Source organism: Pelobates fuscus, chromosome 6, assembly GCF_036172605.1.
Source record: "Pelobates fuscus isolate aPelFus1 chromosome 6, aPelFus1.pri, whole genome shotgun sequence".
Classification (NCBI taxonomy): domain Eukaryota; kingdom Metazoa; phylum Chordata; class Amphibia; order Anura; family Pelobatidae; genus Pelobates; species Pelobates fuscus.
Window position 1 is genome coordinate 79247708 of NC_086322.1, and position 105204 is coordinate 79352911.

Sequence of the window (105204 nt, forward strand, 5' to 3'; positions counted from 1 at the left end):
AGTCGTTCTCATGGTTGTTGACCGATTCTCGAAGATGTCGCATTGCATTCCCTTGAAAAAACTACCAACTTCCCAGGAACTTGCAACAATTTTTGCTCAGGAGGTCTTTCGTTTGCATGGGTTACCCAAAGTGATAGTCTCAGATAGGGGTAGCCAGTTCGTGTCCAGATTTTGGAGAGCTTTTTGTACGCAAATGGGAATTCAGCTTTCCTTCTCCTCGGCCTACCACCCGCAATCCAATGGTGCAGCGGAACGAGCTAACCAAACACTGGAACTGGAGTTTCTGCGTTGCTACATTTCTGACCACCAGAACAACTGGTCTGATCTGCTACCCTGGGCGGAGTTTGCCCACAATAGTGCGATTAATGCCTCCTCCCGGCTATCCCCATTCTTGGCAAACTATGGGTTTCAACCGTCCATGTTGCCTGATCCGTTCTTGCCACAGGGGATACCGGCGTTGGAGGAACATCTCAGGGAACTCCGTTCCACTTGGGTGCAGGTTCAGAATTCTTTGCAACGCGCAATGCAGAACTACAAACTCCAGGCCGACCGACCGCAGATGCCTTCCTGCACCTACCTATCAGGTCGGAGAGAGGGTCTGGCTGTCTTCCCGTAACCTACGCCTCCGTGTTCCCTCACAAAAACTGGCACCCCGATACGTTGGGCCATTTCGTATACTTCGAAGGGTTAACCCTGTAGCTTACGCACTTGACCTTCCTGCTAACATGCGCATCTCAAATGTTTTCCATGTTTCCCTCTTGAAACCGTTGGTTTGTAATCGCTACACCGCCTCAGTGCCACGTCCACGTCCTGTTCTGATTGACAATCATGAGGAATATGAAATACGCAGCATCATTGACTCACGGGTCTTCAGAGGACAGATCCAATACTTGGTGCACTGGAAAGGATACGGTCCAGAGGAACGCTCCTGGGTTCCAGCCTCTGATGTCCATGCACCATCCCTCCTTCGTTCCCATCACGCCCGTTTCCCCATGAAGCCCGGACCCACCAGCAGAGATGTGGGGAGTCGTTGAGGGGGAGGTACTGTCAGGGTTTCTTTGCTGTTTTAAACAGCAACTCTTTCTGTTTCAGTGATTGAGTTTTCAGCTGCAATTACTATGAGCTCCTTCTGTTTGTTGCCACAGTTACTCACCTGTGAGTAGTAATCAACCCTGCTGCTAATCAGTTCTGCCTATTTAAGCAGCTAAGCCCAGAACCTCCTTGCCCTTGCATGGTTTCCTGTTTCCCAGAAGTCTCCTTGTTCCTGTGTTTCCGGTTTGTTCCTGGTTCCTGACTCCGGCCTTGTTCCTGACTCCGCTGCTCTCCGTGCTCCTGATCCCTGGCTTGTCTGACTACCCGCTCTGGTGACTGACCCCTGCTTGATTCCTGGACTTTGCTTTTGTTATTTATTTGTTATTTATCAATAAAGGTGTGTTTGCATCTAGTTCCGTCTCTGTCTGGTTCCTGGTCCCTGACATCACCTTGCTCCACTCCTAAGTACCTCTCACTCATTCTCTGCCTTTACCCCACATATCCTGATCCCCCATAACCTTGGGAGATAGCAGAGGGCCAGAGAAACGTCATGTCCCATGGGAGATGGGCTGGGAAGAAATAGGAGCGGTAGGAAGTATCGCCTTCCTGTTGAAGACCTGACGGGGCACGTGAAGTGACGTGTTATTAAGATTCGTATTCTGTTATACTCCCTAGAGGTTTTAGTATATTTTACTTTTATATTTCATAACACCCTCATTTGAGACAAGCGAAAGAGCTAACTCGCATATGATTAAGCGGTCTCACCCTATTATCACGTGTTACACGATAATACGCCCACTATACACTTAGTTGTATCTGGATCTGACGTACAAGTACCTCCATTTTGATTGTACCAAGACAGAACACACATACACGAATGGAGTGTACCTCTAAATGTTAACTAGAACCCTTTTTGTTTTATTGTGTATTTCTCCATGCTGAACATTATTTCTATGTATTTATTCATACTCTGTTAATCTAACCATGTTTTGATCCATGACGTATTTGAGAAGACGTATTTTTCTCATGTACCTGCATCAACATACTTCAATAAAGCTTTTTCAAAACAAAAAAAAAGGTCTAAACAGTGACTCTGGATAAATATTCCCTTAGATAAGAGAATGAAAAGTACTACACAAATGTTAAACTCAAGCAGTAGTGGTTATGGTGCCTGGATAATTCCCTTAAGCTGTGTTTCCTGTTTTACTACTTCCGTTCACATATGTTAATAAAAGAAACATAAAATTTAGTCTTCATCAGTCTTTTTCATGGCAGTTTTCTATTTCACCAAGGTTTGGAGACATGTTTTGGTTTGTAATTGCAATCTTTTTGTTGTTGTGAAAGACACATCCAGATAAAATAACTACAACAAGCAGTTCAAGAGCTGCAGCAGCAGAATTTTCTTAATGAACAAAGATTTGTCACGCAAGACGACTAACACCGCCAGAAAAACCTGAAAGTCGGGGGGGTCACCGAGAGCATCCCAGAGGCTGAACTGCCACACTTCACCAGGCTGCTCCTCACAGCATTGCTAACCCCAAAACGGCCATGCGGTCACACTAGACGGAATATTCCACGTACAGAGACCAGCCAAGGCGCCACCTTTTGCTCCTGGGGACTTGGTGATACAGTTGCAGAGCCATAGAGACAAAGCCGCAGTCTTAGCAGCCACCAGAGGTCAGCCAACATACCTGAAGAGATGGCCCTGACATTCTATGCAGATCTCTCCAAGGAAACATTGGCGTGGAGAAGGTCCCTGCGACAATTTACCTCCCTCCTGCGAGCGCAACACATCCGGTACCGCTAGGGCCCAGCTCACACTCTGCTTGTCACCAAAGGAGATACAACGCATGCTATACACGACATGCAGGAGGCCGCAAAGGTTCTGAGACAGCTGGACCTCCCTCCAGACTCACTTGGTCGATCCATACCATCAGTGAAGCCCATACGCTCCCCCAGCTGGGACCCAGTAAACGCTCCAGAATTCATGCCTTGACGGCCAACTGCAGACTCATATGCCACAGTAACGACCTGAACCAAGGCTGGATTACACAGACAGTGTGCCGACACTCTCTCCCACTACACAAAGTTTATTTTATAAGTGTCGTCTAAATGTTGAGACTTTGCTTTAAATATCTTTACATTAGACCACAACCACTCACAAGTAGGCCTCGGGCATTTGCTCAGACCTACCCGACTGCCCACTGACCATTACGCTCCCCCCCGCCCCCGCTTCTGTACCTCAGAGTAATTCAGGCGCATAACATAGTATGACAGCGTAGGTTAGCAAGGGGAACACAAACACCCCCTCTCGTCTCTCCATTCAGAGTGTGTGCGACCGCCATACCTAGGCTAGCTCACCTCCCTACGGTATAGCCAATTAACAGTTATTATTCTTTTATGTTTCATCAGTTAAATCTTTCTTTTGTTGAATCTTGGAACATGCATATTACAGCCTATGTGACCCTAGTGAAGCATCAAACCCTTAGGCCGACGTAACTGATCACAATCACCTTCACTAATTCTCTATTTATTATAAAATGTGCAATGATACCCATGCCAAGCTGTTTTACTATGTTTACGGAAGCTCTGACAACTGCTATTGTGACATTGTGAGCCAATTTGTAAAGAACTACCTATGCACGAATAAATAAAGATTTTTTTTTTTTTGTAAAGACCACAAAAGGCTTCAAATTCCACTAACACTACCTAGTGATATAAACAATAATTAAAAAGTAGGTACATACAAATAATTATTTTTTTTTATTCACTTTTTTTGTCAGTAGGGGTCAGTGTCTTCCTACATAATCAGAGTAAATTATCTACTGCCAGAGTCAGTGCCACAATCTACTGCAGTATTAAACTAATAATCTGTTCAATACTGAATCTTTGAATAGTGAAAGAAATTCCCTCTGCTAATTCAGCGGTTGTTTAATTCAAGCAGGATCAGACTGGGAATAAAAAGTCCTTACATTTCTAATGCATTGTGTCTGTAAGGCACACAGTTGGTCAGAAAACAATAAAAAATAGAAAGAAAAAAAAATCAATATACATAATTTTAAAAATAGGTCATTAAGTTTTATTAAATATAGTAAGCATTTATAAAATAACAAATTTTACTTTAATTTTATGACAATTGTCCTTAACCCCTTAAGAACCAAACTTCTGGAATAAAAGGGAATCATGACATGTCACACATGTCATGTGTCCTTAAGGGGTTAAAGCTCATTTAAGTATTTATGGGGGTAGGAGTGTATGCTGCTTGACATTGGCAACCGATCAATGGACGAACAATGAGAGAACTAGTACGTCCAGTACTACTGCAAAACAGTTAAGATAAGAAGGCACCCGGACACACCTGTCCTCATAAAACTTAAATGTGTATGTCATGCTCTGTGTTCTGTGTTGTTTGTGTATACCTGCATGGTGGTATATATCTGTCTCAATCAGGAATGCCCAAAAGGTATTTCCCCAGATGGTTTTAAACTACAACTTCCATGATACTTTGTTATTCTAAAGCCATGCAAAGCATCATGGGAGTTGTAGTTCTACAGCATCTGGAGATCTGCCATTTGGGCAACCCTGGTCTAAATAACGTATGTCAAACATATGTCTTCAAATTATGCATCATGCGGTTACAAAGAGTCAATCTATACATATGCATATGTAAACTTTAACACTCTTGCATCTCTCTTTCAACACATAGCTTATCGTAGAAATTATGTTATGAGGAGTCTGTAAAACCTGGATTTCATGGCACCCAAAGCCCACTCCCTCTGCTTTGGTGTGATAATCAGCTGTTATTTTCTCATAATCCATACAAAATTTGGGCTCTGTTCAAATGCATTTTTTGCTCACTCATGGTCATGAGTGTTCGGGTATAGTGTGGCTCTTTCCGATCTCCTTCATACCTACTATAGTCTTGCACCCACAGTCTATCATTGCATAGCATGTGCTTAGCATGTGTTCACACTGTCCAAATTTTGTATGGATAATGAGAAGGTAAAATGTCCTTATGTTAGAGTTAATGGGTTGGCCTTGGGTGGTTATAGAGTTTTGAGTGGTTCTAGGAGGGTTTATCATCCTTTAGAGTTGGGTGCCTTTGAGTGGCGAGGCAACAAGCACAACCTCAACCGCAACATCAAGGCGATTTTATATTTTCTGTTCCGGTATAATTTTCACATAAGGGTTAGGACGTGACACATTTAGGCTAGGTTTGGCCATGATGGATACCTCTAGAGTTTTTATATTAAAATTTTGACCTTATAATTTAGATACCTGCCAAGAAGAGTAGACTTCCTAAGAGAGCAGGTAGGGACTCTGTTCACAAATTATTTGCACTGCTGTCCGACAAACAGACACTCTAGAGCACACACGATTATATCTTTTTGCACCTCACCCATTATGACTCTGGAATTGCATGTTTTTTGTTCTGCGGTTGAAAACTTTTAACTATTAATTAATTTTTATTGTTTATAATTTATAAAACAAAAATGGTGCTGTGATAGATATGCATGTCTAAATCCTGAAAGCTGGTAACTTCACCCAACATTGTCTATACTCCTCTCTGATCCTATGGGAATGCTTAATGACATGTTATTTCTGGAATATTTATACCAATGTTACCTACTTTATGTATCATGCATCTCCTGCTAGGAGGTTATAAAGGGAATCATGGGTCTTTGGGGATGCTGGAATGGAATAAGACAAAAGAACATGGAAGCTAAATGGATAAAGAGAGAAAGTAAGAAATTATATCAAAGAAGAAAGTATTGTGAATGTAGTTAGAGCATAAAACTGTAAAACAGAGGGGGCGAGCCTGACGGCCATGCTGTCACATGTAGCCAGAAAACTGAGACTAATTGTGCAAAGACTGCTGGTGCTGCTGTGGAGTCCAAGAACAGGATGTTTTGAGCCTCTGTGGACAATCCAAAGTCTTTGAGACTGTAGCCTACTTGGGTGGGGAGTGAAGTGTACCCCCGAATGACGTGGTCTCTCTCAACCAACTTCAACACACTGGCTCCACCTATTGCCTGTCCCCTTACCCCCCTCCCTTTGGACCAGGGTTATCCCAGACCCAGATATTGAGAGTTCCCAAGATTTGATCTTAAAATGGCTCTCAACAATAGACCAACAATACTGTTTAAACTGCAGGACTCGTTTAGGAAGGCATTTGACATCACATGCTCCTATTTCTGGGTCATGCTGATAAAACACAAAGCTGCCAGAATTGAGTCACCCCAGCAGGTGGTGGAGGGCTTTCGACCACTTACGACACTATACTCTGTACTGGAGAATGACTCCAGCAGTCACTAACCTAGGCCTCGAGGAGAACATCTCCACATTGCAGCCCAAAACCCAGGAGGACGACGCATCAACAATAAATACCCTGTGTGGTCCTCTCCAGGGACACCAAAGATTTTGGCTCTCAGAAGAGCAGTGACCTGGGGATGATGGAGCAGAACATTCAAGTAATCGTCTCTATCGTGGGACTTTACTATTATTACATGTATAAATGCTGGAGGTTGGAGTGGGCTGAAGGGCCAAAATATGGGGCTGGAACACAGACAAGCGTTCTACTGCCTTCTACTACTAGATCTAGTCCTCCAGCAACTTCACCAGTATCTCTTATATCGTGTGATGCTTCAGTGGCTTTTCTTTTATATTACTTTTTTGCCCCCCGTTTTCCTTTTACATTAGGTATTTATTAAGCTTTATTTAATAGTTTGCCCCTACACTATTAACATACATGGGTTATGAACCTCACTCATCCTGTCTTATGTATTTAAAAAAACTTTTTTTACTTGTAATGGCTTGGGAAGATTCAGTTATTTTAAGTTTGTGCACTCATGGTATTGCATGTTGGTATTGTCTGAGATAACACTTTAATATTCCAACAATGTGTATTAATCCTTTATTTTATATTACCATTCGGATTACTCAAATGTTTTGGTCTAATATTTCATTTGAAAAATATCAGCAAAATCTTTCTGTGACAAACTCCCCTCTCCAAGTGAGTTTGCCACGAGCTCCTGGAGGAGCCTGCTTGCCAGCCTCCTGCCCACAGACAATGGACCATGCAGGGAAACCTGTAAAAGACTACTGAACTTGACGAAACGTTAGCACTGATTTCATGGAACTGTTTTGGGCATAGGACCATGTGCACGGTCAGTCAAAATTATGACTTCCATGAAAATCCTGAACCCATCTCTGGGTGATTTTTGGATATGTTGGACACCCAGATCGGGGCTATCAGGGGATGTAACTGTTTGTGGGGTTTTATGTATTTTTTTTTTTCAAATTTGTGTTTTTTATTAGCGTTTGGATACTCATAATACAACTTTGCCGTAATATTAAAGTAGTAACATGGTTATAACAATTTCTCAGAATACAACTTTGCCGTAGTATGAAAGTGCTAACAAGGCTATATCAATGATAATCATCTGGATATAACAATAGTAATCATTGCGCTAGGGCTGCAGTATTGGCAATGGTGCAGTGAAGTTAAAGTGGTGACTACGAGTTTATGGGATCATGAGGCAATTTACATTAGCCTAATCTGTATTCTATAAACCATAGCATGAGCATGAACATTGTGGGGCTAGGAGAGTTAGCGTTTGTAGCAGGGGCTCCTTGTTCGGGCTGTCTTGCGCTGCAGTTGGTCAGCTGTGCGGGATCTGAAGGTATGAGTGCTACAGCTATGTATCGAAGCTTATGAGTATCTCTTTAACATTGTCGGTATATACAGGCTCTTCTTCGGACCATGATAGCTAATCCAGATAATCCCTCCTCTGTTCTTGGAGATAATTCGATTAGATTAGTACAGTTCCTGATCCAATTATCTCCCAAGCACAGAGGAGGGATTATCTGGTTATGTATGGGAGTGTTCAGGACCTGAGAGCCAATACAATGGTGTGTTTGTTTCTGCTGTAGTCTACTCTCAGGTCGAGGGGAAGAAAAAAAAATAGTATGTCCCTTTCTCATTCCTATGTTCTCATAGGTTAAAAACATCATAAGGCAATCTTAGCCTATCACCAGGGGAAAGTCCGAGATTTCCACAATGAAGCCACAGAAGCGACACAAGAACATAAAAGATGGCCACCATCTGGACCACCATTCATATACAGCGGAATGCCTTAAGCTAAGACAGCAAAGATTTCCAGGCACTAAAACAACTTAATAGAGATTAAGTTGTTGTGGTTACCAGATCGTTTCTTTAAAGAAAATAGCCAAAACTGTGACTATAGCTTTAGACCAAAAAAGTCAAGCTGTTAGCATAGTTGTCTGGAGAATTTAATATTGAAATTCACTTTGAATTCCCTACGGTTTTCAACGTACAGTCAGGTCCATAAATATTGGGACATCGACACAATTCTAATCTTTTTGGCTCTATACACAAACACAATGGGTTTGAAATGAAACAAACAAGATGTGCTGTAACTGCAGACTTTCAGCTTTAATTTGAGGGTATTTACATCCAAATATATGTGCCTCCCACTTTTCAAGAGACCAAAAGTAATGGGACAATTGGCAGCTCAGCTGTCCCATGGCCAGGTGTGTGTTATTCCCTCATTATCCAATTTACAAGGAGCAGATAAAAGGGCCAGAGTTAATTTCAAGTGTGCTATTTGCATTTGGAATCTGTTGCTGTCAACTGTCAATATGAGATCCAAAGAGCTGTCACTATCAGTGAAGCAAGCCATCATTAGGCTGAAAAAACAAAACAAACCCATCAGAGAGATAGCAAAAACATTAGGTGTGGCCAAATCAACTGCTTGGAACATCCTTAAAAAGAAAGAACGCACCGGTGAGCTCAGCAACACCAAAAGACCCGGAAGACCACAGAAAACAATTGTGGTGGATGACTGAAGAATTCTTTCCCTGGTGAAGAAAACACCCTTCACAACAGTTGGCCAGATCAAGAACACTCTCCAGGAGGTAGGTGTATGTGTGTCAAAGTCAACAATCAAGAGAAGACTTCACCAGAGTGAATACAGAGGGTTCACCACAAGATGTAAACCATTGGTGAGCCTCAAAAACAGGAAGGCCAGATTAGAGTTTGCCAAACAACATCTAAAAAAGCCTTCACTGTTCTGGAACAACATCCTATGGACAGATGAGACCAAGATCAACTTGTACCAGAGTGATGGGAAGAGAAGAGTATGGAGAAGGAAAGGAACTGCTCATGATCCAAAGCATGCCACCTCATCAGTGAAGCGTGGTGGTAGTGTCATGGCGTGGGCATGTATGGCTGCCAATGGAACTAGTTCTCTTGTATTTATTGATGATGTGACTGCTGACAAAAGCAGCAGGATGAATTCTGAAGTGTTTCGGGCAATATTATCTGCTCATATTCAGCCAAATGCTTCAGAACTCATTGGACGACGCTTCACAGTGCAGATGGACAATGACCCAAAGCATACTGCAAAAGCAACCAAAGGGAAAGAAGTGGAATGTTATGCAATGGCCAAGTCAATTACCTGACCTGAATCCGATTGAGCATGCATTTCACTTGATGAAGACAAAACTGAAGGAAAAATGCCCCAAGAACAAGCAGGAACTGAAGACCGTTGCAGTAGAGGCCTGGCAGAGCATCACCAGGGATGAAACCCAGTGTCTGGTGATGTCTATGCGTTCCAGACTTCAGGCTGTAATTGACTGCAAAGGATTTGCAACTATGTATTAAAAAGTGAAAGTTTGAATTATGACTGTTAATCTGTCCCATTACTTTTGGTCCCTTAAAAAGTGGGAGGCACATATACAAACTGTTGTAATTCCTACACCGTTCACCTGATTTGGATGTAAATACCCTCAAATTAAAGCTGAAAGTCTGCAGTTAAAGCACATCTTGTTTGTTTCAAACCCATTGTGTTGGTGTATAGAACCAAAAAGATTAGAATTGTGTCGGTGTCCCAATATTTATGGACCTGACTGTAAATAACCCTGTTAGCATTTTGGGACAATAGCTCCTTAAAGAAAAACAAAGCAAACAACAACACCTTAATGTAATTGGACACTTCATACACCAGACAAAATAGAAAAGAGGTTGCGCCAAATATAAAATCATTTGGCATGTACTAGTAAAATATATATTTATATGTATATAGTATTAAGAGCATAGAATAAAAAAATACCCTAAAATATACAAATATAAAAAAAAAAAGTGATATATATATATATATATATATTGATAATGGAAACAAAAATGTACCACTGGTGAGGTAATGGTAAGCAGCAACAGTCTTTATAAAAGGGAACTGTACAACAGGATATTGTCAGCCAAATATGTGGTCAGGAAATTCTGGTGGGATTTGCTACTTTTGTAACAAAGTATGAACCATCCAACCCTACCAGAGAGAAATAGTAAACAAACAATAGTGCTCTCTGTAAGCTTCTGGTTGGATAATAGTAATGAGTGGAGTATTACTCACAAATTAATGAGCAGGCACATCGCTCTATGGAACAGACTTAGTTGGTACAATCCCCACCTAGGATTTTTTTGTTGGGTCCAGTCGGCAAAACAAAGTAACAGTTGCAGTATATACATTGTAGATGTTCCAGGCCAGCTTATTGTGAAGACAAATAGAGCTCAAAGGCAAAAGAAGAGAGAACAATAGTGCTCTCGATTTCAAATTAAAACAGGAGTTGCAAGAAAAATTGCTCACATTCTGAGGAGCAGACAAACCACTCTTTGATTCAAGCGTAATCGGTACAATCCCCACCAAGGATTCTTTCAGCCAGTCCAATTGCAGAAAGTGTTCTAGATGCCAGGTACAGTGGGGAAAATGGTTTTGTAAAGAAACTTTAAAGGAAATATATAGCACACTAAACTAAGATACAGTGGTATATATTCCTTTATTTAATACAAGTAAAATAGTCCACAAAGCGTTTCGCCATGCAGGGCTTTTGAAAGTAGGCAGTAAACTGTATACCTGTCAAGTAAATATAGTTATAGGCTGACAAACTATTTGGAATTTTGGTGCCACATCATGAGACAATCACTAGTAATATAGTGTGAATTTAAATAGACATGCAAATGTTTGAATGTATTTAAAAACAAAAATGATTAAATTATAAAAATGGCTTAAACGGAATAAATATGCTTGGGTAAATGGAATAAAAAATATTGGGGAAATGGATCACATGACCCCCGATATCGTGAGCTTAGTGCATTATGGGGACTGTAGTCATGAAATCATTGTAGTGAGTGAACTGTGCCAATACTGACCCAGTTTGTGACGCCATAGGTCACGTGGCCTGATATCAGGTGTGAAACCTTGGAGCATTTTGGGGAGAGTAGTTTTTAAAAACATTTCAGAGGGCAAATTGTGCCAAACCAGACACAGTTTGCAACATCTTAGGAAATCAGGGAAAAATTACAAAACAAAAAAAAACAAAAAAACATTAAGATATTGGTCATCGAGACCTGTCACATTACATGGAATGCACCAATAGTGTAAGTAGGGGTTGCATTATAGGGACTATAGTCATAAAATCATTGTAGAAAGTGAACTGCACCCATACAGACACAGTTCGTGACCCATATCCAATATAGTCTATTGTAGTTGTCTTGCAACAAAGCTTTGTATGGAGTCTGTTTTTTGTCAAATCATTTTGAAGAGTTTTGCCTTTCTAGACATAATTAGCAAGGGGTCAATGTCTTGATTACCCTTTAGACTTAACCAAACACGCCTGATGATGCCAAGGATAATGGGTGTTTCTTGGTTTTAACACGGACAGGCTTATTTGCTGAAGTGAGAATTGGTGGGAGTTCAAAGTGAAATTTAAAGGAACATTTTTAGCGTTTGTAATACAAACACTGTTGGTGAAGATTTAGACCTCGTAAGCGGACTTTGAGGGCTGCAGGATTAACTCTGTTCTCTGAATGAACTGCTCCTTGGCAGCACTGTAGTTATGCCAAGACCTGGCATGTAACATCACCCCACCCCTGGCATCAGCACAGACATGCAGGAAGCTGTGCAGTCAGTGCACAAACTGATCCCAGCACCAAATGGGATAATGTACCAAATAAAAATCAAATGTTTGTGTGAATATATGAATGTGTGTGTGTGTGTGTGTGTGTGTGTGTGTGTGTGTGTGTGTGTGTGTGTGTGAGGGAGTATGCATATGACTTACTACAACGTGTCATTTTTATTTAACAAAAATAAAGCCAAAATGGAGAAGCAATGTGGGAAAAACTAAGTACCCCCCGTAACCGCTTCCATAGGAATTAAGAGGCCAAGTAGCAGACAGGTGCTGCTAATCAAATGCCGTTAGTTAATTGATCATTGGAAAGTGTGACTACATCTATAAAAGCCGAAGTTTTAGCAGTTTGCTGGTCTGGAGCATTCAAGTATTTGTTAACACAATGCCAAGGAGAATGAAAACAGCAATGATCTCAGAGAAGCAATTAATGGAAAGGGTTAGAGAGTCATTTCCAGACTATTTAAAGTCCATCATTCTACAGTGAGAAAGATTATTCAAAAGTGGAAAACATTAAAGCAAGTTGCCAATCTTCCCAGAAGTGGATGTCCCAGCAAATTCAACCAACGTCTGACCGTGCAATGCTCAGAGAAATTGGAAGAAAAAAAAAAAAAAAAACAAGCGTTACATCTCAGACTCTACAGGCCTCAGTTAGCATGTTAAATGTAAATGTTCATGATAGTACAATGAGAAAAACACTGAACAAGCATGGTTTCTTTGGGAGGGTTGCCTATTCTCTCTAAAAAGAACATAGGTTTGCAAAGTTGCATCTGAGCAAACCACAAGACGTCTGGAACAATGTCCGTTGGATGGACGAGACCAAAGTAGAGATGTTAGGCCATAATGAACTGCAACACATTTGGCAAAAAACAAACAGCACATCAGCACAAACACCTCATATACCAACTGTCAAGCACAGTGGTGAAGGACTGATTATTTGGGCTTGTTTTGGAGTCACAGGACGTGGAAACCTTGCATTCATTGAATTAACCATGAACTCCTCTCTAAACCAAAGTATTCTAGAGTCAAATGTGAGGCCATCTGTCTGACAGCTCAAGCTTGGCTGATGTTGGGTCAGGCAATAGGACAATGATAGCAAGCACACCAGCAAATCTACAACAGACTGGCTAAAAAAAAAAAAATCAAGGTTCTGCAATGACCAAGTCATAGTCCAGACCACAACCCAATTGGAATGCTGTGAAGGCACCTTAAGAGAGCAGTGCATAAACAAATGTCAGAAAACCTCAATTAACTGAACCAATGTTGTAAATTAGAGTGGGCCAAAATTAATCCACAACGATGTGAGAGATTGATAAAGTCATACGGAAAACGATTACGTCACGTTATTGCTCCTGAAGCTATTGAATCATAAGGTGTAATTAGTTTATCACACGTCTTCTCCATTGTGTATTTACTATTGTTAAATAATTCATGACAAGATGTAATATGTCATGTGTTGTTGAGGTTGTATTTACTTAAATGTAAGACCTACTAAATTATTGTTATTATTAAAACCATAGAACTGACAGAGGGTGTACTCTCTTTTCCCCATAACTATATGGTCATGGGTAAAAGAAAGTACGTTTGCGTGCCCAATGTATGTATATTGAGTAAAGCATTGAAAAGGATTTTACAGTATGTTTTATACAGAATATTAAACCAAATGTTTGCATAACAATTTTAGTGATTAAAAGCAATCTACAGGCTAGATGTGTTCAGAATATATATATGTAGGTGGTAGGTCCAGTTTAATAAGTTGCAAGATTAATAATACCATCTGCAAAAGAACCAAACTCATTTAATAAGAAACAGAACACCATAGAAAATTTAAAAAAAAACAATAATAAACCAAAAATGTATTTTTTTAGCATGCACATACAAATTAAAATAGTAGGTAAATAATACAGAGATAAAAATCTGTATATGAAATTTACAGGCATGTTGCAGTTCTTCAATGTCCACATACCAAGATTGCAATACTCCAATGAGAAGGCTTCGCGCTAAGCTACATTTCTTATCTGATACATACACTCACACACTGTTATAAAGTCCTTAAATGGTGCTGTTCAACGCTATATAAAACACATTTTTAAAAAAAATAGGCCTGTCACAATTAATTCTTTTAACAAAAACAAAAGTACACATTTCATACAATTTACATTAGATAAAAAGTACACATTTTCTGAGAATAGCAGGCGCTGGTTTATGCCAGGAATACAATTGAAGACTATCATTAAAGCATTTTTCAGCAGCAACTCCAATCATCCAAAAATGATCAGAATGGTGTGAGTTTCCTATTTATACTCCGAAAATAAATTGCATTGCTAATCTATTTCACCTTGAACTTTATTAAGAAATAAACCATGTTCCTATCATTTTGAATTAACGTAAATACCACTTGTTATGTAATAATGACATGATGGCAATGTATAAGGCTGTAGAATGTCTCAGTTTTAATATTTTAGTTAGGCATGCTAACTGGAATTCTCACTTCAGTAAATAACCCCCTGTTAGTGTTAGAGATGAGGCATTTCGGCAGCATTCAGGATTAAGGGGTTAACCCTAAACACAGTGGTGGAGCATTTACCTAATTTGCTTGTAATACTTGTGTCTCTGTCTCCAATATAACACACATTAGAAACCTTAAAGGGACACTATAGTCACCAGAACCACTGCGGCTTAAAGGGACAGTATAGTCACCTGAACAACTTAAGCTTAATGAGGTTGTTCAGGTGAGAACTATAGCTCCCTGCAGCCTCACTTAGACACTGTATTTTCTGAAAATACAGTGTTTACATTGAAAGCTAGGAACACCTCCAGTTGCAGTCACTCAGAGTGAACCAGAGGGACTTCTGAGTCGATGGAGGCATAATATGCCTCCATCCACTCAGATCTGCTGTGCACGAGCATCCTGTGATTCAGTATCTACTCCAACTGCATGCAGACACTTAACTTTCCTCATAGAGATTAATTGATTAAATTCAGCTCTATGAGGAGATGCTGATTGGCCAGAGCTGTGTTTAAATCATGCTGGCTCTGCCCCTGATCTGCCTCCTTGTCAGTCTCAGCCAATCCTATGGGGAAGCACTATCACATGTCAGCAGACTGCTTGTTTCTCCTGAGTCTAACAGCATGCAGATTTACAGCTTCTGGCTTGAATACAGTAATATTTTTACTATATTTATGGAGGCATTAGGGGCCCAGGGGGGCTTGATGGTCATGTTAACACTATAGGGTCAGGAATATATGTAGTTGCACTGGTGACTATAATGTCCCTTTAATGTAATGGTCCTGGTGTCTACAGCATGTCCCTGCAGCCTTCGCATTTTAAACACTGCCTTTTCAGAAAAGGCAGTGCTTATACTGCTGGCTAGGTACAACTCTAGTGACAGTCACTGCGACTGCCACTAGAGGAGCTTCTTGTGTACTGGTGATCAGCGTAGTTCCCCATAGAAATGCATCTTTATGAGGACATGCTGACTGGCGCAACTGCGTTTTGCCACGCATGCACAGTTATCTCACAATGCTTTAATATGAGCGGGGCCAACCTCGATGAGACCAGCGCAGCATGGGAGAAAAGGCGAGTAAAATCACCTTTAATCTTCGGAGAGAGGGGGGCCAGGGATCTATTGTTGTGTTCCAGCACTATAGTGCCAGGAACATGTTTGTATTACTGACACAAGTAAGATAAAGGGTAATTTACAAACTGATACAGAATGAGCCATCCAAAAAAAAAAAAAAAAAAGAGTACGAACTAAAACATGTTAGCTATATGCGTGTCTCAGTGACATGAAGATTTACAGCCAGTTACTCATATGTTTTCAAGAATGTGATCATCACAAACAAATGAAAATTACTCACCAAAATGTAAACATGATTATAAAAAAAATAAAAAATAAACGATTATGGATAATGTTTAATCAAGATTAAGGAATTATCAATAACCTGAAGGCAACTAAAATATGTACAATGTAAAATTGAAAAATATACATCTGCAGCTTAAGAGTGAGAGGTGACACCATCACTGTCCCACATGTATGTATTCTCAGAGCAAGAATTGGGTCTGTCTGCTTTATCTACAAGGCACAGAGTGGCAGAAAATGAGCAAGCTCTGCAGAGAAGCAAGTTTCATTACTAGGATTTTCACAACCATGAGTAACTAACAAAAGAGGTTGGAAGACTGGTTGGCTTGAGGGCAGTATAGATGTAAACATTTATTCTGGACAGACAACAAAATGGTGAATAGAATGTGAGGTATAAGAGAGAAAGAAAGAACTCCAAGTAATTAAAGCCATCTCATCTGTGGAAGTAAAGGCTTTGGGCAAAGCAGAGTGAATGGGTAGAGTGTGACCAACTAAAGTGAAGTTTAGTGTACAAGTAGATCTGAGCACTTTCATATTGCATCAATTAAAGTAAAATATGATAAATAAAAAAATAAAAGTTCACATACAACTGATATAGTTTTAAATTGTCATCAAAGCAAAGTGTAATAAACTTTTTAGACGTTCGGGCTATTAGAGTGTGGCTAAGAAAGGCTGTATTACAAGTGTCTGATGCAAACTAGTTATCAGTTCTGCAATCAGTTCCTTCACCTCAAACGATTGCATGTGCTCTACTAAACTGCTTTATTTAAATGACAAATATAACAGAGTGTGGAGTACATTCCAGTCATTTCACATAAACACAGTTTTTATCAAAAAGGCAGCAGCCAGGTAAGAAATTTTAAAAACAAATATTGATCATCGTCATTACAAAATCAAACTAGACTTTAAATTAAGTAACACATAACTGAACCACAAGAAAATGTAGTTACATTCTTTAAAAAAAAAAAAAAAAAAAAAACATTTTATCTATAGGGAAAAAAAACCACTACTAAAATGTACAAATGGCTTAGTTTAGTCTCTTTTTTTTGGTATTGAAATATTGCTTTAAAACGATTTGGATAAGCTGCTTGATAAAGGCAGCACTTGCCATACATACACAAATTCAACACTAAAAAAAAAATGCGGCTTGAATATCTTCTCATAATGCGAAAAATTGGCCCCTCTTTGGAATACCTGCAAAGAAAGTAGACACAGCTTTATTGCAAACATCTCACAGCTTGTATTTATTTTTCACACCATTTGGCATACAATACTCAGAATAATGCATTTAACAACAACTGTATTCCCAATGGGATTGTATGTGCAAGAGAAGAGGGAGGTAAAAATCAGAGAAAACAATGCTGTTTTTTCTTTGGAGAGAACTATTGTATAAACAAGATAACACATCTAACTGCATGTAGTTAGGACGTGTACCCAGGGGCTTAAGGGAGATGTTAAATGAAACAGAGCAGAATAAACCCACACCACTTAATTTCACAGATGGGAAGACTCGGGCAATTTGCTGCCAGAATGTGAAGACGTATAATGTGTGTCAGTGACACTAACCTTGGCAATGCAGATGTTTGAGAATGAAATGTCCCATGTTGGCTGAAGGCTGACTGCTCATCATGGATGAAAAGCTTACAAATATCTGCAGGGGAAAGGTTAGCAGTCACTGATCTAAAGGGAAAAGAATACCTGTGCCACTCTACAGACAAGTCAATGTTGATGGTATAGTTAGCCGATTCACTTTTTGCAATACATAAATAGTGAGCGTTATGCTACTTGGTCTAATTATTCTGAACCACTGGAATAACTGATTTACTCAAAAACATGACAGTCTTTCAGAATTACTTCAGCTGGGCTGATGTCTGCTTGTGAGTAAGTGGCCACGGAGGTGTGAAATGTGTTAAGCCTTCTTTGGAGACCTGCCCGCTGACTGACAACTACACATGTGATGTTCCTGTGTATTCAGATCAAAATAAAAGTATTAAAAAGGAACACTATGTGCACCGTAACAACTTCATCTCAACTAAGTTGTTATGGTACTTGGAGATTCTGTGTAACATCTTACTTTAAGGGGTTTGACCGTTAATAAACTGTTTAATTTCAAAATGTCCCAGACGGTGTCAATCAGGGCCAGACTGGCCCACCAGGACAGTGGGAATATTCCCGGTGGGCCGTCGGCACCTGGGGCCGGGTGGGGAGCTGTGAGCTGTGCTGGCGGCCGCTGGGGGAGCTGTGAGCTGTGCTGGCGGCCGCTGGGGGAGCTGTGAGCTGTGCTGGCGGCCGCTGGGGGAGCTGTGATGTCTCTGCTCTGTTACCCCGCCCTCGCGCCCTACTTAAATGAGTCCGGGTCCCGGTCTCATTAAGCTGCACGCTGGGGAGCAGAGACCGTACAGACAGCTCCCCCCCTGCGGCCGCCATCACAGCACACAGCTCCCCCTGTGGCCGTCAGCATACCCCGCTGTCTGCCCTGTACGACTACCCAGCGGTCGCCCACAGGTAGCAATAATGTGTCTGTCTGTGTGTGTGTGTGTGTGTGTGTGTGTATGTGTGTCTGTATCTGTGTGTGTTTAAAAATAGTGTTTTTCCCTCACCTTTTTTTTCCCCCACGCCGTGCTGGTCTCCCCTCAACTGGCTCTGCCTCTATGGCGGAGATCATCAAGCTTGAGGATTTCAGCCAATGCAATGCTTTGCCATAGGATTGGCTGCAAACACTACACCAATCAGCATCTCTTCATAGAGATGCATTGAATCAATGTATCTCTATGGGGAACATTCAGCGTCTTTAGAGTGGAGGCCCTGAATGTAGGTGTTGCACACTGTGCAGCACTGACACAGGAAGCACCTCTAGTGACCATCTGAGTGACTGTCACCAGAGGTGTCACTAGGAAGCAATGTAAACACTGCATTGTCTCTGAAAAGACAGTGCTTACACTGAAAAGCCTCCAGGGACAGGCTATAGACACCAAAACCACTACATTAAGCTGTGTGTGTGTGAGAGCTTATGTTCATCAGTGAGATTGTGTATCAATGAGCTTGTGTGTGTCAGTGAGAATGTCTGTGTCTGCATGTGAGTATGCTTACTGTAGAATTCAACATTTTACACTCAATTGTCCCCAGTCTAGTTCTCTATGGCACTTTTGTTTAGTTTGCATTAGTTTTACAAATCAAATTTCTCTGTATATACTCAATATCTCTAGCGTCAAAATGTTGAATTCTGCATATTGTGTTTTTTATACTTGATTATTTTTAGTAAACTGCAGATGGTATTTTTTTTCTCATTGCACACTGATGTAATGTTCTGACCTTGCCTATGACTGACCCATGCATTTCACAGACCAACAAATGCTGACACAGAACTTTAAACTGAAAGAGAAGATGATTGCATTCAATACATCAAGCAGCCACCGAGAGGCCCTTGTATTGCTTACTGTTAATACAGCCAGCATGAGAAGAAAACGCATCAAGATCAAATTTATTTTGAAGATCACGTCTTCAGTTAAAATTCTTGGCACTAAAGCATCACATACCTCACATCTCAGGTTTCTACAGAGATTTGATTCTGAAACAAAACAAGAATGAAAATCATGTAAGGGGAACACTGTACAAAGTCAGGTATGCATTAATGACTGTCAATTTAATTATGTCCAAACTTGCACTTGTAAAGAAAAACTATTTTGTAATTTTTGCTATATTTTTGTTTCGCTATCATTTACTTCACATTCAAGCCCTGGCCCTGGTGATTGTTTACTAAAAGGCAAAACGATTAGAAATATGGGTAAAAAAAAAAAAAAAAGATTTAAAAATATATATGTATATAATTTAAATTGGATTTCTTTTAATAAAATGCTTTTAAATGAAAAATCTAAATCTTAATGTTTCTATTTAAGATACATTTTAGTCCAAAGTTTATTCAGCATGAAATATGGATTAGTTATGCAGCACGAGGCTGCATATTCATTCAATATTTACATTTTTGGTAAACTAATCCCATTAATCAACTTTAATCGAACTTGTGTCTGTTGAGAAAACATACACTTTTGCACAGCAGAAATTTTATAATATATACATACAGTTACATAATGTTCACAAAAATGCCTTAGTCCCAGTATTATTCTGCTAATGTGTACGCATAATGAAAGTCTCATTTAAATTGTAACATAGAATGTGACAGCAGATAAGAACCATTTGACCCATCTAGTCTGCCCAATTTTCTATCTACTTGAATTAGTCCCTGGCCTTATCTTATCTTATAGCCAAGATAGCCTTATGCATATCCCACACATGCTTAACCCCTTAAGGACCAAACTTCTGGAATAAAAGGGAATCATGACATGTCACACATGTCATGTGTCCTTAAGGGGTTAAACGCCTTCACTGTGTTAACCTCTACCACTTCAGCTGGAGGGTTATTCCATGCACCCACTACCCTCTCAGTAAAGTAATACTTTATGATATTATTTTAAACCTTTGCCCCTCTAATTTAAGACTATGTCCTCTTGTTGTGGTAGTTGTTCTTTTAAATATAGTATCCTCCTTTACTGTGTTGATTCCCTTTATGTATTAAAATGTTTCCATCATATTCCCCCGTCTTGTCTTTTCTATAAGCTATACATGTTAAGATCCTTTAACCTTTCCTTGTACTCCAAACGCAGTGATTAACCTATTAGGGTTACTCCAACTCATTTTTAATGTTTATTGATTGTAAAAAATGTTTTTTCTTTTTTTTTTTATAATGCCCTATTGGGTTCTTGTCACTTGCTCATCTCACCTATATGTTTATTGTTTGTTAATGTAAAACAGATTAAAACGTACTTCAAATCCAAGATCTCCCCTATCTTTCCTCCTACGTATCCGTCAACAAGCTGTATCACTGGTACCTCTCCGAGGTCCAATCAAATGCCTCTCATAGAGAAACAATGTTGGGCCTTGAGTGCATGTGCGGTGAGCAATGCAAACCGCAAATCAGCTTTTTCAGATAGTGAATCATTGAATTAAAAGGTTTTCTATCAGAAGCATGCTAATCGCGCATGCTCACAGCACTACCAACATAAGAAACTGATTACGTTCGATGACATCGGGTGACAATGGACGTATTTTTTCCAGAGAGCTAACAATATTCAGTTTATGTCCAAGTCATGTGTGCCAGAGGTGCTTTTTTAGTCTGGACAGTTTATAAAAGTGCCAATTTCAATACACAATTGTCACTTTTATAATTGGAGGTAGAAACGCCTCCTTGGCTTTCTGAGCGACAGTCAGGGAGGCGTTTCTGCCCCCTATTTTAAAAGTTGTCTTCGGTAAGTTACACAGAGCTAACGGAAGTAGCAGGCACACTCTGCTAACACTCGACTGCCTTCCCCTCTTCTGTACTACAGCTCATTGAGAAGCACAGGAAAAAGGCAAGGGGATTGGTGTATTCCCCGGCACATATCTTCCTGTTCATAGCTGTAGAATGACAGTATTCTGTGAAGAACTGCAGATGGCAGTTGGAATGCCTTCCTGGGATTTTTGATAGTAACATTAACAGTTTGGAAATGTTAGGCATTACAGTTGTTTTGTATACATTTATACACACACTGTTTAACACTGCTTCATCTACAGGTATTCTAAATATGTTTTCTCCGCTAATGCATCAACAAATAGCTATATAAAAATGTGATCTCATTTTTTTTTAACTCACCTCTGTTTCTGTGCCACTTCTTGACCTGGAATTAACTTTAACTGGGGTTGTAGGTACTTCACAATTTGTTATGTCAGTGCTATCAGACATTAATCGTTTTCTTTCCTTAGATTTTGGTTCAACTTTTGTGACTCTAAATCTGGTAAAAACAGGTTGACATGTTCACTAGTACTGCAACAATAAGAATTACCTTGGTAACATGGTAAAATCAATATATTATTATTATTTTTGGCATTTATATAACATCAGTCTGTTCCGCAGTGCTTTACGATATTAGATAAGGGGGAAATGTAACAATAAATGAGAAAATTACAAAATGCTTCAGTAACAATAGGATGATGAGGACCCTGCTCAAACGAGCATACAGTCTAGATTATAGATTAGAAAGATAGCTAACTCACTGTAAGAGTAATTATATACTTTCTGTCTTGTTAGAAAGCTGACCTTACCATACATAATATAGTTATCCAAAAAAAAAAAAAAGACAGTTTTAAACTTGGCCTACATATGTATTATGGTTTGGTCACTGACCATTTAAATAAAAAATAAATAAAATAAAAAAACAAAACCATTACTTTTAGAGAAAGCTACAAATATATTTTTAGAACCAATATTTGAATATTATTTTATTTTGGCAATTAAATGTCAAAATGTGAAATTTTGTAAAAAAAGAAAAACCTTAATCATAATATTCACAATAGTATACGACATAGTCCTGATGCTGGTCAGGTTTTTTTTTTGACGGATATTTTATTTTCGACAGATATAGTGTTATATGTTTTACCAAGTTATAGAATGTTAATTGCACGGTGTTTCGGTCATTGTCAGTGTAACTTTTTAGAATACATATGTTAATGTGTGTACACCTTGTAACTAGCTAAACTCTCTTCTTTTCATTTTTTTTTTTGTGTTTATTGAAGATTTTTAAATTAATTACAAGAGTAAAAAAGGTCACCAGAAACTCTTAGCTCATACAAAGGTTATAAAAAAAAAAATGCAAAGTGATTGCATAGGCATGACAGTTACAGTGTCATTCAATGACTTTTAGTTTAACTAGCAGTGCTGTTAAGTCATACAGATTTGTCTCGTGTTAGATTTATCAGTAGTGACTTGTGGAATAAAACAATAAGTAGGAAACTGGGGTGTGGAGAAGGTGGGGAGAGGGGTTCACTCAGTCTCCGCCAGGTTGGTTGCTGGCTTGCTAAACTATCTCTACATGGACAACTGTGGGATAGTCTGTATGTCCACTGCTGTAAATCTGTAACTCCTGGAGGTTCGAAGGCTGCCCACAAAGGGTATTAAAAAGAGATCTCTTACCTTCCCACTGATAGTACAGTGACTGCTTGGCGAGGTTTCTTTGGTTCTTTATGTTTTGGGGGGGACTTTATTAGTTGCCATCGCTTATTGCTGCATCGGGTGCACACATTCTTTTCAGCCACACCACCAACTGTGTGAAAATGTTGTCCCCGGCATGTGTGTTTGGATGGAGTAGCAGTAGGTGAGGTAGGGCTTACTGGAGTATATGGAGTAGTTGGGCTTGTTGGAGTATTTGGTGTGGTAGGGCTGTAAGAGAAATAAAATACACAACTGTGTTAAACAAAAAAATAAAATAGAAAAAAAAGACATCAATTCCCCCCCGCACTCCCCTCCGGCATTTGTTTGGGTATAGTTAACATTAGCGTTGCTCTCCTTATAGTCTATGTTTCTAAACTGGAATCTAATAAATGAATACATTTAAATTCTGCATTTTTAGTTAGCTGAAATTATTAATTCTGTCTCTCTAGCAGACTCCAGGTGCAACAGACAGAATAATTTAAATACATTATATTTACAATCCTAAAAATACACAGAAAGCAGGTGTATGCACAATAACAAAACGTGAGACAATAACCAAAAAAACAAAAACAACCAAAGCAAAGAATAGCACTAGAGGAACTTCCAGATCATTAGGCGACTTTTGGTCGCCTGACGCTGGACATCCTCATGCGCATTAGGTCTCCCCCGCTAGCTGGCTGATGGGCGAGGAGCGAAGGCAGACTCAAGCCAGCTCCGAGGGACATCGAAGCTGGATCCAGGTAAGTGACAGAAGGAGTTTTTACCCCTTCTGCAACATTGAGTGGAGGTGGGCACAATAGGTTCCCTTTAAAGTCAAAAACTGTGTGTAAGTACCATGCAACAAGCATGGAGCTTGTCAAGACCAAAATATATATATTTTTTAAATAAAAATTTGAGTAAGAAGGACATTTAAGTAGCACACTGGGGGAATTCATACTGATATAAATAACATACAGAAAGGGGGAAAAAAAGCTTCTTTACAGGAAAAAACACTTCCCAATTCTGGATAGTGTGCAGTAAATATCTTCACGTTTAGATAATTACCATTTCACATTAAATAGCATTCCCAAAATGAAAGCCAAATAAGACTAACTCTAAACAGTTAGCATGTGTTTACATAAACGAATCGAACAGCCAATTTCTTTATATGCTGGTATCAGCGTAACAAAACATGGGCTGGCTGTTTGTTTTGGTGTACCTCAGTGATTGAACAATCCGAAAATTATTAAATACGAAGCTTGAACTACATCCTGTGAACTATGAAACACCGTGTATGAATTTGGCAGTAGCACAAGTACATTAAGATGATAAAGCACTGGGAGGAAGGATTGTAAGCAGCTGTCAGAAATGTCACTGTTACAAACGCATCTACATAATTTCAGCCGCAGTGCTGGGGTACTCGTTTAAATTTTGGTGCTGCTGTTTCAATTCAGCGACTTAGCTCAAATACTGTCGCACCAGAGTTTGATCACAGCAGTCTAGATCAGTATAATTTTTTTCTAGGTTATGTCATTCAGGCTCCAACTAAGGGACACAAGCCGCGGCTTTCGTGCCTTTTACATCCTTATTGGTGTCTATACTGAAACTGTGCATGCACCAATGATGCAAGGGTCTGGGTCTGGGTCTATATATAAATTAAGTGCATCGTACTGCTGTTCCTGATTTGGGTACATCTTTTTCCTGTTGCGTACCAGACCTGATTACATTCCTGACTACGGGTTTGTCGTTGTCCTGTCTCCAGTGAACCAGACTCTGTTCCATTACTTGACACTTGTTCTATTTATTATCCTCGATAGTTTTGTGTTCTTCTCCTGGCCTGAAACATGTTACGAGTTAGTTCTGTGACTTCAGATTTTTATCTGAAGTGTTAATCACGTTCGGTATTATGTTTTCTATCTTTCCCACTGTGTCTTTGGTAGATTGTGGACTTGTACCTTGCGGATGATCTTCATGTCAACTGACAGCAGATGAGTTTATAACAAAGAAGACAGGGGTTAAAGGTGAGCATGGCTGGAGTACTTATCTCCAAATTTCAGACTTCCAAATAAAACCAAAACCGTGTGACATGGCTAACATCTTCAGAGTTCAGCAAGGATCCACCGATTCTGCTGGGAAAAGTGGTGGCAGCGGCAATAAAATGAGAACATGTACGTAAAATTGTTCAAAGCATAAGGCCTCCACATATACATTTATAATTAGAAATCCAGGCTTGAAGGAAGTGTGGTATGTTCTGCTGCAGAATACTACTTGGTGAGTCGTTCTGTCAGATGGTGGGCTCTTCACTCTGGGTGGAGACAGACACAGGGAGCAATTGTAGTGGACCGGCCGGAGAATCAAAAAGATCTTTTCATGTTTATGGGCTGTACTGATCCATAGATAGATAAATCTCCACAAACTGCCCAGCACTTCTTCCACAGCAAGGTCAGGAAGGCACCATATCCAGGATTCCGTGAACCATGCATGTTTGCAGGTTGGAGAGTAAATCACAGAGCTTGTCTGCTCTTACATGGCTACATGGACATAAATCAACTCCAGTTCTTAGTGCTACAGACAGCCTTAGTGCCTTCATTTTCTCATATTCTGCAGAAATGCATTTAAGCGTAAACAAATACAGTCGTACGGTCATGTTCAAACACCAAATACTGTTCTCAGACTGATGCTCAATAAACAAATACAGCTGTGCTCTCTCACTCACATGTAAAACAGAGGAAGACGTTTGAATACTGCAGCATTCTTGTTTGTGCGTTTTCATATACAAATGCAACCACACGTTCCACTTATTCTGTTTTAACAATATTAACCTTCAGTAGTGGAGAATCCACAATAACCTGCATTAAAAAAAATAAACAATGCATACAAGTTCCTCATGTAAAGCTGCAAATTGCAGTGGGATTCATCTTTATTCATATGTCAACACTGATCTGAGGAAACTAGCACAATTACTATTTTTATTGTTACTTAAAGGAACACTACAGGGTCAGGAACGCAAACATTCCTGACCCTATAGCGTTAAAACCCCAACTTAGGTGGCTTGCGCCCCCCCCCCCCCCCAAGCCCCCTTATAAGGTAATAAACTTACCTTATTTCCAGCTCTGCGTGGGTCCGCCGGTGCTGGCCCCCTCTTCACCAATCCCATAGGGAAAGCATTGGATCGTTTGAAATCGGCAAGGAGGTGGGACAGGGGTGGGCCAAACGCCATCTTGGCCAATCAGATGAATCAATGCATCTCTATGAGAAAAATTCAGTGTCTCCATGCAGAGCGTGGAGACGCTGAACAGCAGTGCTGCACACTGTGAAAAACACACTGGGAAAACAATGTAATCTCAGGGTTCTGGAAAAATTTAGAAAATCTAAAAATGTATTTATTAAAGGGACACTATAGTCACCTGAACAACTTCAGCTTAATGATGTTGTTCAGGTGTGAACTATAGCTCCCTGCAGCCTCTCTCATGTAGACACTGTATTTTATGAGAAAATACAGTGTTTACATTGAAAGCTAGGAACACCTCCAGTTGCAGTCACTCAGAGTGAACCAGAGGGACTTCGGAGTTGATGGAGGCATAATATGCATCCATCCACTCAGATCTACTTTCAGCAGAGCACAGGACAGCACTGTGCACAGCATAATGTGATTCAGTATCTCCTCCCTCTGCATGCAGACACTGAACTTTCCTCATAGAGATTCATTGATTCAATTCATCTCTATGAGGAGATGCTGATTGGCCAGGGCTGTGTTTTAATCATGCTGGCTCTGCCCCTGATCTGCCTCTTTGTCTGTCCTATCCTATGGGGAAGCACTGTGATTGGATTAGGCTACCACATGTCAGCAGACGGCTTGTTTCTCCTGAGTCTAACAGCATGCAGATTTACAGCTTCAGGCTTGAATACAGTAGTATTTTTACTATATTTATGGAGGCATGAGGGGCCCAGGGGGGCTAGATGGTGGTTTTAACACTATAGGGTCAGGAATACATGTTTGTGTTCCTGACCCTATAGTGATCCTTTACATTGACTCCTGAACCCTTAGATACGTGCTTCACCACAAATAATTATTTCTCTGGATAAACCTTTGGTATGCCATATAAATATCCTTTTATTTGAGATGGTTTAAATACTTGTAGACAAAAAGCAGTTTAGGGAAAAATAATGAAAATCCTAATGAGGCTTTGCGAACCATAAAGCACATGGCCAGCCTTCTAATACAAATACAGCAGTAATGCTCTTTCATTATAAACCCACATACCACTATCATTATAACGGCACAGTTAATTGTTTAGAAAATACTTTAATAAATGTTTGTATTTAAAGAATATGATTATTTATCAATCACCAGTTCTACCAAATAAAAAGCAGAGGAAAGAGTGAAAATAGTACTTAAAAATATTTTGGCAATAAAATTGGTGCACATACTATTACAGACACGCAGCTACATTCACTAAATTGAGAATTCAAAGTGAATTTCAAATTTAAATTAACACCATCACAGCATAACACATTCATCTAAAGGATTCCTGGTATAATACTGTGCATCAATTAGGAGACACAGTAGTTTAGGCAGCAAAATAAAATGACTTGACATTTTCACTCTTGGCATAGACTCGGATACTTTGACCAATACACAATGGAGTTAGCTTTGTTAGAACCAACTTAGGCAATAACAGAACAAGAACAGTGAATAATATTACATACAAGACATCATTTAATGAGGATAAAGTATTAGAGGTTGGATTGACAAGAAGTAGCTATTTACTTATAACCATTGACCTATGTGGTATAACACTGAATAGGTTGTGTGTGGGTGGCTTTAGAAGCTTGGAAGATCCAGAGAGGAGAAGCAGTGTGGTGTGTACTTTGTCCTATGCTGACAGTGGAGGCAGCAGAGAGGCTTGGCAAAATGGGAGTCTTTAGCAGAATAAACAGTAATGAGGCAACAAACAGGTTTAACGTGAAATTAGCACTTGGGAACAAAGGGCAAACGAGTGAGGTAATGGTTGATAGGATGATACATGATTGTGGCCTGAGAAGTGACAAGAGTTGTATCAAGGAATCTCATTCCGTGAGAGTACTCTGGCAATGGAAACTGGGGTGAGAAGCCAGTGAAGCAGCAGGCTTAGAGAGGTGATCCAAGAGAGTAGTCAGAAACGATAGAAAGGGTCAATAGCCACCAGTGGAGGTAGAGGACAATTCACAACAGTAGTGAGGGAAGAGAACTTGGGTCTGAAGCCAATGATAAATAGAGCAACTTCACAGGTTACTTTAGGGTTCAAAGGAGCTGAGGCTCCAAATTTCACATAGCAAAGCAAGCCAGGGGTCGATAATCAAGCAATGAGACAAGGCAAGAACAAGGTTTAAATGGGCAATTCATGACTATATATCAAACTGAGACAATTAAGAAAGTGTTTATAAGTAGCTATGATAAGTCTGTATCTTTTTTTGTATCACTGGGTTCTTCGCCAGATCAAGTACTGGCCCCCATTCTATTTTAATGGGTCCCATCTGGTTTTGAACAGGCACATTTTAATCAGGTCTGTTAAAGTAACAATAACTTGTTTAATTTAGCAGTTCTTCCTTCCCCAGCGCAATGTATAACTTTACACTGGGATGAGTTTGATGAGGATTTCTGCTTAATTAATTGTAGCACAATTGAAGCTTGTGTCACTGAACTATATTTTTGAACTCTTTATTTGGAAAATATAAAGCACTGTGAAGCACTGAGTAAATCATATAATTGTAGAATGGGTCATCAAGATAATGTCATATATGTAATATGAGTTCATATCAAAATGAGATTAAGATATCCTTGTTAAATAAAGTGTGCTTGTTTCACTGTGAATGTAAAAAATGTAAAAAAAAACAGGTCAAGTTTTGTTTACGCCTACATTAAAAGGACACTATAGTCACCAGAACAACTACAGCTTAATGTAGTGGTTCTGGTGTGTATAGTTTGTCCCTGCAGGCTTTCCAATGTAAACACAGTGTTTACATTGGTGCCAGAGGCGGCTCTAGACTTTATGAGGCCTTAGGCGAAACTCAAACATGAGGCCCCACTAACAAAAAAGTGTCACATATACACATTGATGCACAGTTTACCTGTGTATGTGCCTGAGAGTGTGTCTGACGGAGTATCCTTGAGTGTGAATGTATGTCTCTGTGAGCATGTTTGCATTTTTGTCTGAGACCCTATGTGTATGGGGTAGCTGCTTGAAGTGTGTTGTGTGTATAGGAGGGTGATGGTGAGAAGGAGAGGCGGGTGATGGTGAGAGGGGGTGATGGTGACAGGAAGGTGATGGTGTGGGGGGTGATTGTAATGTGAGAAGGAGGGGGGGTGATGTGAGAAGGAGGGGGGGGTGATGTGAGAAGGAGGGGGGGGGTGATGTGAGAAGGAGGGGGGGTGATGTGAGAAGGAGGGGGGGTGATGTCAGAAGGAGGGGGGGTGATGTCAGAAGGAGGGGGGGTGATGTCAGAAGGAGGGGGGGGTGATGTCAGAAGGAGGGGGGGGTGATGTCAGAAGGAGGGGGGGTGATGTCAGAAGGGGGGGGTGATGTCAGAAGGAGGGGGGGTGATGTCAGAAGGAGGGGGGGTGATGTGAGAAGGAGGGGGGTGATGTGAGAAGGAGGGGGGTGATGTGAGAAGGAGGGGGGTGATGTGAGAAGGAGGGGGTGATGTGAGAGGGAGGGGGGTGATGTGAGAGGGAGGGGGGTGATGTGAGAGGGAGGGGGGTGATGTGAGAGGGAGGGGGGTGATGTGAGAGGGAGGGGGGTGATGTGAGGGGGGGGGTGATGTGAGAGGGAGGGGTGATGTGAGAGGGAGGGGTGATGTGAGAGGGAGGGGGGTGATGTGAGAGGGAGGGGGGGTGATGTGAGAAGGAGGGGGGGTGATGTGAGAAGGAGGGGGGGTGATGTGAGAAGGAGGGGGGGTGATGTGAGAAGGAGGGGGGTGATGTGAGAAGGAGGGGGGTGATGTGAGAAGGAGGGGGGTGATGTGAGAAGGAGGGGGTGATGTGAGAGGGAGGGGGGTGATGTGAGAGGGAGGGGGGTGATGTGAGAGGGAGGGGGGTGATGTGAGAGGGAGGGGGGTGATGTGAGAGGGAGGGGGGTGATGTGAGGGGGGGGGGGTGATGTGAGAGGGAGGGGTGATGTGAGAGGGAGGGGTGATGTGAGAGGGAGGGGGGTGATGTGAGAGGGAGGGGGGGTGATGTGAGAAGGAGGGGGGGTGATGTGAGAAGGAGGGGGGGTGATGTGAGAAGGAGGGGGGGTGATGTGAGAAGGAGGGGGGGTGATGTGAGAGGGAAGGGGGGTGATGTGAGGCTGAGGGTGGTGTGGGGGGTAGTGAGGCTGAGGGTGGTAGTGAGGCTGAGGGTGGTAGTGAGGCTGAGGGTGGTAGTGAGGCTGAGGGTGGTGGGGGTAGTGAGGCCGAGGGTGGTTGGGGGTTGTGATGCTGAGGGTGGTGGGGGTGGTGATGCTGAGGGTGGTGTGGGGGTTAGTGAGGCTGAGGGGGGTGGTTGGGGGTGGTGATGCTGTGGGTGGTGTGGGGGTAGTGAGGCTAAGGGTGGTGGGGGGTGAGGCTGAGGGTGGTTTGGGGGGTAGTGAGGCTGAGGGTGGTGTGGGGGGTAGTGAGGCTGAGGTTGGTGTGGGGGGTAGTGAGGCTGAGGGTGGTGTGAGGGATAGTGAGGCTGAGGGTGGTGGGGGGGTAGTGAGGCTAAGGGTGGTGGGGGGTGAGGCTGAGGGTGGTTTGGGGGGTGGTGGGGGGTGAGGCTGAGGGTGGTTTGGGGGGTAGTGAGGCTGAGGGTGGTGTGGGGTAGTGAGGCTGAGGGTGGTGGGGTTAGTGAGGCTGAGGGTGGTGGGGGTAGTGAGGCTGAGGGTGGTGGGTAGTGAGGCTGAGGGGTAGTGAGGCTGAGGCTGGTGGGGTTAGTAAGGCTGAGGGTGGTGGGGGTAGTGAGGCTGAGGGTGGTGGGGGTAGTGAGGCTGAGGGTGGTGGGGGTAGTGAGGCTGAGGGTGGTGGGGGTAGTGAGACTGAGGGTGGTGGGGGTAGTGAGACTGAGGGTGGTGGGGGTAGTGAGGCTGAGGGTGGGGGGTAGTGAGGCTGAGGGGTAGTGAGGCTGAGGGTGGTGTTGGTGGTGAGGCTGAGGGTGGTGTGGGTGGTGAGGCTGAGGGTAAGGCTGAGGGGGGTGAGAGCCTACCTTTCCTGGTGGTCACCCTTCCCTGGTGGTCCAGTGTGGGCTCCCTGGTGGTCTGGTGGCCATTGCTGCCTTCCGGTCTGCAGCTCCACAGAGCTGCAGACCATGTAATCTCGCGAGATGTCAGAGCGTTGCCGTGGTAACCCGCGGCAACGCTCTGATTGGCCGGTTCTCGCGAGACACATGGTCTGCAGCTCTGCTGACTGCGGAGCTGCAGACCGGTGTCTGCGGTGGCCGGGCAGCCAGGAGGGGCCTCGCACCCGGCGGCATACCGGGCAACCCGCCGGGCCCCCTCCTGGTGTCAGGTCCTCGGTCACTGACCGAGGACCTGACACACTCTGCCAACAGGCGGTTTAGGCGGCCGCGAGGCCCCAGCCAGCGCGAGGCCTTAGGCGGCCGCCTAAACCGCCTAATTAGAGGGCCGCCTCTGATTGGTGCCTAGTAACAGCTCTCATGGCAGTCACTCAGATGGCCACTATAGGTGATTATTGCGTCAGTGCTGCAGACATACATAGAGACGTTGAACAATCCCCATAAAAATGCATGGATTCAATGCATCTCTATTTTGCCGTGCATGCGCAATAGCCACTCAATGCTTTCCTATGAGAAACAAATGGATTTGCAGGGATTATAAAAAGACTGATGATCTCAGCCATGGAGCTCAGCTATGGGGAGACTGATGCAGAGTGGAAGAAATGGCGACTAAAAAAACATTTCTACCCCACCTGCCAAACCAGCACTAGGGTGTCAGGAATACATGTTTGTATTCCTGACACTATAGTGTTCCTATAAGCCCATTAATGAACCCGTTTGCTGATTATTTATGAGTTCTTATAGCACACATGTAACATGCATTTACCTTACTAGTCTGAGCAAGATTTAAATTATATAGATAATGTTACTCACTTCTTAAATGTCCCTGGAGTGATGTTATTTTTATTATAACCAAGATATGACAGCTGGTCTTGCCAACGTTTCAGTACTGTAGTACCTTTGCCATGCAACTTAATTAGGAAAAAAAAAAAACAATCTCACCTTTCAGGATTGAATACACTGTTGTCCCCAATCAAAGAGTTATCTGCTACCATGGCCTTAAGAACATCGGCGTTCGCTGCACAGAAAATGAATATAAAAAAAGAAAAAGGAAATTACTTTCTTACACACGGATAAACAATTACACACTGAAATAAATACAAACTGCTGGAACTGAAGGTGATTTCCATTGTACACATTAAAAATGGTGTATTTTATAAGAACATCATGCATTAATATTTTTTTTTTTTTTTAAAGCAGGCCTAAGTAACTATCTTTCCTACAAAAATCCCAACTCCAGTGATATTCAATTCGGTAAGATCCAATCCTGTTCTCACATTCACAGCTAATGTCCCTTTAAAAGAGACATGTGGGAGTGTGCATTCTTTCTCAACTATGCGAGTGCTTAGCAATGTGAAGTGCATCTATGCTCTCAGTCATTTGCAGCTCAGCTGCACACAAATGAAAAAACAATGGGAATGCATATTGGTATGAAAACAGACTTATGCCAAGTACTACCTCATGTCTAAATAAAACCAATGTCAAAAGAGTAGTGGAGGTTATAATAATTTTTTTTTTTTTTTTTTAAACTACTACTTTTACTACCACACAAACCAATCATTATTTAAAGATAAGCTGTATCCTCATAAATGCACTTAAAATTACCCCTTTTACGTTCTGTCTGCATTGCTTTTCCAGCAGTGACAGAAAGACTGAATTCTAGGTAGCACATGAGAACATAGTACGTGAGATACGTGTGATGTTAAATTTGAAAAAGAAAAAAAAAAAACTAATAATGAAATACACATTTTAGCTTATTCTCTCACTTAAAGTGGCTCTGTCACCTTCTCTGATCCTTACCTATTATTGAAAGACCCCAGACGGTGACATCGCCGCTTGGTGTGCGGAGGGTTCTATGAAATCCCAACACAGTTTATTTTTATGAAATACTTGCTTTTTCGGAGGGGAAGAGAGAGCCGCTGTAAGCACCTTTTTGTAACAGTATTTATCAGAACTACTTATGTTTTGTTATTTCTTTTTTTTCTTGTCCATTTCCATAAAAGGATGAATGGAACCTCTCTATTAACTGAGAGCAGCCATTCCACAGCTGTAGTTAGTTTACACATAGCCCATGTTCAACAATTAGCAGAGCTGCGGTCTGCAACTTGGCTGTTTCTGTCCTATTGAATGATTGCAAAGTGCAGAGGCAACATGCACCCACAATCAGCTAAGAGAATTGCGTATAACTCCTGCTAAAAAGCTGTAGATCTTTCATCAGCATTTCTCAGTTGCAGGCTCCTTATATCACTTTGCACATACCATACTCAGAATCTGAGTGCCTTCACGCATATTCACATCAAATACAGGACTACTTATCTCGGCATTATTATTATTATTTTATTTATTTTTTTAAAAGGAAATCAATTAACTACTAATGGAAAAAGGCAAAACATAAAGTACCTTGGTGGTTACGTACCTTCATTTTTCATGATGTAGTTGACAATTTGTCCAACAGTGTCATTATGGTTGGTAGTATCACCTGTGTTTTCACTCATTTCTAAAAAAGCAAACCAAGGAGGATGTGTGTTAGACTTCATACAAGTCATAAGTAAAACCTAGAATACTGCATGAGCTCTACTAAAAATAATATCCAAGAAATGTGAGAAGGGGGTTGAAAACTGATTGTCTGGTCTTTGCAAGATCTGTACAATAAGAATAGCATCATTTACCTTTAACTTTTACTAAACATCGTATCTTGGTAAATTATTGTTTTCTTAATCTTATTCATGATATTCCGTTTTGATATCTTGTTTTTTTTTTTTTTCGAAATGGGCTGTAACTAATTGTCTATGTTATAGAATATAACAGGCTGTGACCCTGCTATGATGTTACAACTACTATATATTACGGCAGTTCCTAAATATAGAATCTTTAACAGAAAGAAAAAGAATGTCATCAAGGAGAACTTTGGCTCAGAGGTTCTATTCATAAACCACTAAACATTCGACACACTGTTGGGTAGCACTTTTTATCTTTCAGGACTGGAAAAAAAAATACATTCTCCATAAATGGGATTATCTGCCATCCTTATTTCTGATCTACTTTCAGTTGCCAATTGATTATGTAATGATAATACAGGGTATTACACAAGGGAGGGTATTTTCATTAACAAATGTGATGGAACTCACTTATTAAAGGGAAACTCCAGTGCCAGAAAAACTATCCGTTTTTCTGGCACTGGAGGGTCCCTCTCCCTCCCACCCACCAATCCCCAGTTACTGAAGGGGTGAAAACCCCTTCAGTGACTTACCTGGGACAGCGGCGATGTCCCTCGCCGCTGTCTCCGCCTCCGCGACGCTCCTCCTAGTGATTACGTCGGCCGGTGGGCGAGACTAATCTCGCTCACCGGCCGAGGAGACCTAATGCGCATGCGCGGAAATTCCGCGCATGCGCATTACGTCTCCCCATAGGAAAGCATTGAAAAATCATTTCAATGCTTTCCTATGGGGTTTTGAGCGACGCTGGAGGTCCTCACACAGCGTGAGGACGTCCAGCGACGCTCTAGCACAGGAAACCTGTGCTAGAACCCAGGAAGTGACCTCTAGTGGCTGTCTAATAGACAGCCACTAGAGGTGGAGTTAACCCTGCAATGTAAATATTGCAGTTTATGAAAAACTGCAATAATTACAGTTGCAGGGTTAAGGGTAGTGGGAGTTGGCACCCAGACCACCCCAATGAGCAGAAGTGGTCTGGGTGCCTGGAGTGTCCCTTTAATGTTATCAGCTTCTGAAAGATGAATAGCCGAGATGACTATAACCTGGACTATTATTACAGGAAGATAAGAGTTCCTAGCTAGATCTTGAGCTATTCAATAAAGTTAGAATGAAAAGTGAATTTCAAATCCAAGTCAAAGTAGCTGAACAGGTAGCATAGCGGGCTTTTCCAATTTGACTATTTTGACCTTAAATTTGAAATTCACTCTGAATTCTCACTTTAGAAATATAGCCCTGATAGACTCGATAGATAGATAGATGGGCAGACTAGAAGATTGACTAGATGGATAGTTAAGACATATAGACTGACAGACAGATTGATTTGATAAGTAAATTCATTAGACAAACTAAAAATGCAGTGGAAAAAGCAAAATTTCTGCAACTACAATTGGAAGCATGAGTGAAGAGGAGGATCAAACAAAATGTGACATATATAGTTTAAGCAAATCTATTTAAAGGACACAATAGTATATATCACTGGGCCTTCACATAAAAAAATAAAATAAAAAGGAGCATAAAAATTATCTTTGTTCCAGCGCTAGGACAGCGCTATCCACCAATAACGAGATGTTGACCGGTGCAGGGCAGAACTGGATTGGCTGATATAATCAGAAATTATGATCTGAGCCAGGTGAAAATTGGCGACGGAAATACCGGCAGACCAGGAGATTATAGGTGAGCTAAACTATTTCATTATTTGGGGAAGGGGCATAAATCAAATATTTTGAAAAATACTATAATGTTAGTATTACATGTATTGTACTTAAAGGAACACAATGGCGTTAAGAATACAAAACTGTATTCCCTCTGCCACCTTGCCCTACCCAGCCATTTAAGAGTCAAGAACCATTTCTGTCACTTACATCATTCAGAAACTAGGTCCTGCTGCGCTGGGTAAGGCTCCTCCTCTTTCAAAATAAGCCAGGGGGGGAGCGCCGCACATGAATTAAACCTTCCCATTTTCTATAGGGATTTTAAAGCTGGTGGTCGTTCTCATGAAAATTGCATAATGCTGGATGTCCTTTGAAACTGCACTCCAATGAAATAAAATGGTCTAGATGCCTATAGTGTCCCTTTAAGGACCTAAAGTGATATTATCCAAAGAAAAGAGATTAAGAAGTAGTGGGTTTGCTAAAAGTGTCCTTTAAATTGGTTCTGTTGCGTTATTGATCCCTCATATGCAAGCCGTGGGATTCCTTCCTCTGGCCCTTCTCATGTCCCAAATCAACATTTTAACTCGCTGAGCGTTATTTGGGGGTCTCTTCTTTATCTGCATTGTTATTTTAAAGGTTCTAAAATGGCAACCCTTGGACATCCAAGCTTGCTCTTACTTAGGCATGTGATTGAAAAAAACATGCATTCCCAGACACTGGCTTGCACTGACCCAGCAATGTCGGCTCTCCTTGGAGTCAAAACTGAGGATGAGTGATGCACCACTTCAGGTGGTGACGCGCCACTCGAGGTAGGTGATTGTACACACATGCCAACAACAAATTTGACTAAAACTCTACTTTTTGTCAGCTTTTGTCAATCTGCTGGTTCTACAAATGTAAAAGTAGTCTCTACGTTTCCTTATGTATACCTTTGCAAAAAAGTTGTCAAAAATGGGGTGGGTGAAATTTTGGACATCCCTATTAAAAAAAAAGTGGCTTTAAAAAAATATTTCTATATTAGACAAAATCAGCCAGATGTAATGACTTTGTAATCAATAAAGACTGATATGACAAAGAAAAGTCTCGAGACCAGCTTTTTGATGTGTCATAAGACCTGATTTACAAAAATATCACATGGATTACTGGAAGGCTGTAATGGCTAAAAATAGATCACATACCAATTGTTTCTCCAATGACTTTTTCCTCTACAGGCTCTGCCTCTGTGGTACAGCGATAGCCTTTTTTCTTAAGAATATGGCACACTAGCACCCCTAAAAGGCCCATGACAAAGAAAACAGGAACAAGAACAAAAGCAACATATTCAGGATGCCCCGTATTGTCCGGCTGTGCCGTACTGCCTGAATTTGATCCCGCATCATTAAGGTCCTGAGATTCTGGAAAAAAAAATAAAATCATAAAAGTTTCGATTAGCACAGGTAGAGCACACATAATCATTTTACTTCAATTTAAAAAAAAAAAATGAATTAATTGTATAAAAAGCATAACAAATTGCTGGAATGTGACCTCATAATAAAAGTGAATGGTCTCCGTAAGGCCTGTTTTATTACCTTAGAGTAAAATTGCTGTAAACCATGTTTACTTTGAGAGCGTCTAACATTAAATATAGTAATTAAAAATGAAGCATACCCCAACATTTTAAATGGACAAAGTTTATTGGGGTTGTGCGAGTAGGGGTGTAGTCAGACGCAGGACTGATCTGAGAAATTGTAGATGACTTAAAGGGCCACTATAGTCACCCAGACCACTTCACCTCAATGAAGTGGTCTGGGTGCCAGGTCCATCTAGGGTTAACCCTGCAGCTGTAAACATAGCAGTTTCAGAGAAACTGCTATGTTTACATTAGGGTTAATCCAGCCTCTAGTAGCTGTCTCTCACTAAAAATCACAGTAAGAAAACGCTGACGTCCATAGGAAAGCATAGGAAAGCTCTTGCCACGCATGCGCATTAAGCGTTGACGTCGGAAGAGGGAGATTTCCCCAGTGATGTCCTGAACTGTTCACCGGGAACCCGGCGAACATAGCTTGTTCGTGGCGAACAAACATATGCGATGGTTGGTCCGCCCCCTATTCGTCATCACTGAGTAAACTTTGACCCTGTACCTCACAGTCAGCAGACACATTCCAGCCAATCAGCAGCAGACCCTCCCACCTCCATTACGAATAGGGGGCGGACCGACCATCGCATATGTTCACCCGCCGCATTCGCCCGAACAAGCTATGTTCGCCAGCAAACGGTTCCCGGCGAACAGTTCGGGACATCACTATTGGGGGGACCTACAGAACCTAGAGTGCCAGGAAACCTAGTTTGTTTTCCTGGGACTATAGTGGTCCTTTAACTAATAACAATTTATGCAACTAAACTGTCATTTAGAGCAAGAACAATATCTCATTTACACAGACTGATTTCTAAACACATTTATTGCAGTTTAAAGACAGGTTATCGTGCAAATAAATCTAGTATACACTTAGGCACACCAACAATATGGAGCTCCTAGAAAAGATGGACATTAAGAGAGAAGAGTTGGAAAGAGGGATTTGTGCAAAAAACAAGTAGAGACACTAGGGAGGCATGAGACAACATGTACTGTGTGATAATGCTGTAAGCCAGCGATACCAATGGTAACAGAATGTTTGGGAACTACATATCTCAGACTTATCTGGCTGGGCATCGGGATGTTGAGAGGTAGCTGACTTGGACTGTAGCCCTGCATGAGGTCCTAAAAAGGACCAAGCCGGATATAGGCACAGTTTCATTGTTGGCCCCCAAATCCCTGCGATATTGAGAGGAAAAACAACACCTCCAATTACATAACATGTGACAGTGCCCCATCATGTGGGGGTAATGATTTGGGTGCAGGTTTAACACTGCAAGTTCCGGGTGAATGCAGTGGGTGCAGGTTTATATAATGCTATAATTCATTCCATTATTTGATAATGTCATAATGTGATTCACAGATATACAATTTCCACTTGGGCTGAAGCCCATAGTTGTTTTGCAACCTTGCAATGCCCCTGAAGGGCCTCATGCCAAATGTAGTTTTCAAACATATGGGGTGCTGTGGTTGACCATAACTGCCCTAGACTCAAATACACCGATATAATGTATACGCTTAAAACAGCAGCTTGCATTGAGAGCTCATTCTGAAATCCCCATGCCTACAAACTGCACAGAGAGTCAAATACATACATATATATAGAAAACAATGGAATCTAAGTACTTGGAGAATTCTATATGTGGAAGTCAGCAGGAAGTCCAATTATGTTCATGATGATAACTCCAGCCCCAATGTTTACAGGAGATTAGCTTTAGAGACTCTTTGTGAACCAGGAAACCGTTAAATTCACAAAGTAACAGAACATCAATAACATGTCCATTTCTTGGGCTCTTCAATGTGCAATATGTCACAAGTACCAATACAATACAGACTTGAAATATGGTACTTGACAAATCCAAAGCAGAGAGTTCTGTCACCCTATTTACCCAAGTAAACTCCCAGAAATCAGAGCACTGTCTGCATGTTCTGGTGGGAGAAACAGCTCTCACTACTTCGTTTTACATAACATTTTATATTTGCGTAAATGCAATCAAGGTGAAGAGACAATCGAGGAAGGGCGCAAGTAGGGAATATGTTGAGGATGAAGATGCCTGCAATGAGAAGTAGCAGACAGCAGAATTATGATCCTGCTTTAAATGGCATAAATACTTACAAAGATTCGAATATGTGTTTAATACAATACAGCACTGACTAACCCCATAACGCGCGCGTGCACACACACACACTCTATCAAGCCTGACATAACAGTCTGCAATAAAAAAACACTTAATCCTTTACGTGCCAGCAAATTGTGTGCCTGCAGGTGTGTGAGAGCTTGGAACTGTATGTGTATTGTTTTATCCACAGTGCATATAAATAGTTTCTGAGCAAGAAAGAAGTTTGTGTTAAAAATAAATTATATATATATATATATATATATATATATATATATATATATATATATATATATATATATATATATATATATATAATTATACACTGAAACCTCCGAACCTAATCCGTTCCAGATGGCTATTTGAGAACCGATTAGCTCGAAAATCGAATCAAAATTTTCAATAAGAATTTATGTAAATTCGATTGCTCCGTTCCAAACCCCCTAAATTACAGCATTTTAACATAAATTTTACAGTTTAATAATACCTTACATGCATAAAATCATTCATGAAAATAATAAACACAATGTAAATGAAATAAAAATGTAGCCTCCCTTTACCAGTCAGCTCTGTTTGCTGACAGAATGGAGGTCTGTTCACTTTGTCTAGTGCTAGGAGGCTGATGGATCATACCAAAGAGGTCCCAACAATGTTAATGTTGTGTGATTTTGTCATGGTCGGGTACCGAGTCATTTTTCTTTTTTCATTTTATGTTTGAATACCAAATTGTTTCAGTAAGGGAGTGTTCCACTTCCGAGATTCCAGTGTGTGTGTTATTATTTAGAGTTTACTCATTATCATTATGAACTGGGAGCTACTGATTGGCTTAGAGAGTCAGCTCTCAGCCAATCAGTGACTCCCCATTCGAAAACCTGGCTTGAAAAGAAACATACCTTTTTTAAGACCACTCATCTTGTTAAGTAACCACTCAGCCAATCAGTGGCAGCCCTGCCAGATGGCACTCCATGCTTTAGATAAAGGGACAGTTTATGCACCATAACGGCTTCAAGTGTTAGGAATTGAAAAGGTAGTCACATTTTTCAAGCTCAACTATTTTGACCAAAATGTGAAATTCCCATGTCAATATCAGACATTTCACTGTTTAACGAATAACCTTAAATATGGGATACATGGTAATGCATTGTAGAGCTCTGCAGAATATGTTGGTGATATAAACCTCAATAATAATAATAATGTAATGATGACATTGGATAGTATACATATAAAGGCAGCCTCTAAATAGGAGAATCCTGGTAGAACTAAAAAGGTGAATAATAAAACAATTCCCAAAGCAACGCACCTCATCAAACAATTGTGGTTAGTCACAGACCAAGAAACAAGAGTCCCTTTAATTCAGTAGCAAATTTTGATTAAAGCAAAATGGAAATAATGCTCATTAGCTTATGAAGAAACAAACAGGATGTCTAAGCTCCATGTGACTTGCCTTTCAGGACACGTACTTAAATTCATGGATGTTAAGCATATTTATATGTTGTATCCTGCAGGAACACACAGGTTTGAACTGGTCATGCATGAATTGTGTGCGTGCTCTAACTGCAAGTTTGCTAGTTTAAAATCCAAGCCTGTGATCGATTATATTACACAGAAATCCCCAACACAATTTAAAAAAAAAAAAAAAACATAACGAAATAAGCGGTTTCTCAGCAGCTTTTACTATTGAATACTGCAGTACCATAAAAAAAAAGTTGTTTTTTTTTGTTTTTTTTTAAAGTATACAAAAAGTACAACAAAAATGTAATTTTCAGCCTACTAATATATTTCTAAACAAAAAATGTATAACAATAGCCATGTTCAATATTTTTGTATCACTGCCCAGTGTTTGACATTTCCATCATATTTGAGTTTTGAAAAAAGCAGGAGGAATAGAAGAAATGTGATCCATTTACGTCATCTTGGAAGAGTCATTTCAAAACGCCCTAATCCCACTAACATTGCCAAACTTTCTAGGCACGATATAACAAGCGCGTTAAGTTTAAGCGCTGAATAAACACAATATTACTGAAATCCTGGGACATAACAGGGATGTGTATATGACACCCACTATATGCAATGAAACAGAAAAAGCCACACAAACTGCTCTGTATTGCCGTTAATTTAAAGGGATCATCTATGTAAATTATGACCAAAAGCATAGGATTTCCCCTAAAACCCTGTCCAGCAGGGGTTAATGGAATAAGTGGTTTATTCACTACCTGCAGTTCCAAACACCATGTGTAGGTGAGCATTTGAAAGCCTTGGGGGGGTGGGGGAGGAAAGGTCTGGAGGTGGCCAGCTGGTCAGCTCTTGAGCCCCCCAAGAAAGAGGCTAACAGGGCATCTGCCAGGGCGCTGGAAGCACACCTGATTTAGAGATGTTTCTAATTGACCTATTTTGGCTTTGAATTCAACCAGGACTTTTCACCCAGGGCCGTGAGACTCTGCGCTGGATCTGAGGCTAGCCGCAACCCGCTGAAACTTTGGCTTTTTGGACAGACTGAGGGCTTGAACACAGGTATCCTGGGGACACTGGTTATGTGGGAGTGTGGGCACGGAAATGCATGTTATATTGTATGTCGCAATTCTATTGTTCTCCTTGGGGACTTCCTGTTGAGACCCAAGGTATAAAAGGTGACATTGTGTGCTAATAAACTAGTTCTACATCCAGCATTAAGACTCATCTAATATATGGTGGTAAAAAGGCTATACTACTACAGCCATAATCCCTAAAGCTACTCTGGAGAGCTATAAACACTGAGGGAAGGAAACCTCTAGCGGTGATACTCTGGTGATCCTAATGGTTTAGTAAACCCAGCAAAGTTTTAAAACCACAAACATAAATGAGTAATATGAGTGTAAATTGACACTAGTAGCCATAAAATAACGGTTCTCTAGTAATTACACCACTGAATGAAACATCGAAAATCACTTGTAACTTGTGTTTACCATTTTTAATGCATTGCTATATTTTATTTTTTTTAAGGTCTATTAAAGATTCAACAAATGGCACCAGGATCCAGTCCAGTTTAGGTTCAGCTAGAACACACATTGGAAAATGAGGAGGAGCAATAGAAGCATTTTTTTCTTCCTCCCTCTATGATTTTTTGCTGAAAAGGATTGAAGTTAAATAAATGAATGAGAGGAAGCCAAGATAATGGAGCCCAATAGCATGAAAAAGAGAACTGGATTCCTATGTTACATTTTATTCTTTGCACTTTTTTATACACATTTGTTAAACATGGGAGGCAAGTAAACACCATATTAAAAATCCTGAGTAATAGTTTCAACTTTAAAAGGCAGCACTGACGGTATGGGAAAATACACATTACACATTGCTTTTACACGACAACAATCACATGACAGACAAAAGGCAACAGATAGTGTAATGGAGAAAAGATAATCTTCGAATCCAGTGACTCATCTCACAAGTGCAAAAGCTTTAAAGTGACAATATAGTCATTGGAATCATTACAGCTTAATGTAGTGGTTCTGGTGTACATAGCATGTCCCTGCTGAGTTAACATTGTAAACGCTGTGCTTTTCGGAGAGAACACAGTGTTAACATTACTGCCTAGGGACACCTCTAGTGGCAGTCACTCAGACAGCCACTAGAGGTGCTTCATATTTCAGTGATGCACAGTTTGCACCATGCAGGACGTGAAGACGCTGGACTTTCTCTATAGAGATGCATTGATTCAATGCATTACTGTCAGGAGATGCTGATTGGCGCCCCGCTTTGTTTTTCCACACATGGGCAACAGACTCCCAAAGCAAGGGATTGATGAGATCATCAAGATTAATGATCTCAGCCATGGGGCCAGTGTCACATGGCGACACCGGCGTGGCGTTTGTGTAAATATTATTAAAATCACTTTTTATGTACATAGATAGGGGACCTGTCACCTAAACAGCTACTTCAGCACTATAGTGTCAGGAATACATGTTTTGTATTCCTAACACTATGTTCCTTTAATGTAATTTAATGAAATGTTGCTCTTTTTAACTACCAGTTCTAATGTATTTTACAACTAACTACTGCCCACCATTATCAGCAAAATGTTATCCTGTTCCCACTGACACACAATATATACATAACAGGACATACCACACATCCTGTTACACTCAAAGCCACTGCTCTTTGCAGAAATACTTTATTTCTTAGTGCCTGTCGTTAATCGACTAATAACGGCTTGCGGTCTCTACTTCAGCGACATTGATAATGAAAATAAAAGCATGCTTTTTTGGTCTTTCAAAGTAACCAATGTAACCTTTACAACGGGTAGGCTGGGCAAACAAATATAATTCCACAGTTTACAATTTGGTTTAGCAGATAATTAAATACTGCTAAAACCTGTATCGCAAGCTTATCCCTGACTATATATCCAGGAGGACAGCAGACGTGTAGTATGTAAATGAAAAAGGCCACGCTATGCATCGTGGGATGCCCATTTTCACATTCTGGAAGCAGACTGACAATGGTAGAAGCTGAAGAAATTTAAGGTAATTAGGTGTTATTTCATACATTTAACACATTTATCACTTGGACAACATGAAAGTTAAATTATAGCACTTACAAGAAGCGGTCACTTCGTTCACATATTTGCACATCAGTACGTGAAAACTTTTCTCTACTTGCCTCTTTTTACGCAGCTTCAATTGTGTGGACATTATTACTTTATATAATACCAAATTATATGTTCTTACAATTGTGGTTTTTAAATAGACTATATGTTAATTAAAAATATTCCAATTAAAAAAAAAAAAAATATATATATATATATATATATATATATATATATATATATATATATATATATATATATATATATATAAGGCATATGCCTGAAATTGTGGGAGGGATTTAAAGCCCTATATAAGCCTAACAAACCCATGCTTACCTGTCTTCGTCGATCCGGAAGTTCCCGCCTTCATTCCGCCTCGCAGACCTCTGACGTCATTCTTCCGCGACGTGCGCCACACAGCCCGCCGGTTCATGGCTGTCCCACGCGGACTTAGCAATTTTCGTTCATCAAACCGTGAGTCTTTTCAGTCCGTACGTCGTCTCACTCACCCTTAACCCATTAAGCTATTGAAAGGCTTTTTCATACCGATTGAAAAAGCCTTTCTATAAGGCGAAACGCGTCTCGGACGAGGACTCACCATTATTTTATGGGACATTTTATTTTACTTTATGTAAGTGTTTTATTACAATAAATTTTATATTGTCTACATGAGCCTACGTCCTGCATCTATTTTCCTGCTTAACAAAGAAGAGCAGTGCCCTCTTAAAGGCACAATACCCATCACACGGAGAGCCCAGTTTACATTGGCTCTCTTAAAGGTGAGCAAGTACTTGTATTTGATTTTCTGACATATTGGGTGAAGATAATACACTAGGACTCTGGTCCATTGTTCCCTTTCTCTCCTTTTCTCTGAGGACTAACATTAAGCTATTGAAGAAGCCTGGTATTTGCTTTAAAATACCCCTGCGCTTATGACCTGAGCCTATCTTTGCCTGGCTCTGAACCATATTTTCTCGTTTGGCATACCCCTTTTTTAAAGGGTGAGTTTAGACAATTAAATTAGCGCTCCACTGGGTTTTGTTTGTTGTGACCCTTCTGTCTCACTTCCATTACCCCACTTTTCTGCATGCTATTGTGTTAAGGTTTGGAGGTACCTACACGTGTGTGAGCTGCTTAGCGGAATCAGGTTCTTCACCACATTATATTCGAAGCGCCTAAAAGCACGGTTTATTTGTTATTACTTGACTATTCGGAGATCATCTCGCTTTCCCAGTTCGTCGCATTTGTTTCATTTCAAACGCATGCCTTTCCATCCTCACGTGCACATGCCGGTTCGGCTGTTTCCTTCCCGATTTTATTAAAAGCTCTTTGCATAATTAAATGATAGACTATGTATATATACGTGTACCTGTACAGTTCTTTACCCCCTATGGCTTTTTATAGCTGAATGCAGATTTACGTTAACTGGGTTCAGGAACTGTTTTCTTATCGCTTGTTGTTAAACTCCTGTGTTGATGCGTTTTTTCATATGTATAAGGTACAAGTGAGGGAAGCATGGGGAACACTGCTATGATACCTGAAATGTTTGATTTGTTTGCCATGAATTTACATAGATGCTATTGGTCATTTAAATTGGTTTTCCTAATGGCTGGCCTTATGGACTTTAATTTTTCACGTGGTTACTGAATTCTTGGGTCTCCTCTGCTTTCTCTCCGTCATATTTCCGGGGGTAAGTCTGCCGTTACAAGTTGCGGTTTGGTTAGTATTATTTCCTCTCCTACCCTATGTTTTTTTTTTTTGGTTTTTTTTTTTTCTTTCTCCGTCTGCTTCACTCGTTTCTAGTGTTATTCGGTAGACTCACTCATCTTACATATAAAAAATGTAAATTAAATACATAAATAAATGAATAAATAAATGGAAAGAGGGGGGGGCTTCTAACCTGAAATTTGCTTTTTATTTTTATATTTTCTAACATCACCTGGGTCCCTTCTCTACAATTCGGGGCATCTGCAGTACATGCTAACAGAGTGTATTTGACTCTGTGGGTCATCTGGGCTACTACTTGTCGCTAACTCATTCGTTCAGGTAAGGATAGCGTTTTCTATTCGAAAACGTTCAGTCTCGTGGCTATTTTCTCCATCCAGTTTAGTTGTGGCTGGTTTCAGGGTTTTAGGAGCCCAATAGCGGTAGTTTTCCCCCGGCTTCTTCGCCTTAGGTTAGTGGTCCCGCGAGGCCATCACCCATCCTCAATTCGGAGGTTCCACGCCCCTCGGGCCAAATCATAGTTAGCCGCCTCGCATTGTGGCATAGAGAGGGCCTCACCTGTCACCCCCAGTCTGTCTTATGTTTACAATTCACCGAGAGGCCAACGCCCCGCCACTACGCTCAGTGGCCACGAAATCCCCTCGCGCCAACTCATAGATAGAGCCTCTCAAGCCGCTTGGCACTTAGTAGGGCCTCACCTGTCATCAACCTAGTCTAATTGCTTCGCCACTGCGGCACTAGCTAGCCAACCAGCTCACAAAATAAAAATAAATAAATAAATAAAGTTTTTTGTTTTTTTCCCCCCCCTTCTCTCTTCCTCTAACGCTACGTTTTCTCTCATGCCCATAGCATGTCCACCGCTTCAGCACAAGATGATGAACTGTCAATTGCAAGCACCCCATCCAGGTCTAGCATCCAGCCAGGAGAGCCTGGTACCTCATCCAGCTACAGATCCTGGACCATTTCAAAGATCACGGCCGAGCTGAACAGAAGGAACATTCCCTTCCCGGCTACTGCCAGGAAAGCAGAACTCTTCCGTTTGCTTAATCCCCAAAATGCGGAGGTTTTGCCAGGCCCTAGTTCTGACGGTACTATCCAGAGTAGTCTAGCAGAACTACGAGGCATGATGACCTCTTTGGTGGCTTCTGTAGCCAACATAAGCGACAGGTTAGATACTCTGGAAGCCTCCGGTCAGACCAACATTACTGAAGTTCCAGTTCCGCTGGTACAACCAGAGCCCGGCTCCGGAGGTAACCCCACTACTATTCCCGCCAAAAAATCTAACATAATTAATCCGGTGCATTTGATCCCTCAGAACCTTAAACGGGACATACTAGAAGGGAAAGGTGTTAATTTAGCTTCCCTCCTCATCGCATCACAGGATATTATCAAGAACAGGTCTTACACTTTTGAAGATATCTCCGTAGTGATGAAAGCTAGAGACCCTAGGCTCAATAAAAAACTCAATATTCCCGAGTTCGTGTTAGCCTTCGGGTTATATAGGGACGTTATTTGCTCTTCTTTTCCACACCGCAGGGAAGAGCTGGACTTATACTTGCACAAACTGGTGGACCTTGCCTACAAGTACGGTGGTTATGCGTTCTACGACTACCATAAGTCTTTCTCAGCCAGATCAGCCGCATCACTGGCACAGTTCAACACTCCCACTGATTGGAGTCAGTTGGACACTGAATTGTTTTGTAGGCATTTCGCCGGGCTTAGGACGCCAGCATGTGCAATATGTGCTTCAGCTTCTCACACTTCCAATTTTTGTCCCAGTACCGCAGTAGCTCCGTCTACTAGTTTTGCTAACTCAGACTACTCTGGTCAGAGGGATATTAAAGACAAATTAGGCAGACCTATAGTGTTTCTCGGGAAAGTGCAAGTATGCAATAACTTTAATGACGGGGGGTGTACTTATAGCGCCTGTAGATTGCTCCACGTTTGTTCTATCTGTTTCAGGGCTCACGCAAAAACAATGTGCCCGAACAAACTGTTTCCAAAAAAAGCAATAACACCAATAAACGTACCTAATTTGCAACGTTACCTGACTACACATCCTTCCTCACACTTGGCGGACTTTCTCATCTCCGGTTTCACCAAAGGCTTTCACACAGGTTTTGTAGCACTCCCTCCAGGCACACTAGAATGCCCCAACCTGCATTCAGCGTTGTCCGACCCAGCCACTCTGAAGGATCTCCTCGATAAGGAGGTGGGTAGCGGCTTCATGATAGGTCCTTTCACCACACCTCCTTTCACGTCCTGGAGAACAAGTCCGTTGGGTATAGCCACGGGTAAATTTAACGACAAAAAGAGGTTAATAATCGACTTCTCGGCACCGCACTCTTCCACCTCCCCAAGTTTAAATTCCCTTATTCCATCAGAGGAATTCTCACTACATTACGCTAGGATAGACGATGCCATTCAGGCCATCATTAACCTCGGTAAGGCAGCCTGGTTAAGCAAAACGGACATCTCTAATGCTTTCAAATTGCTACCCATTAAGCAGTCGCTCTGGCACCTTCACGGAGTTAAGTGGCAAGGGGAATACTATTTTGCAACCAGGCTGACCTTTGGCTCCAAAAGTAGCCCAAAACTTTTTGACATGTTCGCAGAGACCCTGAATTGGCTTTTACTCAACGAGTGCAGGTGCCCAGTAGTAATCCACTACCTCGACGATTTTCTGTATGTCGAACCTCACTACTGCACACCACTCAGCCTGCAAAAGGCGCTCTCCTTATTTGAGGACCTAGGTGTTCCAGTAGCCTCTAATAAGACAGAAGGTCCTAAAACTGAAATCACCTTCTTGGGTATCACGATCAATTCGGTAACCATGCAAGCCAGCCTCCCTCAAGTCAAAGTAGATAGGATTCTAGATTACATTCACACCTGCACCAACCTCGGGTCGTGCACCAGGAAAGAGCTACAGTCTCTCTTGGGCTCTCTTAACTGTGCCATGAGTATTATCCCACAAGGCAGATCTTTCATCTCCAGGTTGCTCTCGCTACTCCACGGCCTCCCTGACGATGACACTAAGATCTGTTTAGACAGTTCTGCAAGGGCTGACCTAGCTATGTGGGAACTGTTCTTATCCTCGTGGAACGGCAGGTCGTTATTCATTCCTCCCATCTCCGATGATTCTCCAGTTATTTGGACAGACGCTGCTGCTTCAGTTGGGTATGCAGCAATATTTGGGGATGAATGGGTATATGATAGTTGGCCACCTGAGACTAGTTCACTAGATAACTTCGACAAAACCTCAGCGTTGTTCGAAATTTTTCCCATAGTGGCAGCAGCGCACATTTGGGGTGAGGTTTGGAGGGGTAAAGCGGTTAGGTGTTATTCGGATAACTTAGCAGCCTGCAATATAATTAACAAAGGCCGATCTCAGTCCCTGTCTATAATGAACTTGGTAAGAAAGCTCACTTGGTTGGCGGCAAACTTGCAGTTTTTCATTTGTTGTATGCATGTTCCAGGTATGTTCAACAACGCAGCTGACGCTTTGTCACGTTTCAATTTGCAGGAATTTTTCCGACTTCACCCTACAGCGAACAGACAACCCAAAACTCCCCCGCAGTTCAGAGATCTAGTCATGCTTTAGATCAATTATTGGCCCACAGTAGAATTCTAGCTCAGGCCGGGTTATCCGCCAACACAAAAAAGGCATACAATAGGGCGTTTGATTTGTTTAATAACTTTTTACGCAACTTTAACATAATAAATCGATTTTCTATTGAAACTATGGTGGCATTTTCAACTTTTTGCCACTTCTCTTTGAAACTTGCATACAATACCATCAAACTATACTTAACAGGTATACAACACTTCATGCTTACTCTCTATCCAGACAAGACCCCTTTCTTGTCCACATACCCAATCAAAAACATTCTTAAGGGTATCCAGAGACTGAATAACCATAAAACCCTCGTAAGACTCCCAATAGATAGTAACATCTTCGAAAGAATCTCTAAGCTGTTAGATAAAAATCCTTTTGAAAATTCTACTAATCTGGTAATTAAATCCGCAGCTTACTTGGCCTTTTTCGGGTTCCTACGGCCCAAGGAGTTTTCAGTAGAAAAGATAACTGACACAGACGCTTGCCTTAAACAAAGAAACTTGAACAAAATAAATGATCATTATATATTAGCAATTCCCCGTACTAAAAGAATCAAACAGGCCCCCCTGTGGAGGTTAAGTATTTCCCCACGGGTTCTAAATTTTGCCCAGTTCAGGTGCTGGATAAACTGTTAAGTCAGCAGACTAGGAATCCAGAACTGCCGCTTTTGTCCCTACGAGGAAAACCACTCACGACAAAACACTTTATGCTATACATACGTGCTTTACTACTTAGACTTGGCCTCAATCCTAATTCCTTCTCAGGACATTCATTTCGGATCAGAGCAGCCACCACTGCTTCAAGTAGTCATGTCCCGTCACATATAATAAAGAGAATGGGTCGCTGGAAATCTGCAGTGTACAACCGGTGATGTGGAATTATTAAAAATCTTTATTGTACTTGTATTGAATTAGTGTACTAACTCCATTTTAACTTTATACTGTGACTTCGTCCTCCATTTTGTCCTCCTAACCTGACTTCTTCAATCCTCCATTTTGTCCTCATGACTTAACTTGTTCATTTTAAAACTACATTACGTGACTGAACTTCTCAACCCAATTAATACAGTAGACAAAGACCGTGTTTCCTTCAAGGACAAGTACCAGGAGGTGCTGGCTACTCCTTAAGACTTGCTGGCTACTCCTTAGAGCTTGTAAGATAGTACAGTTTGAAGGCCACAGAACACAGTAGTAATGAAATGTTCTATTCATAAGAGACCTTGCACCTGGACATAAAGCCTGATATCATTGACCGTGTAAAATGACGCTTAGGACCCCCTTGTCCCCCACCCGTGTCCAGAATAATCCCACCTCTGATGGGTGGGCACGAGACTAACCTCTTAATTTTACGAACCAATAGGTAAGACACTAACCCCGTCACTTAACAATTAATCCAATTGATGATGTTTATTTGCTGATATTCTAATAATCAATGATGACGCAAAATGCCTCTTAAAAGGGCCTGCGCGCCCGCTTTTTCTTCACTTGCCAATAAACTTTCTCGAAGTTATTTTAACCTGAACCTCGTGTGTCAGACTTAATTACTTCAGCGTATATACGCAATTTAATTTTATTGATTTGGACAGGAACAGATAGACTTTGAACATTTTGGTTTACTTTCAAAAAGTACCATAACAACTTGGCGCCCAACGTGGGGCATCGGGCTATGTCCGGCCGGTGAGCCGTCCTAAGGAAGACAAGGGTGGACGGAGGAATCCAGGGGGAAGGAAGGGAGATTGATCACCTCCAGATACACGGTAGAGACTTCTGCAGAGCCACCGGTACGTTCCGGCCCCTTTGATTGACCCGTCCACGTGTCTGTGACTGCTTCCCGGGAGGACATCAAAGACAGGTAATATCTTGCCCGGTGTCTCGTTACTCACTTGTTTACCTGCATTTTAGTCTATCTGTTGCCTGGGTGTGTTTGAATTGTGTTTGAATTGTTTGCCTGTTTCCCCATTTTGAGATAAAGGGGGGGTGGACCTGCAGGGGATTTGCCTGGGGTTCTGTCTTGCTTGTTTTCCCCTTTTTGGGATAAAGGGGGGTGGACCTGAGGGGACTTGCCTGGGTCTTCTGTGTGTCTGTCTATCTGTTTGTATTTTACCCCTTTTGGGATAAAGGGGGGTTGACCCGTGGATGTGTTCCTGGGGGGTCTTCTGTTGCCTGTTTTACCTCTTTTAGGAACCACGGTGCTGTGGTTGTAAGGAAAAAGGGGGGTTGACCCGTGGATGTGTTCCTGGGGGGTCTTCTTTGCCTGTTTACTTCTTTTAGGAGCCTCGTGGCTGTGGCTGTAAGGAAAAAGAAGTTTGTGGAACTGTGGGATCTGTGTAGAATCATAGTTTCCTGTGATCCAAGTTTGTGACACTTTGATAGCCTAGCTAGCTTCACTGTGCGCGTTCGGACTATCCAGCTCTAGTTGAGTTGGGGACGTCCTGACCCGGACCATCCAGCTCTAGTTGAGTTGGGGACGTCCTGACCCGGACCCGTCGGCTCTAGTTGAGCTGAAGGTCCACTGATTATTTAATCGTGGTAGGAGACTTAGCCTTGTGGCAGGGGACTTTGTTTCCTGGGGGAATTCAGGCAGGTATTGCTTGTTTTTCGCATCACGTGGTAGTGAGACTTATAAGTGGGTTTTATAGGGGCACTACGGGAGTGAGGATAGACGTGGCCACATTCTTGTGGACTGCAGAGTAGAGGGAGGCTGGAAAGGATTTCGGACCGGTGTTAGCTGTTATCCTTGGCCGCTGGTAGTGAGACTTATGAAAGTCGTTCTCCGAGCGGGGACACTACGAGGTTGAGAAAGGTGACTTTGGAGTAAGCACATGTAGAAGGAAAGGGATTATTGTTGATTTTATTTGAACTGTAATGCATGCACTGTATTTCAATTGTATTGTTGTCTTGTCTGTTTTATTAGGAGTCTCATGAACTCCTGTGTCTGTCTCTAAGGATTTTTCCTTGCCTTTCATCTTTTCTAAACTTCCTATATTATTATACTATCCACTCCCATTTCTCTTGAAAGAGAAGTGATTGGTCACACACTTCTCACCTCGCTCCAATCCGTGTCTACCACCCCGGGTAGGCGGATTCAGTGACTAGTCTACGTTTTGGGAAGACGCACCTGAGAAAGTCCCACGATTCTCGGGTGGCAGTCGAGCATTGTAGACGTTCTTGTTCAGTTTTCCTTCTCTCTCCCTATATCTAGGACGCTGGTATAGGGGTAAAGGGATTATGGGACAGGATTTAAGCAAGCCCAGTAAGGGCTGGTTAGCATGTGATTTAGTCGAAGACAGAGAGGGTGAGGAAATGGTTAAAGGTGTTGAAAAGATTGCAAAAGTATGTAGAATTGCTGTACCGACATGTGGAAGATTGCAACCAGAAAGTTGGCGTAGGTTACTGACAGAAAAGAAAGGCAAACTTACAGATAATGGTTTATTAAAGACTGCTGAAGCATGGTATAGAGTAGCGAAGGCTATTCAGCTAGAAGGTTGGGTTGAGGAAGAGATAAATCACAAAGGTGTGAAATTGTTTGTGTATCATAATAATTGTGTTGCTGGGGTCTATCCTCAGCCAGCGCCCAAAACCGGCGCCCAGGGAATGTCTATCCCCAAGGTTCAGTCAGCAATTAGTGATAGCCAGCTGACTATGTTCCCCACTCCCAATACCCATCCCATCACCTCCCCTGTCTGCCCGGTCTTGAATTCTGATGGATCTTTCTTTTCCCCTGCCCCATCTTTAACATTCCCATCATCCTCATCCATCCCTACGCTACCTGCTATACCTTCCCCTAACATTTCATCTGCCATTCCTGCCCTACACTCTCTCTCTGTTCATGACCCCCTCCTCTCTTCTTCCACCCAACTAACCACCTCCTCCGCCCTTGCCCCGGCTCCTCCCTCTACACCCACCCCTACCAATCCCTCTCCGTTCCCTCCCATCTCCACCCCAGCTCAATACCCCACCTCCTTCCCCTCCCCAGCCTTGCCCTACCCCTTCCCATATCCCATGGCCCTGCCCTATCCCGGATATCCACTCCCCACTCCCCAAGCCACGCCCCAGGTTCCGGTCATGCCCAGTCCGGCACAGTCTGCCCCGGATGTGCCCTCTTCCAACATGGCCGCCACTTCTTCCCTTAACCCTAATGTAGTACCTTCTCCGGCCACCAATATGGCGGCCCCCAGTTCGGCCCTGATGCCGGTAATTCCCGGTGACTACCTATCCCCAGGTTATGACTCGCTAGCCACCCCTGCATCTGGGGCTCGTTCCCAACCACCGATCCTTTCACCTCATTCAGGCCCTGCACCACGCAAAAGAGCCAATATCATAGAATTCGATGATGACGAGATGGACAGGGTGTCCCATGTCTCATCGGAGCTTGCCGCGGGAGCCCCAACTCATCGTTCTATCGATGACCCCTTTGGCCACAAGGGTCGGGGAGAACAGGCCCCTCCTAAATATGTTGCTTTCAATCCCACTCAAGCTAGTGCTCTAATGAAATCACTCCCTGACCCAGAAAAACAGCCTATGCCCTTCTACCGAGGGATAGTTCAAATTCAAAAGACTTATTCCGCAGCATGGCGTGATCTACTGAGCATTTGTGCTATAAAAGCAGGGGATGCATATTGGCCAAGCATGGCCCGACACCTCAGTACAGATCTGCTCAGCAGTGATGTTGATTACCCCTCTGGAGTAACTTTTTGCACCCAATTAAGAGAATGGGCTAAGGACAAACTTGCGGATCAGGCTGCTGGCCTTACTGATGTTATTCAAGATAAAGGAGAATCAGTGGAAAGGTTTCATGCAAGACTGTATCAAATGTTCACAGATTTGGGGTTTGATCTTACAGATAAGATTCATTCACAAATGCTGTCAGGTGCGTTTGTCCAAGGTGTTAAAGACTCTATACGCAAGGGAATCATTGCTGCACGTCCTGAATACAAGGTTGTTCCTTTGGATACCCTGCTTTTAGTTGCTAGAGGTCTGGAATCTGTTCAGACCCCAAGAAGACCCAATCCAGCTCCACTCATGGTGGCCCGCGCTACCCCCATCACCTCTGGCACCAAGGGTGCCAAGCTAGAGGATGTAACTTGTTTTAATTGTGGAGCTCAGGGACACTACAGAAGTGATTGTCCGGAACCTAAAAAGGAACCTGGGGCACCCAGAAAGTTCTCTAAATCTGCCCCAGGCCCCAAGACCGAGAAAAAGATTCCAATTATTGAAGAACCAGATGATTAGGAAACTGGCAAGCCTGTGTCTGTAATCCCTGTAATGGCAGCGTCTACAGGGGATAAGGGAGGGCCACTTGCCACAGTGACTTTGCCCATTGAAGACCATCCTACTACATTTCTAGTTGACACAGGTGCAGCCCGTAGTGTTCTACGAGAACAAGACCTGCCAGACCCATCCTTCCTGTCCAGTATTGATGTCTCTTGTGTTGGAGTGGATGGCCAGCCAAGACGTAGCCCTTTAACAACTCCACTACGAGTTGGCTCTAGCCTGCTTGCTCGCTTTGTAGTATCCTCCACATGCCCCATTAACCTGTTAGGTGCTGATGTTCTCTCACGCCTGCAAGCATCCATCACCTTTACCCCGGATGGGCAGGTAGAAATGTTTACACCTCTGTCTGTATCAGACACTTCAGCCCTATGCTCTTTGCCTCTGATGCTGCATATAGAAAGGCCCCATGTGGAGAAGTGGTGGGTTAGCTGCCATGGGATACCCTTGGGTGTGAAGCGTTCGAGAGCCATACTGACGGATGGTTAGCCTATTAGGGTCAGATCTAGGGACAGCCTTGCACTTTGCATTAACACCTAGCTAGCGGCCACGGGGTTTCTGTGCCTTTGGGTTAACACGTCTTCTGATACTAATATAATAAAGTTTTATCTCTTAGAATCTAACATTTCATAGGGGGGACTGATGTGGAATTATTAAAAATCTTTATTGTACTTGTATTGAATTAGTGTACTAACTCCATTTTAACTTTATACTGTGACTTCGTCCTCCATTTTGTCCTCCTAACCTGACTTCTTCAATCCTCCATTTTGTCCTCATGACTTAACTTGTTCATTTTAAAACTACATTACGTGACTGAACTTCTCAACCCAATTAATACAGTAGACAAAGACAGTGTTTCCTTCAAGGACAAGTACCAGGAGGTGCTGGCTACTCCTTAAGACTTGCTGGCTACTCCTTAGAGCTTGTAAGATAGTACAGTTTGAAGGCCACAGAACACAGTAGTAATGAAATGTTCTATTCATAAGAGACCTTGCACCTGGACATAAAGCCTGATATCATTGACCGTGTAAAATGACGCTTAGGACCCCCTTGTCCCCCACCCGTGTCCAGAATAATCCCACCTCTGATGGGTGGGCACGGGACTAACCTCTTAATTTTACGAACCAATAGGTAAGACACTAACCCCGTCACTTAACAATTAATCCAATTGATGATGTTTATTTGCTGATATTCTAATAATCAATGATGACGCAAAATGCCTCTTAAAAGGGCCTGCGCGCCCGCTTTTTCTTCACTTGCCAATAAACTTTCTCGAAGTTATTTTAACCTGAACCTCGTGTGTCAGACTTAATTACTTCAGCGTATATACGCAATTTAATTTTATTGATTTGGACAGGAACAGATAGACTTTGAACATTTTGGTTTACTTTCAAAAAGTACCATAACACCGGTACATTCCAAACCCAGAGAAAGAGATCAGACTCGCTTTCCACAGAATGACTAAATAATGTTATCATTGTGATGTTAATAAAGACATAATCATTACATACTTTTTGGCCTCTTTTTTGCAGGCCTAGCCTCTCGTCGGTTTCGGCACACCTCAACCGACTATTATTTGTTAAAACTAAATCTATTGGGAATGTACGCCCCTTTTCATAATCCCGTACACAAATAGAAGGCATATGCCTGAAATTGTGGGAGGGATTTAAAGCCCTATATAAGCCTAACAAACCCCTGCTTACCTGTCTTCGTCGATCCGGAAGTTCCCCTCCCACCACACCCTCTTATCAGATCATTACAACCAGGCGGGCCCTCTTTTTTGCAGGCCTAGCCTCTCGTCGGTTTCGGCAAACCTCAACCGACTATTATTTGTTAAAACTAAACCTATTGGGAATGTACGCCCCTTTTCATAATCCCGTACACAAATATATATATATATATATATATATATATATATACACACACACACACACATTTACTTTTAATGAGTTCTGTTACTGACATTTAGAATATTGCACCACCCTTATAGGGATTCTCCAGACCGGTAAAGCACCTTAGCTTCCTGACACGTTTTATGTATAAAGAGTGTGTACTCTTTATTTCATTTTGCATAAAGCGCAGATTTCAACAGAATTTGACAGGTTTATAAATGAACCTGGTTACACCCCCTAGGCTTTCAATCACACAGGAGGTCCTGGTACTTCCTGGTTTGGTTAGCTCAGTGGAGCTAAACTAAGAGGCAGCAATTGCCCAGAGCACCTCCTTTGCAAAGACTGAGGTACATTAGGAAGTTTGTGATTGGACAGCACAGAAAGTATGGGTGGGGATAGAAGGGCATCAGACAAGAGATCTGTAGGTTTAGCAAACTGTTTTTAGATATAAAAAATAAATTTAAAAAAATGTATAATTACATGCATGCTAGTTTTCACTTGAGGTATATCTACTAAACAGTGATTTTTATTTTCTCTGCGGGCAGTGGAGTGTCCCTTTAATTAAACTGCAGGCTGAATCCCCTTATAAGAAAGACTGATGATTTTGGAGTACTGAAGCAATGGACATACACTACATCCCACAGGTTGAACTTTTATATTTTATTTAATTATTATTCGGTGGACTCTCTGTAACATAATTTATACAATGATATTAAAAGTGGTATGGGCACTTTGCAAGTGTTATTTTTAAATTAATCCTTTCTGGTCCTCTATTTACCCTATTTATTTTAATTCACCGTAGTTTTTTTTTTTGTTGTTTTTTTGTTTTTTTTTAAGTTAAGCATACAAAAAAGTTAATAAGCAAACAGTAGGGTCAACCTATTGTTCCTGTAAGTTTTTCTGTAATTGTCCTATTCATAGTTCAACCTCGATTATTGGTTATTTCTTTAGTTACAATTATCCCTGGCAAGTGGGATTAGTTTATTAACCCTATATATGTGCGGACTTTTATAATAGAATTGAATGGAACCCACCCTTTTCCTTCCCCTCACCCCCCTGTTTTTTCATTATAGAATCGTAAATCTATCACTATGCCAGAGTGAACCTTTATACTGGTAGTTTTTTGAACTTATACTAAGTTACTGGAAATATAGGGTATGTTTTTAACCCTCGAGCTTATTGGGAGGGTTCTTTATATATCTCCTTGTTTTGGATCATTTTAATTGTTACAATAAAAGTTATATTTTATATCTTAATATTAGGGTGTTTCACCATATCTAAATTGTTTGATTACTACCTTAAAGGGCTAAAACCCCTACACCTTATGGTGAAACAGGTTTGTTGACCACGAGGTAACAGAGGTGGACAAGAAATATCTTTCATCTATTTTTGTTAACTACATTAATTTACAATGGTTTTGCTAAATAGATTATCACCCTTTCAACTGGCAATGCAAAACATTGTTGTTTTTTTGGTTTTAGTTCCAAATAGCAAAAACCAAAAGGTATAAATCTAAATATACATAAATACTATATGTTGCATATGTGTAACTGGAGCAAATTATGATTGGCTTTATTTTCATTTATACAGTCATTCTTTGAGGAACCTTGCTATAACATCAACCTATCAAAAAACAACTGTAAAGGCACTATTAAAGAGAAACTTTTGAACAGTTATATTACAGGTACGGCGGAAACAAGTTATGAGCCCATTAAGTTGCTTAGTAACTCATTGTGTACTAAACATAAGCATGTCAGTGCTACAGTATCCGTGTTCTACAGCATTATACTTAAAGGGACACTCCAGGCACCCAGACCTCTTCTGCCCATTGGAGTGGTCTGGGTGCCAACTCCCATCACCCTTAACCCTGCAAGTGTAATTATTGCAGTTTTTATCAGACAGCCACTAGATGGACTTCTTAGAACACAAAAAGTGTTTTAAATGATGCTGGACATCCTTACGCTATGCATGAGGACCTCCAGCATCGCCAGAATCCCCAAGCAAGAGCACTGAATAATGCTTTCCTATGGGGAGGTCTAAAGCCCGCGCGGCCATTGCTGCGCATGCGCATTAGGTCTCCCCCGCCGGCTGACGGTGGGGGAGAAGCGTGGGTGGAGGCTGACCCAGTGCAGAGGGACATCAGAGTTGGATTTAGGTAAGTGTCTGAAGGGGTTTTAACCCCTTCTGCAACATGGTATGGGGGATGGGAGGGAAGGGGGCACTGCAGAATCCTGCTGTGCTAGGAAAACAGGTTTGTTTTCCTGGCACTGGAGAGACCCTTTAAAGGGGGTGTAAACAAAACACAGGCCTAGATCTGAGAGTTGGATAGAACATGTACCAAGTATCAAGTAAGAAGAGAAAGAATTCTCTGTGACCTTGTAAGACAATTTCACCAGGCCCAACTGAAAACAATGCAGAGCAAGCACAAGATCATGTTTTCCCTCAGGCTGCCCTCACAAGACTCATTGAACAGTATTAGTTGTGTCATGATACAAATGTCCGGATTGTTTTCTAGGCCTGGGTGAGATTGTGAATACTGTGTTAAATCCAAAAGAATAGTTATTGCTTCTTTACTGAAAACAGAGCCGAGCTAACCCAATGGGATAGCAGCAATTCTAGGCAGACTGCAGATTGTAACATGTTTAGTGATATTATATACATTGCCAACAGAGGCCTCAATTTAATATTTTTAGATATGCTTTAACCCCTTAAGGACACATGACGTGTCTGACACGTCATGATTCCCTTTTATTCCAGAAGTTTGGTCCTTAAGGGGTTAAAAATCATTTAAAAGGATGAACTATTTTAAGAATATTTTTATTAATTTAAGATTTAAAAAAAAAATCATACACATAATATATTAATATATAAGACATAGGAATCAATATAAAGTTTTAAATATAAAAAAAAAAAATGTGCCTCAAAATCATTGCAACAATCCCACAAACACACAGTTCCTAAAACTGCTGGTATCATACTATTTTAAAGGGACCATATAGGCACCCAGACCATTTCATCGTCACTGAAGTGATCTGGGTGCACTGTCCCTGTACCCCTTTAGTCCTACATTGTAAAATAATGCAGTTTTAGAGAAACTGCCATGTTTACATTGCAGTACTAAGACTGCCTCTAGTCGCAGTGTACCAGACAGCCATTAAGGCACTTCCTGGAGCTCGATTTCTATGAAACAACGCTGGACGTCCTAACACTCTGCATGAGGACATTCAGGGTCTAAAAAAAACTAATAGGAAAGCATTGAGGCAAGGCTTTCTTATGGGGAAGCCCTAATGCGTGCAACAGCAAGCTCATTATGTCCCCTATTGAATGGCGCCAAAGGAGGCGGAGGGACCTTGGCGCAGGAATCGGGTAAGTGAATAAAGGTTTGTTTTGTTTTTTACCATTTACATTGCCGGGGGGGCAGAAGAATCTGTGAATTCCTAACACTAAAGTGTTCCTCTAAGAGAGTGTTTCACATATACCTAAATATCACAGTTGGCTCCAAAGGTTTGCCTGGCTATTGCAAATATTTGTTAACCTTTGTTGTTATATTTCTGCAAACTTTCAGATAGAGATAGATACACACACACACACACACACACTCCAGCTGAGCAGCCCGTATTAGTCTGTTTACGCATATAAAGCCAAACAATATCTATAAATACGTTCTTTACTGATCTAACAAGATTTACAGCACTTTCTTTCAATGTATACACAACATGCTCAGCTTTGCTAGTCAAAACAGATTTCAAAGTTTATTCACTAAACAGCAAATTTAAAAACAGCTACATTAAGGCCAAAATAGCCAGGTTGCAAAAACAAATCCGTTAATACTCAAAATGTGAATCCCACACAAAATAGAGGATCTGCATATATATATCAAACATTGATTTTTAGCTGGATTCACTCTGAACAAATCCAATAGAAGGTAGGTGTACCTACAGAAATCGATATTTACCTACCGGCAGAGAAAGCAGCTACAGGGCAAATTATTAAAACATTAAAATACAAATGTATGTATTAAATGATATAAATGTAAAAACATCAATACATGTTTTTAATAAATGTAGTATATCGAATTCTTTTATGGTGTCAATAATGGAGTTATCAAACAGATGCTAGTGATACATACATACACTCACCTCCAAAATGTCCCTAATTAGGAGGGACTGTCCATACTTTGGGCTCAAATCCCATATATTATTGGTGTGTCCATATTTTTAGAGATAGATACATCCTTCTTGTATTGCATTATATTATACTCTAGTTACATAAATTGTTATTAGCAAGTCACCAAAAATTTCACAGAACAGCCCCTGTAGGGATGTGTATACCTGGCTGGCCAATCACAGTTATGGGTAGATGAATACACCACTTGGTCAGTCTGCAATGTAGACGCTGTCCCCAGTAGAGGGTTGTAAGTAACAAGGGAACACCTGAGACTTCAACAGATAGAGGATGCAGAAGAAGAGGAGGTTCCATGGCAAGACATGCGGTGTACCACTGGCACATAGTGGATGTGGCTCACATGACCAAATCCTACAGTAGTTGCAAAAGACAGGACATAAAGACAGCCCTGAGGCACTAATCCTAGCAGCACAGGAACATGCACCCATCACCAAATCAATAGGAGCAAGACGCAAGGTGCAGTCTGTGCAAAGAGGCCACTGAGACAATCCAGCACATAGTGGCCAGTTGCAAGATGTTAGCAGGGACTGCATACACTGAGAGGCATAACAAAGTTGCTGGAATCGTGTATCGAAACATCTTCACAGAATATGGGCTGGACTTGCCTAAGTCCAGAGGGGAGATGCCACAACGGGTAGTTGAGAATGACACTGAACGACATACCAGTAGAACTGTAAAATAAAGAGGGCCCAGCCAAGAAATTAGTTCACAAAAGTGTTATAAAAATTAGGAGTGGAGGGTGCAATACGTGCTGCAGTAACAGAAAACAGTGGGAAACTCAGAGTTTAAAAAGAATACAAATCCAGGAACCGAGAATATGTGCTGTGCCGATCAAGATACGGTTACTGGTAAGAGGAGGTCAGTACTCTAAATAGCCAAAGCTAGTCCCTGCCACAACTTCAGGCTATATATTTCCACCATAGCAGGTGTGGTCGCTCAGTGCAATGAAGTGGGCCTCTCTAACTCTAAGGCTGCCCCATTCATAACTGTTCTTAATTTTATAAAGCTTTCTCTACAAAAAAAAAAAAAAAGAAAGTTGTTCGTGCATGCATGCATGGACATTTATATTGTATGTCAACCTTCCCTGTAGATGAAATGTGTAGTCTGCAGTTATGTAATTACCTTCTGACTTTAGTTTGATTTGAGCATGGGCCGAATTACATATTGTTCCTTAACTTGTATTATTGCAGCATGCTACTGTCACTTAACGTATAATATTCCCCCATTGACCTGAGCACTGTGGCCTAGTGGAGGCATATTCCTTAATCAGTATTGTGATAGGAGATTTTTATATATATTACAAATTTCTTATCCAGAGCACTTTATAAAATGTAGAAATTATTCATAGATCGGGTTATGTAATTGAAACTGCTTGTGATTTCACATAGATGCACAGATGGAAAATGATGGTATATAAATAAAAGTATATCTAGCCAACTATTGCGGTGCCATAAGCATGGTGAATATGCAGATATGGCACTACTGGAGAAAATGCCAAGTGTGTATTTAGGTAATTCTTCCTTAGATGCAACATAACACAAAGTGGTGGTATGGTTTTTTTGTTTGTTTTTTTACTTACAATACTTTATTCGGCCCAGTAAACATTGTAGTTGTGTTACCAGAGTGAAGGTATATATAAATAAATCCCAATAAATAACAAAAACAATAATGACATTTCGGCGGGCTAAAACTCATTTTAATATATTTTTAGATTACACATTTCAGTGTATCCTCTTCAAAATTAATTCTTCTATGGCCCACAGTGAACAACAATTTTACTCCTTGAAACATACTAGGATAATTATTTGTATTTATTTATTTATTTTTTAACCCCTTAAGGACCAAACTTCTGGAATAAAAGGGAATCATGACATGTCACACATCCTTAAGGGGTTAAAGTAAAGGAGCAAAATACTGTTCTCATAGCCCAAGCTAAGAGAAACAAAAAAAGCAAACTTCATAATTTTCCTGGTAAAATATATTCGTATCGGTTTACAATGAAACTGAACTGTAGGCCAAGTACATATCTGACTGTGGTGAGGGCATAACAGTGGGTAATGACCCATAACAGGACATTCACAGTGCAGAGGTTAAAATAAAAATTGTACTGCGGTCCCAGGGAGGGTTGTACTTGCTTCTCCAATCCCTGCCAATGATTGAAGGTACTAACGGGGCAGTATTGAATACAGAGTCTCCTGGATCTCCTAAAACCCAAAAAAGGAACACAGGGATCCCTCCTATTTCCTCAACCAATGTATGCTTGGTGACGGGTTAATAATTACTAGTCATGATCATGAGGCCCTTACTGATAGGGAAAGAAAGTCACATAATATACCATCAACATGCAGAAGCTGTAAGCAGCTGATAATGAAAATTTGGCCTCCTTATGACCCTTACTAATTCATTCCTTTGGATGTGAGTGTTTCTAATATATAGTACGGATTAAAATATCCAGATGTCGTCATTATTATGGAAATATAGACAGCATTAAAAGTACAACTTTAAAGGGAAGAAATAATATAAATATATTAAGAATACAAGTTACATTTGATTTAAAAGAAAACTCAGAGAACCATAAGCACTACAGGATGCCATGGTGTCTCGCAATGTAAGTATTCTAGAACAGTTTGACGTCTTAATTAGTAGCTTCTGGTCTCCATATGGCTGACATAAGGTGGGGAGCGGTGACCAGTGGACTGTGGGTGGGGGGGTGACTGTGAAAGGTTGGTGGAAGGACACATGGTTGGTGAAGTAGAGGTAAACATGGGAAGGATGGGAGGAGATGAAAATTCTATAGATTTCCGCCACCAGCATGCAACTAGATAAAAATATCACTAAATTTTTTTTATTTTTTTTATAGATTCAAGCACAATCATCTCATCACTGACATCATAGGGCAGTGGCCCCCAGTAAGAATTTCAGTCATTAATTTAACCCCTCTCTAGAAAGGCTGTGCACCCCTGCTATGGGCAGAACAGCTCCTCACTTTTTTTCAGCACGAACCAGTTACATTTACACTACTTGCCTGCCAATACTTATAAAGACGCTGAATATTCCATTCCTTTATAAAAACAGTAAAAATCCTTACAGGCTAAGCATGCAGGCAGATACCATTTAACATGCTTTGATGTGTAAATAGAGATTTAGTCAGAGTAGGAAGTAACAGACATTGAAAGGGAGAGAAAAAGCAACCCATAAAAAAACAAAAAAAAAAACGGAAGCAATACTCAACGGCAACATAGAGAATCTTTCTCAAAAAAGTGTCAAAAAAGTATAAGATAAGGGGAAAACCACCCACTAGAAGTTAAAAATTGCTCTAGCCCCTTCCAATAACGTACCTTGCTTGGTATGTAAACAGACCATAAATAAGTTTACTAAGCTAATCACAGTTCGATCACTTATAGTTACAGGATACAAAACCTTATTCTAGCTTTTTAGCCAAACACCCTTAAAGGGACATTGTAGGTACCCAGACCACTTGTTTGGAAGTGGTCTGGGTGCACTGTCCCTTTTGCACTTAGAGCTGCAATCTAAACATGTTTACATTGCAGCTCTAAGTCTGCCCTCAGTGGCTGTCTACCAGACTGGGGGAGCAGTAGTGCCAGTAATACAGCTTTGTATTTTTGCCACTTATAGTAGTAACCCTTTAAGCTTACAGATCTGCATTCCTAGTGCTATAGTGCCCCTCTCCCTGCTTGTAATAGGGATCCCCTCCAGGTGCAGTACAATGTTAAAATATTAAAAGGGACACTAAAGTCACCCAGGCTACTTAATCTCAAGTGGTCTGAGTGCATTAACCCTCACCTTTTTGAGAAACTGCAATGTTTACATTGCAGGGTTAAGTCCACCTCTAGTGGCTATCAGTACGAGTAAAACTCAGTCACGTGTTGTGGGAGTCCCATTGGAAAGAACTGATTCAATGATTTCTATGGGGAAGTTTGAATTCGTGCGCGGTGCTCCCCACACATTCGGTTTCCAAAATTCCTCTATGAGGTGCATCGGATTGGACATCAATGGAGGAGGCCATGCCTCCTTCATGACATTGCAGTGATCGAAAAAGTGAGTAAAACGTTACGAAGCGACTACAGTCACCAAAACAACTTTAGCTTAATGAAGCAGTTTTAGTGTATAGATCATGATTCTGCAGTCTCACTGCTCAATTTCCTTAATTTTGGAATTAAATCACTTTGCGTATGCAGCCATAGGCACATATCCATGCATGTGACTTACACAGCCTTCCTAAACACTATCTGTAAAGTAAGATCTAATGCTTACACTTCCTTTTTTGCATAGTTTGTTTAATTTAGAATTGCATATCTCCTCCACTGTTAATAGCTTGCTAGACCATGCATTAGCCTCCTGTGTGTGCGTAAAGTTAAATTCCCAGAGCAAGAGATAAAAACTTCTACAGCAAGTTAACCTCTGATTGGAAATGAAATCATGTTTTCTATGTACGCTATGTCAGTCACATCCAGGGGAATTGTGGCTAGAGCTGCATAAACACAAAAAAAAAGAGTGATTTAACTCCTAAATGCAGAGCATTGAGCAGAGGCATTATCTATACACCAAAACTGCTTAATTAAGCTGGAATTATTTTCACTATAATGTCCCTTTAAGATATTTTGAATTATAAAATAAAATAAAAACACAACAAGAGAGTGTGACAATGTTAAGCCCTGATAAAGAGTAATATCACAGTCTATCCAGAGGTAAGATTGATTGCTAGAAGTACTAACAATCTGCAGTATATAAAAATGATATCCAGTAGCTGTTGAATAGAAGGTGGAGAAAGATTAGTGCAGAACACTGTGAGGTGAGGTGAGGCAGGGTGGAGTGCTACACAGAAAAGGAATTATTTCGCTTGTTGGTATTCTCTATTTTAAAAACTACAATCAGGTCAGAACCAGTTTAATTATTCATGTGGACCTTGAAAAGTAACCCAAGTACCCACAAGAGGTAATTATGTAACAATAACTCATATATTCAAAGAGTATGCGAACAGAAATTCTATCTTCCGCAAAGTCCACCTATTTAAAACCGTACTGGTGGAGTCATATTCAAACAATGTACACCATTGGAATCGTGTTATTTACATAGGGATCCAGAACCATGACAACTTCCAATGCTTTCCCCTCATTTGACCTCATATGTATTCTCCATCAACTGTAAGCACTGACAAGTTTTATTATAAATAATTATTTAGCAGATAAATGTAGATCCGTGTATTCCATTACAATCGATCGATATATCTCTCATATATATATATATATATATATCTCAACAATAGCCAATTTGCATAACTTTTACATAAAAAAAAAATCTTAATGTGCTCTATTTCCTAAGACAAGTGTATAAATGGTAAACGTCCCTTTAAAACAGTTTTGATGAAAAATAAATCAATCCATGAGAATAACAATAATTTTCATTCTTAGGGTGGAGGTCTTTCACATAAATTGTGTAGTCAGTACATATCTTGTGTTCCTCTAACATTTTCTTACAGCAATCTCACTGATGTTGCCAATTCCAGTGATGTTCAGCCTTGGCGAAGCATCATGGGAAACTAGTCCACAACGGCTGGAGTGCCAAAAGTTAACCATCACTGACATGGCCTCTGCAGAAAGACGATACATATTCACTTCCTTCCCCCACCTTAACTACCTCCCACTTTTCAACACAAAAGGTATAAGGTAAATACAATAATGTAAACAGACAGATCAATATATAATCCACCCCCTCAAGGTCTGAGAGTCCAGTTACTCACTGCTGCCCAGATCATTATGAAGGACCTGTCTTTGATGTCTTGATTTCTGATGAATGTTTCTTTCATCCTTGTTATAAGGAAGGGAGATACTTATTGTAAAACATGATCTGTAGTTTAGATTTATGGGAGGGGCTGCCATTTGCAGTGAATAGTTTGTGGTGTAGGTGTATGGAGATCACAGTCCATGATAGTATCAGATCAATGATAGGTAACCTTTGCACCCCAGATTTTTCTGAATTACATTTATTGTGATGCTCAGCGAGAACTGCATATTTGGGTATAAAGCAATGCTAGGGATAAAGAGTAAGTCTGGGGCAAAGTTCTAAATATGGAGCTATCACCATGGAGACCAGTAGAATGACCTGGGTGGGTTTGATCTACGTTTAGAATGGTTTACTTTGCCTCAAAATTACTTTATGTACAAAATGTCATTGTTCTGAAACATCTGGGGAGCCAAGCATAGTCTTTACTATGTGATGAAATACTACAGCTGTACAGAATGGTGCTATACAATAATATATCAGTGTTACATAGTTACTACAAAGTTAATAATAATAATAGTGTAGCAATGCATGTATATCTATTGCAGAGAGTCTCATTGACACAATGCATTGGGTTGGAGTGCAATTGGATTGTGAGGTCTCTATGCAGAGCAGTGAGCTTAGAGCTGTGCAAAAAGTTCCCCAAAGTTCCCCTGGCCCGCCTTGTAGTCCATCCAGCCCGCACTAAAGCCCCCTTTGTAGTCCAGCCAGCGCTCACTCTTCCCTGCTAGGATGCAGCAATGGGTGGGTGCTGATGCTCACTTACCAGCACTGCGGGGCAGTCTCCACAGTCTCTCCTCCCAGGGCCGGTGCTCGGGCACAACGTACATGGCTTAGATTCCACTCTGGCTCAATCCCTGTCAGTATGCTCTCTGCCTGGGGAGTGGGAGGAGAGGCCGGGGGTGACGTAGTGAAACTCGGGGTTGGCCGCAGCAGCCATCTTGCTGTCAGTGTGTGCAGTGCTTGTTCACTAGAGCAGTTCGAGAGCTTGTGAACGCCCACTGGCCCCTGGCAGCTAAAGAGGTTCCCCCAGGGTCCAGCTCAGTGTTAAAGGGGAATTTAGAAGCGTTTCTCAATGCCCTACAGGGTTATTCACTGAAAATTGTTGGGAATTCAATGTGAAGTTCAAATTTAAGAATATGTTGTCGCTATATAAATAACAATAATAATACTGTGGTCCTATTGTGTTTTGTACTATTGCCATTATTGATGTAGCATTTTCACATAATTGCTGCATGTATCCATATGATTTAATGCTTCTTATGCTGATATTGCTTATATTGCAATTACGGAATCTGATGGCGCTATATAAATAATAAAATAATAATAATCAAAATGATTGCATTATTTTCCAAAATATATGCTATAGAGATAGTCATTCCCACTTAGCCCTTTATTTCGCATTCTCGTGTGTATGTGGCTAATCGTGAAAATGCACATAACTAGATGGACAGGTCCTTAAAGGGGCACTCCAGGCACCCAGACCACTTCTGCTCATTGGAGTGGTCTGGGTGCCAACTCCCACTACCCTTAACCCTGCAAGTGTAATTATTGCAGTTTTTCATAAACTGCAATAATTACATTGCAGGGTTAACTCCACCTCTAGTGGCTGTCTACTAGACAGCCACTAGAGCAGTGATGGCGAACCTATGGCACGCGTGCCACAGGTGGCACGCCGAGCCTTCTCTGGGGGCACGCGGCCACAGGTCCGCCATCACTGCAGAATAGGCGCCTGCCTGCCCGAAACGGCAGGCGCCTATTCTGCTTCCGGGTCGGGAGGCAGGGGGAGGGATCTGTGTAGCAGCTCCCCCTGTCCTCCCGCGCGATGCTGTGTGGAGTGTTGCCGAGCGTTACCATGGCAACGCTCCACACAGCATCGCGCGGGAGGACAAGGGGAGCTGCTACACAGATCCCTCCCCCTGCAGTACTTACCACCAGGGATGGCTGTGTCCCCCCCCCCCCCCCACACTTCATTGAAGGTAAGAAGGAGGGGGGTGGGATACTAACACACCACCCCTACCCCCCCAGAAGTACCCTTACCCCCCCAGCACCACCCCTACCCACCACAGCACCCTACCCACCACAGCACCACCCCTACCCCCCCAGAAGTACCCTTACCCCCCTGCAGCACCCCACCCCCCAGCACCACCCCTACCCACCACAGCACCCTACCCACCACAGCACCACCCCTACCCCCCACAGCACCACCCCACCCCCCCAGCAGCACCCTACCCCCCCAGCACCACCCCTACCCACCACAGCACCCTACCCACCACAGCACCACCCCTACAGCACCACCCCTACCCCACAGCAGCACCACCCCACCCCCCAGCAGCACCCTACCCTCCCAGCACCACCCCTACCCCCCAGAGCACCACCCCTACCCACCACAGCACCCTACCCACCCCCCCAGCACCACCCCTACCCCCCCAGCACCCTACCCACCACAGCACCACCCCTACCCCCCAGAGCACCACCCTACCCCCCCAGCACCACCCCTACCCCCCACAGCAGCACCCTACCCACCACAGCACCACCCCTAAAGCACCACCCCTACCCCCCAGCAGCACCACCCCACCCCCCAGCAGCACCCTACCCTCCCAGCACCACACCTACCCCCCACAGCACCACCCCTACCCACCACAGCACCCTACCCACCCCCCCCAGCACCCTACCCACCACAGCACCACCCCTACCCCCCAGAGCACCACCCTACCCCCCCAGCACCACCCCTACCCCCCACAGCAGCACCATTGGCGGATCCAGGGGGGGGCAACGGGGCAATTGCCCCCCCCCCCCGAGATTCTCCCCTGCCGGCTAGTGCAGGGCTGGCATTGCCCAAGCGCCAGCCCTGCAATGTGCCTGCGGACCGGGGAGGGAGATCATTGATCTCCCTCCCCGGTCCGCAGGCACATTACTGACAGCCGACTGGAAGGGGAGGGAGAGAGGACCCGGGAGCTGTTACCAGCAGCTCCTCCGGGTCCTCCTCTCGCGAGATTTGGAGCGTTGCCGCGGTTACCACGGCAACGCTCCAAATCTCGCGAGAGTGAACTCTAGCCCTGGAGCGCGGGCTAGAGTTCACTGGAACCACTGGACCACCAGGGATTCCCCACTGGGACCACCAGGGATCCATAAATGTCCCCCCTCCTCCTCAATAAAGGTAAGAAGGGAGGGGGGACATAAATATATTTTATTAAATACATTTTTTTTTTTTTTTTATTAAAAAGCCTCCCTTCCCTCCTCCCCTTCCCCCCATACACACTGCCCCACATACACTGCCCCCATACACACACTGCCCCCATACACACACTGACCCCATACACACACTACACACACTGACCCCATACACACACTGCCCCCATACACACACTGACCCCACACACACAAACACTGCCCCATACACACAAACACTGCCCCCATACACACAAACACTGCCCCCGTACACACAAACACTGTCCCCGTACACACAAACACTGCCCCCGTACACAAACACTGCCCCCATACACACAAACACTGCCCCCATACACACAAACACTGCCCCCATACACACAAACACTGCCCCCATACACACACTGTCCCCATATACACACTGTCCCCATATACACACTGTCCCCATATAAACACTGTCCCCATACACACACTGACCCCATACACACACTGACCCCATACACACACTGCCCCCATACACACACTGACCCCACACACACAAACACTGCCCCATACACACAAACACTGCCCCCATACACACAAACACTGCCCCCGTACACACAAACACTGCCCCCGTACACAAACACTGCCCCCATACACACAAACACTGCCCCCATACACACAAACACTGCCCCCATACACACAAACACTGCCCCCATACACACACTGTCCCCATATACACACTGTCCCCATACACACACTGTCCCCATACACACACTGTCCCCATACACACACTGCCCCATACACACACTGACCCCATACACACACTGACCCACAAACACTGCCCCACATACAAACACTACACACACTGCCCCCACATACAAACACTGCCCCCCATACAAACACTGCCCCCATACACACACTGCCCACAAACACACACTGCCCACAAACACACACTGCCCACAAACACACACTGCCCACAAACACTGTCCCCATACAACACTGTCCCACAAACACTGTCCCCATACACACTGCCCCATACACATACTGCCCCGCACACACTGCACACCTATACACACACAGTGCCCTACACACACTGCTGCCCCCCATACACACATTGCCCCAAACACATACACACAGTGCCCCCCATACACACACTGCCCCACACAGACATACAGTGCCCCCATACACACACTGCCCCCTAACACACACACTGCCACCCTTACGCACTCACACTCACTTCACCGCTCACACACACTGCACCTTTCACACACACTTCACCCCTAACACACACCACTTCTCCTATGCCCTATATCCCAGCAGACCCCAGGTAAGTTGTCAAACTGTTCTTAAACGGTATGACTACTTACTCTAGGGTGGGATCCTGGCACTACTGGCACCATAACTACTACACTGAGCTGTAGTAGTTATTGTGCTAGGATTATTTTTTTTAAATAATCTACAAGTGCCCCTCCCGAGATCAGGCTCTGGATCCGCCACTGAGCAGCACCCTACCCCCCACAGCAGCACCCTACCCCCCCAGCACCACCCCTACCCCCCACAGCACCACCCTACCCCCCACAGCACCACCCTACCCCCCAGCACCACCCCTACCCCCCCAGCACCACCCCACCCCCCAGCACCACCCCTACCCACCACAGCACCCTACCCCCAGCACCACCCCACCCCCCCAGCACCACCCTACCCCCCAGCACCACCCTTCCCCCCAGCACCACCCTACCCACCCAGCACCACCCCACCCCCCCAGCAGCACCCTACCCCCCAGCACCACCCCCACCCCCCAGCAGCACCCCTACCCACCACAGCACCACCCCTACCCACCACAGCAACACCCCTACCCACCACAGCAACACCCCACCCCCCCAGCAGCACCCCTACCCACCACAGCACCACCCCACCCCCCCAGCAGCACCCCACCCCCCCAGCAGCACCCCTACCCCCAGAAGTAGCCCTACCCCCCAGCAGTACCCCTACTCCCCCACACACAGTACCCCTACCCCCCACACAATACCCCTTACCCCCCACAGCACAGCACCCCTCTCACACACATACAGCACCCCTCTCACACACATACAGCACCCCTCTCACACACACACAGCACCCCCCCACACACACACAGCACCCCCCCAAACACACACACAGCACCCCCCCAAACACACACACAGCACCCCCAACACACAGCACCCCCCCAACACACAGCACCCCCCAAACACAAAGCATTCCCCCCCAAACACCCAGCACTCCCCCCCAAACACCCAGCACTGCCCCCCAAACACCCAGCACTCCCCCCCCCAAACACCCAGCACTCCCCCCCAAACACCCAGCACTACCCCCAAACACCCAGCACTCCCCCCCCAAACACCCAGCACTCCCCCCCAAACACCCAGCACTCCCCCCCCAAACACCCAGCACTCCCCCCCCAAACACCCAGCACTCCCCCCCAAACACCCAGCACTCCCCCCCCAAACACCCAGCACTCCCCCCCCAAACACCCAGCACTCCCCCCCCAAACACCTAGCACTCCCCCCCCAAACACCCAGCACTCCCCCCCAAACACCCAGCACTCCCCCCCAAACACCCAGCACCCCCCCCAAACACCCAGCACTCCCCCCAAACACCCAGCACTCCCCCCAAACACCCAGCACTCCCCCCAAACACCCAGCACTCCCCCCCAAACAGCCAGCACTCCCCCCAAACACCCAGCACTCCCCCACACACAGCACTCCCCCACACACAGCACCCCCCCCACACACACACACAGCACCCACACACACACACACATAGCACCCCCCACACACACAGCACCCCCCCACACACACAGCACCCCCCCACACACACACACACAGCACCCCTCATAAACACACACAGCACCCCTCATACACACACACAGCACCCCTCATACACACACAGCACCCCTCATTTACACATACAACACGCACCCTCCCCCACACACACGCACCCCCCCCCCACACACACACACAATTGCCGTGTTGGCACTTTAAGGAAAAAAAAGTTGCCATGTATTGCGGTTTGGGCACTCGGGCTCAAAAAGGTTCGCCATCACTGCACTAGAGGTCACTTCCTGGTCCATAGCACAGGAAACCTGTGCTAGAGCGTCGCTGGACGTCCTCACGCTGTGTGAGGACCTCCAGCGTCGCTCAAAACACCATAGGAAAGCATTGAAATGATTTTTCAATGCTTTCCTATGGGGAGACGTAATGCGCATGCGTGAAATTTCCGCGCATGCGCATTAGTGTGGTGGAATCTCGGTAGAAATAAATTTAGTAGGCCGAGATTACCACGTGGCATGCGTACGTGCATATACTGACGTATCGGTCGGGTGGTTGCACGTGGCAAGATACGATCAGTAGTGTAAGGAGCATGTGCGAGAATACAGGATGTAGTATTCCCCTCCTCCATTGTGCTGGACAGGCCATGCGGTCAAGCAGAAAGTTAATTCTTGTTTGTTTTGATTGGTTAAGAGAATGTGCGGGTGGAGCTTAATATGGGAGGAGTTATGTGCCTATATAAGGAGCCTGCACTATTGTCCGGGGCTCAGAACTTGCTGTATTTTGGTGACATTAGTCCCTCTGAGTCCCGATCGGTGAACCGAATAAAGAATCTCTTCCTTCCTGAAGAAACCTGTGTCCATCTCTCTGTGCTTGGCTTCCGTCAGTTTCTCTGGTATCATTTGGTGCATTGGCCGGGAAGCTCATCGTTCAACGGTAGCTGAGAAGCAGAGGCGTGAGACGGTCTATCTTCGCCCACGTTCTCTACGGCTGCACCCCTGAACTTCTGCGTGGACCTCCCTTTGTCTCGGCGCCACTGGTCTGTTGTCCAGGAGATCATCGGCCTCTACGTAGTAAGTGCTGGGGTATCCCCGTCGATGAGTGTGAACTCAGGTTCAGGAACGAGGAGGTAAGACGACAGCTGTTTTAGACGGCGGACCCACTAGGGGTATATCGATTGTGCGGTAGGCCCATAAGGGGTTAATCTGTGTATGGAATCTGCCCCCTCTGTCGGAGGGAAGGAGCGAAGGCGCACCGCTCAATCGAACGCTCTTTAGTAAGTCCGTTTGATTTGGTTTGGAGTCAGGCAGGGTTCTGTGTAAATAGCCCTAGCCGGACACCGGTGTCTTGTCTAGACTAGCGTTCTAGGGTGTACAATTTGTTCGCTAGGTCGGAGGGACCGGGAGACTAAGCGGCGTCTGTGTAAATTCGGTCCGCTAGCTCTCAACCTATCTTGGCTAAGTGGGAAGGCGTGTAAATTTGGAACCCACTAGACTATTGATAGAGTAGAAAGACTAAAAGGGTTCTGTTGTAAATTCCGCCCTCTAGTTCGCTATATGTGGTGCTTGGGCAGTGTGGCTAACCAAAACGGATGTAGATAGTTTTAGGTAGTCCATCAAGGTACTGGCCAATAGATTAGTTGGGATTGTATATGTGATAAAGATTGTTTAGTAACGTGTATATCTTGTTAGATAGCGTGAGCTCTGCCGTGTAGCGAGAGTGTTAATAGTGTGTTGCTGTATTATAGTGCACGGTACCATAACCCTGTATATTTACTGACACTGTATATAAGTACTAATAATTGTCGTCTATTGCATGTCTAACACCATAATCACTAATAATTGTATTGTGACCTTAAATTGTACTTTGACCTATGCTAACCGTACTGTAACTGCTGTTTGTAAAGACTATGTTACTGGGGTGTGTTATAGACGGGTAATTCATATATAGGGAATTATAGCGTGGGTGACGGTATAGTTTCGCCAAAGGGCATAATATCGATTACTTAGTGACTGGTGTAACAGCTGTGTGTGTACGGGAATTCCCTGAGTGTTTTTATTGTGTTACTGTGTACGTTTCACTTGGTAACTGTACCACGTGGTGCTGTTGCCGAAGAAACGGGTGTGACTGTTGAATAGAGTGTGTGTATAGCATTCGTTGTCAACGTCGCTCCATTGATAAGTATGGGCGCGTCGGAGTCGACGATTTTGGATCACTTAGGATGTATGGTAAAGAATTTTAAGAAGGGATTTACAGTTTGTGATTTTGGGGTTAAAATGTCTCCTGCCCGCTTGATCACTTTGTGCACTAGGGAATGGCCTACTTTGGTTGCGGCATGGCCGCCACGTGGCAGTTTGGATCCAAATCTGGTACAGCGTGTACACGTGGCTGTATCAGGTAGGCCTGAACTTTACGGACAGTTTCCATACATTGATTGTTGGAGGCAGGCCGTAAACGACTCGCCAAGATGGATCCGAATATGCCACGAGGAGCAATGTCGCCTCATGGTGGCCAGGACTTGTTTGTCCACTAGGACCATGGTTAAGCCCATTTTGGACACGCCCTCTGAGTCCGAGATCCCTATGCCGCCCCCTTATTTCTCTGCAAGGGGAGGTGATACAAGTACAGAAAGTTCCACACCCCCTCCCCCGTTGTCCCCACCTACTTCCACTTCCACTTCCTCCTCCAGCTCAGAATCCACCCCACGCCATACTAAACCTCCCCTTCCGACACCAGCCCCCGTTAAGTCCATCTATCCCGATGTGGCGCCACTTCAAGCTTCCGGTCAGGCTTCCTCTAGCCCGGCTCGGAATATTTTATTCACTGGTCTTCCCCATGATAAAGCTTCTCTATCCGCACGTCTTATTACCCCCCGACCGGAACCCCTAACTGACGCCCCTCCACGAAGCCCTATACTAACCCGACAACTGACTGGAACCCAAAAACCTAAACATTACCTTCGTTTGAATCCCGGGTCAGCTTACCTTAATGATTTAGGTCAAATGGTGTATGCTGACCCAGTCTTCGTATATGTCCCGTTCACGACTACCGATCTCTTGAATTGGAAGACCCACAATTCCTCGTATACTGAAAAGCCACAAGCCATGACCGACCTGTTCACCTCGATAGTCCAGACACATAACCCAACTTGGGCTGATTGCCAGCAATTATTAATGACATTGTTTAACAACGAGGAGAGGACTAGGATAAAACAAGCGTCTATTAAAGCGCTGGAGGAAGAAGCTCGTACTTTAAACCAAGCAAATCCAGCAGCATGGGCCGCAACTCATTATCCTAATGCTGATCCCGAATGGGATGTTAATGGCGCAGATATGGTTCAACTAAAAGCCTATAGAGACGCTATAATTGCTGGCATGAAAGCCGGAGGGAGAAAAGCCATAAATATGTCGAAGACGGTTGAGGTGATTCAGAAAAGTGATGAAGCGCCTAGTGTCTTTTATGACCGATTATTAGAGGCATACCGCTTGTATACCCCCTTTAATCTGGAAGACACTGAGAATTCCCGAATGGTAAACTCTGCCTTTGTCAGCCAAGCTTACGGAGATATTAAGCGCAAGCTACAGAAGTTAGAAGGGTTTGCAGGAATGTCCATCACCCAACTAATGGAGGTAGCAAATAAGGTGTACATGAATAGGGAATCAGAACGTAAGAAAGAGGAAGAGCGCAAGATGCGTAAAAAGGCGGATATGCTAGCGATAGCGATCGCAGGCGTAGATAGACGGGGCCCAGATAGAGGCGATAGTAGGTGGAATAGGGAACCCCTGAGTAGGAATCAGTGCGCGTATTGTAGGGAAGAAGGGCATTGGAGAAGCGAGTGTCCAAAAAGAGAGCAATACGAGAGAGACCCACCCAGGGCAGGTTATGGAAACTTTAGAGGCAGAGCGAGAGGTAGAGGAGGTCCTGGAGGGAGTAATAGTAATAACAGAGGAAGTGTAAGAGAAGGCAGATACTATCCCGCAGCGCAAAGGTCCCGCGATAGAGAAGATAGGGACTTTGTAGGATTGGCTGACACGGTCATAAGGAACTATTGATACCGACCGGGCTCCATCCCCCTTGGTCGAGCGGAGCCTATGGTCGATGTATCAATAGGGGGAAAAAGGAGTGCATTCATGATTGACACTGGTGCTGAACATTCGGTGGTGACTGACCTAGTTGCTCCTCCATCTGGAAGAACTATTACCGTAATAGGAGCAACTGGAAGAAGTGCTGCAAAACCGGTTCTTAAAAGTCGACTCTGTACATTGGGAGGCCACGTAGTTAAACATCAATTCCTTTACATGCCTGAATGTCCAGTCCAATTGTTGGGACGTGATATGCTATCCAAATTACAAGCGCAGATTACGTTCGTACCAAACGGAACAACATCCTTAAAGTTTAATGGACCTTCAGGTATTATGACATTATCCGTACCAAAGGAAGAAGAGTGGCGACTTTATACAGCGTTGACTAGCCAAAACCCTAAGAGTGATGAATCCTTATTCAACATACCAGGAGTTTGGGCAGAGAACAACCCACCAGGACTGGCCCGCAATATTCCACCCATTCGAATTGAACTAAAGCTTGGGGTTTATCCAGTGAGCCTACGGCAATATCACATCCCGCAGAAGGCTAAGAAAAATATTCAATCTTATCTGGATAAGTTCATACGGTATGGTATCCTAAAATTCTGTACTTCCCCCTGGAACACCCCATTGCTGCCTGTTCAAAAGCCCGGTACAGATGAGTATCGTCCTGTGCAGGACTTGAGAGCAGTCAATGATGCGGTCGTTAGTATACACCCAGTTGTGCCCAATCCGTATAACCTGCTTGCTTTAATTCCGGGCGGGGCTACCTATTTTACAGTCTTAGACCTCAAAGATGCCTTCTTTTGCCTCCGAATTGCTGCAGAAAGCCAATGTATCTTCGCTTTCCAATGGGAAAATGCTGTAACGGGCTCGAAACGCCAGATGACTTGGACAAGACTGCCCCAAGGGTTTAAAAACTCACCTACCCTATTTGGTTCAGCTCTGAGTCAAGATCTACTGGATTTCAAGTCCATCCCAGGAGAGTGTGTATTATTACAATATGTAGACGACTTGTTGATAGCAGCAGTCACAAGAGAAATATGTCAGCAAGCAACACACGATCTACTACACATTCTCTGGAAGGCAGGATACAAGGTGTCTAGGAAGAAGGCTCAGTTGTGTCAGCCAACTGTCAAATATCTGGGATTCCATATCTCTGAAGGTCAAAGAATAATGGGGCCAGAGAGAAAAGAAGCTGTGTGCCAAATACCAACACCCAAGAATAGAAGACAAGTGCGAGAGTTCTTGGGGGCAGCAGGCTTCTGTAGGATATGGATTCCCAGTTATGCGATATTGGCGAAACCTCTGTATGCAGCTATCAAGGGTACAGAACACGACCCCTTCCTATGGACTCAAGAACAGCAAACGGCATTTGAAGATGTGAAGAGGGCTTTGATGAGTGCCCCAGCATTAGGTCTACCTGATCACACACGACCATTCTACCTGTATGTACACGAGCAAAGAAGAATGGCTGTGGGAGTATTGACACAGTACTTGGGATCATGGCAAAGACCTGTTGCCTATATGTCTAAGCAACTGGATGCAGTGGCCAGCGGTCTTCCACCTTGTCTAAGAGCCGTAGCTGCAGCCGCCCTGCTGGTAGCTTAAGCCGATAAACTCACTCTGGGTCAAGAACTTTATGTACGAGTTCCACATGCAGTACAGACGTTGTTGGATTACAAAGGAAATCATTGGTTTAGTAATAGCCGTATGACCAAGTATCAAGCAATGTTGTGTGAAAACCCAAGAGTGCATTTAGAGACTGTAAATACCTTAAATCCAGCTACCCTTCTGCCGCAACCTACTGAAAGTCAACGTGATTGTTTGGAAGTGATGGATGAAGTATTTTCAAGTAGACCAGATCTTTGTGATTTTCCCATCCAGAACCCCGATGTCCAATATTATACAGACGGCAGTAGTTATGTGAAAGAAGGGATTCGCTATGCAGGATATGCAGTAACGACGATAGATAAGGTGATAGAAGCTCGGCCACTGTCAAAAGGAACATCAGCACAAAAAGCAGAATTGATAGCACTGACACGAGCGTTACAATTGGCTGAAGGTTTGACAGTAAACATCTACACGGACTCCAAGTATGCGTTTTTAACCACTCATGCCCACGGAGCTTTTGTCAGGATCGGGACAGGGATCCAACACGCAGAGTACAAACAGTAGCCAGATACGTATACCGGACCTTAGAATGGCCGGACTAACGTAAGTAGTACAGTATAGAAGGGTCAAAGACAAGCCGAGGTCGAGGGTAACAGAAGACAGGTAAGCGAGAGACAAGCCGAATCAAGGGTAACAGAGATAAGCAGAGTAAGGTAAAACAGCCGGGTCAAAACCAAAAGGGATAATAGAATACACAAGCACGGAGTGACTAGAACAAGCTAGAACCACGACAGGGCAATGAGCTAATGAAAGAAGCTCTGTTAAATACCCTGTTCAGAGCAGTAACCACGCCTCCAAGGCGTCCTGATTGGTCCTGCAGCAATTGAGTGACAGGTCGTTCCGGAGGAGTGTCCTGATGACAACTTCCTGCCTAGATGCTGTAAAAGGCAGTCACTCCCTCGCGGCCGGCCTTGCATGACCGGATAGACCGTGGGGAAGGGAGCCATCAGGCCGTCTGGATGGAGGAACAGCTAAGTCTCTACCTCTTTCGGAGGTAGAGACCACAGGTACCCTGACAGTACCCCCCCTCTCAGATACGCCCACCGGGCGGAATACACCAGGGCGAGAAGGGAATCGAGAGTGAAACGCCCTGCGGAGACGGGGAGCATGCACCTCCTCCTGAGGTACCCAACTTCTCTCCTCAGGACCATAACCCTTCCAATCGACCAGATATTGCAGTTTCCCCCGGGAGATTCGAGAATCAACGATGGAATTGACCTCATACTCCTCCTGACCCTCCACCTGAACTGAGCGGGGAGGGGCGATCGTGGAGGAGAACCTGTTACCAGGGCCGGATTAACATAGGGGCTGATGGAGCTGCAGCTCCAGGCCCAGGCCCATGGAATAGGCCCATTGGTTTAAAAAAAAAAAAAAAAAGAAATTTAAATTTTTTTTTTTTTTTACACACTATTCTTAGGGTTGCCAGGTATTTCTCATGTATTTCTTAGGGTTGCCAGGTATTTCTCAGAAGTATTTCTCAGGTATTTGAGGCTGCCTAGCCGGTGCCGGTATTGCAGTAATACCGGCAATACAAATGTCTGTCTCAGTATAAACAGAGATTATTCTGCAATACCAGCGCCGGCCAGTAGGGGTCGCTGTTTGTGTGGAGAGAGGTAGTGATAAGAAGTTACGGCATCTCCCTCCCTGCCTTTCTCTACTCACTTATCCGCGGGGAGCAGCTCTGCACCGAGAGTCCAGACAGCAGCTCTGAGACATGGGGACGCTGAGACATTAGGACACTGGAGAACATGGGGACCCTGAGCATGGACATCCGCAGGAATTTTTCCGGGGGGGGAGGGGGCATAATTGTAATGACATCCATGCTTGGCCCCTTTTTGACAGTGTCATGAAAGGGAAGGAGCATAGTCATTTTCACATAAAGCAAGGATGAAGAGCGTTTTCACAACTATGGTGTCAGGAATATATGGTTGTATTCCTGACACTATAGTGTTCCTTTCATCAAATTACAGGAACATTCTGGTCACCATAACAAATTTAGCTAAATGAAAATGCTGTGATGCAAGGAGGCCCCTGGGTGCTCTTTCTTTGAAGGGGTGAAACCGCTCTCAAATGGTTTACCCCCAAAGACTTCCTTCAGCTCCAGATCTCCAGGTCGCTCAGTGGTATTCGACTTCTGAAACAGAGTGTCAGGAAGTGCAGATTGACGTTGGGCATGGGTGCCGCTGATTGGCTAGAGTGGTCAGCTGACACTCTAAGCCAATCGCTAGTTCCCGATTCATAAAAATGTTTTACGTTTTTATGAATGGGGAGCTACTGATTGGCTTAGAGTGCTAGCTGACCCATCTAGCCAATCAGCGGCACCCCTACCCAGCGGCCCTCTGTGTTTCCTGACACTCAGTAAATAAAAGTGAGCACATTAACACTGATATTGTTTGTTTTTACCTGGGAAGATGAGAAGGTCCAAAGTTTCCCTGCCAGGCCCAGGTACCAACGCCTTATGATGTGGTGTCCAGAATGAAGTGCTCCAATCTCATTTTCTTCTCCTTCATTTGACACAGTCTTCTTTGTCTTCTGAGGCTCCTTCTGCTCCTTTACCTTTCTGCTACTTTCTGCTTATTTTGCGCCCTTCTGCTCCTTTCTCTTTCTGATCCCTTTCTGCTCCTTGATGGCTCTTCCTGCTCCTTGATGGCCCTTCCAGCTTCTTGCAGCCCCTTGCTGATCCTTTCTGTTCCTTCTGATTCTTCCTGCCCCTTCCTGCTCCTTGCTGCCCCTTCCTGCTCCTTGCAGACCCTTTCTGCTCCTTGCAGACCCTTTCTGCTCCTTGCAGACCCTTCCTGCTTTTTGCAGACCCTTCCTACTCCTTTCTGCCCCTTCTTTCTCCTTGCTGCCCCTTCCTACTCCTAGTAGACCCTTACTACTCCTTGCTGACCCCTCCTGCCCCTTGTAGACCCTTTCTACACCTTGCTGACCCCATCCTGCTCCTTGCTGCCTCTTCCTACTCCATGCTGCCCCTTCCTACTCCATGCTGCCCCTTCCTGCTCCTTGCAGATCCTTCCTGCTCCTTGCAGATCCTTCCTGCTCCTTGCAGACCCTTCCTGCTCCTTGCAGACCCTTCCTGCTCCCTCTTCCTACTCCTTTCTACCTCTTCCTACTCCTTGCGGCCTCTTCCTACTCCTTGCTGCCCCTTCCTGATCCTTGCTGCCCCTTCCTGATCCTTGCTGCCCCTTCCTGCTCCTTGCTGCCTCTTCCTGCTCCTTGCTGCCTCTTCCTGCTCCTTGCTGCCTCTTCCTACTACTTGCTGACCCCTCTTGCTCCTTGCAGACCCTTCCTACTCCTTGGTGACCCCTCCTGCTCCTTGCAGACCGTCCCTACCCCTTCCTGCTGCCCCTTCCTATTCCTTGCTGACCCCTCCTGCTCCTTGCTGACCCCTCCTGCTCCTTGCTGACCCCTCCTGCTCCTTGCTGCTCCTTCTACTTTACCCTCCTGCTCCTTGAAAACCTTTCGACCCCTTCCTGCTTCTTGCTGCCCCTTTCTATTCCTTGCTGACCCCTCCTGCCCCTTGCAGAACCTTTCTGCTCCTTCTACTTTACCTTCCTCTTTGCGGTCTCCCCCACCCCCCATCCCTCACTTACCTGCTCTGTAGGCTGCCCATGTGCTGCTCCCCTACGGTTTCAGTCATGAGAGAGACAGGGATAAGCTGTAGCTTCCTGCCTTTCTCCATTCACAGCGCCACCTACTGATCAGTGCTGGTATTGCACTGTATTCTCACACTAAAACGAAAAATAGCAGCACAAGCTGAAAAATCTGGGTGGCCCCTAATCTGTGTCCCCATGTCTCCCAGCCACTGTCCCTAGTGTCTCAGTGGCCCCATGTCTCCCAGTGTCCCCATGTCTCCAAGTGTCCCCTAGTGTCCTAGTGACATCAGGACACTGGGAGACATGAGGACACAAACTATAAGGGACACTGGGCAACATGGGGACACTGAGAGGCATGGGGACACTGGGCGACTTTGAGACATAGGAGACATGGCAGTGTCCCCATGTCTCCCAGCCAGTGTCCCTAGTATCTCAGTATCCCCATGTATCCCTGGTGTCTCTTAGTGTCTGTAGTGTGCCAGTGTCCCTAGTGTCTCAGTGTTCCCTAGACTCCAAAAGTCCCCTAGTCTCCCAATGTCTCTGTGTCCCCATGTCTCCTAGTGTCTCAGTGTCCCCTAGTATAAAAGAAAATATCTCAGGCAATCACTGTGATAGATTTAGGCAGGTTTATTGGACACCGCAACGTTTTGACCTGTACCCAGGTCTTTATCAAGTCTCCAATGTCCCGTATGTATCAGTGTCTCAGTGCCCCATGTCTCTGTGCCCGTAGTGTCTCTGTGCCCGTAGTGTCTCTGTGCCCGTAGTGTCTCAGTGTCCCCTAGTATAAAAGAAAAAAATCTCAGGCACTCACTGTGATAGCTTTAAGCAGGTTTATTGGACACCGCAACATTTTGACCTGTACCCAGGTTTTTATCAAGTCTCCAGTGTCCCCTATATATCACAGTGTCTCAGTGCCCCATGTCTCCCCGTGTCCCCTCGTGTCTGTCACCCAGTGTCCCCAAGAGTCTCAGATTTCCCAGGTCTCCCAGTGTTCCCTAGTATCTGTGTCCCCATGTCTCCCAGTGTCCCAATGTCCCCTAGTGACATGGGGACACTGGGAGACATGAGGACACAAACACTAAGGGACTGGGAGACATAGGGACACAGACATTCCCCCTTTTTGTGTATGTTCGCCCTTTCAGCCGTTCTGGTTATGTGATTTGTGTCAGTTGCCCACCCTTTTACCGCATCCATAGACTTCCTGCTTTACTGGACACTGCTGTTAGGGGGTATGGGTTTACTTGAAAGATGAAAGCATGAGATTAGCAAAGGGTTTGTGTTTTCTCATAGTTGCATCCTATGAGTTTCCCTACAGCATCATCTCCATCAGATACATGACGCTTAGGAGGTAGGACTGTTTTAGTGTTTTTGGTCAATAAGATTTTGTAATTAGGCTCATCATAATTATCAGCACCAGGCCCACTGGGCTCTTAATCCGGCCCTGCCTGTTACATATTAATGGTTTTAGCAAGGAAACATGAAATGAATTAGGAATGCGTAAGGCATTAGGCAACGCTAAACGATACGCAACTGGGTTAATTTGAGACAGTACCCTGTAAGGTCCAATATATCGAGGAGCAAACTTCATGGACGGCACTTTTAACCGAATGTTTCTAGTACTTAACCATACTCTATCGCCTGGAACAAACACCGGTGCTGCCCTTCTACATTTGTCAGCGTGTTTTTTAACCAGCGTAGAATTGTGCAGAAGGATTTGTCGAGTTTGATCCCATAACTTTCTTAAATTGGCAACATGAACATCCACCGACGGTATCCCTTGAGAAGAAGACTCCGAAGGAAGGATGGAAGGATGAAAGCCATAATTCAAGAAAAAAGGGCTAGAATGCGTAGAATCACAAATGAGATTGTTATGTGCAAACTCCGCCCAAGGAATCAAACCGACCCAATCGTCTTGGTGTTCTGAAACGAAACAACGTAAATATTGTTCAAGTTTTTGGTTAGTGCGTTCAGCAGCTCCATTGGACTGAGGATGATAGGCAGAGGAGAAATTCAATTTGATGCCTAGTTGGGAGCAGAATGATCTCCAAAAACGGGAAACAAATTGGGAGCCTCTGTCAGAGACAATCTGGGAAGGTATCCCATGCAAACGGAAAATCTCCCTGGCGAATATCTCCGCTAATTCGGGCGAAGATGGGAGTTTAGGTAAGGGAATGAAGTGAGCCATTTTAGTAAATCTGTCTACCACAGTGAGGATGACAGTCTGCTTTTTAGAGATAGGCAAATCAACAATGAAGTCCATTGCCAGGCAGGACCAAGGCTTTTCAGGAACCTCTAAAGGGTGCAGAAATCCGCATGGAAGCGAATGGGGTAGCTTGTTCTTGGTACAAACTTCACATGCCCCGATGAATTCTTTAATATCCTTGCGTAAGTCAGGCCACCAAAAATCTTTAGAGACCAGCGCATAAGTCTTGCGGATGCCAGGATGCCCAGCCACCTTGCTGTTATGGAGACAGCGTAGCACCTCCAGTTGGAGAGCGGCAGGAACGAAGTGTCGATCCCCAGGGGTCTGTTTGGGTGCCAAATGCTGAAACTTCATGATCTCAGAAAGCAATGGAGAGTGAATCCTGAGATTCGTGTTCGCGATGATATTCCCCTTAGGAACTATGGAGGATAGAAGTGGTTCAGTTATAGTGGATGGTTCATATTGACGAGACAATGCATCGGCTTTAGAGTTCTTAGAACCAGGTCTATACGTAAGTACATAATTAAAGTGAGTGAGGAACAAGGCCCAGCGAGCCTGCCTGGCGGACAAGCGCTTCGCCTCCCCAATATAAGACAAGTTCTTATGATTCGTTAGAATAGTAACAGGGTGTAGTGTCCCTTCCAGTAAATGTCTCCACTCCTTTAAAGCCTTAATGACCGCTAACAGTTCCCTCTCCCCGATGTCATATCTGCTCTCAGGCCCAGAAAATTTTTTAGAGAAGAAACCACAAGGGTGTAACGGTTTATCCACCCCTAACCTTTGAGACAGAACAGCCCCAACTCCTGTCTCAGAAGCATCGACCTCGAGCAAGAAAGGCAGAGTCGTATCAGGATGAACTAGAATGGGAGCTGAGGCAAAAAGTTCCTTGAGAGTCTTAAAAGCACCAAGAGCTTCCTCAGACCAGAACTTAGTATCAGCCCCTTGTTTGGTCATATTGGTAATAGGCGCAATGATAGAGGAGTAACCCTTAATGAAGCGCCTATAGTAGTTGGAAAAACCAATAAACCTTTGGATAGCCTTGAGTCCTTTGGGCAAAGACCAGTCTAAAATAGATTGGAGTTTACCAGGATCCATTTTAAAACCTTCCCCAGAAATCACGTACCCAAGAAAGTCTACCTGAGACTGATCAAAACTGCACTTCTCCAATTTGCAGTATAGGCCATGTTGCAGAAGTTTGTGTAACACCTTTCTGACTTGTCTATGGTGAGTGTCAATCTCCTTAGAGTGTATTAGTATGTCGTCCAGGTAAACAATGACACAATCATGCTGAAACTCCCTAAGTACCTCATTAATCAAATCTTGAAATACTGCAGGAGCATTGCATAGTCCAAATGGCATAACAGTGTATTCGTAATGGCCATACCGGGTATTGAATGCCGTCATCCACTCGTGACCTTGCTGGATTCTCACCAAATTGTAAGCCCCTCTGAGATCTAACTTGGTGAAGATTTTGGAGCCCTTAAGACGATCAAATAACTCGGTAATCAGTGGGATAGGATAGGCATTTCTGACAGTTATTTTATTCAAGCCTCGGTAATCGATACAAGGTCTCAGCGTGCCATCCTTCTTCTTAATGAAAAAGAACCCCGCCCCGGCCGGAGAAGAAGACCTCCTGATAAATCCCTTTTCTAAATTCTCCTGAATATACTCCTCTAGAACCGAGTTTTCCTGAACAGACAAAGGATATACATGGCCCCTCGGAGGCATAGTCCCGGGTAGAAGCTTAATTTTACAGTCAAATGACCTGTGTGGCGGCAAAGAATCGGCATTCTTCTTGTCAAACACTGCCCTTAAGTCTAGGTAAAGGTCTGGTATTTGTCTCTCTGTGGACTGAGTAGGATTCTCCTGTATGTTAATATTAGCTAATGGAGAAACCTTGCACAAACACCGATCCTGGCAGCCCTGGCCCCACAAGAGTATCTCCCCTAACTCCCAATCGATAATAGGGTTATGTTCTTTCAACCATGGGTACCCCAGAACTATGGGAACGGAAGGAGACGAAATGAGCAGAAGAGATAAATTCTCCACGTGTAGGATACCAACATTTAACTCAATGGGTATGGTCTCACGAAAGATAACAGGGTCTAGTAGTGGTCTACCATCTATGGCCTCAACGGCCAAGGGTGTCTCCCTTAGCTGAGATGGGAAATTGTTTTTACTAGCAAAGGCTTGGTCGATAAAATTCTCAGCAGCACCGGAATCTATCAAAGCCATAGCCCTTACTACTTCCCTCCCGCAAGTTAAGGAAACTGGTAGCAGAAGCCTGTGATCTTTATAATTAGGAGTAGAGGACAAAATAGAAACACCCAAGGCCTGTCCTCTAGAGAGACTTAGGTGCGAGCGTTTCCCGGGCGGTTAGAACAGTTCAAGAGTAAATGACCCTTAGCTCCACAATACATACACAAACCCTCTCTTCTCCTGTACTGTCTTTCCTCCTCAGAGAGGCGGGTATACCCTATCTGCATAGGTTCAGGAAGCAAAGATACCGTGGAGTCAGGACTTGGAAAAGCGGGGGCTAACCTAAAAGAAGGTCTCCGGTTCCTCTCTCGAGTGTTCTGTCTCTCTCTTAAACGTTCATCTATACGAGAGATGAACGAAATTAAATCCTCTAAATTCTCAGGGAGTTCTCTGGTAGCAACCTCATCAAGGATTACTTCAGATAAGCCATTCAAAAATACATCCATATACGCCTGCTCATTCCACTTGACTTCTGACGCCAGAGACCTGAACTCTAGTGCATAATCCACCAGTGTTTGGTTCTCCTGTTTCAGACGCAACAGTAATCTGGCTGCATTAACCTTTCTACCTGGAGGGTCAAATGTTCTTCTAAAAGCAGTTACAAAGGCGTTATAGTTATAAACTAATGGGTTATCGTTCTCCCATAATGGGTTGGCCCATCTCAGAGCTTTCTCAATAAGTAGGGTGATAATAAATCCTACCTTTGCCCTATCTGTAGGATAAGAGCGAGGTTGCAATTCAAAGTGGATACTAATTTGGTTTAAGAAACCACGACACTTCTCAGGAGCCCCACCATAGCGTACTGGGGGGGTAATGCGAGAAGAAGCACCCACTGTGGCTACCTCTAGACCTGAACCGACAGGAGAAACAGGGGTATTACGTATCTCCTCTGGTGGGTTATTGGCACGAGATAATAGAGCCTGTAGCGCAAGCGCCATCTGATCCATTCTGTGATCCATGGCTTCAAACCTAGGATCAGGAGAAGCCAGCTGACTGTTTGTACTTGCAGGATCCATTGGCCCTGTCGTAATGTCAGGATCGGGACAGGGATCCAACACGCAGAGTACAAACAGTAGCCAGATACGTATACCGGACCTTAGAATGGCCGGACTAACGTAAGTAGTACAGTATAGAATGGTCAAAGACAAGCCGAGGTCGAGGGTAACAGAAGACAGGTAAGCGAGAGACAAGCCGAATCAAGGGTAACAGAGATAAGCAGAGTAAGGTAAAACAGCCGGGTCAAAACCAAAAGGGATAATAGAATACACAAGCACTGAGTGACTAGAACAAGCTAGAACCACGACAGGGCAATGAGCTAATGAAAGAAGCTCTGTTAAATACCCTGTTCAGAGCAGTAACCACGCCTCCAAGGCGTCCTGATTGGTCCTGCAGCAATTGAGTGACAGGTCGTTCCGGAGGAGTGTCCTGATGACAACTTCCTGCCTAGATGCTGTAAAAGGCAGTCACTCCCTCGCGGCCGGCCTTGCATGACCGGATAGACCGTGGGGAAGGGAGCCATCAGGCCGTCTGGATGGAGGAACAGCTAAGTCTCTACCTCTTTCGGAGGTAGAGACCACAGGTACCCTGACAGCTTTGTATAAAGAAAGAGGACTATTGAATTCAGAGGGCAAAGAAATCAAGTACGCAGCTGAAATACTACAACTATTGGAAGCAGTATGGGACCCGAAAGAAGTCGGTATTATACATTGTCGAGCGCATCTGAGAGGAGATGGTGATGTAACCAAAGAAAATCGGATGTCAGATAGTGCAGCAAAGCGTGCCGCTGAATCAGGAAGACAGGAATATGTGGAACATATAGCTGCTCTTATTCCAACTCCACTGTCTCAATGGACTCCAGTTTATACAGCTCAAGAAGAGGAGTGGTTAAAGACTGAACCTGGAAAGTACCTGGAGAACAAATGGTATCAGTTAGAAGATGGGAGAATAGTTATTCCAGCATCACTAGCGGTAGAAATCGTCCAAAACTATCATACCGGGACGCATTCTGGAAGAGATAGTACAGAAGAATCTCTCAGAAAACATTTCTACATACCAAGATTGTCCAACTTAACTCAAGCCATTGTACGAAGATGTGTAACGTGTGCTAGAAATAATGCAAGGCAAGGACCAGTAAAGCCACCAGGAGTTCAGTATATGGGGGGACTCCCTATGTCCGATCTACAAATTGACTATACAGTAATGCCTAAATTTGGTGGACATCGCTACCTACTAGTAGTTGTGTGCACCTATTCAGGCTGGGTAGAAGCATGTCCTACTCGTACAGAGAAAGCAGGAGAAGTTGTGCGATTCCTGCTACGAGAAATAATACCCCGATATGGACTACCCTGCTCTATAGGATCGGACAATGGTCCAGCTTTTGTTCATCAGTGCCTACAACAACTGACTCATATGCTTGGTATAAAGTGGAGACTTCATACGGCATATAGACCTCAGAGTTCTGGTAAAGTAGAGAGAATGAATAGAACTATTAAGGATCAGTTGGCAAAGATGTGTCAGGAAACCCAGCTTAAGTGGAACGTCCTTTTGCCCATAGCTCTGTTGCGAATTCGCAGTACACCTACCAGAAGGATGGGTCTCTCCCCTTTTGAAATCATGTATGGGTGTCCACCTCCCGTACTTGGTAATTTAAGGAGGGATTTGAGTCAGTTGGGAGAAGGAATTACCCGGCAGCAGGTTGTAGAGTTGGGTAAGACTATGGAGGAGGTACAGAAATGGGTACAAGATAGATTACCTGTGAATATTTATCCCCCTGTTCATAGTTACCACCCAGGAGACCAAGTGTGGATTAAAGAGTGTACCGGTAAATAATGTACCATTAGGGCCCAAGTGGAGAGGTCCTTATGTTGTTCTTTTGCCTACCCCTACAGCGATAAAAGTGGCCAAAGTGACTCCGTGGACTCCAGGGTTAAACCAGCAGCGGTAAATTCTTGGCAAGCTACAACAGATCCAGAGAATCCCTGCAAGATCCGGTTAAAGCGCACGACTCAGTCGGAGTGACGAGGAACCTTGTGGATTACAAATTTTATTGTTTCAGAGATTGGTAAGTGAGTGTTTTTAGACGGCCATAATAAAGCCTGTCCGCTCACCAACGTGTAATTTAAAAGTCAGGAAAGTCTCGAAGGGACCCCTGTGAAGATGAGCAGAACTCCATTCCCTGCAGCCCTTACATCCTGGAAGCTGAGGTGCCATCGCACGGACGAAGATTGAGGATGCAGCCGACGAAAGATGTATTTGTGATAATGTTTATTTATATGTGTTTTTATATTCAGGAAGGTAGAGGTACCGACACTCCTAGCTGTGAGGTATGCATTAAGACTACAAGAACAGGTAACCATATTTCCCAGACCCTAATTTGGCATTCGCAATATGAGTGTAAAGGTGATGTGTCTAGGTGTAGATACTTAAATGTAGAGTATAGTGTATGCCATTTAGGGATAGGAGAACCTAAGTGCTTCAATCCAGAGTATCAACCCCGTACAATTTGGTTGACTCTCAGGAATGGAGATCCTCAGGGGACCCTAATAAATAAAACAGTGTTAGAATCCGTACATTCTTCGGGTGTTCTGCTATTTGATGCATGTAAAGCAATATCAAGTGGTAGAAAGCCGTGGAATGTATGTGGGGATCTTAGATGGGAGAGAACGTATGGGTCTAATGATAAATATATTTGTCCCAGTAGTAAAAATAAGTATGTGAGTCCTAGATGCCCAAATAAGGATTATAATTTTTGCCCATATTGGTCTTGTGTGGGGTGGGCAACTTGGGGACAGACAGCAGACAAGGACATGATTGTGACTAAGTTGCCTACCAATCCATACTGTAAGTCTATGGAATGCAATCCAGTCCATATTCTTATAAATAATCCTGACCAATTCTTAGATAGATATGGTAACTTATTTGGGTTTCAAATATATGGGACGGGTTTAGACCCTGGGACAGTATTGTTTATAGGGATAGAAACCGATACGGTAACCTCCCAAACTCATCAGGTATTCCATTCGTTTTATGAAGAGATGAGTATAGATAATAAGATCCCCCATAACGCTAAAAACCTGTTCATAGATTTAGCTGAAAGTATTGCTGGTAGTCTTAATGTAACCAACTGCTATGTGTGTGGAGGTACTAACATGGGAGACCAATGGCCTTGGGAAGCAAAGGAGGTAATGTCCGGTTCTGAGGCAGTCGAACAATTAATATCCTCACAAGCCGATTATCAGATGAGTGTTAGAGGTAAATCTGAGTGGAGATTAAAGACCTCCATCATAGGTTATGTTTGCATAGCAAGGAAAGGAATGATGTTTAATACTTCTGTAGGAGAGTTAACTTGTCTAGGGCAAAAAGCTTATGATGATGATACAAAGAATACAACTTGGTGGTCGGCTTCAAATGTCTCAGAACCATCTAACCCGTTTGCAAGATATGCCAATTTAAAGGACGTATGGTTTGATTTATCTATCACATCTAGTTGGAAAGCCCCAGCAAATTTGTACTGGATCTGTGGTAAGAAGGCCTATTCGGAGTTGCCACAGGACTGGGAAGGGGCATGTGTGTTGGGTATGCTCAAACCATCTTTCTTCTTGTTACCTATTGAAACAGGTGAGACTTTGGGTGTTAAAGTGTATGATGTGAATCATAGGAAGAAAAGGGGACCCATAGAGATAGGCGCCTGGGAAGATGATGAATGGCCTTCCCAGTGTATTATAGATTATTATGGGCCAGCCACGTGGGCAGAGGATGGTACTTTCGGATATAGAACCCCAATTTATATGCTCAACCGCATTATAAGGTTACAGGCGGTGGTTGAGATAATTACTAATGAGACCTCACAAGTGCTCAATCTTCTAGCGAAGCATAATACCAGGATGAGGACAGCAGTGTACCAAAATAGATTAGCCTTGGATTACCTATTGGCAGTAGAGGGAGGTGTATGTGGGAAGTTTAACCTGAGCAATTGCTGTCTTCAAATAGATGACGAAGGGCAAGCAATAGCTGAGCTTACTAGCCATATGGTTAAACTAGCGCATGTGCCTACTCAGGTATGGAAAGGGTACAATCCAAGTAGTTGGTTTGGTAACTGGTATGAGCAGTTTGGAGGGCTTAAGGCATTGGTAGGCGGAGTCATACTGATTTTAATGTTGTGTCTGCTCCTGCCTTGTCTTATTCCCTTAGTAGTTAGGTCTGTGCAGAGCCTGATTGAAAATATAGCAGAAAGGAAGGCTGCAGCACAGATAATGGCCATATATAAATATGAGGCTCTAGATCAGGGAGAACCAATGCAGGAAGAGGAGTGTTGAGAGATTCACATCATAAGAAAAGTCTGGTCTGGTTCATGGTAACCTGAGGTGTATGCAAACCAAGGTTAAGTGATGCCTCAAGTAATTGTGAAATATCAGAGGCATCAAAGGGGGGAATGTGGTGGAATCTCGGTAGAAATAAATTTAGTAGGCCGAGATTACCATGTGGCATGCGTACGTGCAAATACTGACGTATCGGTCGGTTGGTTGCACGTGGCAAGATACGATCAGTAGTGTAAGGAGCATGTGCGAGAATACAGGATGTAGTATTCCCCTCCTCCATTGTGCTGGACAGGCCATGCGGTCAAGCAGAAAGTTAATTCTTATTTGTTTTGATTGGTTAAGAGAATGTGCGGGTGGAGCTTAATATGGGAGGAGTTATGTGCCTATATAAGGAGCCTGCACTATTGTCCGGGGCTCAGAACTTGCTGTATTTTGGTGACATTAGTCCCTCTGAGTCCCGATCGGTGAACCGAATAAAGAATCTCTTCCTTCCTGAAGAAACCTGTGTCCATCTCTCTGTGCTTGGCTTCTGTCAGTTTCTCCGGTATCATTAGGTCTCCTCGGCCGGTGGGCGAGATCAGTCTCGCCCACCGGCCGACGCAATGGACAGGAGGAGCGTCGCGGAGGAGGAGACAGCGGCGAGGGACATCGCCGCTGCCTCAGGTAAGTGACTGAAGGGGTTTTCACCCCTTCAGTACCTGGGGATTGGTGGGTGGGATGGAGAGGGACCCTCCAGTGCCAGGAAAACGGATCGTTTTCCTGGCACTGGAGTTTCCCTTTAATAGTTTTTACGTAATAATTATTGCATTTAGTAATAGTATTTCAGTTTGCCATTCTTTCACAGGAAGTGTCATTTGCTGTGGGAATATTATTTTTGTTTTTATTATTGGCATTTCAAAATATTCCGTAGCACTCTATAATTTTAACTGTCTTAGGGTTGCTCCATCAGAGAAATAGTGGGATTTTAAGTCCATTAGGACAGATTGGAATGCCCTGCATTTATGTGTGAGTATGGTTAAATCCCGGCTTGGATCTGGAGATTTAGGTATAAATAGATACCTGGCCTCTGCTCTCTCTCAGCTGGGACAATACTATGTATTCTGCCACAATGATTCTCTCAGAATCTGGGGAGATTCTGAGATATCTTCAGAGGGTGGGAGACCAATCGGTTTCCTTGCATGCTTCTCTGTCAAATGTGATCAATGCTGGGCATGCTATACCTAACAAAGGTATACATTTGGTATTATGTATTCATGTGACTAAAATATACATATGGAGTCTTTAGAGTAGTATAACTAACATGGTGTGCAAAATTCCCCTAGAAATCAGCAAAAAAAGGGGCTGAGATTGAAAAATGTCAACATGCTCTTTGCTAAATACCTGGGAGGTTTCACTTTCTACAAAAATATATTTTTGTGTAGTCATTGTCCTTTACTATATACAGCAAAGTGCATTCAGTAAAGTAGAACGAATAAAGCACAAATTGTGAATTGAAAAACAACTTTAAAATCTAAGCAAAGATAAACAAGTCTAAATTTTGCAATTCAGTTTTCAATTCTCTACAATTAGTTGATTCCTTACAGGTACACGGTTTAAAAAGCTACACATCCCATTTGACAAATGTGAAATTTTGGTTTTGTAATACTATGCCCTCTCAAGGTAATTGGTGAACAGTGCATAACTCTAGAACAAGTTAATTGGTTGCATGAGGTTTATCTTATTCACCACCAGGAACACAGCTGTAGAAAAAGTGCTATGAGTTTATAGATAAGAGGTGAAAAACTGCTCATTTGGTTTCTTGTCTGTATAAATAAGGAAGCCTAACTTAAAGGATCACTATAGTGTCAGGAAAACAAACTCGTTTTCCTGACACTATATAACCCTTTGGTCCCCCCTCCCTTGGCGCTGAAGGGGTTAAAACCCCTTCAGCCACTTACCTTAATCCAGCGCCGGACTCCCTCGCCGCTGGTGACCTCTCCTCCCCCGCCGATGTCAGCTCCCAAGTGGAGTGGAATGTGCATGCGTGGCCAGAGCCGCACGTGCATTAAAAATGCCCATAGGAAAGCATTTCTCAATGCTTTCCTATGGACGTTCTGCACGCTGAATGCGATCTTCGCATTCAGCGTCACAGAAGCGCATTTAGCGGCTGTCAGGAAGACAGCCCCTAGAGGCTGGATTAACCCTGCAATGTACTGCTATGTTTACATCTGAAGGGTTAAAACTGAAGTGGTCTGGGTGACTAAAGTGGTCCTTTAATACTATGCTCTACTATATTGTAAATCATTAATAAAGATTTTTTTTAAAAAAGCATAAAAATAAGATTACAGCCACTCTGCAGTTAGCTATATGATGCACTATGTATGGCATGCCAATCACATATGTGCCAATACGCATTTCTCTGTAAATGCCTGAGTTCATATAACAATGCTTGGAGCATTAAGGACTGATGATGTCACCATGGACACAAAAGTATAGCAGAGTTAGGTGCATTTTTTTTTCCCATTTAAAGTACATAAAGTGGGGAAGGCGTACCAAACAGTGCTTTTCAGTGAAGAGTCTATCCATAATCTCAGCTTTATTAAAGGACCACTATAGGCACCCAGACCACTTCAGCTTAATGATTCCACTCACAGAAATCAAACACAATCTCTCCCCTTCTTTGGCAGGGGAGTACTTAATAGCACCTGAAATTCCTTGCTTTCGGTCATAGGAGCTATTAATTTGCTAAAACTGTCAGTGTTCCTTTAAATTGAATTGCACACGTTTTATTTAACACTGACACTTCAAATAAGGTTCTGCACATGCAATGTTTTTAATTATAGAGTACAGTTAGGTGTAATTGTGCCATTTTTACACCTTATTTGTTAATATTCTTTGCCACTAGCAGGCGATTGCCTTCAGACAACTACTTACTCTGCATAAATGTATATTCATTCCTGCTTATTGGGCGATTTACCAAGTCAGTAACTGTGGACAACTGACAGCAGGATTGCAATTTATATTATCAAACAGTAACAATGTAGAAAGTTTATTCAACAATATTAAATCAATTAGTTACATCCCAAGGGTATGACATTGAATGCCAGTGTCTTGTTAATGTGAAGTGCTGCACAGATGACTTACTTTTATTCTTAAATTATCCAGTACGTTTCTCTGCACTGGGGTGTGTCTGACACAGACACCAAGAGTGTCACATGATGTTCAGGTTTTTTTTTTGTTTGTTTGTTTTTTTAGTTATAGGAACACTATAGTCATCAGAACAACTACAGCTTATTGAATTTGTTCTGGTGAGTAGAATCATTACCTTCACGCTTTTTGCTTTAAACACTGTCTTTTCAGAGAAAATGCAATGTTTACATTACAGCCTAGTGATAACTTCACTGGCCACTACTCAGATGGCGGTTAGAGATCCTTCCTGGGTCATGGCTGCCTAAAATGCATCCAAACATTCAGTGTCTCCTCCCACTGCAGGCAGACACTGAACTTTCCTCATAGAGATTCATTGATTCAATTCATCTCTATGAGGAGATGCTGATTGGCCAGGGCTGTGTTTGAATCATGCTGGCTCTGCCCCTGATCTGCCTCTTTGTCAGTCTCAGCCAATCCTATGGGGAAGCATTGTGATTGGATGAGGCTACCACTTCTGATGATGTCAGCAGACTGCTTGTTTGTCTGAGACAAACAGCATGCAGAGCTACAGCTTCAGGCTTGAATACAGTTAGATTTTGCTATATTTATGGAGGCATGAAGGGCCCAGGGGGGCTAGATGGTGGTTTTAACACAATAGGGTCAGGAATACATGTTTGTGTTCCTGATCCTATAGTGATCCTTTAAGTGATTCAAAAGAATATAATGTGCTTGTGGACTATGTTTCCCAAATACATCACTCAACTCTCTGGATCATGTTAACTGTCAAATGGAACATTTCTCAGTGATTGAAATAAATGTATTATAAAGACAGTTTAAATACTGTGTGTATATAGAGCTAAAATTACAAGTCCTATCCTACTAGTCAGGCTTTGAAAGTTACTTGCCATTTGTCAGTGCAAGCCTGGAGGGTCCATGCCTCATTCACCAGGGGTGCATTTTTACTTGCCAGGGCTTAATTTTCACTTACCAATGGTTAGAAACATATGTATTGTGTAGAAAAACACATTTATACCCAACAAATAGCAACACCAGTGATATAGGAATAAGGGGGTATAAATTCTTAAATTACCCTAATTTCTTCATTAAATTGGTACACAAAGACTCCTCTTCTCAAAATATATAAATACACACCAGTACCTATAATTGGAGGATGAGCTGGAGGCGGAGCCTGTCATTGTAGGAGGGGTTACCCGGCCTATAAGCACTCAGGGCACCCCTTCCTCTTCGCCAATGCCTTGTTTAGGCCTATTCCGGTTCTGGTCCCCTATCCTGTAGGGTTTGGCTTACACGACCGCGACACTCCCGCCATTTTAGAAACGTCTCTGGCATTTACTTGAAGACTCCCTCGGTCTCACACATTCTGAAACCACCGGGGTATCTAGCTATCGATCCACCCGGATTTCAATAACCACTGGCCCTGTTCCGCGCAGGTCTTTCGGGTTGCTGATATTCAGTTTAAGGTGGTCTGCTGGTGCAAAACCTCACACCCTGAATATGATCACCAAAGAGACACTCCAGTGGTGTCTGGGGCTTAACCCCTGTTAAATATAGTACAGAAATAGAATATCCATATTCAAAACTTTGAAATGCTGATATAAACTGGATATTTGTAGAAAGCAATTTACAAATATACACTTATCTCAAAACCAAGCAATAAAAGAGTCTAAGTGAGTAAAAAAGCTGTTGAGCTTTTCTCTGGCTGAAAATTAACTCAAAATCATCCCCTAATATATAGGCTTTATTCAGAATGGCCAAAATTAGGGGATCTTCAAGAAGATAATTTATGATCCAATTAGCAGGATAAAGGGAGATTATTTGGTTGCTAGAATAAATGTTCATTCCGGTATGTGAACATTATCAGAGGCTAGCTGGTATAGATCTCAGGTTGTAGACATTTTAATACATAGACATACTAGATACTTGTGTCGTTACCATCAAGACATTGTATCAATTCATATATCCGCTATTCCTTATACTGACATAACACGGCCAATTACATACAATTACATGGTCCATTACATACGACACATGATTAATTTTTGGCACTCTCTGTCTTCCACGGCTATATATCTACTCACGGCGCTCACTAGGCCTTCACTCCATACGTTACATACGGTCCTCTGTGGCAATCCAAATCCACTACCTTAAGATTTCGGCTCCTCATTTGGGAAATTACATATGACACAATATTTAGTTAGCTCTCTCTGCCTTCCGCTACAACACCACTACAATTGGCCCTCACTAGGCCTTCACTCCATACGTTACCTACAGCCCTCCACAGGCAACACTCTACGACACAATTTCTGCCCCTCATTTGGCCAATTTCAGACAACATTTCCAGCTTTGCAATGGTCCACTACAACATTTGCATACTAAGCTTGATTATTCCTCTGTACCTTGTTAGGCCCACGCTTTTCTGCACAACCCTCTCTCTACACCCCCGAGAACTTTAAACCCCTCACTATACATTTTAACCACAACTCCTGTCACAGATTCCTGCTAGTATACCAGAGATGTTTTCCATCTTTCTCATACATATATCAGGTCCTTCTTCTGGAAGGGCACATAGTGGGAATCTTCCTTTCCTATCCATTATATTGGTCTAGGTTCATGCTCATATTTATAGGTCTCTGTCACTGCCACTTATTTGTTTCTTTTAATTGTCACCGAGAGGCCAACATTCCCGCCACTTCCCACTCAAACCCTCAGCCTAGAGCCTCTCCAAGCCACTTGGCATTAGCAGGGCCTCACCTTCCCTTAGTTCAGCTAATTTCTTTGCCATCCGTCACTTAGCTAGCAGCCAGTTGATGTAGGGCAACACTACCATTGGCAAGTCAATCACATTTTCACTAACATGAACTCCTATTATATCCTCCATAAGCACTTCAACCGTGAAGCAGGATATAGCTAGCCATTTCCAACTGCTGCTGAGCGTATGCCCAGCTACAGTCCAGTAAGCTGAACTGTATAGTCTTTTTAACTTAGACACCCCTAACCTGACACCAGCATTGTTCCCTTTTCTGGATTTATTTCCATTTCTAGTAATTCTGCAGTCTGTAGTTTAAACTGTAAGTCCATCCACAGTCTTCTTTTTCTAGTATACTAGACTTGATATTGGATGCAATCCATCCCTCGCGCACACGGTCCAGCGTATTGGAGATACATGGAGGTTTCGTCGCAAGGATGCCTATTCCCAAAAGCAGTAGAGATGTCGCGAACATAAAATTTTCCGTTCGTGAACGGCAAACGCGAATTTCCGCAAATGTTGGCGAACCGGGCGAACCGCCATAGACTTCAATAGGCAGGCGAATTTTAAAACCCACAGGGACTCTTTCTGGCCACAATAGTGATGGAAAAGTTGTTTCAAGGGGACTAACACCTGGACTGTGGCATGCCGGAGGGGGATCCATGGCAAAACTCCCATGGAAAATTACATAGTTGATGCAGAGTCTGGTTTTAACCCCTTAAGGACCAAACTTCTGGAATAAAAGGGAATCGTGACATGTCACACATGTCATGTGTCCTTAAGGGGTTAATCCATAAAGGGCATAAATCACCTAACATTCCTAAATTGTTTGGAATAACGTGCTTTAAAACATCAGGTATGATGTTGTATCGATCAGGTAGTGTAAGGGTTACGCCCGCTTCACAGTGACAGACCAAACTCCCCGTTTACCGCACCGCAAACAACCGCAAACAGTCCATTTGCACAACCGCAAACTCCCCATTTGCACAAGGTTGGATACCAAGCTAGCCATGTCCCATTTCTTGTCCTCACTGATGTCATTGAAGGTCTCTTCCTCCACCCAGCCACGTACAACACCAAGGGTCCCCGAAAGGTGACAACAAGCCCCCTGGGACGCCTGCTGTGTTTGGTCTTCCACCTCCTCAAAGCTACCTTCCTCCTCTGACTCCTCTTCTTCAGACTCCTCTCTCTGCGTTGCCTCTCTCTGCGTTATTATAAGGTGTGTTAAGTAGTACTATTCCTATCAGTTTAATCCCTGTTATGTCCCCTATCAGGGGACGTGTATATGGCATTGATTTTAGGAACCGGGAGATGTAAAAAGATGCTTGGTCGGTCCTCCTACTTCAAATTTGGGGCACTGCGCGTGCAATCTAATGTGCCACCAGATAGGAGTGGTGTGTTAAGTAGTACTATTCTTATCAGTTTAATTCCTGTTACGTCCCCTATCAGGGGACGTGTATATGGCATCGATTTTAGAAACCGGGAGATGGGAAAAGATGCTTTGTTGGTCCTCCTACTTCAAATTTGGGGCACTGCGCGTGTAATCTAATGTGCCACCAGATAGGAGTGGTGTGTTAAGTAGTACTATTCTTATCAGTTTAATCCCTGTTACGTCCCCTATCAGGGGACGTGTATATGGCATCGATTTTAGAAACCGGGAGATGGGAAAAGATGCTTTGTTGGTCCTCCTACTTCAAATTTGGGGCACTGCGCATGTAATCTAATGTGCCACCAGATAGGAGTGGTGTGTTAAGTAGTACTATTCTTATCAGTTTAATCCCTGTTACGTCCCCTATCAGGGGACGTGTATATGGCATTGATTTTAGGAACCGGGAGATGGAAAAAGATGCTTGCTTGGTCCTCCTACTTCAAATTTGGGGCACTGGGTGTGTAATCTAATGTGCCACCAGATAGGAGTGGTATGTTAAGTAGTACTATTCTTATCAGTTTAATCCCTGTTACGTCCCCCTCATCAGGCCTTTTTTAGTCGAATGTATTGCCCACTGTCAGTCCCTTCGGGATCCATGCCTCATTCATCTTAATAAAGGTGAGGTAATCTAGACTTTTTTGACCTAGGCGACTTCTCTTCTCCGTGACAATACCTCCTGCTGCACTGAAGGTCCTTTCTGACAGGACACTTGAAGCGGGGCAGGCCAGAAGTTCTATCGCAAATTGGGATAGCTCAGGCCACAGGTCAAGCCTGCACGCCCAGTAGTCAAGGGGTTCATCGCTCCTCAGAGTGTCGATATCTGCAGTTAAGGCGACGTAGTCTGCTACCTGTCGGTCGAGTCGTTCTCTGAGGGTGGACCCCGAAGGGCTGTGGCGATGCATAGGACTTAAAAAGGTCCGCATGTCCTCCATCAACAACACGTCTGTAAAGCGTCCTGTCCTTGCCGGCGTGGTCGTGGGAGGAGGAGGATTACTTTCACCTCTTCCCCTGTCAGATTCCCGTTGTGCTGTGACATCACCCTTATACGCTGTGCAAAGCATACTTTTTAATTTATTTTGGAACTGCTGCATCCTTTCCGACTTGCGGTAATTCGGTAACATTTCAGGCACTTTCTGCTTATACCGGGGGTCTAGTAGCGTGGACACCCAGTACAGGTCGTTCTCCTTCAGCCTTTTTATACGAGGGTCCCTCAACAGGCACGACAGCATGAAAGACCCCATTTGCACAAGGTTGGATGCCGAGCTACTCATGTCCCGTTCCTCGTCCTCAGTGATCTCACTGAAGGTATGTTCTTCCCCCCAGCCACGTACAACACCACGGGTACCAGATAGGTGACAACGAGCACCCTGTGATGCCTGTTGTGGTTGGTCTTCCTCCTCCTCCTCAAAGCCACATTCCTCCTCTGACTCCTCTTCCTCGCAATCCTCTTCCAGCATTGCCGCAGGTCCAGCAAGCGATGCTGATAAGGCTGTTTCTGGTGGTGATGGTGACCACAACTCTTCCTCTTCCTCTTCACGCTCATCTACGGTCTGATCCAGCACTCTTCGCAGGGCACGCTCCAGGAAGAAAACAAATGGTATGATGTCGCTCATGGTGCCTTCGTTGCGACTGACTAGGTTTGTCACTTCCTCAAAAGGACGCATGAGCCTACAGGCATTGCGCATGAGCGTCCAGTAACGTGGCAAAAATATTCTCAGCTCCGCAGAGGCTGTCCTAGCACCCCGGTCATACAAATGGTCGTTAACGGCTTTTTCTTGTTGGAGCAGGCGGTCGAACATTAGGAGTGTTGAATTCCAACATGTCGGGCTGTCGCAAATCAAGCGCCTCACTGGCATGTTGTTTCGCCACTGGATATCTTAAAAGTGCGCCATGGCCGTGTAGGAACGCCTGAAATGGCCACACACCTTCCTGGCCTGCTTCAGGACGTCCTGTAAGCCTGGGTACTTATGCACAAAGCATTGTACGATCAGATTACACACATGTGCCATGCACGGCACATGTGTCAACTTGCCCAAATTCAATGCCGCCAACAAATTTCTTCCGTTGTCACAAACCACTTTGCCGATCTCCAGTTTGTGCGGAGTCAGCCACTGATCCACCTGTGCGTTCAGGGCGGACAGGAGTGCTGGTCCGCTGTCACTCTCTGCTTTCAGGCAAGTCAACCCCAAGACGGCGTGACACTGCAGTATCCGGGATGTGGAATAGTACCTGGGGAGCTGGGGGGGTGCCGTTGATGTGGAGCAAGACGCAGCAGCAGAAGAGGACTCAGCCGAGGAGGTTATGGAAGAGGATGGAGTAGGAGGAGTAGAGGAGGTGGCAGCAGGCCTGCCTGCAAGTCGTGGCGGTGTCACCAACTCCTCGGCAGAGCAATGCATTCCATGCTTGGCAGCCGTCAGCAGGTTTACCCAATGCGCAGTGTAGGTGATATACCTGCCCTGACCATGCTTTGCAGACCAGGTATCAGTGGTCAGATGGACCCTTGCCCCAACACTGTGTGCCAGACATGCCATTACTTCCTTTTGCACAATCGAGTACAGGTTGGGGATTGCCTTTTGTGCAAATAAATTTCAGCCAGGTACCTTCCACTGCGGTGTCCCAATAGCTACAAATTTTTGGAACGCCTCAGACTCCACCAGCTTGTATGGTAAAAGCTGGCAGGCTAAGAGTTCAGACAAGCCAGCTGTCAGATGCCGGGCAAGGGGGTGACTTTGTGACATTGGCTTCTTACGCTCAAACATGTCCTTGACTGTGGGCAGATGAGCAGGAACTGCGCAAGGCGAGAGACGGAGTGGCGGATGGTTGAGAGGGGGCAAGGAGGACAGCAGTGGTTTACGTGGCTGAAGATGCTGGACCAGGAGGAGGATGGCGGCTTTGAGTTTGTGTGCTGCTTGTACTCATGTGTTGATCCCATAGGTGTTTGTGATGTGCGATCATGTGCCTCCGCAAAGCAGTTGTACCTAGGCGGGTGTTGGACTTCCCACGACTCAGTTTCTTTTGGCACAGGTTGCAAATGGCATCACTGTTGTCAGAGGCAGACACACAAAAAAAATGCCACACTGCTGAGCTCTGCAATGACGGCATTCTGGTGGTGGCCACAGCATGCGTTGATTGGCGTGCTGTCTGGCTGACCCCGGGTGCCGATGCATGCTGTCTGACTGTGCCACTAGCTCCTTGCGACGACCTCCCCCTGCTTCCAACTCGTCTCCTCCTCCTCTCTGTCTCCCCATCTGAACTTTCCCCCTTTTCTTCTTCTCTTCTAGCGGGCACCCACGTGACATCCACGGACGCATCGTCACCGCTTCACTTGTATCTGACAACTCAGCAAAGGAAGCAGCAGCGGGTACAACATCATCATCATCACACCGTACGTCCATGTGTGTAATGCTGCCTGACTGAGACATATCCCTGTTATCTACATCCTCTGGCAATAATGGTTGCGCATCACTCATTTCTTCCAACTGATGTGTAAATAACTCCTCTGACAGATCAAGTGAAGCGGCTTTGGTGCTAGTGTTGGTGGTGGCGGCAGGCGGGAGAGTGGTAACTTGAGAGGTGCCCAAAGCTAAGCTGGAGGAGGATGGTGCGTCAAGGTTCCGAGCGGAAGCTGTAGAAGATTGGGTGTCCTGTGTTAGCCAGTCAACTATGTCCTCAGAACTTTTCGAGTTCAGGGTACGTGGCCTCTGAACACTGGGCATTATTCTAAGGCCAAAGGGAATCACAGCACCACGACCACGACGGCCCCTGCGGGGTGGCCTGCCTCTGCCTGTCATTTTTTTTTCGATTAGTGGTACTATGCGTGCAAGCTACTGTGACAACAGATATGAGTGGCACTGTGCACTGGCAGAAGTTGGCAGAGTAGACGCTGTAGGCCTGACACACACGCTTGCAGACAACTAACTGCTATTCAATCTATTACAGTCAAAATTGTATTTATTTTTTTTAATGTACACTACTGTTACATCAGATATGAGTTGCACTGGTGTGACACTGTGCCCTGGCAGGCCCTGAAACGCACACCTGTGAAGGAAACTGACTGCTATTATTTCACAGTCAAATTTCTAGTTTGTTTTTTAAATGTACACTACTGTTACACCAGATATGAGTTGCACTGGTGTGACACTGTGCCCTGGCAGGCCCTGAAACGCACACGTGTGAAGGAAACTGACTGCTATTATTTCACAGTCAAATTTCTATTTTTGTTTTAATGTTCACTACTGTTACACCAGATATGATTTGCACTGGTGTGACACTGTGCCCTGGCAGGCCCTGAAACGCACACGTGTGAAGGAAACTGACTGCTATTATATTACAGTCAAAAAAGTTTTTTGTTTTTTTTTAAATGCAAGCTATTGTGACACCAGATATGAGTGGTGGCACTGGGCAAGTGGGCACAGTATACGCTGTGAGCCTGACACACACGGTGGCAGGCAGGCAACTGCAATTAGATTACACAGGGGGAAAAAAAAAAAGCAGACTGATGTTCTAGCCCTAAAAAGGGCTTTTTGGGGGTGCTGTCCTTACAGCAGAGATCAGATAAGTCCTTCAGGACTGTAGTGGACACTGAGTACACTAGCCTAGCTATCGATTTCCCTATTAAATCAGCAGCAGCTACACTGTCCCTCCTCTCACTAAGAATGCAGCTTCCGAATGAATCTAAAATGGATGCTGTCCAGGAGGTGAGAGGGTCTGGGAGGGTCTGCTGCTGATTGTCTGGAATGTGTCTGCTGACTGTGAGGTACAGGGTCAAAGTTTATTCAATGATGACGAATAGGGGGCGGACCGAACATCGCCTATGTTCGCCCGCCGTGGCGAATGCGAACAAGCTATGTTCGCCAGGAACTATTCGCCAGCGAACTATTCGGGACATCTCTAATGAGGAGCTCCAGTCTCGCCTTGGTTCTCTGAACTCGCCGTCCGCATTATACACTAAATTGCCTCTTCATTTACTACTACTTAACCTCTTAAGTTTCCCTCCAGACAACTGTACTGTGACACCTAGCTCAAGCGGACCCATTCATGTAGCTAAACTTACACTCAAACTGGAAAGCCACAATTCATTCCCCCACAATCTTACAATGCCCTTGTTGTCTGCTGCCATGCTGAATTTGCAACCATTTCAAGGACAACCAATTCTGTGACTTATGTGAATAGCCATCAATGACTGAGACAAATTATCTGCATACACCAGATGTTTCAACTAGAAAGATAATTGAGGCAGATATTATAAGTAATATCAACACTTATCATGCATTAACCTTTTAAAATGTTTGTCCCCTTTTTACAGGCCTACTGAACATTGGTTTCGGCACACCACAACCAACTTATCTATAAGCACTCGGGGCACCCCTTTCTCTGCGCCAAAGCTGTCTTGTTTAGCCCACCCACCACTCTCTTTTTTCAGATCATTCATTTAAGCAGGCCTACCCGAGCATTGACTTCGGCACACCACAACCAACTTACACCACTACTAATATACCTCAGCGTATTGTCCCTGATTACAAATATAAAATACTAAGCATAGCGTCACACAGTAAAAACTCAAAGTAAAAGGGAATGAGTTAATATTGCACTCACAAACGGACAATTGATTGTAGACCTTTAAAAATCAATAGATGTATTCTTCTCTCTTCTTGGATCTCAGTTACTATCAAATAATATAAAAAGAGAGAACGGAAATAGACGCATAGGTAGATCTTAAAAGGGAGCAACGAAAGAGCCGAAAGGAAGGTACACTTTAGAGAACGGGGGATAACCCCAAATGTAACATGGCAAAAAAAGGGAACAGAAAGTGTACCTACATGAAATGAGTTATTACTCAAATATGCACAGATTCTGAAAAGAGTACGGTAAACTATACAGAATATTAAACTGTAGGACAGAGTCTACCACTGGTCAATTGCTCAGCAAACTAAGCAAAGAAAAACAAATAAATTTTATTAATTGATATTAAAACCACAACGTGCTAGTGTACATAAGTGTTAACCAAAAATAGTGATTGGACTGAAAACCCAACATAGGTGTAATGAATATAGGAAGGAAGAAACAAGTATCAGCCAGGACCTATATATCTATTAACGTTCTTGGTCGTTGAAATATTAACAAGACTGGTAAGTGAACCCCAGGCCGCTTGGTAGGTATAAGGGAGATCTCCAAAGCTACTTTGCGGCAAAAAAAAGGCAGTACGTTTAGTATATGGGGAAAGGGCCAATAAGATAAGGCAGATTACCGTCCTGAGACATAAATATATAGGTAGGGAGAGAAAGAGAAGAGAGCACTGGCTCTCTTCTCTTTCTCTCCCTACCTATATATGTATGTCTCAGGACGGTAATCTGCTTTATCTTATTATATAATTTTCTTATTATATAATATTTCAACGACCAAGAACGTTAATAGATATATAGGTCCTGGCTGATACTTGTTTCTTCCTTCCTATATTCATTACACCTATGTTGGGTTTT

The 105204-nt window shown here is 43.5% G+C and overlaps 1 protein-coding gene across 1 annotated transcript; it reads right to left on the minus strand.

Moving 5' to 3' along the window:
* Nucleotides 1-16859: 16859 nt before the first annotated feature.
* Nucleotides 16860-67199, minus strand: RELL1 (RELT like 1). Its single transcript, XM_063459911.1, has 8 exons — nt 67078-67199; nt 36713-36928; nt 33585-33665; nt 32111-32186; nt 22882-23127; nt 21565-21703; nt 19415-19446; nt 16860-17072 (listed from the first exon to the last, which is right to left on the minus strand). The coding sequence occupies exons 1-7, from the start codon at nt 67139-67141 to the stop codon at nt 19423-19425; spliced, it is 846 nt and encodes a 281-aa protein (XP_063315981.1). The 5' UTR covers nt 67142-67199; the 3' UTR covers nt 16860-17072; nt 19415-19422.
* Between the last annotated feature and the right edge of the window lie 38005 nt (nt 67200-105204).

Coding starts and splice junctions, on each gene's coding strand:
- RELL1 (XM_063459911.1), bottom strand. CDS start 67,141: ATGTACGTTGTGCCCGAGCACCGGCCCTGGGAGGAGAGACTGTGGAGA. Junction 23,128..32,110: donor AGTGTATTCAATCCTGAAAG/GTGAGATTGTTT, acceptor TTTCTCTTACAG/CCCTACCACACCAAATACTC. Junction 19,447..21,564: donor GAAGTGGCACAGAAACAGAG/GTGAGTTAAAAA, acceptor GTTTTGTTTCAG/AATCAAATCTCTGTAGAAAC.